Consider the following 144,179-nt stretch of genomic DNA (forward strand, 5'->3'; position numbering starts at 1 on the left):
AGTAAGAAAGTATTTCCTTCTCATGTCAAGACCTCATGCCTTACAGTTCAGGTCTAAAAGTCCCTAATCACACACACATTTGCTGGAATCCATTAAAAACAATTCTGGCACTCATCTGAGCTTTCCATGTTTCCCACTTCAAGCATGTGTGAAAGGTCTCTTCATCATAAAGATCAGAGTAGTCTCTTTGCTCAGACCCAGTCTCCGGGCACAGAACTCCTCTTGGAGTTCAATATGTCTAGGAGTCAAAATGCCAGGCAATAGAGAAGAGCTTAGAAGAGCTCTATTTCACTGCCTGATGTCATGCTAAAGCTGGGGTGGCAAAGGCCAGACAATCATCTCAGAGATGCTGACCAGGAATCCAGAGACAGCAAGAAATGCGTGTCCAATAAAACCGTATTGGAATAGATTTAAGCAATCTGACATCCTCCCCAGTCATAGAATCATTAAGGTTGGAAAAGACCTCTAAGATCATCGAGTCCAACCATCGACCCAACACCACCATGTCCACTAAACCATGTCCCTAAGCATCTCATCTACACGTCTTTTAAATACTTCCAGGGATGGTGACTCAACCGCTTCCCTGGGCAGCCTGTTCCAATGTTTAACCACTCTTTCAGTAAAGAAATTTTTCCTCATGTCCAAAATACCAGTCTTTACTCTTCAGCATGTATTACTTGTAATTAGTGCAGATTCTTCCTGTCAGCAATTTCTCAACCAAGCAATGCAACTAAAGATACCAGCTCCAACCATGTTGTGGGAGCACAGCACAGCCTTGGGCACTAAAAGCTTCCCAAGAACATCCCCTAGCAGATGGCATAAACTTAGTGAACCGTGGATGGGAAAGGGAATCCCCAAGAGATGCAGTAACAGCAGAGACACTGCAAAGCAGATATTATTTCTGTGTCCTCACAATCTGTTTCCATACAGCTCTAGACTTTTCTCCCCATAGTATTCGGGACTTGAGCATCTTTAATGAATCACTTCTCCAAGACATGGATGAGGAAGGGAGGAATAAACAGCACTTCCTAATTTTGCAGAGAGATCACTGAGACACCAAGGGCCTATCCCTAACATGTGGGATGTGAGATGAACCTGGCTAGCTCCAGATCAGCATGTAGATGCACCAGGACTATTACATTAGCAGCAGCAAATACCCTAGCAGACGTTTACTGCCTCCAGGCCTCAGTTGTTTCCTTGCCCAGCTCCAAGCTCTGCAACATAGATGTACCAGCTGTCTCTGAATTCCCCTGGGCTCTGCACACTGTGCTGCATCAAGGGCTGAGACACCTCAAGTGATGGTCATAAAGTACATCTCAAGCACAAGATCATAAAGCAGGATCACAACCTTGGAAGAAAAAAGTTTTCCGGTCCCAGGAAACAACAGGTGGACTACATTAATCAACCTAGCTACATTTAATACATGTTTGCTGCCCCTTTTCTCAAAGCCACCTTCTCATTCCTTCACGCACATGGGCACAAAAAGCCCCAGGACGTGAACAGCAAGTCACCTGCTGTACAGCAGAGTTGGGCTGGCTCCAGTGCTTTCAAGGGCTCCACAGCTCTGCCCATCTTGGCAATCGGCACAGCACAAACACACATCAGGTTATCGCATAACGTACCCAGTCAGATGTGACAAAGCAGGAGGCAATCTAATGGAAAACAATACAGCTCTCAGGATCAAGAGCAGCAGTCCTTTCTCATGTTAGAAATGCCTGTGGTTTGGTTACCAGACCAGCTCGGCGAGTCATGCCTTTAAGGAGGCTTTCACTGTAATCAAACGCTTAAGCGTCCCACAGCATCAATAACCCCATCCAAAGTGAGACCTGGATAAATGAGAAAAAAAGTGCTGATATTAAAAATGATACACTGCAGTGACTCACTCAGTTAGCAACCTTTGTGCAATGTTTAGTAGACAGAGAAGGGCTATCCTATCCGGTAAGTGACTCACAACATAAAAGAACATAATACAGTAGCGCTCAATCACAAAGGTGAATAAGCAGCAGCAGTTTTGTCCAGAGGCTGAGTAACATACGCAGCTACACATCAATATGATCCACGCTCCTGCTTCTTTCCACCTAGTTAAATGAGCGCTACTGAGCCTAAGCCAGTTGTATCACGCGGTGTCTTATCTAAAGGGTGGAGATCAAAGAGCATCAGAGGGAGAGGTTTTCAGACACTCCACAGAATTTTACTATTGCCAAACCCCTATTGCAACAGTTGTCTGCCTCCAGACAACTCTTCAGAAGATCACAGGAAAGGAGTTGTACAAATTCTACCCAAACAAAGACTTGGATCTACTGGGAAAGCCAACAAAATTTAATTTTAATCCAAGGTAGTAGTTTCTACCATCTTTTCTAGAGATAAAGCCTGTCCTTTCTCCTACCCCTGGATGCTCAATCCTATCCCTATCCCAAAGTTTATCATTCCCTCAATTGTGTTGAAATGTGATTGAAATGTTCACGGTGCAGAGACTTTTTCAGTTCAGGGATCGAGTTAGAGCCCAGCTTCCCTCCCCACCCCAGCTGTGCTAGCAGGGTAACTCTGCAATCAACAGCAGGGCTAAGTCAATTTTGCCACCATAGAAAAAAAATCTACGTACTCTGCTGGGAAAGGACTCTGCTTTTACCTGTTAAATGCTGTTGCAAATTGGATTTGAAAGATGCAGTCAACATAGAAATTACGATAAATAAAATCTAGTGATTGTGGCCATTAGCAAGCACAGCAGGTGAAGCATAGTCAGGAAGTCAACACTGATGGACAACCTGCAAAGGAACCCATTGTTTGGATCCCCACAAGCCATGCTCCTGGCTGCCCTGGTACATGCTCTGCAAACAGCCTCCCACCAGCCCTCCCAGTCCCCACGGGCAAGTGGCAGCAGGCAGAGGCAGGACACAAGAGCAGGAGGTCTGTTTCATCACAAGTCTCATGTTTGCCTCCCATGCACATGTCCTTCAGGAACCAGTCTGCTCTCCCACAGCAACCAGTCGACCTCCCAGAGACAAGTCCTGAACATCGCAAAAACTTCTTTCAGGTAAGGAACAAGCTGTGCAATTTTTAGCAGTAAAGTTGGTTCTAACATGTAATAGTCTGATGAACTTGCCCTGCAGTAGTGCAAGGGGCGTACATAGACATGACAAGTCAGCCCTCTTCTCCTAATACCTGCTCACAGAGTCTGAGCGAGGGTCAAGGGCCTTTCCCTAGCTTTCACTGCAAATTGTGGACAACGAATTTGCACAGAGGGCAAAGCAAATGGGTTGCTTGGAGCCAATATTGGGAGAGCGTGGGCCAGGAAATCTACTGAGAGGGCAAGCATGAGTGAAATAGGGCGGCTACATGTTACAGGGAGGATGTCAAAAGGAGACAAGCTTACAGGGGATGCACAGGAAGGCTTGGGGCTTCTTCTTCCTCCCCCTGGAGCATAGCCCTGAGTCCCCCTGTCTCTCCCATCCACAGGCATTAGAAAGTACAAGGGGGCAGCTGAGAAGGTATGGCTCATCTCCCTCCAGCCTTTGCCCACAGTGACCGACAACCTGCCCCTGCAACCACTTACTGTAACTCAAGAGCTGAGCAGCAACATGAACTTCAGAACAGCATAATCAGAGTGAGCAGGGAAGGTAGTAGAGATTTCTCACTTAAAAAGAGAAAGCTGTCACACACCCTCCCACACTGCAGTTTTCTCAGTGGTCCTGAAAGCTGAGGACAGCTGGTGGCTACTTGGGAAGAGTTGGGTTTGCTCAGCATCAGATAGGAATTCAGCGGGAAGACGGAAAGTCTGTGCCACCAAGGCACCCTCCAGCTGTGTTAAGTCATGAAATCATCCTCCTTCTCTCTTTGTGAAGAGCAGAAAGACTTTAAGGAACACACAGCATAACTGGAAAAGAGAGAGGTGGCTGGGCAGGTGGGCACTGCCTTGAGTAGATACAAGTTCTTTTCATGGTGCTTATATACTACAAGTGTTTGATGGCTCCATGCAACATAGGAAGACTCATCCACAGAAGAGATATGGAGTCAGTGTAACGTTACCCAATCTCTTTGCTCTCTTCTTAAAAGAAAACTCAGCATTTCAAGCCACAGGCAAATAACATCCAAACAAAACAAAACAACAAAAAAAAGAAATGCAGAACCCAGAGCCAAGATCTTTAGCACTGAAAGTTTGGTGCTACAACTTTAGTAGCTTTTTTCCCTCCTTTTAAGACATGCAAATACAGGTAAAAATACTCTAATGAGCTTATAAAACCTTTACAATGCTGTGTCTAGGGTGATCACATTATTCATAGGTTAGCAAGCCTTACATGAATAGCGCAGCTCATTCAGTTGATTTCTTATTCAACTTTTATACAGCAGTACCTAATGGCACAGCGTGTCATAAACCCTCTAGAATACTACTTTAATGTCTTCCCCAAATATTTCTAACTTAGCGTTACAACAGTTGCTTACAACTCCAGAGCCAAATTCTTTGGAATGCATGAACGCAAATGGACAGAACTCAGAAATAGCCTCAAGATAACTTAAGAAGCAAGAAAAAGCCTTTTTCACACTTAAAGACTTTGTAGTCACTCAGAATTTCAAAGGATAAGGATTTTTTTTTTTCCCCTTCAATAGAACACAATGGCCAGATCCAGCTGCAGAGATGGGATAAACCAAAACGGGTGACGTTGCAGTGGTGTGTTCTGAGGGAGACACTTTGAGGTGTCTTTTCCACTCCCCCCTCCCCATCCTGTAAATCCATTCTGGTGTGAAGACACAAGATAAGGGCTTATTAAGCTTTTTTACCAACACTAGAGGCAAGAGAGAGTCTGTAAATCCCATCGTTTCATTATTAATGCGGACGTATTTTCACATACAGCAGTATATTAGCTTGGAAGTTAGACCAAGCCCTTCCATTCCACATCAGTGCCTTCAATCTGTTAATTAGACAGGAAAAACCCTAACTGCTCTCCTTTACCCAGACAAGCTTTCACTTTGATAGATTCCTGAGCTAACTTTAAAGAGTTGCACAAAAGACTGTTCCAGGTGAGGCTTCCTATCTATCTCAAGAGCAGTCCCCAGTACGTGCTCCAGACAACATCTCAGACAAAGATGTGGGCAAAAGGCTGAATTCCAGAAGAGCTGCCATGACCCAGTTGCTTCAGCCTTCAAGAAACCCTGACGTGTGCATTATTTCTAAATTTTTAATTAATTCCGAGAAATCCAACACTTCCTTTCCAACCCATGCTTAGAGGCAAGGGCAGTTTTGGGTTACAGCCTCACCCTAGAGGGTACTACAATATAATCTCCCTATCAAGTGATGAGCTGAGTTCAAAAAACATCGGCTTTAGGGCAGTCTCTCCTTTGGCTGAGCGCAGAAGGAATCGCGTCTATAATACTACAAACTCTCCTGGGCCTGTTCTGCTCAAACCCAGATTACATTCAGCCTTTGGAAAAATCAAGTTATCTTCTAACTTTTCTCAACATAATGGAATCAAGCCCCAGAGATTTTCAGCAGACCATACCTGAAGAACACCTGTGTCAGATTAGAATCTCCAGAGTTAAACTATTCAAATCATGTTTTGTCAGTTCTTACGTAGTAGCAACATGTCAGCTCTTCTCCATCACGAAACACAAGAGCACCATTCAGTCAATTATTTCAAGATACTAAAGCAGGTTAACAGAAAGTATATGTAAGCAGATCATCCTCAGACAGGAACAGTTGCACTGTATTCAGTTTTTGTTGGCAAAAGCAACACTGTGTAGAGTTATGAAGCACCCCCTTCCATTTCTTTCAACTAGAAACAAGATCATTTGGATGCTGTATGCTATTAGTCTAAGCAGCAACAATCCCAAAAGAAGTCAAAGGGAGTATAATACTTGTGAAACAGAAGTCAGACCCATAATGTATCAACTACTCATTCAGCATGAGACTAAAGTATTTGGATCTTTAATGCTTCGGTTATATTATTCCTGCCTTCAAAAGATCATTAAGCTACAAGGAAGAACACAGGATACTCAGGCATAATGTTGTAGCTGGAATCTTTTAATCTCTTACTTAACACAGGCAACATAATCACCAAAATGCAGTGCCATGTCAAAAAAAACCCCAAACACCAACAACAAAACCCCAACAGTTCAGAGAAAAATCTTTCCAGAAACTGTTAGCGACCTCAGCACAAGCATATACAATTTATAGGAAAAGCTTTGATTATGGAGTTTTTTGCTTAGCCAGTTCCAAAAGATCCCAAGTTTATATCCACATCCACCAGCACTTAAACAATCACTAGGTCCTTATACTTCAGATCTAACAATAAATTTTCATAACTGCTTTTCCTTTTTTAAAGAATTGAATAGAGAAAATAAGCATCAGAGTCTGAAGAGTAGTGTGAATGTATTTTAGCAGTTAAGCACACGCTAAAGGAGGATAAAGTACAGAGAGGCCCATAAGTTTGTGCATCTCAAAAATAACCTGCCCATTTACAAGCCATCATTACCTTGGTCACCAACTTCAAAGGGACTTTTGGGGTTTCCACCATATTTTGAATTGTTGCTTTGCCCATGTTCATTAGTTAGGATGAGATCTCTGAGTCAGCTAAGAAAGCAAGAAAACGTGAGTTTCAGCTCTCTGCAAATCTGACTGTTGAACATTTTCAGCTGACTGCATTACCCCCTGGCCTAAGCCAACTAATTGCTTTGACTCAATCGAACAGTAATTGGATTGTTCCTTATAGCTGTGGATCAATGACACAGCATTGTGCTATTGATAATACAGTAAAAGCCTATTAAATCCATGGCCTTGTTGTGGAGAACAGTACCTTTAAAACAGATGTTTGCTTCCATCATGAATATTAATGCTAGTTTTCTTCTTACTTAAATCATTGTGAGGGCATTAAAAATGCCTTTAACAAGCTGCAGCAGAGTGAAAGAGCAGAAACTGGGCAATGGTTTCCTTCCAGGGAACAATTTTAGAAGACACTTTTTCTAAAGTTTATCTACTGAAGAATTTCAAAGACATATTTTAGATCCTTTGCCTGGAAAACTTGTATTTACAGAATTGCATCACAATTTTTTTCCAGTTTCTTAAGACAATAGTCAAAATTACAGAAGACAGAATACATCTCCACAGCTCTAACTGCAGCGCTCTCTTTGCTGTTTGCCAAGAAAACAGGGACTTCCCTGAGTGCTCTGCAGCGTGCAGCCACATCTAGAGGCTAAACTATATTCTAGGTGAACATTGCTATTGGAGAGCTTCCTATAACGAAGGAGGAGAAACTGACTTTCTCAAATGACATTAACTGTTGGCCTTGCTGTGGCCAGCAGTTGCAGAGCCTGGTTGCACTGCTAGGCATTATCCTCATCAGGGTGGGATGAGCAGGAGTGCTCTCTGTTCATGTGGGTGAGGGAGGAGCACCTGTTGAGAAGATGAGCTGGAGCTCAAGCCAAAGAGTCACAGCTCTGGGTGACGCTTCATAGCCCACATTCAGCAGACAACCCAAGGAGAAATCACTCATGGCCTTACCACCCTTACCCTGCAGGCTGCTTCTTAGCAAGATGCAAAAGTGCTCAAAAATGGGGCTGAAGTACACGTTCAGCTCACAGCTGTACTTGGTCCTGAGAAGGCAACATTAATTCTGGCAAAAGAGTTCTCAAATACAGATAATTTGAGTCAGAAAGAGTTATAGATATCTGTAAGACCATAGGTGGCCTGCCATAGCCTTTGTCATAAAGTTTTGTGTAAGTTAACTAGAAAAAGGCTCTAATGTTTTATCATTTTCAAGAATCATCTCAAGGCAAACGTGTCTGGATTCATTTCATGGTTGAGAAGAGTTTGCCGCTGTAATAAGTGAGACCTTCAAACCCTCTGCATCACCTGAGATGAAAACCACCTCCTCTCTGAACTTCTCTTGACTCCTGGTCGCTTGCTGCAGCAGCACTGTGCACAGACGACAGGAAACCGGGATTTATTCCTCCAAGCACTGCTACCCCCTTTGCACAGGACAGCAACACAAAGCATGGGGAAAATGCTTTGTTCCCAGCTCATGGTGACCAGTTTTGCATTTCCCAGTGCCAGTAAGACATATCTGGAGCTGGCAGTAAACTGTATAATGAAACTTTGGCATAGCCTGGTTAAACCTTACACCTGTTCCAAGAGCAGGGACTGAAGGTCTCTAAAACCCCTGCCTGAGGTGATTAATTAGATGATTATTCACACACAGAGCTTAATCCCAAATGCACGGAGACCTGTGGGAGTTTACTGACTAATGACCTGCAAGTTACTACCCAGAGACTCCCCAAAGATTAATTATGTGCCAGTCCTGCTCAGATTATAGGCCTGATTTACAACACTGTTTGGTGTTAAGCTTGCCCAACTCTTTCTATTATTCAGTTTAACATTAAGTGTTTGTGCTGAAGTGTTCATATAGCTGCTTCAGGGAGCATTTTTGGAGAGCATTTAAAGCCAAATAGGTTAGTGGCTTCCAAGGAAAAAAAAAAAAAGAAAAAAAAAAAATAACAGGAAGATATTGGCTTGGTCCTTGGTGTCAGATCTGGGAGAGAGGAAGGGATTTTTCAGCTTTTATTTGAAAACCTCTAGCACACCCATGCTGTGGGATGTCAGCAAGTAGAAAGGGGTTGGCATTCACCAACAGCATGTTCTTTCCTTCACCACATGAAGATTCACATTTGTGATTTTTGATATTTCAACATCTAAAATACCCAAGGACCCTGTTCTCAGCTCCCATGGAAGATGAGACTTTCCCTGCCATTTCAACTGGACATCACTGTGGGCAGTTCCAGGTCTGGATGGGAGCGATGGACCTCTCATTGGTAACGTCCTACTGGGCCTTGGCATGCTGGAGGAAGAGGAAGCACCTTGTCCTCTTTCAAATGCAGAATTGGCAAGAGGTGGGTGGGAAAAAGTGAGGGATTCACATGTAAAGGAAAAAGTTACAGACAGGGATATAAACTGGTTTGGAAATAGGAAGAGTGAAATCAGAGGCAGAGAAGATGAGGAATGAACTGGAGAGGTAGGAGATCAAGTGGGGGTATGAGGGAACTCACACTTGAAATCTTTAAAGCAAGAATCCAGAAATCCAAATATCTCCCACCATTTTGTTGTGCAAAAGAGTTAGCTTCAATATTTGCCTTATAGTCCCTTCTTCCGATCTCTCTGAAAAAGTCTTATTTTGTCAGCTGCTGTCCTCTTCCACCTGTGGAATAATAGTGAGGATCTTCAACAGAAGACACACAAGCAGATGGTTCATGCTTGTATCCATGCCCCACATAAGTACTTCTGCCTGCATGGTGTGACAGGAAAGGAGGCAAAGTTGCCTATGAAGGCCAAGGTAACCCATCAAGTCAATGCCACCTGGTGTCACACAGGCATGGAAGGAATGAACCTAGGGAGATTATCTGGAGCAGTAAGCCTCCTCTACACGAGTTAGTTTCTAGGTGCATAAACCACTGTAAGAGCCTTCATTGCAGATTCTTTGAGGGAGTTTAACTTCCTGACTAGCCTTAACTGGGTCAACACACCAGGAACAGGATTAAGGTATTTGCTGGTTTGTAAAAAATATTTGGGCATGGCAGAATGGGTCCACACTGCCCAGTGGTTTCTGGTTCAGGCTGTGCTTGGCTTAGGTCCACAAGTTGGCGCATAAAATACTTGCAGAGAGAGAACAGCCCAAGCTGTTACAGCAATCCATTAGGCTGAAACTTCTAAGCGAGTGTTGCCATGAGACTATTTGGAAAGGTAAGATAGCATCTCTAGAACAGAGCCTGTTGCACTGATAACGTGGATTATAGACTGTGTTGCAGTCATCTATCACTTAGAAGTTATGAGTCTGCAGTTGGGAGCAGTCTGAAAAGCCAGACATATACGTCAGGGATTTCCCCAATAATAGGGTTACTCATCAAAACAGCACAAAGGAACCGAGCTGAATATCTTCTCCCAGGCAGGAAAAAAGAAAAAGTGACAAAGAGGTAGTGAGCATGCATAGGTGCAAAACTGTGGCTTCATCAAAGCTGCTCTTTCCAGTTTCGGGGGGATCTGGATTTCATCAGGCCTCTGCTGCGCTCTTTAACCACAGCGGCTAAGGGAGGTGGGGGGAGGACATCCAGGAGACAGACCAGTGTCTTATTCCCAAACAAGCCATCAACCATCTGGTGCAAGGCAGAGATAAAGGTCTTGCTAGAGAAGACCATTTATTCTGTGAACAGGGTTCCTTCATGTGTACGGGATGGTTGTATTGAGTCAACATCCTGCCACCAGCCCCAAAAGGCACAAGCCAAAGTACTGAAATGAATGAATAGAAGATGTTAGAGCTCTAATTATTCCTGCAGTCCACATCAGATACAGCAGGCAAATATAAGGACCTTAAATTCCTTTGATCTTCAGCCTAAATTGATCACAAACTCCTTTGGTCAGGAAGGACTGTTTTCCAGGAACATGCTGCAGCATCGCTCACTCAAGTGTTTTACATTTTCTGATGTTGGTTTTTGACATCTGTCAAGGGCAGGTCACAGGACTGGGCAGACTCTCCTTCCCATCCAGCAACAGGATCCTGCACGGGCATCGAGTCAGCAAATTAGAAATTGGATCAGGGAAAAACTGGCTCTACTGGATTGTCTTGCTGATAATCTCCCTGACTTCAAAGCTCACATCTGTCTCGTGAGGTGGGGGACGGTTTCTAACTTTAGTTGACCCAAATTACTTCCAGCCTTCCTCTGCAGCACACAGCAACGCTGAATCTTTGTATCGTGCCTTTGATCATTCCATCTCTGAAATAAACTGGCCTGCATGTCTCTGCAAAGAAAGCTTTACAAGCAAAGGAATTTAGATGAAGCCCATTGGTGGTTCAGCTGTCCTTAACACGATTATTCTCTGATTTGGAGTGGCAGCGGGGGGGACCTGAGTACAAAACAAGCTTTAGCTGCAAGGTGCTGAGTTTTTGTGCACTCCTATCACACCTAAGAGCAGTTCCTCACCTAAGGGGACGAATCATGCTCTGGTTTTCCATAAGGTGGTCCTGTAGGTAGCAGAAACAAGCTTTCCTGAAGTCTTAGTTAAGAAAAAAATTATGCAAACACCCATAGCCTGCCTCAGCCCCTGACTAACCTTTAACTTCATCCGGGACAGGAGACTGGGCCATTCTTCCTCTGTATCCTAAAATCTTTCCCATCCCTCCTTGCCTCTTATCCCCTCAGCAAACATACACACTCGGTAAATGCCGAATTAACATAAAGTTGCATATGAAAAAGATGCTTAGAATTAGAGAATTTATGTTGGGAGTCAGGATTTTAATGGCTCATATTTTCCTCTCAAATGAATTTCTAGTGTATACTGCAGTTGTACTCCTGCTGGGCAGGGTGAACATAGTTCTTGTCCTTCAGTACTGGGATGATTTTTGGTCGTTGTCTATAGTTATAACTCTGCTGACTTAGCTGCAATGGTAGGAAAATAACTGTAAAATTCTCAGGGAGATTTGGGACTTTCGCTTCTGTTATTTCAGAGAGAAGTGAAACTCAAGCAAAAAAATACAGCATCCCAGGAAAGGGTAAGGCCATTTTTAAACACCACAAATTAGCAGAATACAGCAAAACTCAAGCTTTTGCCTATTCATAGATGTGACCCTTCTAAAAAGTGAGAAAAGGGAGAAGAGGTGGTTTTTTGTTTAAAAAAAATTTAAAAACCCTTAAACAGCAGGATATTATGTACCTGCTATTAAACTCCATCTGGCACTAACCCTGCAGGCAAGTAACAAGCCAAGACAACTTTTTTGGGGAAAAAAAAAGATGACTGATTTTAGCAGAAGCTGTAGAAGCAAAATTTGTTTGAACTGTTTCTGCACATCTTTTCATCATGCACTTGCAATTTTTAAAACTATTTTAAAACAGGGTGGTAAATGTGTTAAATAGGTCACTCTCTGTGTCCAGCGCAGAGATAAAAGGCTGTTTATAACTCCAACTGCAGAACTTTGGCTCTTGAGCTCAACTGGTAACTGCTTACATGGCAGGTCCCCAGTGCTTGCCCGGAAGGCAAATGTTACAGTCAGAGAAAATAAATAAATCTGACTGCTCTCATGTTTAGCCTTGCTCTAGCGCACCAATACTTCTATATATGGCAGCCCTGGAGCTCTGGTACACAGGCACCACAGAGGAACGCATGATGAGTTGGAGAAGCAGTCCAAAAAAGTTAAAACATGAGACAAGGAGGCAAACTGGATGGTTTTGCAAGATTAAGCTGGGAGAAAGTAGGTGACATTTCTGCCAAAGAGGACTTGCGTCCTGCAGCTGCTCGCAGCAGTGACACACAGTGACACTGTTTGTTTGACTCAAAAAGGAGAAGCTACAGGAGGGGTCTGCAGGAGAGAGACACCCAAGAGATACATGAAGCAACGTCAGCATTGATCCAGCACTGCCTAGGCCAGGACAAAATTGAAGACGAGAGCTATGTAACATGTAGCATGGGTGCATATTGGGGTAGTCACTGCCTTGGTATCCACCAAGGAAAATATTCTGGCCTATGCGCATGATGGAGGAGCTGGCAGGGTGTGAGCAAACCCCGCCTGAGTCTGCCTCCCTTTTTCCTTGAGGAGAGGACCTCCATGGCAGGTTTCACAGCCTGGGTTGTAGTATGGTGAAGACTTCAGGTGTCCCAAGGTTCAAGGATTTTTTGTTTTCTTTATGGTTTGTTAACATAGAGGAGGGAGAAAGATGAATCAAAATGTGTTCTGACACTTTTTTGCAGGACAGCTGCACCGTGACTCCTCGGGGAGCCATGGGAGCTCATGACGGGAGCTGCAGGGAGAAAGCTCAAGGAATTGGGTCTCTACCCTTAGGCGACAAGGAACTGCTCCAGGGTGGATCAGCCTCATCAGGTGTCAGAGAGCCAGGAGGTAAAACACTGGCCCCTAGACAAGTGGGCAATGTGCCCAGTCTAATCTGTCCAGGCACCTATATGCCTCTGCCAGTGTCCCTACAAGTGGCAGCGCCACCAGAGCGGAGATGGCTAGAGCTTTAGCACTCTGTCGGGATGCCAGAAAGTAGTTCTGGAGCTTCTCCAGTGCAAGTGGTAATTCAATCCAATTAAAAGTAGGTAAATGCCAGTTACCCTGCATTTTCCCCAGAGCCGGGGCTCTGTATGAGCCAGAGTAATGTATGTCTTTCCAAGAGGTGCAGCCATCCTGCTGAGAAACAGATTTTTACAGCTGCAGTTTCTGCAGTCTAGAGAGAATAAGAAGAGATGGGGAGGGAAGAGGCTGCCAGCATGCAAAACATAATACACAAATAAAGGTTGTAAAACTCTTCTATCTACTGGGGATGGACCAATAGGCTTAAAATGCAGTAAGGTCTAATTCAGATCTCCCTTAGGGACAGCTTTCAAATGCTATGTAGAATGAAACACCAGAATACACCACCTGGAGAAGGCGGTGGAGCCTCCATCTTCTACAGAACACCATAAGCAGGGAGTCAAATAGTGTCAAACCCAAGATAAGGGATTAAGTTAGATACGTGGAGTCCCATACAGCCCTTTCAAGAGCCATATTTCACAACAGCCCAGAGCCACATTTCAGCAGTGCCTACTATCCTGCATAAGTGCTTTTACATCCCACTGGGACTGCTCCTATCTTTGAGTTGTACTAAAGCCTCAAGAAGACTGTGACCGAGATCTGTAAAGAGAAGATTATAAAACAAGGTCTCTGCTTTCTCTTCCCTTGTGCCTCCCAGAGGCACTGTTTAAAACCAGAACCCTAAGTCCAGGTCTGGCCATGAAGAATCTATGACTCCCAAGGCTTTGCAAACTTCTAAGGCTTTATTGGAGTTGGTACCATTTTATAGCAGACCAGTAGGGCATCAGCCCATCTGTGGACTACACTGCACCTTGTCTGCCATTCAAGAGGTAATTCTTCATTAGGGTGTACTGCAGGAGGGGTTTAAACACCTCTCTGATTGCACAGGGATTAGCTAAACTTCTACTTACCTCCTTTGTTGGACATTTGTACCCAGGGGAAGGAAGGAGTCCAGGAAGCTGTGTTGCAACAAAGCTCTGAAAGCAGCGAGGTGTCTGGTCCAGAAATATCTCTTTTTATGGATAAATGCTGTTAGAGATGTGGGAGTTATCAGGGAGCACGGGCAGAAACACTTCAGATGCAGAAACTGAAAAGTTCCAGCTGATGGCTGAAATGAGCTTGTGAGACATGTTTTGGAGAAGCAGGAGACCAAAGGATGCAGTGACCAAGTAGGAACAAGGAATTAGATCAATAAATCCTCTCATCACATGCAGCCCTGCCCGGCATAAAAATATTATCAAAAAAACCCAAAAGTAAGCCCTGTGGGTGGCGCATGCTGTTCTTGGTCTTCACATCTCTGCTGTTCCTGTGCCCTTTTGTTCCTGCTTTTGGGCACAGCAAGAGAAGTGTGGAAACAAATCAAGAATCAGTCGTACGCAGGAGGAGCAAAATCTCAGACAGCAGCAAACGGGAAGCAGAACATATGTTTACTGTCATCTTTCTCCCCGCATTTGAAAAGCCACCTTACTTCCAAGGGGGAGAAAAATCCTTTTGCAAGTCTCTTGGAAGAGAGGAGAGCACCTCATCAGCCGGGTGCTGGCTCAGCTCTCAGCGGTGTTTCATTTTCCTTCATCTGTGCCACCCTCCCCAGCGCACTGATGGAGCCTGTGATTAAGTCAGCTCTTTACTCGAGTTTAATGCTGTTCCACAGTCATTTTGTGGAAGTCATTTCTCTCCCGTGGCAGAAACATCACATTTTGCATGTGCGTCTATGGGTTGTTGTTTCAGATTGATGGCTCGTACTGCTGCCGATCCCAGGCATGTCCCTTCCACCATCCACACCCTGCCACCGGGCAGGGGACAGGTCAGTCCCCATCGCACAGAAGGGCCAAGAGCCCATCAGAGGGACAGGACTGACCCAGGCTGGTGCGGGGATGCAGGGCAGCACAGCACCCTGAACCCAGACCACGTGAACCTGAGCATGGCTTGAAAATACAAACCAACCTGCACGTTGCTGCCTGGGGATGGAGAGGGGAGCGAAAGGAGGAATAAAGAGGAGAAGTAACGAGTTTTGCTTCTGACACCCTCATTTAAGCACAAAGACAGCTATATAATCTCTTTATTCCACAATCAAACCTTATCAATAACCTTCAAATTTAGCCCGCAGGGGTGATTTCTCCTACCCAAATGCAGTTTGTGCATTTAGTTCGTTTGCACAACCAGCTTACTGGGAGACTGTTGGGCTGTTCATATCTGGAACTGGACCCAACTGGAATTCATTACAGGCTGCAGGACAAGGAGGATTAAAACTGGACCATGCACAAACTATAAGCAAATGACAAATTGCAGTTCTAGGGCTCCTGTATACAGCACAGCAATAGACACACATCCCAAAGCAAGGAGCACTTTCATGCGCTTAATTCCTTCACCAAAAATACAATAAACAGACCCTGTAGGTTTCTACCACCTAATTCTCTGTTTTGTTTCATTTTTTCCCAAAAAGTTCACTTGGCTCCAAGCCGAAGTTATCTGTGGAATTTATTGCCACAGTGGTTCCTCGGGTCTGACGGCAGCACTGAGAAACAGAAGTGTAGAACCATAAAGTGCTTCAAAAATAGGCAAGTATTAAATCAATTAAAAAAAATTAAACTTGCAATATTGCATATTAAGATGAGGATCACCCTGTCCATTGTCACACACCAGTCACCTTGGAGAAGAATTTACTCCCATGAATGACAGGAGCCAATCTTTCCCAGATGTAGTCCATCTATGTTTTCTCCTGCCTTCTCCAAAGAGGATGAAGGTTTCATTTTTCAGATGAGTAGTTTTTACTTTGTGTCCTGGATACTGTTGGCTCTTGGACAGTCCCACTTCGCAGCTCCACATCACGGGCACTGCCACAGTCTTGTCTGTGTGAGATCAGAGCAGACAGTACCAGGAGCATTCAGCATCATCAGGATAAAACAAACTCTCACACCTGGAAATTTACCTCCAGTGATGATTTTACCTGGGATATGAGCAACCAGGTTATCCTTTCGCTGTTGCAGGAAGATTTCATGGCACAACTTTCTGACAAAGTTTTTTCTTCTACAGGCTGAGATTGGACAGGGAGTTAAAAGATTCTCAGAGAGAGCAAGAATATAAAATTAAAAGAAAAAAAAAAGCCTTGAGCTGACAAATTAATGAGAATGTATGAGACAGAAAGAAAAAAAAAAGTACTTAATGAGTTGTTAGGGGACATTTTGTTTTGCAAAACATTCATGGCCACATGCTAACCATGACATGTCACAGCTAACACATTTGCTTGTTATGAATGTTTGACTTCAGTTGCTCACCAGGAAGATGCAAGGTACTCTCATTAGAAGGGCTGTTGCTAGGAAATCAAAGCTTGCTAATTAACATAACTCACCAAACCAGACGATAGGTTAGTACTGTACAGGGATATTTACACATTTATTTCTGAAGTGCCCTCTTTCATCTCATAGTTTGTATTATTTCTATGGTCTCCAGAAAGAAAACTCTCTATTTTATTGCTCCTTTCAGAGAGGTGAAGCATGCCTGACTTTATACTACTAAATCTGCAACCGTACACGCTTCCTTTCCCCTCAAAAAGCAATCACAGTGGCCAGACCCACGGCTCTACCCTTGGCTTCATTTGTAGTCTTCACATTTCTAGGTTTTGTTATTCAGTCCTTGACCTCTTCTTAATTTGGACCTTGAAAAATAAGTTTGCAGCCATAGATTGGTTGATGGTTTTTCTCTCCCACACAAGGAAACTTTGAGAGTTTACCTTCTTTTTTCAGTGGAAGGCAGGGGAGCTACTAGGAAAAAAGAGGCTTTGCCTGTTATGTTCTTGATATAGTTATTAAAAATCTTGGAGCTTTATTCTTACTGCGTTTGATAAAAGATAAACAGGAATATAAACCAGTAACTAACTGGGACGGAAAAGAAACTACTGGTAATAAGAGGGTACGTGATATGCTTCCTTGCACTCTTAGATACTGTCAAGAGCATAACTAGACATACACCATATGTGTATGTATGTTATGTACCACCATAATTCTTACTGCACAGGGCAATATTTTGGTTTTGCTTCCTCCCTGCATTTCTCCTTCATCCCCAGGAATGAGTCAACCAGTAGCAAAGCCGTCTGCACAAACTCACCCCTGTGACAAGTCACCATTAAACCGGTTTCTGGTCTTCACTTGCTTCTGCATTCCCCACCGCCAGTCCCAATCCCCATCCCACCACACGCACTTTAAGTCTGCACTGCATCAGTGGAAGTTTGCTTCAAAAAAAGGAGCCAGCGTGCCTCAATGGCCACTTGAAGTCATCTGAGTTTTACACACAGGAGGTTTACAACAAGGGGATTTTCTAATGCGGGCATGTTCTGGACAGCATTAGTGTAACACAGGGCACTGCGGAGGGAGCAGATCCTGCTCCTGCAACGGGGATCAGGATAGATTTTAAGTATCAGTGTGAAGGCAGATTGTCTCCTCATCAGTCATAGTACTATAAATATTAATCTAATGTTGATTTAACAGCCATTTCTCCTGTTCTTGCTCTGCAGCAACAGCTTCTAGCATTGATGACAGAAACACTCAGAGTTTCTGAAGTTCATACTACAGGGACAGTGTAAAATTTCCCAGGCTTGGGATTTCCTGATCCCTAACACCTCGGCTGTCTCAGAGAGCCCTGCACTGGCTGCGAGAACCGAGGCATTTGGGACTTGCACGATCTGCTGAGTTCCAGCGCGCTCAAGACGTAGGGGGGTGGATTACAGAAAACAGCTTGAGCAACACTCAGGGGGACAACGCGGGCTATTTCTCCTGCCTGTTTTCTTTCCTGTCCACCTTTTTTTCTTTTTTTTCTTTTTCTTTTAATATGCAGTATTTATAATACCCTTGGAGTAGGGGGAAAAACAGATATCTAACCTGTGGAGCATTTCATGTCAGATTTCAGGATACTGTTTCCTAGCACAGGTAAGGCAATGAGAAACCATTACTATCACCAATAGGGAACCAATATAACCTTCTGTCTCATACCTTCTGCCCTATAGCTGTCACAGCGGCACTTGCAGCAGACAGGCTGAGCATTAGGCTTTCCTGAGTTCAAAGCCGAACTCGCAGTCTCCCTGGCCCCTGCCAGCAGGGGTGTCTGACTTCATCTCCTTTCTCCAGTGTGACCTGAAATTAATGAGAACGGTTAATATTCTGGTCTTGACGAAGGGATCTGCACCCCCAGCCAACACACCTATCTCCTGGCATCGTAGGGTGATATATCCAGAATCAATTTTACGTCTTAGTGTCCAAATCATTGAAACAAACATAAAAAGGCAAGAGTCAAGAAACTGGATAAAAAGGGCTTCACTCTCTATTGGCCAAGAAATCCTTAATGCTTCATGTCATGCTTTAGAAAATTACTTCAGCCTAAGACTCACTTAGTGATTATGGTCCCATTTCAGCCTGAGATACCCAGGCGAAGCTCTGATGGAAGGTTTAGAAAAGGCCTTTTAGCCACAGACAGGGAGATCAATCTGTTTAGTCTCAAAAGGGAGAGAGTGGGAGGCAACTTGATTACACTGTCTTCACATGGGGAAGATAACGGGCACTTAAAAGGGATTCTTAATCTAGCAGAGAGGCTTAACAAAACGCTCCTGGCTAGAAGCTGAGTCCAGACCAGTTCCAATTAGAAACGAGACACTTACTTACAAAAGGGAATTTAAAAAAAAAAAAAACACCTATTTAAGTGGTTGTGAGCACTGGGACAGTCTACTTGGAAAGGACAGAGTCTCCACACCAAGACTGGACGCTTTCTGGGAGGTGTCCTGCAGTCACCCTTTATGGAGCCCGAGAGGGAAACCCAGCTGGAATTTACCAAAATCTCACCCAGCAGCTCCTTCTGAGTTTAGCTAAGCCCCAAAATAGTTCCATAAAAAAGATGAAATATCCCTTCCTAGCAATGACAGTGCAGTGCTATTTTGGTCCAAATCTACCTGGGCTTTAGCAGAGTTTGTGCCTTGAACCAGCCTATCAAAACTGTCATTGAAATGAAGAGACCACCCAAAACAGCCAGTCCAATGCCTGTTTCACTGTGTTAATACCTTACCCCAGCTGGGTCTTGTCTGCTGTCATCCTTTCACCTGTATGTTTGAACTGGAACAGAAGCTGCCTTGCGTAGGAAAGCAATACATTTACAGACCTCTATAGTACAGCCTTCCATAATACTCTCCTGCACCCATCATCCCATAGGCAGGAAAAGCAAAAGTGAGCTGACTAGAAGTGCACACAATGGACAGACCTGTATTTCACTCCATTCCCACTGTGTTAAATAGCGAGCACCACTGGCCTTCCCCACACCAGCGTCCGTCATTACTCAGTATACAGAGAGATGCTACCACCAGTTACAGGGTTATAAAAGCTCTAGGTGGTCCAGAGGTGGTTCAACAGGAACCAACAGGGCTGCATGGCTGTTTCTCCTGACACATTCACACCCAGCTTCTGCATACCGAAAAGAAAATAATACCATGAGTTCCCAGAAAAATGAAATCTCTTGCTCCAAAAATATAAATGCCACGAGGACATGAGATATATAAGACAACTGGTTCCCTCTCTGCAAGGGTTTCAAAGGAAACAGTTTGCTCACTGACCAGCATCAGATCCCATTAGTGATTCTGAAGTACAATGCTGTTTGATTTATTTATCAAAGCTGATATTTTCAAAGGAGTTTAAAGGAAACATGGTCATCTGGGAGAGGAGGAGGAGAGAAACAGAGAGGTGCAGTGCAAAAAGCTCTCATCTAGAATGGCCTTTTCAACAAGTTGAAGTTCCATGAAAGATTTCTTTAAGAAGTCCCCAAAAACTTTTACTGAAACAGTTACACGCTTCCCTACCCAACACCTAGCCAGGAGCACCAAACACGCAGGTGCAACCCCCTGTGAGCAATGCAGAAGACTTTATCCGTGGAACACTTGCCTGTGGTTTTAACCTGGCAGCCCTTCCTTGCTTGCTTTTCAGGAGAGAGCACGTACCAATGTGGGGGAAAAAAAATACTTTAAATACCATACTGTAGGCTGGAAAAGACAAAGAAAAATTTTCCATCCCAGGTAGTTTCTAAGTGGCATGTGAGCTGGCAAACACATTTCCACAGGAGTTTGTGGAGAAGAGCAACATGCTACGCCAGCCACCAGCAGCGAGCAGGGCGGACCTGCCTGCTCTGCCCACACTGGCTGGCGCTTGGTCCTTGCACTGGAGCCCCATTCTTCTTCTCAGCTGCAGTGAACTTCTCCAACATAGCTGCAGCTGCTAAAATTAGCATGGGATAAAGTCTACTGTATTCTGAACAATTTGCTGCCCTCTGTAGTCCAAGCAGAGCTTTATTTCAATCCATGGCAGGAACATGGACAGGAACTGCTTTTAACTAAAGCCCTCCACTGACCCTTAGAAGTGTGGGCCCAAGATGGCACAAGAAAAAGGCAGTGATGACAGGTCCGACTGGGCAAGAAACAAAGTCACCCTGCCAAGTGCGTGTCATCACTGGGGGAGCCATCCATCCAGGGTTTCCCATCGGCGTGGAAGCACTCCCCAAGAGTCAATCATCAAACTTCACAGGAACTATCCTGCAGTTAAAAAGGGGACAAACGTGGCTTGGGGCAATACCCCTACGCCTGGCTTGCTGCTTATGTTTCTAGCAGCTCTGCTGTGTCTGTAAGCTATAGGAATTTAAAGCTGGAATAGAAATCTGCAAAGTCTGTGTGAAGCTGAAAAAAAAAAACCACAACAGCCTAAGCGGAGACCCCCAGAGAGGCACAACTCTTTAGCATACTTTAACGCATCTGCAGATGTGACATTTCCTTCATCAAGCTCGAGCTGCTCGCCTGCCACGTTTCTTTCCGCTGAGTTAACCAGAAAAAGGGAGTTCAGCCCATCGGCCGGGCTCTGCGGAAACCTGCCAAGCCCACGGGAGCCAAGGAGAGCTGAGGTTTGGAGACCAGAGGGGCTGAGCTGCAGGGTCCCACCGGCCAGTGCAGGCACGACACGTAAATAAATGCCTGGCACTATGTTCAGGGGATCAAGGACCTCTTCGCCTCCAATGGCACATGGCCCCAGTACTTAGATTATTCATGAAAGAGGGAACACAGCTCAAAACAAACTAAAGCTCCTATTTTCACAGCCCCACTATCCTGAAGCAATTTCCCCCCTTCCCTCCCAACCCACCGCCTTTATTAAAACTAACCACAAAGCTTCCAACAGGGAAAAATAGCTCTTTCACTGCAAACCGATGAAGTTTACAGCCAGATTTTTCCCCAAGGAAAACAGTTTCTGCTTTTCAGCCTTCCCCAATTACATTTGTACAATACATTTCTCAAGGTGACAGGTGCTCTGGGTTTAAGATAACCAAAATAAAGTCTGCAGGTAGATGTAGCCCTCCAGTGGTGAAAATAAAGACACACAGCTATGCATTTTTTTCTGTGTGTTCATAGAAGACAGAATTATTGTAACGGGCGATTGCTTCTTCTTCTCTCTCCTGACGGCATTTGGGGGTGCCAATGCACAGAAGACATTAAATCTATCCCCAGCTCCGAGTGGGCACAGGGGCTCCATCCCACGAGGACCATGGCTCAGGGGCTGAGGATAGACAGCAGTAAGCACAAAGCTGAGCCATGTGAAGCTTTCAGAGGGGCGAGGCTTCTCCGTGCACAACCTCATCTGACCCAGCAAGGTGTCCTTCTGCCAAGGAGCCCCTCAAACCCAATGCAGGGTGTGCCATACCCTGGCAATCAGGGCACCCTCCCATCCTAATTCAGGCCCAGTCCTGCCTATTCAGTCTCTTGGCATCCAGGTAACACCCAAACCACCAAGCTTGGGTTGGACACTGCCTTTGGGCTACTTCATGCTCAGTCCCGATCCCTAGAAGACATCACTGCCATTTCACTGTAACTGCAGTCTCCCATCACCTTTGCATTGAAACAGAGCCAATATTGATGCTCAGACAACAGACCTGTGAGACCTTGGTCATCCAGAGTCATTTCCCCCACTGTATGTACTAATTCTTACCTGCACAGCGTAGGGATTATTTGCTGCTACTTCAGGTCCTTCAAGAAGCGAAAGGAGGAGGGGCAGGACACAGGCCCAGGACAGACAACTTCCTTCGCTCCTTGTGGCTCTGGCCACCACTGTTTTACTTGATGTGAGCACCTCAGCAGAGCCTGAGTCACGTTCCCGTCTACCCTCTCGACACCAGATCATGAGGAGGGTCTCTCGTTAATAAGTCAGAGCAGCTCCTTGCATTTTGTTATGCTCACGTCAGACCTCTGCAGTGCTCAGCAACTAACACACACCATACTTCTTAAGAGAGTGGAGGAGAAAGAGTTTACACCGAACTAGCAAGATTCGGTTACAGTCTGGGTCCAATTGCTAAGGAAAAACTCAAAATGATGTTGTAAAACAGGTCTGGAAGGAGTCTTCGTCTGGGGCTGCCTGTCCGTGGAAAACGGGGTCCTTCAAGACCCAACCCAGGCAGCACCTATCACTGCACCCATACCTGAGCTCACGTCAACAGCTCTCCCAGCCTACTTCTACACACAGCTCTATTAAAGCAATTTTCCGGCAATCCTTCAATATAGCAGTGCCATCTTCAGGCAAAAAGCCTGCCCTGCACTCCTCTGCTGGGGGTAGGGACCTGCCAGGGAGCGAGCCCAAGGCATGCCGCAGGGCAGATTCGAGTCCCCAGAGGTATCAGAATTTAACTTACTGTTTCTGCATGTTAACTGCAGCTTGCCCTCACTTTCCAGCTGATCCCCAGCCTTGAGAACTGCAAATACCAGATCCATGTGAGCTTTTTTAGCCTTGTGAAAAGTCTCCTGCCCAATGTTCATGACATATTGATTTTTTTTTTAATCCAAATTTTTCTCCTGATTCAGATACTCCCACAAAAGCCTTTCCATTCTCAGCAGGTTTTATTCTGCAGCCCATGTGTCTGAACAGTAACAGGAGCTGGGCTCTGGCTCTCCTCCGGAGCAGACATATCTTCACCTCAGCTATCTGCATACGGACCTGTGCCCCCAAAGGCCACTGAGATACCCATTGGCCTTAGACACAACATTTTGCATAAAAAAAACTATTTACACTAATGCTGTAAGCAAGGGGCCCATCTCATTGGGATCATCAGTGATGGCACTCTGATTCCATGATGCAAAGGCTGCAGATGTGGGGGGGGGGGGGGGTATCACCCTCCAGACCTGGCCATGCAGGACTTGGATTAATACATGCTACTGCAGCGCAGGACACCTAAGTCCTTATGGCACTGTCACGGTGGACACGTTCATACAGTCCCACCCTGTGGCTCCATGCATCTACCAAATCCTAAGGTTTCCGTGGATGACACCACCTTGAGCTGCAAACCCTGCCTGGGCTGCACAGCTCAGGGAGACACCCTGCCTGGGGCACGGTGCAACCAGCCTTTGGGAATGTTCTCTGGGTAAGGTACTGATGATCCCGGCTGTGTATGGGGACATGCTGTGACACTCCCATGGCTCCCCCCGGAATCCCAGCAAGGGCCAGGGGCTCACAGGATGTCTAGACCATGCTGCAAGCACTGGACGTTGGCGTTGGAGGGCACCATAGGGGATGGTGTAATGGGATGGTCTCAGCACAGATGAAAAAATACGACCTTATTGGCATCACGGAGACGTGGTGGGATGGCTCCTATGATTGGAGTGCTGGGATGGAGGGATACAGGCTCTTTAGGAAGGACAGGCAGGGGAGACGAGGAGGGGGTGTCGCCCTCTATGTCAATGGCCAGCTGGAGTGCAGGGAGCTCTGCCTGGGGATGGATGAGGAGCTGACCGAGAGCTTGTGGGTCAGAATTAAAGGGAAAGCAGGGACAGGCGACATTACGGTGGGGGTCTGCTACAGGCCACTTGGCCAGGAAGCCCAAACGGATGAGGCCTTCTATAGACAGATAGGAGCAGCCTCACGCTCACAAGCCCTCGTCCTCATGGGGGACTTCAACCATCCCAACATCTGTTGGAGGGACAACACAGCAGGGCATAAGCAATCCGGGAGGTTCCTGGAATGTGTCGATGATAACTTCCTTCTCCAAGTGGTAGAGGAGCCAACGAGGAGAGGTGCTATGCTGGACCTTGTTCTCTCCAACAAGGAGGGGCTGGTGGGGAATGTGAAGCTCAAGGGCAGCCTGGGCTGCAGCGACCACGAAATGGTGGAGTTCAAGATCCTTAGGGCACCGAGGAGGGTGCACAGCAAGCTCACTACCCTGGACTTCAGGAGAGCAGACTTTGGCCTCTTCAGAGATCTGCTTGGTAGAGTGCCATGGGACAAAGCCCTGGAGGGAAGAGGGGCCCAAGAAAGCTGGGTAATATTCAAGGATCACCTCCTCCAAGCTCAGGAGCAATGCATCCCAACAAAGAGGAAGTCAGGCAAAAACGCCAGGAGGCCTGCATGGATGAACAAGGAGCTCCTGGACAAACTCAGACACAAAAAGGAAGCCTACAGAGGGTGGAAGCAAGGACAGGTAGCCTGGGAGGAACAAAGAGAAATTGTCCGAGCAGCCAGGGATCAGGTTAGGAAAGCTAAAGCCCTGATAGAATTAAATCTGGCCAGGGACATCAAGGGCAACAAGAAAAGATTCTATAAGTACGTCGGGGATAAAAGGAAGATGAGGGAAAATGTGGGCCCTCTCTGGAATGAAATGGGAGACCTGGTTACCCGGGACACAGAGAAGGCAGGGGTACTCAATGACTTTTTTGCCTCAGTCTTCACCAGCAAGTCCTCGAGCCTCACTGCCCAAGCCACAGAAGGCAAAGGCAGGGACTGGGAGAATGAAGAGCCGCCCACTGTGGGAAAACATAAGGTTCAAGACCATCTAAGGCACCTGAAGGTGCACAAGTCCATGGGACCCAATGAGATCCATCCACAGGTCCTGAAGGAACTGGCAGATGAAGTTGCTAAGCCACTATCCATCGTATTTGAGAAGTCGTGGCAGTCCGGGGAAGTTCCCACTGGCTGGAAAAGGGGAAACATAACCCCCGTTTTTAAAAAGGGAAAAAAGGAAGACCCAGGGAACTACAGGGAAGTCAGTCTCACCTCTGTGCCTGGGAAGATCATGGAACAGATCCTCCTGGAAGCTATGCCAAGGCACATGGAGGACAGGGAGGTGATTCAAGACAGCCAGCACAGCTTCACCAAGGGCAAGTCCTGCCTGACCAACCTAGTGGCCTTCTATGATGGAGTGACTACATCAGTGGACACGGGAAGGGCTACAGATGTCGCCTGTCTGGACCTCTGTAAGGCCTTTGACACGGTCCCCCGCAACATCCTTCTCTCTAAACTGGAGAGGTATGGATTTGATGGGTGGACTGTCTGGTGGGTGAGGAATTGGTTGGATGGTCGCATCCAGAGGGTAGTGGTCAACGGCTCAATGTCCAGATGGAGATTGGTGACGAGTGGCATCCCGCAGGGGTCCGCACTGGGACCGGGACTGTTTAATATCTTCATCAATGACACAGACAGTGGGACCGAGTGCACCCTCAGCCAGTTTGCAGATGACACCAAGCTGAGTGGTGCGGTTGACACACCAGAGGGACGGGATGCCATCCAGACGGACCTGGACAAGCTCGAGAAGTGGGCCCGTGTGAACCTCATGAGGTTTAACAATGCCAAGTGCAAGGTCCTGCACCTGGGTCGGGGCAACCCCCAGTATCAATAGAGGCTGGGGGATGAAGGGATTGAGAGCAGCCCTGCCGAGAAGGACTTGGGGGTACTGGTGGATGAAAAGCTGGACACGAGCCAGCAATGTGCGCTTGCAGCCCAGAAGGCCAATCGTATCCTGGGCTGCATCAACAGAAGCGTGGCCAGCAGGTCGAGGGAGGGGATTCTGCCCCTCTACTCTGCTCTGGTGAGACCCCACCTGCAGTACTGCGTCCAGCTCTGGAGCCCTCAGCATAAGAAAGACACGGACCTGTTGGAGCGGGTCCAGAAGAGGGCCACAAAAATGATCAGGGGGATGGAACACCTCTCCTGTGAAGAAAGGCTGAGAGAGTTGGGGTTGTTCAGCCTAGAGAAGAGAAGGCTTCGGGGAGACCCTATCGCAGCTTATCAGTACTTAAAGGGTCTTATAAGAAAGATGGGGACAGACTTTTTAGCAGGGCCTGTTGCGGCAGGACAAGGGGGAATGGCTTTAAACTAAAGGGGGGTAGATTTAGACTAGATAGAAGGAAGAAATTTTTTACACTGAGGGTAGCGAAGCACTGGCCCAGGTTGCCCAGAGAGGTGGTGGATGCCCCATCCCTGGGAACATTCCAGGTCAGGTTGGACGGGGCTCTGAGCAACCTGATCTAGTTGAAGATGTCCCTGCCCATGGCAGGGGGATTGGACTAGATGACCTTTAGAGGTCCCTTCCAACCCAAACTATTCTATGATTCTATGAAATGTTTGCATGGTCCTGAGCCTCAAAGGATAACATGGGAGAGCAATATTAGCTCCCTGCTATAAACAGGAGATTCTGGCACCTTACAGGGAGAAAGACCTTTACCTTCCCAGCCATCCTTCCTCTTCCCTGACAGCAGATGTTACACACAACCCTCCTTGCTGCAAATTGACAATAATTTCCACTAAGCAGTTTGTTTCAGGAAAAGCCGCCTTCCACTGGTAAGAGCTACAATTTGGCACCATTCAGCCCAGCTGGGGATAATTTACCATCAGTGGCACATCAGCCTGCAGGCAGCAAGGCAGTGTAGACTGTCCCGCTGTGCTAGAAAAGCCAGGAGGTTGCAATGCTCTTCAACACGCTTCAGCCAGGAGCTCAAAGCATCGCCTAGTTTGGCGAACAGCGCTGCTTATCTTAGGGCCTGAATTAATTAAGCCCTGAAATGCATAGAGTGTGGGATGTAATGGTGAATTACAGCTTTCAGCTGGATTCCCTGGGTCCCGTGCCAGCTGCTCCACGGGCCTGGGCTGGCAGTGCCGAGGTAGGGCAGCCCAGCAGCTGCTTTGATTCAAACCGGCTGCAAACGGCCATAAAGAGCAAAAAAGAAAATACAGCTGAGAGCAAAGCAAGCCCATGGTGGTCTGGCCACGATGCTTTCACCACCTCCTTTAGCAGCAGAGGAATTGGCATAGAGGACCCCGCCTTCAGTCTGCAGCAGAATTTGCCTTGTGGCAGGATGATTCCCACGGCTTTGAAAATATCCGTGGTGGGAAAGTATTTGCATGGGTTGAACAACATAGTGTGGCTGCGCTGGGAGGTGGGAAGCTGCTACACTGCTTTTTATTTCCATACTAAAGCAGTTTTCTCCAAGATTGGACCAAGCCCAAGGCTCAGCATCTCCTACCAGTGTGGTGTATCCTCAGAGGTAGCAGCTCCCACCCAGGATCTAGGAGGAATTTCGGCCATCTGAATACATCTCTCTGTGCCAGGGATATGCCACCCCAGAGGCCCTTGGCCGTTCACACATAATATGGGGAGCAAACAGGACGAACCTGCAGACATGCAGCCTACCTCTTTTAAGCAGCCCGTTCCTGTAAGCCATGCACGTACCCACGCCAAGCTCTAGATATTGCTTTTCGGTTAAAAAGAGGAGAGGTTCAGAGACGGGTAAAGGGCTGTGTCTGATGAAAAACATCTCAGGATTTGGGTCGTGGCTGCTTAACCGTGGTAACATCACATTCAAACAAGGTATGTAGGAGACTCGGGATCGGTGGTTTCAGAGCTGTCCTCAGGTTGACAACATGCAGCTGCTCTCTCCTAATGCAGCACCATCAGAGGAGGTGACTGATTTACTGCTGTGCCTACGGCAGCTGGTTGCAACGCTCAGGTCCTTGAAAAATCTGGGACTGCAGCCCCCAGATGGCACCTGAGCCCTGGCTGGAGGTGGGCACTGAAGTACCCAGTCCTGAAAGATGTTTCCTTGTGGCTGCTTTGAGACGCTCCTGTGCAGTGGGGAAAGTTCATCCTTTTGTAAATAGTTCTCCTTTTCAATATCCCTAAAATGTTTTCAGGGTTTTGTTTCAGTTTCTTCAGGAAAAAGAATCCCAAAGAAAAGCCCAGAGGATGAGGGAGGGGGAGATATTTCCATTAGTAATGGTTATTTATATAATATGAATATATTTTACATATTATATAAATAATAATAATATTATTATACCAAAATAACCAGTATTTATAACTTCCCATTTCCCTGAACCGCTCCAGTAACTACCTGTTTTATCTTTCACCCTTCTGCAGCATCTGGAAGGTACCCTGCAGAACGTCAGTAGGAAAATGGTACCTTGCACATTTTTAAATAAAGTAAATAAACAAAGAAAAGGAGAAGGGTCTTGCAAGCCCATAGGCAAGTTGGGATGCAAATGATGGGATCCAGGCAGGACAAGTGAATGCCAGGGTTTGCACGGCATCCGGAGGAGCTGCCCCAGCTCTGCACATCAGATGAGTCCAGGTTCATCCCGGGGATCCAGGTCCCTCAAAGAATCCCTGGGTTTAAAATTTTTCAGGGGATTGATGGTGTTAGAAACCTTTCTTTAGTAACTTTACATGTTAACTTGTTAACCAAACAGCATATATTCAGTGAGGGTCCATCTGGTTCAATAGAAATAGATCTTTATTAATAACATGCACATCATATGTATATTTAAAATACATATACATTTTTCTACTATTCACTTTAGAAAACAATTTCATAAAAACCTTTAATCAGGTCCCAAGTAATTTTAAACATTAAAAAGCCATTTTTTGTTATAGAACTAGTAGGTATTATTCCAATTAAGTGGTGTATAATCACCATGGATTTAACATAATGCAGGCTCATGCATTTCAACAGAAATAGGTGTTCCCTTTTCTGCTTTGTTAATCATGTCAAATATATGATGATATACTTGACAACACCTGCCACAGTTATTATATGCAATTGTGATTCCCTGCTGAGAGCGCGCTGTACAGATGGCATTTAAAAGCTGGAGACAACTTTTTTACAACTTTCTGCGTTCCTGTGAGGGGTGTCTGGCGTTGCAGGTAACCCAGAACCCAGTTATGACAGAAACCAGAAAAACAGGATTTCGTGAACGGCAAAGAGGAAAGCAATCTAAAAAAGAAGAGAAGAGTGAATTGCCGTATCCCCTCTGTTTTCATTGCAAACTAAAGTCAGGGTTGTGTTTCCCAAGGCCCTGCCGAGTACCGAACCGGATCTGTATAGAGGGCACAGCGTTATCAGCTATACATGGTTTGCAGATTTACAGAACATATACAAAGGCTCGTATGAGGATGGGACTTTAAGGCACGATAGTCCATATACTCAACACATTCATTGAAAACAAAAGTTCAATTTACAGTGCAATATAAACCTATTCAAGAACTCAAGCGGCAGCTCGATAATCACTTTCACCGATAATGAGGCAATTGAGGAGTACTTCTGCAGTGCACAGCAGCCCCAGCCCTGCACACACTCATACACATGCTGAGCGTCAAGTACACGAGAGGCCTCTCTGGCTTCGGCGAGAGGATCTGTGCAAAGAAACTTAGATGATAACTGAAGCGTTTACAGGAACAGGGCCCTAATATTTTGGGGTGTCTACACCAGGTCATACAGGCAGAGATGCTGCTCCACTGAGGCAGGCTGCCTGTGCCCCTCCTGTCTTCAGCCACAGCTCGTGCAGCTCCAGAAGGTGACCCCACGCACGCACCCATGCACCCACGCAGCCACGCCGTGCCTCCCAGGGAGCCACCACCGCCCCTTCTGCGTCCAGGATCAGGCCCGGCATTTACAGCCAGTTAGGGAAAAGCGGCACAAAGAAAACTTAACTCATTTAAACACTAATTACAGTCAAGTGTGCTGCTGTTTCGAGACGAAAATGAATTGTCCTAAGCCAGTCATTGTCAAAATGATCAGCTATCATTACCAAGTCTGTCCTTGTCACCCAGCTCGTCTATATTCTCTCTGATGAATATACAATCTCCAAGGCAACTGAGTCAAAGGGAAGGAAGGACTTTCTTTACATCCAGTGCAAACATAGCCCATATGTGGGAGTTCCTACTGCAGTCATAATAGAATATATATATATATCTATGACTGAAAGTTGACCACCTACAGATTCACACATCAGAAGCCAGAAGAGCTGAATTGTAGCTACAAACCCAAAAAAGAAGAAATCACTGTATGTAGCTGTATTAAAATGCTGGTACCCGGTAACTTGGTAACTAAATGTTAAAATCAGTATATAATTCAAAAAGTGTCAAATTAAATATTTCAGGAGTAACTTGCAAAGTTATTGAACCTTTTTACTTCTTTATCACCCCATAAACTATGTTTTTTAAGCACTAAAGTAGAATATTTCAGACCCACTTTTCAACAGCACAAATCACTGTGCAAAGCAGAAGGCAGTAAAAACTTGAGCAGACTTAAAATATTTAGAATTGTGGGCCTTTGATTCAATTTCATACCAAAAGTCAACCATAAAAAAAAACAATTTGTTTTCTAGAAAGAAAGAATCAATTTTAACAGCTCCTAGAGCAAGTAGAAATAAAAAAAACAGACAATGTTTTTTGTTCAAGAAAAAAACACATGAGAAAAACACGAGTAAAATATCGTCCTCTTTCACAGGTAGCTCACAGAGTTTTGTTATCTGATCCAGATTTTTGTCTGTTATATCTGTTCAGTTATTGTAACACCTTATCAGAGAAACTTTCAATGGGTAAGGAAGTATCTGCCCCTTCCAGCAGGCAAGGAAGTTATTCTTCAAAGATGAATCTGATGGGGGCAATGGGTTTTTTCAGGTGAGGTTAAAGGCTTTAATCCTACTGAGCTTTTTCATTCCACTGAAACACTATTAATTTTACATAAAAAGTTTTGTTTTTTCAGGCCAGAACCGTCCTCTGAATATAACAAAGTAGGTCAGTGAGAGAACAAAAAGCATTTTAACATTTCATGTAGCTGCTAGATCATTATGAATTCAGGCGAAAATGGACACGGAGAAAAAAACTGCATAAATCAGATCACTTCAGAGCGGAAAATTACACAGTTTGAAAAATCAGAAGACAGAAGTAATTTTCCTTTATCACCTAGCAGTCTTCTAATGTCCCTACCCCAGCCCCTAAGTTCGCACGAGGTGCGCAAGCTGCCAGCAGAGGCCAGAGAGCTCTTTGGGGGATAATGGCACCTCTCACAACAGCCATCATATCATCGGCCCACATCCCACGCAGCAGATGGGTTTCGCTGCCAGCTTTTACTGGCGGTAATAGGGCTGTTCCACACACCTGATAATTAGCCTGGCCTTTCTCAGCCCGCCCCTGTCGAGATGGGCACGGCCACTTTTAGCTGGAGATTTCTCGAACTACGCCAAATGCGAGCTTAAGTGTTCGCAGGATTTGGGGCTGGTGCAAGCCCAGGGGCAGCAGGAATATAACTACACATAGCCAAGCAGCTCTGACACCGAATCACACTGACCGAGGGTTTAAAGACATCCTTTTGTAAGAGACAAGTAAATGTGCCTTGTCTCAAAATAAAACCAAAAACCTGAACATTCATCAAGACTAATAGCACCTCTCAAACTGCACTGCCCTGTTTTTCCAGCCTTCCCAAAATATCTGGGCTGTTTATGTTCTCCAGTTTGCAGGTTATCCTTGTTTTGAATTAGACTGTTGCCTTTTTTTTTTTCATTTAAAAAGGTGTCTGGATTTCACTGTTTCCTTCTGTCTCCTGAACCTGTACTGGCTTCTAACTACTGATATCGCAGTTAACTTTGCTCTTCACACCTCCTGCTTTTGCCTTTCTGTCTTTTCTCCTGCACTAACACGTGCCTGAGAGCTGCGATGGTACGTGCAACACACACGACTGGGATGCTCTAAGCAGGGTTACAGGAGGAATCCTACATGAAGCACGTCCCTGGCAAGCAATGGTATTTGTTCGTACTGTATAATGCTTCGGAAATAGCATCAGCCACATCTGCATGAGCAAAGCCTTTCAGAATAAAAAAATTAGGTTCTTAGATACATATCTGCCTCCAGCTGAGTGTGCGCTATTCTTTGCTTTGCTTTAAAGCTTTTAAGTGGTGATAGCCAGCGCGGCAAAGCTGGTTTCTTCACTGTCAGCCAACAGACCTGTAGGACTTTGACAGGCTTTAGATCATCTCGTACATTTGTTCAGCAATTCTGGGACGCGAGTCACCCGCAGGTGAACTGCAGGTGTATCAGTAACAGATAGTTTACAGGCTCGTTAATCACATTTCCCCAGGTTATAGTGCAATCTTTGCTTTTGACCCCATTGCTGGAGCGTCATCTTTTCCCTTATATTACTCTTTGGTATTTTCATGACATAGCTTTGGCAGCTATAAATCTTTCCACTTGTAGTCATCAATTTGCTGAACATCTCTCATGTCATAGCTTGTGAAATATATATTTACATATTCTAAGGTTAATTCCCAGATTGAAATTAGACATTTCACTTAACCTGAAACACTATTACTAATGCTGAGTAGTTTCATCAGGAGAACCTCTGAGGTTTTACTAGCATCTGTCAGATACATTCATTCTCTATCTATGAGAGTTATCATTGTTTTTCTGCCTTTTATATTCCACATAAAAAGAAATTACCGTCTATTCCCTAGCACCAATGTGAACCTGGCCAAACAGCAAATTAGCATGCAAAAAAGTATCAGGGAAACAGCGAGGGAAAGAGTCAAATGAAGTTAAGGAAACACTGATGACGGGCTGAAGAAACAATCTTTCCTGTGAGTTATTCTGGTTTGTATTAAAATAGCAAAGTAGATACCAGCTAAGAGATAATATAAGTAAAAGATGAATGCAATTATTTAAAAAAAAAAAAGAAACAACTTGCAAATCTCAGTACAGAGTGTCTTGTAAGTAGCAAGCGAGTTAAGTCTCTGAAAACCCTAAGCAAAAGGCTTTTTCCTTTGGCACTGACTCCTTCATGGTCAAAGCATTTCTCAAAGAAACTTTGTATCTGTACCTTTACAGTAAATAGCTTGCATATTACTCCTCACTGTTAGACTACTCCACTGCTTTGGGGGCTCCCCTTCCACCGGGGATGGCATAATTTAACTGCAAAGTGATTTTGAACGTCTGTATCTACACACAGATAACTTAAATGCAGCTTTGCTTCTACAAAACACATTGCGCGCAGTCTCTGCGGATAAGGACCTCCGTATCGCACCAGCTCTGTGTGTATGTCAAGGTACTTCATAACCAGGGGGTTAACAGCGGGGACTGCAGAGCATTATTCAAAGTACCTTCCACTCAGCTCTGAACGCATCCGCCTTTGATCACAAGTATATCTGCAATTAGTGCCTCATCTTAACATCTCAATAAGCAGTTCACGCATTCAGAAACAGACATCAGTGGGTCTAACAGCTACTTTAATTCATTTTATAAATAAGCAATTGAGAATTTTGCTCCAAGTGGCTGCTCGTGTAGCCCATTCCGTAAACGGCGTTCTCTGCAGAGTAAGGCACGATGCGATACGAATGCAGCTCTTCATAATAGAGCGACTGGGAACAGCACTCCTGTACCATAAACTTCAGCCGTTTTCGTGCATCAGAGTAAGCAGTCCTATAACATGGAGCCTCCTTAAAGTATTCATAGCTCTCCCTCTCTGTCTCTAGGTGAATCTTCCTCAACAGATTGTTAATTAATACAGACCTACGGAGATAGGCTTCAGGGTCATCCAGGAATCGGAGTTTCTGGAGAGAAAGTTTTAAAATACAAGTCCGGTCCTCGGGTAGTATCAGGTGCTGGGGAGTAAAGAGCAAGCAAATTGGTCTTTAGGATCGAGGAATGAAACCAGGGGAGGATGGGGTCTGGAATGAGAGAGCTACTCACTTTTGGACAATACTCATGGTAATCTTGATGTAAATGTTCTTCTTCTGCATATTTTCTCTTAAAGTAGGCTACTTTCGACGTCGTTAATGTCTTTGGTAGGCCCCGATCAGATCAGCTCTGCACAAAACAAGAAGAAAAAGAAGCTCGGTAACGCTTGCTGCCATGGTGGCTGTAACGTCACGGTCCGGGGTGTGTAGGGGAAGGTCCAGAGGTGGGATGCAGCCAGGACGACACTCAGCCTCGACCTGCAGCCCTCAACCCACTGGAAAAATAATTGAGAGGCTGGCAAATGTGAAGGCATTTCTGAGCTGCCACCCTGAGGCTTGCCAGCACGGAAAGCCCTGCTCTGGAGTGACAACCACAGCACTAGGCACGTGCTGCCACTGCCGGGCAGGGTCCCCAGGTCCTACAACCGAGCGGGGTACCCCTGGCCACCCACAGCCTCACAGAGCACGGCAAGAGAGGTGCCCGAGCCGGGAAGGTCTCCATGCAATGCAGGAGGGACCAGGACAACACCACCCGTCTGCAGAACAGGGGTCCCTGTGCCAGGCTGGGGTGTGTGCGGGACAAGGGATGGGGTTTAATTTCCACACACCACACACAGAGCTCCGTGACTTCCCTGGAAAACCAATGCAGAGCGTATTCACTAGATGGTAGTGTCGTCCCAGAGAAGCAGGAGAGACCCAGCTCGGTGGGAGCGTGATGGAGCTGGTTTGGTCTCTGGGTTGCTTCAGTTTTTCAGGGCACAGAGGACGGAGGCTCAGCCTTTGGGCTAAGAGAAGGGACTATTGGGCTTTTGTCCTGTAAGAAGAGGCCAGTGGAGGTCTGCCTCCCCAGAGCAGAGCCCTGCAGAGGACCAAGGCTCTCGGCACACCCGCAGCCAGGCCTGGCTGGCTGCTCAGAGCTCAATCATCTCTATGGAAAGGTGACACGGCGATAATTCAGCATCTGATGAGATCCGTAACTTCGGTGGTATTCAGTCTGCTGAATACTGGGTCCCTGTGAAAGCCAGGATTGAGTTTGGCTTTTCTCTTCACTAGATAATACGAGGAGGCATGTGCATTTGTGGGTGGCATCATCATCTCCCAAAACCTCTCTTTTGTAAGAAATTTCTGTTGTTTGCTTTTAAACGCACTATTTTTTAAAAACTTCTTATGCTGACATTTAAAGGCAGTCCAGGGAAAGAAAGTATCCGGAGCCACTTTTTAGAATAACTCAAAGTCAGGTCCTATGGGATATGTTTTCTTCCCCAGACTGAGATCTCCTTATGGGGGCATTTGAAACTTAGGTTTTCTGAGGAAATAAAGGACTTGGTTCTGGACTGCTTCTCTGCCACGGTAGGAAAGCCAAAAGGTATTGCACAGCCAAAACACAGACCTCATGTCACTGTTAGGATCCTGCCATGTGACATGGGGGGCTCCTTGAGTCTTAGCTGCAGGTGGGAGTGAAAAGGTACCCACACAACTATTTCGGGGACTGGTGGCATCTCTCCTTCACTGGCAGGAAGGAGTAATGTGCTCTCCCTTCCTTGCTCTACATCAAAAACACAGAAGAAGGGGTTGAAGAGGAAATCCCCTCATAAGAATCTTCTTGTGTTTTCTCCCTGAATTTCAAGTCTGTGAGGATGGAGGTTTCCCATAAAGGATGTTACAAATCTGGGCAGAAAACTCTTGACCAGTGGATTAACACCTCATTGGGAGCCAAGACCCCCAGCCCTGCTCTGGGACCCAGCCCGATACGGATTGCACAAAACAGCAGCATTTCCCCGGGGAGAGGGACCATCGTTCTTGCAGTGGGACAATGTTACGTTTTCATCAACCTGGACCACCGCACACAGCAGAGACGCGCCCTGCACCGACCTCGGCTCTCAAGGGCAAGGGTACGGCTGCGGTCTTCACAGCTCTGTTAGCATTGAGTAGCTGCAAACACTGGTTTAAATTCATACACAGCAACCTTCACCGCTTGCAGGTTTTATTCTAGTATTTGAATTACACCAGAGCCTGGACATCCTGGACATTTAATTACTCTGATATTAGCTTCTCCTAGGCGAAAACCCCACTGCTCTGTTATCTGAGCGCAATCACAAATGCGTTTATCCTCCCAGCACCGTGGGATGGGAGAACGTTACAGTTTTCCTCACACTACTCTGAGGAAGACAAAGGTACAGAAAGATGAAGAGACATTCCTGCGGCCACCCAGGCTGTCAGGGCTGGGAAAGGAGCCAAACCCAGCGTACAGGTTGATGAGCCAGCCATGGGCCCACCCTTCCCCTTCAAACCAAGCCTCTAAATGCTAAAACTTGCTCCCTAGTGGTTTTCACTGAAAAGGCTGGAAGCACAGCCCTAGCACTGCCTGTGTGCAGCGCAAGCAGAAAATCAGCCCGAGTGCAGGGGCAAGACAAACAACCACAGCGTGCAGAGCATCACAGCTCGGTCCTTCAGCTCTGCCGGCTCCGTGCAAACCTCTCCTTTGCTGCTCCTGGCCACAGGAATTCCTCTCCCTGCCCCAGAGATGGAGGGTGACAGTGCGACATTCAGCGTCCCCTGAGCACGGGTGGCCCTGGAGACACGACACCAGCAAACAGCAGGGAGCCGGGACAAGGCAAGAAGCCGCTGGAGCGCTGGCACCCTGGCCCTGGGCGGGAGGGAGGGCTGTGTTTTAGCACAGGCCACGGGCTGGGGGCTGATGCTGGCTGGCAGAAGCAGACAGAAGGAATTGTATTTCGCAGAGGGACACGTGTGACCATCCTGGCAGTGGGTTCATCGAGTATCCAACTGGCACCCCCTTGCCAGGGTTACGTTCAGCACCAGCCTGGGACATACCCCTTGGGTGCAAAGTGGTTGGCTGTATTTAAATTCCTAAAGACCTTACATCAGACAAAGTGGCAAAGTTATAACAACCCCCCACAACTTGGTTTAGTAGCAAGGAAGGGAAACAACCAGCAAATGAACACCAAGAGCACCTCTGGGCTGTAAGGTCGGTTTTAAATACGTTCCCACTTGTAAGTGAAAGGCTACACTCTGAGAGCAAAGTAGCCACAAGCTGCTCGACATCACGCTAGCTGTTAGCAAATTCCAACAATTCCAAATCTGTAGGGCTTGGGGCACCCACTTCCCCAGCCCAGCAGCTCCCACGGGTTGTCATGGGTGGCTCAACTTCTACGTCCCCTCTCCGGGAGGGAAGGAGTGCTGCCTGCACGCCTGCAGCAACAGGATGAGAAAGTGAACCGAACGCAAGCGAGTCCCATCACAGGGCTGCTCCACAGAAGCTCAAGGTCTGCTCTTGTGTTCAGTGTAGCTGCCATCCCACCACCACCCGTCGCGTTGTCACCGTCACCTTTTGTGGCTGCTGGTGATGTCCACACATCTGTCTGTAGATGCAGGGGAACAAGGGCATGAACTGTGCCCTTGCACCGTGCCCTCGACACCAGCACCGATGCTAAAGCCTACGAGGGGCACCTCTCCCTGCAGGAGGCTTGCAAGGACCAAGCCTTTCTCTAATACTTAGCTTGAAAGTCAGAGCAGACTGGCTCTGTGCGTGCCTAAGGGCTGCTTGGCCAGGGTTACAGGCATACAAAGCTGTAGTAATGCAGCAGTGAATCAGACCCTTAGTGTTTTGTTTAAATATAAACATATTGAATCAGTGCTTTTTGTGTAGAAGGCTATTCTTGCGAGCCAAGTGTTTTGACAGTTACAGCAAGGTGGTATGAGTCACTGCCTCTGCCTCAGTCAAGCTCAGAGACAGATACATCTTAATCACATTACATTTTTTTTCAGTGCTACGCCACAAGTCAAGGCACAGGGCCAAATTTCCCCACGGGGACTAACCGGCGTAGCGCTGAGTCCTGAGTGTGAGGTTTGTCCTTCCAGCCTGGATGAACCTTGGAAAAGCGCATTCAGCATCCTGCCAGCGTTCAGCTGCAAGCCCTCTGCTAGCCACCAAGGACTCAGTAAAATTTGCAGCAGCGGGCAGTGCTGCCAGGGCTCGGGAGCCACAGGGCAGGGGCTGCCTGCTCACGCTGGCCAGTGTTTACACCCTGCCGGTGCGTGCCTGCTCTGAATGCACAGCACATCGGAACACAGCGGCAGTAGCTGCCATTAACGCTAATGGAAGTTTGAAGCATAAATCCCACACGCGGCAGTAAGGGAATAGACGCCTCTGTCTCAAGCCTGGGTCTCTCAAACGCAGCTTCGTGAGGGCTTTAATTGTACTTTCAAAAGAGCAAAATGTGCCTGTTCCTATTTATTTCTCCAGGAATAATTACAGTGCTCTATGGCATGGTACCCACGGAGTTATTAGGCATGTTTGGACAGAGGGTTATCTTATCTAAATTGGATTGGAAATAGATTTATAGCATGGCAACTTCACAGCTGAACTGCAAATGGCAAGAAATTCTCTTCATCTGGCCCCTGCGCTCCCGCATCACCCCAGCGACAGGAGCCCCTCTTCGGCACGAATTAGTGCCGGGTGATTTCCACAGCGCTGCAAGCTAGCCCAGACAGGAGGCAAGACGGAGTTTAACAAATGATTGAACAGCCAGGGGAAAAAAAAAAAAGCAAAGCTTGTGCTTTTCCATCTCAAGCAACGGAGAGGGATCTGCAAGCCCCAGGTCTGCACAGCAGCTCTGCCCCAGAGCTCGTACATGAGACCTTGGGAGCATTCCCACACCTGCCCGTGCCTCCACCTCTCCTACCTTTCCTTGGGAAGAAAATTCATCCCTGCCTGCTCGGTGCTGCAGTGAAAGGGGTTGTACGAGCAGGTACTATTGGCTTGTTGATGCAGACATCTGCAGGGGGTAAGCACAGAGACTCGCTGGCCAAGCCAGACCTGCCGATGCTGCGCGCGGAAAGGGGTGAGTCAAATGTGCCAGTGCCCTGCAGGGTTTCCTCTCGCAGTGTAAGGGAGGATAATCAATATGCAAGCTAAAGCTGGCTGAGATGGAAACCATTTCTGAGCATCTCTTGCATGCACAAATAGAAAACCTGATGCTTCTGAGCACACAGAAATCAGCATTTATTATCAGCAGGAGACGTGACTTCGACATGGCAGGAAATATCATCATGTCCTTGCGACCACTGTCAAACTGCAGTGATAAATTCCCCTGTCTCTAACCTTAGCAGCACTCACAATCAGGGAGTGCTCAGCTGAAACCCTCCTCTGATTTCACATGCTATGCTGCTGCATTTCCCCTCTTCCAGGGGCAGGAAAAGCGGCTGGTCCCACTGTGGGATTCCCAGTTGATAATGCAAAGCTACCAGACCACAGCAGATGAACATGTGGATTGAAACCACATGCCAGCCCCAGGATTTCACACAGACTGCCAATCGATTGCAGTCCTTCCAGAGTATCGGGTCTTATTCCTCACTCAGGCAGAGAGACCCCCCCTTTAATTGACCCATGGAAAGGTGGGGACCCACAGCCATGCTGTTGTCTGCTGGCTGGAGCCGCTGGCTTTGCACTTTAAAACTGCCTTTCTTTTCGTTTGCTAATTGCTTTGCAGATCTCCCTAATTGCAGATTCTCCCTGGGCAGACGGGTGTGCAAGGCACAACCGCCTGAATAGCTCTCACGAGTGCATAAAGACACGAAACGTAATGACCGAGTGACTATTCCTGTCTCTCTCCTTGTAGTCCCCACTGCTTTTATCAGTAGAATAAAATCGTATTTCCAGCTTCACCCCCTTTCAACACTAACCCCAGTGATTTCCCTCACTCTGAGGCAAGCCCGACCACCTGAAGTCTGCAAACTTGTTAGTTACCTGAGGATGCGGAGTCAATCTGCAAAGGGTCTTTCTGGGATAATCTCAGCAGTTCTGGTAAGATTTCCTCCTCGCACGGGCTCAGCGAGCATTTCTGGCAGCACAGCACTGCTGAACGGTTACCTGCCGTGGTGGATCAAGGAGAAACACACATGGTTCAGGTGGCAAAGTCAGGACATACACGGCAAGTAGCTGGACCGCAAGAGAGGAAAGTGCTATTCCAGCAGCCCCACAGGTCTTAATAACAGGAAAAATAAGAGTTCCGATGTCACATCCAATTCTCTAACTTTGACCTTGCTTCCTGGACTCCCTCTCAAACATCAGAAAAGTAAAGTAAAACATTAAGAAAAACCATTTCAGTCTCCCGGTGGTATAGCTGTAATCCTCTCGGAGCAAATGCTGCAAAAATACAGCTTGCGCCTCTAAATATCCGGAAGTTTCCTGAGCTAGAACACGATTACTGCCCTGAACACCACCTTTAAAAATGGCACATTATTTTCTCCATTAATTCTTGTCAGCCTCGGAGGAAAGCTAAAGGGGTACTATTAAAACCACACCATTATTTTGAGTAGTAGCATTAATTTCCTATCACACACGCACATACACACCCACACTGCCTGCAGAGTAATACAGGTCTGGGGAAAGTCAGATTACCATTTTTATTTAACAGAATTATTGCAGCGTGCACGTTTCAGTGTTTGCCTTACATAAGGTACAGCTTCTAGGCTGCAAGTAGATGCAGCGGTACCCGGCTGACGCCTTGCCTTCTGCGGGGAGTATTCAGCATGCTGTAGTAAGAATATTTCCCACTCCAGGAGAAAAATGATCACAGATATGCATGTGCATACCCAAACTCTGTACTTTTACATGTGTGTGCAGAGACACTCACACTTTTTATGTACATGAATAAAAATAAACAGGTCTAAATCCTGCAAGAGAGAAAGAAACAGAGAGCGTGTATGTGTGCGTAGTCATGTCTCGCAGCTACAAGACATCTATATTTAGGTAGTTGTCTCATCCAAGAGGATGATACTTCACTAGCAGGCAATGAAAGAGTAGCTATGGTTACTTTTCAGAGTCCAGCTTTGACCGTAAAAAGATGATTCTGATTAAAATGACCTTTCATAAAGCATGCTAGAGTCCAGCAGAGCAGCAGGCACCTCTGCCCACAGCCCGTAGCACTGCAGGACGAGCGGCAAGCCTCCCCCTCAGCTCTTTGCCCTCTTCCGCGACGCAGCAAAGCCGAGAGCTCACCAACAAATACAAAACTTACTCCACGCCAACAGCCACCTGCTAAAGCCATTTGGGCAGACGCCGCCGGCAGAGCCCCACGCCGGCTTGCTGCCACGGACAACCCCACGGCTTGCTGTCCCCAGCCACCGCCAGCTCAACGGGACTCACCCAGCGAGCCCCGGCTCCGGAGGGAGGGCTGCTCCCCGTCCTTCCCTGGCCACTCGCAGCCGCCTGCTGCTTCTGGAGGCAGTGGAGGCGGTGGAGGTGGTGGTGGAGGCGGTGGAGGTGGTGGTGGAAGTGGTGGTGGAGGTGGTGGTGGTGGTGGCAGCTCCTGCGGGTCCCTGCAGCCACTGAGGAGCGCATCACCTCCCGGCCGCAGCCCGCGGAGGTGGGTGCCCAGATGTTCCCGGCGCGGATTGGTCCAGCGGGAGCAGATGTTGCCCGGTTGCTAGGAGCGTTGCTAGGAGCGTTGCTAGGAGACGGTGACGCTCTCCCCATCACTGGCGCGACTCGAGGCCGCGGGGAGGGAGGGAGGGAGGGGAGAGAGGGAGGGGGAGGTCCCGCCACCGGGATGCTCCGCGGCGGGACGGGACGGGACGGGACGGGACGGGGCGGGCGGGCCGCCGGGCCGCAGGCTGAGCCAGGAATGGAGCAGACGCCGCGGCTCGGGGCCGAAAGGCGGTGAGGAGCTGCTTGGGGCGTCGCGGCAGGGGATGGGGATGTGAAACGCCCGAGCTAGAGGGGGCAGCCCCGCTCCGAGCCTCGGGGCGGAGGGGAGCATAAAAACCTCCCGTCAGGGCAGGCTGAAGGACGTACGGAGGGAATCGGCAGCCACAGGGGTGCCGGGTGCCCGCTGCAGCACGGGGAGAGGGCAAGACTGGGAGAAAGATAACCCGGTGCCTGGAAAGGCTGGAGAGAGCGGTGAGTCCAATTTGGGACTGCTGGCTGTAAGAGCTGAGAGCCGAGCTCTTCTGCTCTCTCTCTCTCTGGGTCACGCTCCTCTTCCCTCCCAACTTACATCGTTCCCTCCTTCCTCCATGCCCACCACCAGATCTTGGCACAGTTTTTTCCCTGAGCCTTTGGGATGCCCCACCACGGTGCCCTGGGTCTCTCCGGCTGTGGCACATACACCCATGACCCCAAAGAGGCACCACAGCACTCTGAAATCCCATGGCTGGAAATAGGGATTGCTGCAGGAATAGAAGCCACGCAGCAAAACAACCCAAACCTCCTCTTCTCCCAGGCAAAACAGCAGGTCACTGTGGAGTGGGACAACTCCTGCATCTCAGCCAGACGGGGGGATTTTATTACTGAGCACCCTCCTTATGGCAATCGGTGGGATACCAGACTCAGCCTACCCTCACTACCAAACATCCAGCCAGCAAGGCTCAAAAAAAAGTTTGAAAGGAGTAGGTAAAATCTTACCTGTGTAAGGAAGTGTGCACAAAGAGGGGAAACCCCTTTCCCAGAGATCCTAACTCTATAGGTAGATACTGGCAGATAAGAGAGTATAAAAAATAAAACAATTTAAAAAAACCCCACCGTTTCTCCAGCCAGCTATGAGTAGGGGTCTTCCCTGGAAGAAGTGTGCCGCTCCCAGACTTGGGAAAAGGGGCCGTACAAGATGAGCTTTTCTGGAAAGCCAGATCAGTGCCAATGGCTGCACTGAAGTTACCAGCACAACACTGGCTTAGATCAGCCCCAGCACCCAGCCTGGGCTTTGCTCAGCACCTTTCTCCAAGAGAAAACCTCCTCAGACAATAAATTTTCTTCTGTGCCCCCCAGCTGTGTCTATGTCCACTCAACACAAATACCATGGATGTCACCACTGCTCCTGAGAGCCTCATGCCCATGCCGCAGCCAGCCCTGTCTGAGCGGTCGTTCACTCCAGCCCATGCCCCATCCTACTACTGAAGGTGACTCAAATGCTCAGCCAGTGCCAAAACCAAGGCAAGGTGCTATGGGAGCACATTGATTTTGACAGCATCTGAAGCTCCTGGGCAATCCCATTCTCTTGTGATCTGGAAGACGGGTGTCCCACACATGTCATATCTGGGCATGTCACTGCTGGTAGGACACACAGAGCTCCCCACCCTCTGGTTGCTCCAGGGTCTCCGTGAAGGTCCTGCAGAGCAGCATGCGCCATGCTTAGTTCCTCCTTCCTCTTACACGGTGGGAACGGAGGCACACTTCGTTTGGCATTCACCTGGTCAAGATCTCATCCAAATTTTAACAAACCAAGACATGGCAGGCCCGAGTCCCAGCTAACGTACGTCAACACAGCAGCCTCAAACCAGGCACTCCACTGACTTTGAGTATCTGGTTGTATCTGGTACTCAGTATGCACTGACATGCACGTGCACGCACACAGCTCCTCTGGTCTTTGCAGTTTGAGAAAAGATCAGTCACGGCCATATACTTATTTCAAATTATCTCTGAAGCTCTGCTTCTTTTATTGAGAAGTCAAATGAACTCAAACTAATTTCAAATTTTAATTTTCTAGGACAATAGGAAGGCACTGGAATTTAATTGATTTTGATTACCTGCCTTATTATTATGCTGCCAGTAGCGATAGTTCAGGTTGGTGTAATTTTAAATTTACTGTGAGATGAATCTGACATTTCTCTGCTGCTGAATAGAGGACTTGAGCGATTCTTCAGCTCTTCACAAAGATGTCATAATTAATTCAGTAATATCACTTCTGTAAGCGGAGATAGAAAAGGAAGACACAGAAGCACCTACTCTGCGTCTAAGAGCTGAATGAACGACAGGCTTAGTTACTCCAGTTTTCCTGAAATTGATTGTATTTTTTTTTAACATTCCACACAATTTCTGCTGCAATTTCTGCCTGTCAGCACACGAGCAGGACTTATTAGCTGGCAATAATTTACATCGAAAAAGGTCAGCTAATCTTTCCCCAGCTGGCTCCAAGAAGCATTTCCATCCCCTGATTAGCCCGGAGCAAATTCTTCTGCAATCCAAGTAGACTTGGATTTGCTTTGCTTTGTCCCCTTTCTGAGGGGGCAGAGAGTGCAGGGAATCAGATCCCCTGCCAGTATAAACCATCTTTGCTCTGTTGGCTGAACGGGACCTCCATCAAGACGAACAGCAGATGCCCCACCCCACCCCATCCCATCCCAACCCACTCCTCTTGCCATGGGAGCACGAGAGATCACCTCCCTTCCCCGTCTGAAGAGGAGCTTTCCCCTCTGCCAGGGATGCCTGGTCGGGAATCGCTGCCCAGCTGAAGTACGCGATGTTTTAATGCAATGGAAATTAAACAGAACCGTGAACTGGGACCAAAGTCTCTATTGACAGTGATATTATTTGAAAAGATAAGACTTTAAATGTGTACTGCACGAGATAAAACCTGGACAGGCAGACAATAGAAGAGTAGCTTTTTTTCTTTTTTTTTTTAGTCTTTTGAAAGCAAGATTGCCTAGCACAGTCAGTGCTGTAGTAAATACATGTTTTTAAATGGTTTAGAGCAATTTGGAATATAAAAACCCAGAACATTAGGACTTACTTTACTTTAACTGCCTCACAGAATTAGAAAAAATCAGTTCCTTCATTTCAAAGCTGTTACATCTCCTCAAGCCAACTGTTAAAGAAAAATGAATTAAATTAATGTGCCCTTTTGAATTTAAGCACCAAACATTCCGAAGATGTGTGTGTAAAAGCACCAGCCCTCCCAGGCAGCATACCCCTACACACGTGCTGTATTTCTAAACACAGCACGCAGAAGGTATTTTCAAAAGATTAAACTTACCTGTAATGTCTAGCATTTGTACCTGAAATGCTGAGCAGTTTCAGATGCGAGGAGTTACGTCCTGGACCAATTTTTATCCCTGGCCTGGCCCACTCAGCTGCCTCCGACAGACAAAGACCCTCAAAGGCTTTCCCAGCCGCTGGCTTGTCACAGCAAATGGAGATGAGTAGCTCCAGTTTACAGACCCTGTTCATGGCTCCCAACGGCTGGCCAACCTCGGAGGGACCGGATGACCTGGGAGGCTAATCCTGCCTGCGTCTAAAATGCGGCCTTTGCATTTCATCCTGAAAGACCGGCTCTTTATCTTTCTGTTTTTCCTGTACTAGAACTCTATTTTTTCTGCTCTGTCTTCCAATTCATTGTACAATACAATTTGTCAGTATTTTAAAATTTGTTAATTTTTTTGGACCTTTTTACATTTAAAAAAATTTCAAAAAATGTCAGAAACGAGCTGGGGAAGAGCAGAACTAATGAAGCCCGTTTTTCCTACACATTTGTGCTCTTTATCCCCTACATCCTCCCCACCACAACCAACCAAATTCCACCACGTCCCCTTGGACACCTCCAGCTCAACCAGAGACAGCACAAGAGGCAGCACACCCTGTAGCTGGTCCGGAGCTGCACGCCATCGTGATGGACCAGCTGACCGACCCTTGGCCATCAAACCAACTTCTTTCTGCTTCTCTGTAAATGATCCTCTGCCAGGTGACAAAATTTGTAGAAGCATAATTATCTTTGAGACAGTTACCCTTCTTTCAAATGTGATTGAAATTGGCCAACCTGTTCAAAAATGATGATGGTGGGGGAGAGACTGGCGAGGAGACAGATGGCAGACAGCTCAGCTTCTTTAGCCTAAACTGAGCTGATTGAGAAGTGGGAACACTTTCACCCTCTCATGAAAAACGATATCACTCTTTCGCTGAAATTCAAAACTTAGTTTCCTGACATTAAAAATGTGACTTTTCCAACGGGTCAAAATTAGGGTGACATCAGGGATGCCTTGGCAAAACAATACTTGGTGCTTCACCAAGGAATGAAGCCGCTCTGAGCAAGGAATTAAAATGCAGCTAGAGGAAGAACAGGATAATCAGAACAATAAAACAAAACACAGCCGAGAGGCCCTGGGGACCCCGGCAAGACCCACACGTGCTCGTGCTGAACAGCGGGCGTCCCAGCAAGAGCAGCAACAAGTGGATTGCTAAGCCCACCGTTGTATTTGCACGGTGGTGGTGTACACCAAGCACATAGAAAGCCCGAGTATTTTACTACCGATTTTACGGGTGGCCTCAGACCAGTCATTTAGGCCAAGCTGCCCAAATCTTGGCACCAATACATATGGCCCATTCCCCGAGTTCAACGCCAGCAGCTTGACCGCAGCGTGTGCCAAGCTTGCACGGGGACACAGGCAAGTCTGCCCAGAGGAATAAAACAAACCCCACTTCACTTCACCCCGTCCTGGTGATCAGTCTGAGAAAACCTACCCATTGTGACAATACCACCAGCTCCTCTGTCACCACACGGTGGCTGAGGACATCCCCACAAGGACATCATGAGGCTGCGGGAACAGCGAAGCAAGTGTGGTGTCCCCAGCGGTGCCCAAGTCCTTTCGAGTAATTGCCGGTACCCCTCAGGATTTGATTTACACGGGAGAAATAGCGTGGCGTGGGTGGGGGCATTGAGGCCAGGAGATGGGCAGGGTGAATTTCAAGTGGTTTTCAGAAAAATGCATGGGGTGAAACGGTGTTATGAATAATCAGGCCAGGAAAGCGCTCTCCTGGTACCGACTCAGGCCATGCCACTGTCTCGGCAGCAGCACCCACCTGAGCTCCCAAACCCCAGAGCAACTTGCAGATGGCCTCCGGTCCTGCAGATCCCCCTCTGTGCCCAGAGGAGCTGCTGGGGGGCTGGCTGCAACCCAGAGCAAACCCCCAGCCCCTCCTCTGCAGCCTTCCCTGCTGCCGAGGTCTCCAAAAATGCAAAATTTCACCAGCACTTTCCCACCCCCTCCCCTCTCAGCCGAGCCTGGTCATCCCACTGTTAGTCCTTCGGAAAACACATTTTTCGTCACCAGTTTGCACCAAGTAGGGTAAGCTTTTCTGAACTCCCTCGTGTCTCTCCGAGTCTCCCAGCACACCCCATTTCCCCACCATCTTTCAGATGAAGGGCTCTGGGCTGGGTTTTCCATGTACCCAGGCACGGCTCGTACCGGCCGCCGTTGCTGAGGCTTCCAGGGACTGAAGCTACTAACCGTCACCAGAAAAAGAAACTCTATTCCTGGGCTGGTCCTGGAAAGCCAGCCCTGCAGATGCCAGCAGGGATTCAGGAATCATGTTTTCTCATGTCTCCCTCAAAGACAGCACTGCTATTCTGAGAGGAACAAACTACCCCCAGTTTAAAATCATCAATTTGGAAATTTTTTTAGCTTCTTTCTCTGTCTTAACACAGGCATGGATTACAACTGCGACCTGGCAGAAGTATACCATACACACGAATAGAATAGAACAGAATAGAATAGAATAGAATAGAATAGACTATTTCAGTTGGAAGGGACCTACAACAATTATCTAGTCCAACTGCCTGACCAATTCAGGGCTGACCAAGTTAAAGCATGTTGTTAAGGGCATTGTCCAAATGCCTCTTAAACACTGACAGGTTTGGGGCACCGACCACCTCTCGAGGAAGTCTGTTCCAGTACATCACTACCAAAGGTATGTGCAAGCCTAAGTAGCCACCAGATAAAGGCATACCCCTCACCGCTGCGGTGATGTGCCTGGTGTCCTATCAGCCCGATTTCAGCTCTCCAGCCTAATGCTTGAGCTCTTACCTCTGTTTCCAAAGCAAGACACATCCACCCTGTGGCCACCCCAGCCACTACGAGGGCATCCCTCAGTGTCCCATACACATGGCCAGGATGTCACCAAGCCAGCATCTACACACAGGAGACACAGTGGTGACATTGACCCCCATGTGCCCTGGTGCAGGTACCAACACATCCATGGGCGTATAGGCGAAATGATGGCTGGGGGACCACCACAGAGTTAGGTGCGAGGGGCTGTTGCCCCAACTGCTGCCGCCGGGGGCTGGATGAGAGATGGGGGAACACCAGACATCAAACGCATAGCCAGCACTTTTCCTTCCCCACACAGAGCTGGCTGAAAGGCGGTACACTGAGGGAGAAGGCAGAGACACGGCGGGACATGGGAACCTCTTCAGTCCCCCAAAGCCCCCCAGCAGCCTCCGCCTGCTGCCACAGGGCCCCTCTGTCAGTGTGGATGGACAGGGGGACCAAGGCGGGGGTTATTTCCCATTCCTCCCAGTTATGCATTATGCACCGGACACCTGCATCCTTGTTCTGAACAAAACACGTCCACCTCTCCTAGATGCATATTCACTCAGTTCTGCCACAATACAAACAAAAAGGAAGATACGCCGGTTTTGCATGTCTACATGAGCCATCTGCTTCTATTTTATTGATAAAAACCTGTAACAACAGCGTTCACCATAACAAATTAAGACCGTTTCTAAGGTGTGGATGGTTGTATGTGTGTGTGTATAATTTCAGCCCAGAATTCTGCAGAAGCTGGGTTTAATGCCTTTTTTTCCAGTCAGATATCATCTAGACATTAGTATTCCTAACGCAGCATATAATTAGCAAGAGGCAATATATTGTATGATCATGCACGTTAGCACTTAAGTAGAATAAAAATGTTTCATTGTCAAGTACATGAAAAGCTAAGAATAAACCCGTACCACTCTTCCTGTTGAATATCCAAACATCTATTCATCGTATTTTTTGTCTTTTTTTTCACAGTTTTGCACTTCAGATCTCTCTTTCAGTCACACGCACAGCAAGTGAAATGATGCCCATACCATTGTGGTGGTCTCACTAGTCAATACCAGCCATTTATTAAGTAGATTGAAGGTACAATTTTCAGTACAAATCTTTGAACTTCACAAAAGTGAAAAGGGTATATGAATTTGTTTCTTATAACCTTCACAGTATGAACAATTCTCCTTTTATAGATTTATTTATCATAAAAATAATTCAGCAATAAATTCAAGCTCTAGAAGACTTGCTTTTGCACCAGTGGAAGTTAGGGACCTGGCATTTATATTAATTTGTCTGTATTGTTATTATTTAGTGATCGATTTCTGGATAAATTTTGTGCTTGTCCATCTCAGGTTGGGAAAGGAGAGCTGAAATCTCTATTACTCTTGATGCACCCTCAGCCACAGGGCTGAATTACTCTGAATACCAATCGGCTCGCTACCTGCTCGTGGTCTGTGCTGAGTATACGACAGAAGTGACAGAAAAAAACCTTAAAGGCAGATTATTCTACTATGCACAGGGAGGGAGATGCAGTAAGTGGGCTTACAGTGCTGTCCTGTGGCAATGCACTCCAGCAGCAATGGATGTCCACCTGCAAAGCCGGTGGCGGGGAAGGACTACCGCGTCACAGGGCGTGCGGAGGAAAGAGGAGATGGACACACACCCCTCCGCCACTGCATCGCCAGCGTCCAGCTGTGAGTGCAGCAGTGAGACAACAAAAGCCTGTACCTGCCAGAAATTATATGTATCGTTCCGACAGAGAAAGAAGCCAATACACACTAAAAATATCTTATTATATACAGTATATTTAAATCAACAGTCAAATATACATTGAGACGTGCTTCATGCAAATGCCTGGGGGCACTCTACCACAAAAAGCATTTTTATACATACACGTATAAATGACACACAGTATTTAAATGCTAAGTCTACCAAATGATTACTTCACTTACTCTTCTTGACAAACAAAACTCTCTGCTGGGAAAAAGTCAATGTAGTTACAGCTGAGAATACAGCCCAGCAAGACAAAACCCACAGCAGTGCCAGCAGAGGACTAGGGGAGAGATGTGGTACTGGTTTAATTGGAAAACTTGTGCTTGAGGTGCCACATAGTGACAGGAAGAGATTGGAGGACAGGTTTTATCCTGAGCACCATGAACATAAAATATTGCTACCAGGCACGGACCTGACTTGGAGCAGATCTCTACAGATATTAATGAGAGGATGGGAGATGTGATGATGGAGACAGCGTGAAGGAAAAGCACCTGGAAAGCGTTAACAAGACACAACAGGGATGAGGAAAGCTGGCAAAATTATATGATTTTTCCCAGCTGCTAATGAAGAGAGAAGTTTGCAATGTTCTCCTAAGTCTGAGAAATTAAGGGAGGGGGAAGTATTTGGCACAATAAAATGCCTTCCCTGGAGGTCAAGGTTAATTAATGGTCGTGGGACTCAGGAAAGAATACAGCTTTTGTCTGAATTCTGAATCCTTCTCGTTCTTCGCCCATGGCCAAGATCAGCTTTTTGTCTCGTTACTCAACGAGATCAGCCCACGCTGGGTATGACGTTACAGGGGACAGACACCTCCAGAGTATTTGGTATCTATTTGATGGTCACCCATTACAGCCAGGAGGAAACTCAAGAGCCAGGAGGTGATGTCCTTACTTCCTCGCACCTGCAGCTGCCCCGGGAGCGGCGATTTCTGTTAAACAACTTTTGTTAAGTAAAACCCAACAATCTGCTTTCCAGTTTTCTAAAGAGATGAGCAACTAACAGGGCTGAACGGAGCTTCATCGCTCCCATCTGGCTTTTGCATTTCTTTAACTTTTTCCAGCCTCGGCCGCCTAATGCTCACAGGATGCAACATGGTGCCTGTGCAGTTTTTTGTTGTGCAAGATCATACGGACTACCACAGCCCACCTGCATCGCTGTCAAGCAGCACAGACTTCCTTCATCTTGGGTTCCGGCTTTTATGTCCATTTGGATACCCAAATCCCACACAGGTTCCCAAATTAGGATTGAAAATGTCTCAACGCTGGACTTATATCTGGCTTAAACAAGCATTAGGTTTTCCCTGCTCTGTGTGCAAAGACCTCTCTAGTGACAGAGCTTTGCTCAGGCTGTTCAGCTCTGCAGCGAGATCTCAAAATGTATCCTCCCATGAGAAACTCAGGAGCAGAGCGGGGGGGGAATTCTCACCTTCAGCCTTCTATTTTGGGGAAGCAGCACAGGGATAGCCCAGCCCGCAGCTCTCCTCTTACACCCTCGTTTGTACAGATGGCTTGTGTGGAGAAGAGAGATTGTAACCCTGGAAGAGATGAATGGTATCTACCAAGTTCTTTATCCAGGCTACAGTATTGACCTATATCTGCTTCATAAAGGTGAAAAAACATGGATAGCTGTGTGGGTTGAGCGGGAACATCTTCCTGCTGCCAGCTGGCAAACAGCTTGGGGATTACAGCATGAGGATTAATAGCCTTTGTCATTTGTAAGTGCAGATGCTAACCTTACTCACATGACAGACTGATCTTCTCTGGATTCTGTGCCTGTTTGCTGTTCCAGAAAGATGACCTTGGGCTGCTGTGAGAGACAAAATATTTACACGTTCATTTCTTAAGGCCTACAGCGTAGGCTGCAGGAAGACAGGCGCTCACTCTGCACTGAAAAAAAAAGGGGAGGGGGGGAAAGTTGTATGCCTTCAGCAGATCTGGAGCTAAGGAATCATGCAGAGAAACTGGGTTTCAGCTCAGGCTTGATGCCACTGCAGCCCGGCTGTGCTGCTTTCTGGAGTACAGAGCGAGCAAACTCCCAGCTCCACAGCGGCACAAGCACACCGAGAGCCTTCCCTCCCCACCACCTTCCCAGCCGCTGCTTGCGGTTTTCATTTCTTGCACGACAGCTTGTTAAATCTGCACCAGATTCCGAATAAACACCCAAACCAGCTATGTTGAATTACCCTGTATGTCTTTCCAAGCTTTAGGATCTGTCAGCTTCTGGCTGCTTTTGTCACAGAAGCAGATCAGCTGGGAGCCAGCAGCACTGCCTGGGGTATGAGAATGTATTTGCTGGGGTAGCGCACGCTGAAGGGAAAAACCTTCTTCATTCAAAGCGTGAGCAATTCTACAAACCCTGGCTGCTTTTTTTTTTTTTTTTACCTCAAACCATAGTTACAAACATCACACTTAGTACATTTTAAATGGAAAGCGGATGCTCCTGCATACTAATTCCTTCAGGCTCTGCTGTCCTTTTACAGAACACGATGCTTATGAAAAAAAAAGAAGCAAGCAAATACAGAACACGCTGTTTCCTCTGTCATTAACACGGTCCACACTGAGGTGAACGGGTGTCACTACTTGGTAATTACTAAAGCATCACAGCCCAAACAACAAGCTTCAAACTCCACAAGCAGACGCGAGATCAGGGAGGCAAGGTCTTGATAATGAGCATCATAACTTTAAGATGACCCCTCCAGGAGCCAGCTCCCCTTGGGCCCGGGGATAATGCGATAGGGAAGGCCATATTCTTTGCTCAGCCTTTCTGACCACCTTTTGTGCTGAAGGGCAGAAGGCAGCTGAGAGGCAGAGAGATGAAGTGCAGTGATCATACAGATTAAAGATAATGATAAATATAGGAGTGGAAAGAAAGCTCTGCAGGCACACTAGCTCCAAGGTCATCGCCAGCTTCAACTGAAGGAGAAAATGAACTGCCACCAGAGGAAATGCCTGCTCCTCTGCCAAGCTGCCACCTTAGGCTTTATGCTGGAGAAATGATCAATAGCAGCTGGCAGCCTTTGGTTCTGTGCGTCCAAGAACATCTAAAGACATTCATGACTGAAGATCCGTTGACTATGTAAAGCACCAAATAACTTCTCAGGATCTGCAGCCGCTAAAAATATATCCACGTATTGTCCGTGTGCCCCGGGAGCTACGCACCCCACGTGACCCTGCAAGGGAAACGCAGACAAGCCAGAGCAACAGGAGCGAGCAGGCCACAGCAGGGTCCAGGTAATTAAAGACACTGGTAAAAAGGAAACCCAGACAAATCAAATGATGTAGCAGATCGTCCAGATAAAGCCTTTACAAATGGGCCCTTCAGTACGCTATAGCTGTAGCTCAGTGGGCTAAAAGAGGTACTCATTTCTGTGGGCATCAGTTGAAAGTCAGCATTATTACAGGGAATATAAACGTGGTGAGATCATTCTGTTCTGTTGTCGATACACATTAAAAACAAAAAATAAAATATCAGCACAGAGCCTAGCAGGACAGGGGCGTGCTGGCTGGAGAGAGACCAAGGAAGGGACAGACTGCAGCTAGCTGAACGACGCTGTTCGAGATAGAGAGATGTATCCAGAACACTTGCCCACAATATTCTGGGCTTATGCCAGTGCAGTTAGCTCCTTCCCACACAATGATTTTGTGGGTTTTCAGGCCTTTTTTTTTTTCCTCCAAGAGAAGAAAATTCAAATAAGCTACAAGGGGATTGCAGACAGCGGTGTCAAAAGGGGATGAATTATCTTAGAAAACATGAGTGCACTAGGAAACCTCCAAGCATTAGGACTTGCAAGCACCCAAGCATTCCCAGAACCAGGTCAGGTGTTGCTTTCCTGCTCGCTGAACGTCCCACGACTCTTCTCACCTCCCGGAGCCCCAGAGAAGCAGAGACTGGGCATCAGCATCCACGTGGATGGAGGCCGGCAGAGCACAGGGCCCCGGGTCTACTGACCACCACCGACTGAGAGCCGAGTGCGAGTCAAGATTCCCAAGGAATGGAAATCTTTCTGGAAATTTAGTCTTGTCACCCACTTCCAAGGGAAACAAGGGGTTAAAGCAGTGACCGAAAGGGCAGTGGTATTTACATAAGAAAGACCATGAGCACAAGTCCAGCCTGTATCAATATTAGCAATGACTAATTCAATCTGTCAATGGGGCAAATTACAGGAGCTCTGGAATACGGAGGAGCTTCTGCAAAGCCTTCATTTCACAGACGGTCAATACTGGAAAGAAAAATAAACCACAAAAGCAAAAAAAACCCAAAATCCCAAAGTACAGCTAGCAAACATGAGCACCCCCAGCACTGTGTTCATCCCAAGATTCCTAAATTCCTCCATCGCTTCAGTAGGAACTTAATGAACCCCACAAATGCACTGCTCAAGGCACGGGTGTGCCAAAAGGTTAAACCCAATGCTCCCCTTGCCTCATCCCTTTTCCCTTCCCTCCACATTTTTCTGGTCAGGCCAAAATGTTGTTGCAAGGATGCAGCAACCTGCTTCCATCTGAGAGCAAAGTTTTAACATGTGCTCAGATATCAACTTAGAGACTCTAAGTAAGCTATTTTCACTTGCTTTCCTCTGACTCCCAATACTCTACACTGAAATTACATATTAAAATACAATTCCCTTAATGCTGTATCTTCAGAAATGATCTTGATGTGAAAAGCGGCATGGAAGTCCAAAACCAGTTTACTTCATTGCTTTTTAAAATGATCTTTTCCCCAATTTTTTTTTTTCAATCACAGTATTATAAATCTGCGTTATCTCCAGTTCACTGCTGAAACATATTATCAACTAATCATTAAGCATAAGCAACACTTTGCAGGTTCAAGAAATTATGAAGAGAATCCCAGTGAGTTTATTATACACACACATCCCAGACAATAAAATTACTTATGAACACTTGTATATACATTTTACACAGTTCAGGAAAAAAGATGCAGAGACTGGAAAACAACTGAAATCAGCAAATGCACCTTTTGAATTGGGCTGTTTCCTCTACTTTTTTTTCCAGAAGAAAAGTACACGATAAAAAAACATTTCTATTCTGCTGGTTACCGCTCAAATGCTCATTTTCTCTCACATTGGTGATACAGCAGCATTAACAGTGCAGTCAAAAATGTATTTGTTTGCTGAGCTGTATTTGGGTTAGATCCTGCTTTGTGATACAAAGCCCCAGCAGTGCAAAGCAGACATTATGCCAGCTTATCTAGGCAGTGGAGGACAACCCTCCTGCATAGGGTACCCACCAGTCTCACTGGAAAAATGATGCTCAGACAGGTAAGTGATAAGAATATATAAAACCACGGCCTGTAGAATAATTTGTATCACCTATACCAGAAGTCCTTCTACATGCAGATTATTCTGTCTGCCTCGTGAGGACAGACAAAGCCTGTGCGTATCACACCAAGTGATAACCTGTGTGTATCACACCGCTGCCCCGCAGGGCCTGGCTAGCCTGCATGTGATGCAAACCAGCACTGAGGCTCAATTTTGGTCAAACAGCCAGTGCCAAAATTTGCACTAGTTAGATTTGCACAGCACCGTTGAAGGGAAGGAGACGACTGTGGTGCAGTAGGAGGCAGAATTTGGTGCCAGGACTCAGTAAATGACAAAAACAAAACATGAAGTGATTCAGTACAGACAAACCTTTTCAGCAAAATATTTCCTGTGTCTTGCTATCATCAACAGGAATGGGGAAATGCCAGTCCTCTCCCGGAGAGCGTGGGGAACAGGAGACTGGGCAGCTGATAGTATTTGAAGAGCTCAGCACCCTACTGCCTACGTACCATCACTACACTAGATGATTAACATCCTCTGCTGTGTCACACACAGCATCGCAACAGCTAACAACTGCTAAACTTTCAACAGCCAAGTAGCAGACTAAGACATGTCCCCTATCCATCATCTCCACGACTTCAACTCGCAGAGACGGGAAAAAAGATTAAAATGGAAAATGACAATATAGTCTGAAAAGTAACTACATAAAAGTGTCATCACCTCATCCAGCAAGCCTGCTCCTTGCGTTGTTTTCAGTTAGAGGCAGGAAGCGTAGTACTTTTCTCTGGTGTTAGTTCAGCAGAGCCAGCAGCCCCTCTACGGGGGTCCCCTGGATCCTATACCTTGCCTGCAGGAGAGCTCGCCCCGAAGATGAGGTGACATGGTTTGGCATCCTCTACTGCTCAGCATGCCAAAAACGGTCCCTTTTCAGATCCCAAGAAGATATTACAGGATAGCATATTTGAAGAAAAGCCCTCAGCAAACTGATTTGTGCTTAATTGAATCGCAGAGAAATCACGGATCTAAAGCCTTCCTGTGTAATGCTCACAGAAACGCTTTTCTGAATGAACCTCACTTTTGAAAAACAAAGTAACACATGGGCAAAACAATGATGCAGAAAAGAGTGATTCAGGCACAAAGGTGGATGTGCAGCTTGTTTCGGTTTTTTTTGGTATTCGTGATGACAGAAGCCATGAACTTCAAGTAAGCATCTAAACATGCATTGTATAATTGCAATATAAAACTGATGCCAGTTATCTTTCATATAAACCTATGGCAATGCAGGCTAACAAGTGCACAGGATGCCTAATTAAAAATACTGGTAGTGTTCAGTCCTAATAGCAATTTTTAGTACAGGAGAATAGTAGTAATGTCTAGGCACTTAAAAGTTGACAGAGAATTCAAGAGTGCTTTCCCATGTTGCCTCAAAAATATATCATCGAGTCTACAGTGGTATCAAATGCTTATTTCTAGGACTTAGAAACATGATAATAAAAGGGAGAGAACGTGATCTGCATGCAGGTTAGCCTTTCTGTGAGCTATCTGCGTGTCAAGAATATTTGCAGACTTCATTAATATAAATAAAGGGAGGGAGGGAGGGAAGAGAGAGTTTCCCCAGAAGAAAACAGCATCAAAGTCAGTCTGTGATGATTAAGCCTATGACAAAATGAGTGAGACAATGACCAAGGAGAGGATTTTGTAGGTTTTCCCATTGCTTTTCCTAAGGTTAATTATTTGGATGTAGAAAATGCAGGACAACCTGGAAAGGCAAGAACTAAACTTGCTTCCCAGGCCTTGCCACCTTTAATACTTATGACTGCTGACACTGAAAAGTCAGGTTAAAGTGTACGTGACCTGTCAGAGCATGGTGCTTGCCATGGGATAGCTGTTTTCTGCTGACTGAGAGCAAGGGAAGACAGCCCATAATCCCAGGAGCCGCAGGCTGCCCTGGTAACCACTAGGACTCCAGTAGCGTGTGCCACCTGCAGACCTGCGTCCCCTTCGATTCCTTCATTTCCTGCCAATGACTTTGCTCTTCCTCTCCACTGTTGTTCTGACCCATAGAAATCCAGCCGATCATCTCTTTGCGCTTCATGCTGCGTCTGTTGTATATGGAGATCATTAGCGTGACATCAGAGAGCTGAAAGAGGGCAACCTGGAAGATGAAAGTTTCCTTGTAGACGGGGTTGGGCTGTCCTCGACGGATGGAGGTCTTGCAGCGAGACATCTCCTGGCCCACAGAGTTGAGCAGGCAGAGCTTTCCATAGGTGTCTAGGACAAAGAAGAGGAAATAATGTTTGGCACGGGTGACAGATTAAATGAAAGCCCCAAGCAGTCAAACACCACCCAAAAAACTCCAAGTAGAGCAGCTTTGTCTGCAGTGAATAACAGATGAGGGCTGGAGAAGCAGGTGAAAGCACCTCTTGGATTTCCTCATATTCAGCTGGGGAGAAAAAGGAAGGAAATGAATGCGTGTTTCAGCCCTACTCTCTTGGAAAGGGCAGGAAATCTGGTTCCCAAGCCTAGCAAACCTGCCTAAAATTAACCAAAACTATGAGCATCTCTATGGATTCTCCACAACAAATGGTGTGTCTCCACCTTCCCTTCTTCTCCCTCACAATCAAGCTTTGTTGGGGCTGTCTTACCAGGGCTTCCCTTGGCTGCACTTGCCTCTCCACCACTCTCCTTTGGAAGAATGCCTCTATGACCTATTATTTGAGATAGCAGACAAAAAGGGTCCTGAAAAAGAGGGAGAGGAAACCTGCATACACAGTGAAATGATTTGATCTCGCATGATGAGACCAAGGCCTGTTCCAAATTCTCATCTTACTTTTTTGGTGGACTCAAGGTCAATTTTATTCACTATTTAAGTCAATACAAGGAGTAAAAAAGCTTAGCAGATACAGGGAAGGAATGGTCCAATTCCGTGTTCCCATAAATCCACCCTTGAAATTCTTGCTGCCTCCTGTATTAATTAGTTCACCTCTGTTAGGTGGTCGCTAATACTGTGGTCTCAGGCAGAGGTCTGTGGTCCCAATGCTCCACAGACCCAGCTCAGTGTAAGTTTTCACCTCGCTCTGCACGTGACGGTGACAGATCACTTGGCTAGAAAAGTCCCGTCCTAACCCCTTTGTAATCTGTGCCTGGGTTTCTGCAAGTGAGTATTATTTCAGAGTGTGCTGAAGATAGGAAATAAATAACAAGCCTCCGTCTCTTGTCTACAGCATGTCTATCCTCTTCTGTTCCCGTTTGATGTGCTATTTTACGCACTTATCTACTGAGCAACACAAGGTGTGAAATTACACTTCAGGTGTGAAAACACTTCTGTGTCTCCAAAGCAGGGCTCTCCACTCCTCTCAAACTGTTCCACTGAAAAAGCTGTCAGGAGACTGACAATCGAGGAGCAAATTGTGAGCCTGCACAGCTGTACAGCTATCAAGTTACTGCGGGGAAAGTTCAGCCCAGTCATTAGCTGGGGGTGCCAGCTTGGCTCCCAGCGTAACACTAGAGATGAAGTAGATCTTGCCAACAAAGACCTACTCGTTAGAAAAGCAGAGCTCTGACATGAAATAGTTTCCTGATTGTATCTGGGAAGGAAAGGACTGCTTTATCAAGAGATGGACTAATTCCCATAGTAATATTCAATGTGCGTGGTGCTGAGGGATTGAAATCTGTAACAACCTCAGACCCATCAGAAACACAAAGCCCAAGAGAGGACTCTCTCTTCTAGCTCAACTCGTGAAACCACACAAGATAACTACCAGGCACAATCTCTTGCAGTACTTGTAGAGATGTCGCTTTGCTTTGCACTGACAAACCATAACGTGCACAGAAGCATTCCTCATGTGGAAGTCCTGGTTGCTGGTCTGAGGCTGCAGGGAACTCCCTGGAAATAAAAATAAGTGGGGACTAGGGGTTTTATGGATTTTTTTAATGTATTCACCCTTTTTTTTGTGAGGAGGGGATTTCAAAATAGTGAAAAATCTCCACCAGGCTGATTTTTAAATACAAACAAGCAGCTAATTAGTACAAGTCCCTGTTCAAATTTTAAAATTTTTCTTTCTTTCAGATTGAAAGCTTACATTTTCTACATAATTTCAGTGTATTTTCCAAACCAATGCCACTTAAAGGCAGAAAGCTGAAGGGGCTTGTTTCTGCTGACACGCAAGAGAGGTGAGTGCTGAGACCCAGGAATTCATGGCGATGACACCCTCTCTATTTGGTCCTGGCCCAATACCTCAATTTTTCTCTAGATATGTCCCTGGTGTCATATCGCTTTCTCCACTACCCTCCGAGAACTGCTTTGCTGAGGGTGAGGCCATTTGATTGGGACCACAGTAGGGGCTGGGAACGGTCAGCAAGGGCAGAGCTGGGGCATGGAGCAGCACTGGAAAGGTCCTGCCCCTGGACCCCTCGGCAGCTCCTGGGAGGGTTTCCCCAGCTGTGCTGGGGCAGGGGATGGGTTGAGCAGAGAAGCAGTATGCTACAAACACCCTCACTGCTATCCCACCTAAGCATGGCAAAGCGCAACATAACTAACAGCAAGTGAAGTACTTTTTTAGCTTATCTTCTCATGCTACTTCAGGGAAAGGTCACCCACACATGCCTGAACCTGGTTTTCTGAGAAGATGGGGAGAGGACTGAGGTCTAGATTTTCCTCTCAGTAAACCTTGCTATCATCCTTCCTTCTGACTGCTGCCAGTACTGGCAGCTCATGTGGGATTCATCACACCTAACCACAGGTACACATGTTTAAGCAGTCCCCTACAGAGACAACCAAGTTATAGTCAATACCATCAAAGCAGCATATGACATAATTCAGCAAAGATCTAGTAGACAATGCTACCATTACAGATGATTTAGGTTTTAACACTAAAGCAAGTGCCACAGCTAAAACACCTCATAGGATGCTATTTCAGGATGTCCCAGTTAATTTTCCAGGCAATGAATGGATGAGTTTCTTGCAGTCATAAACTCTAGGATGTCACATTCCTGACTGAGGCCTCAGCTTTTGCAAGTGAGGAGTAATACAGCTGGCTTTAAAGAAAACCAAGCATTGTACGACCAATGACTTAAACCCAACAGAGATCAACGTCAGAAAATTAGGCTTTTTCTTTAACACACTTCAGATCTGCTACATAATTCTGCACCAAGGCCCTGCCTATACAGTACCAAGGTCGGTGGGGATTCTGCAGGTATCATCTGGATCAGGTAAGAACATGCAGGCTGGAAGGAGACTACGCTCAGGGCAGAGCTAGTACCAGGAGCCCTATTCATCCCCATGTAAACACAGGCACAAAACCAGTGCAAGTTACAACTAAATCAGGCTGCTAATTCTTCTCAAATTTATTCCACTGGGTGTATTTTAGCAGCCAAAAGAATCAAGCTTGCCTGAACAGAAATAAAAGAGTAGGTGTGGATAATACATTTAGCATCCGAAATTTGCGTTGCAGAGCTGGTACGTATGAGGTTGAGCTGTTATTCTGCTTCACTAACTACATTTTAAGATTGTGGTTTGCCCTTACTGCATTGTGCTCCTTGCAGCATCTTTTTAGGTGTTCCATCAGGAAACACTTCCTAGTTCTCCTTGTGGTCCAGTCTGGTCCTCTGAGATGGAAAGCTCTCCCCTTCGGCTGGCTTTGCCAAAGAAAATCCATCCCCAGATACACGGTGAAATGAGTGGAACTACAGCAAGGATGAACTTGAAAATTTACTGAGGAATGTATGCGTGAGAGCATCTATTCATTATGAAGGCAAACATTTTCCATCTAATTACATGCTCAGATTCAGTAATGGCCTCATTACTGTGGTATCTCAGCACTTTATGCTCTTCAGTGTATTTACTTTCATGCCACCTCTGTCAAGCACGAAAGGAGAAGAGAGATTAAGGCTTACATTCTTTAAAATGTCTAAGTGCTCACCTTCAATTTAGGCACCTATCTCACCGACATGAAGAAGAGCGAGACCTCTTAATATCTGGGAGTGTCTGAGACTGCAGCTTGCCCACGGTTACACAAAAGTCTGTGAAGAAGCAGGAACAAAGCCTAATTTTGCAGAGACCAATTTTAGCACCACATCCACCAGGCTCTCCCTTCCATATAGGCTTTGGAACAGAAGTTCTTGCTACAGATCATTTTTACTCTAAACTCATCTTTTATCTCTGGTATGAGTGGACTGAACAATGTTCATGTATACATAAAATATCAACACCTCTGCATTTAATACCAGAGTGAAAAGCACTAAATCAAGGAATGCTGCAAGAAGCCAGACACATTTTGGGCTGGCGCTGCATAATCTTACTCCAGGGGTTTGGCCAAACCTCTCCTCCCGCAGACTGCTCTGTCACCATCAACACTGCCCCAACCCATAAAACACCTCTTGAGAGCTCATCTGCAAAGGCAATCAGTTTATCTGTGATTCTTCTAATGACCCATTTCTGTCATCATCCTTCTAAGGGAACTAACTGATAATGACAACTCAGGGGAATAATCAACTATAATTTATACGTTCCCGTTTTTGGAGCAGGGACCATAGTGTGCATTCTGCTTTCATTTACCCTAAGCTCTACCATTATTAATAAAGCTGATCCATGAACAAAAACACTGCCATACAAAAGCATCCAACCCCCTGCTTGAATTTATATTTAGAAAGGAAATAAACAACCAAAGAGTCCTGACCCCTTGGGTCTGTGGACTGCAGGGTACAACACACTGCTGTATGGACTTTCCCACCTGTGCTCCAGGCAAGCTAGCTCATTTCCAAAAGCAGTATAACCATGTCAGCATGCTGCAATCCAGACTAATAACACCCGCAGTAAAATAAAGCCTTGGGCCTAGAGCTTAATTTCACCCAGCTGGCATGCCCACACTCCTAGCCTACATAATAAACGGCAGCATTACATGGCAAAGCAGCCCCAGAGCTCAACTCCATGCTATTCTGTACAGCGCAGCTCAACGCGAGGTCTCGGTGCGAGACCCAGACGACCATTGCTCCATTAGTGCATGGCTTTACCTCCCCATTAAACCGGCAGCGGAGCAGATACACTGTGACCCTGGCTCACTGCAGCTGGATCGGGAAAAGAGCAGGGAGGAGAATTAGACCCAAGCTTTTGTTCCCAAATCCACATCGCGAAAGTCTGGATTAGGCCAGAGGCAGCTTGTGGTCTACTCTATATACCATACGAGAGCTGAGAGCTGCCTACTACGTCGCTGAGGAGCCAATTTCCCTTCTGCTATTCCATCAAGTCTCTGCTGCTCAGTTCCCCTCTCCTTTGGCTGGCAGCTCTCATGCAAGGGAGAGGCTGGGATCTGGCAAACTTCATGATGTGTGAGTCATCCGAGAACAGATCAGCAGCGCTTTAAATTTAAAATGCAGCAGAAAGGAGTACACTGCTCCCTGGAAGCACTATTTGGCCTGAGGGGAGGGAGTTGTCAGCATCAATGACTTGTTTTGGGCAAGGAGATGGGCTGCAGAGGGGCAGGAGATAAGGACTCCCTGGAAGCAATGCCCTGGTCTCTCAGGAGCGAAGGCTGCTTCCAGAGAGCCTCTCGAGCTCAGTTCCTTGGTGATCCTCCTCTGCTGCCACAAAACCCCATGTCCACTCCATTTCACAGTGCCAGCACTCACCAGGGACACATGTCGGGCTGCGGAGCCAGCTTACCACTTCCCTGCACTCTCCAGCCCTGAGGAGGTGCAGCTTTAATCCAGGCTTACGCAGGAAAGCAGAACACAGACACCTCTCCAGATGCACAAGGTGACTCTCCTCTAATAAGGGCATTTCAACACTTCCCACAACATACAGTGGGCTTTACGCATCGCTGCTGCCTCAGAAAGGGGGTGGGAACTTTAACCGAGAGCATATCAGAAAGCATGAATGCACAGCTTCTCAGCAACGGCAACTGTAGCGGCACGATGTAAGGATGCTTAAGCCTGGCTTTTCTCACCTCCAGCAGTGGTGCCCACAGGTATGGCTTTATTATACAGCCTGTCATCAGATCTGCTGCAAACACTGCTCTGTAGAGTCACTGCAGATTTGGAATTAGGAAAGTTCTACCCTGGAAGCAATGGCTTTGTCTTCTGCTTGTTTTGGGGTGGGGGGTGGGGAACAACAATTTTTTTTTCTTCTTCACAGCTATGGAAGTGGGAGAGGCATCACCATACATTCCACTTCAAATGCATTCCTTTGATTCAAAAATATCTTCATTTTATATGCAGCAAGTGTAACATGGATTATACTTTTCATAGACCTTTTAGAAATACAAAACTATTGCAAAAATTACTGGATAACTGCACACTATCACTGGATGTCTAATTATCGGGGAACATCCCCCACAAAATCTCACAATCGCTCCTTAAAAGTCCATTATTTTGTGACTCACTTTTCTGAGCCTAATCAGTCCCAGGTCTCACATGTGGTGGGAAGAGCTGTACCAAGCCAGCCCATCCACCCAACACCACATGCCTTAGTAAGTCTATAAAAATACGGCAAATATGGCATATGCTGATTTTCTCCCAAATACCCTCCCAGTCTCCAGCGATTTGTGACTCAAGAACTTCCTCAGTCAGAGGCAGTGTCTTCGTATTTAATGGTCCTCAGTGGATCTTTCTTCGTGAACTTGTCCTGTGCTGTACCAAACTCAAGTAGACTTCTAGCACCCACAACATTCTGCAGTGAGCAACTCAATAGCGTAAGTGAAGAGCTGTCTCCTCTTCAGGATCCGCTACCTCCTTGCTTCATTTTATGATCCTTTGGTTTTGTATCAGGAGAGACAACAAATAACCGTTGCCAATTCACTTTCTCAACGACACTTATGATTTCATAGACCTCCGTGAAATCTTACCCTGTCTCCCTTTGTCATAGCATCGTAGGAGGCGCAGCCTATTCAGCTGCAGCTCGCTGGAAGCTGTTCCCATACCCCTGATTGTCTCCGTCACTCCTCACTGCATCTTTCCAGTTCCGCCATATTCTGTTTGAATGGAAGGAGCCAGAACTGTACATGGTATTCATTAGACTGCTGACTGTGTATTTACAGTCAAATACGGATTTTTCATTTTGTCCCCTGTATACTCCTAACCTTTGACATGCTTTTTCACTACTGCTGCTGATCCTTGAGTGGATATTTTCCTGGAGCTATTTACTATAAGCCTAATATTTCACTCCCAAGTGGCTCTGAATCCATCCAGTTTAAGTTTGAATTCCACCCGTGCCGCCATGTCAACCTTACATTCATCCACACTTCATCTTCCACCTCACTGCCCAGCTGCTCATTACTAGACATCCTTCTGGGGCTCCTCGCAGCTGGCCTCATCTTCACTACCCTGAACAAAACTTTCTCAGCTGATCTTATTGTAAGTTTTTTCAAGCTATATTCAAGGATGGGCAATGAAAAGACACAGAAGGTGGTCTTGTATAAGCTTACTGTGACCGACTAGCAAGTACTCAGCAGCGAGTAGCTGCCCAGCACCTCTACTGCTCTGTTAACCAAGCTCTCCAGACTGAATCTGCCCCAGCTTGCCCTGGTACAGATCCCCCATTTATTACTGATGAGATGGGAGCATGAATTGCAAAGCTTTAGGAGCTCAGGCAGGCTCTCTGTTCAGTGCCAGATATGCAGGTTAAAAGTTAATTTTTTTATTCAGCTTCCTGGTCTGAGTGGGAGCAATTAAAGAAATTAACCTGTGCCTTAGGTCTCCAGGAATGAAACAGGGATAATAACTTTCCTTCCCTCACAAACAAGTTGATAAAATAAAATCCACTAATGGCTTTCGAGCACTCTGATACCAGAGCAACAAATACTGTTTAAGGATCCTAATTTTTCTATGGGAGCATCTTCTGTACTTCTTGGCGTTGTTATCTGTGGCTTAGGTAGATGTTTGTTTTCAGACAAGTCTTTACTTCAAGAATTTCTCCCGTTCCCCATAGAAATCCTGATAGCTTGTTCTCTCCCTCCTGTCTTTTCCAGCGTTAATGCTATTGTATTTGTTTAATGGGGTTAATATGCTGCTGGTATAATAATGATCATGTACGGATGTAATTATTATGCGTGATTAATTCTGCAGCTGCTGAAAAGCTTGGAGGACTTTTCTTAGGTGAGGGAATATCTTTACAATAGTCCTTCTCAAACTGCATTACACACAGACATAAACCCCAAAAGAAACGCAGAAGGGGAAAGAACGAAGGCAGGATTAGAGGGGAGAGAGCTGCACCCAGCAAAGCAGCTGATGAAGGTTAAACATCATGCGGGCAGAGACCCGCAGAGACAACATCTCTCTGTTGCGTATTTATACACTGACTAGTGCAAATGATCCCTGGTCCATCACTACAATCCCAAGGTACTACTACCATGCACGTAGTATGTAACTGGCTATAAATTTTTAAAGACGTGTCTGCCAGTGGTGTAGGCTTCTCTTGTTACTTTTTTTTGTAGTAAACATCTTTTAAAAGAACACACTGGGTTTTGTTCTATGAAGATACAATACCACAGACCAAAATACGAACCCCTACAAAATGCTAGCACAGGTTAATGATTTTTGCAAGAACCAAAGAGAATGAGGTGCAGAGCACAAAAACCATTAGCACTAAAATACCTATGGTGTCCACATCTGACAAAACCGTAGATGTTTTTCTGCATGAGGCTTTTTGGCACACACTGATAATTTACAGTCCGATGCTGCAGCCATACTCTTGAGTGCTCTTAAGTGCTCTGAGTGATAATGGATCTATTTGTGTGATCAGGGACTGTAGACTCAGGCCTATAATTCAGCGTGTTCCCCAGAACAATACCTGGACACTTATCCTTGACCAAACTATCCTTAAATCCCACATATGTGACCTGAAAAGAAGACACTGCCTGCAAGATTTAAGTCTCTGTAAGCTGTCCAGCTGTTTCCTAACCCAGTTATTACCCATGTAAGCACCCATGACATTGATATTTACCTGACTCAGTTTAACTCTCTGCATCTCATTTAAAGGTTTATGTGAAGGAGAAGATGCGCCCAGGAAAAACTGAGACGTGCACAATCTTCCTTTCCTTCTCCAGAAGACCATCTGGTTTAGCCTCTGCAGTCTTTAAAATCACCAGTGCCCCAGTCCAGTTCCTTCTTCTGTACACAGTGAAATCTCTGTGCAAGGATGCCGAGGAGGGAGCACGCACGCTGCAGGAGATGCTAAGCTCACCTGTGCAGGACCCCAGGTGGCAGAGAAGAGGGTCAAGGTGGGCGAAAAGCACAGCTGGAGAATTTGCTGTCATGCAAGACTCTCCTGTCATTCCCCAATAGCTGCAGCTATCAGCAGCAGCCAATACTAAAGCCACTGGGCTGCGACAGGACCGCATATGAGTACTGTATAGGCTCTGTGCATGCAGAGCTGGGAATGGAGATGGGTTCTGTCCATAGACTTCTCTCAGTCTTACCATAAATGGCTGCCCTGAAGTTAAACACCAAGCAGTTTGGGCTTGGTATTTAAGTGTCCCAAAGCGCTATTATGTCTGAAATCCCCACGATACTTTAAAGAAATAAATCACTCCCTCTGAGTCTCAAACAACAGAACCACAGATATGACGTATTTGAGAAAACGCAAGGGCTATTTGCTCACCCTCCAGAAAGGGAGATAGCAGTTTTAGTTTTCACCTAGTGAAGGACTTATCGAGCATCTCATTCAGCCACCAGCATGTTTCAGACGGTAACAATTGAACCTCACAGCACTCCTCTGCAGTGCCTGCAGGAGTTATCAGTGAATTGCTACTCCAGCATCTGAAACAAGTGATGGTTTTCTTCCTTCTTTTTAACTTCTTTCAACTTCTGCTTCACTGGGTTTTCCTTTTCTCACCATGCTACTGGGAACTTTATAGGCACAGAAGAACAATGCAGAATGTAGATGAAACAATGTGACTTGGAATAAAAGAAGCAGATTGTGATAGGTTCGGAATTTGCCTGTAATCATTTATGAATTTCCGTGTTTCACCTAATAACTGATCTAACACTGAGACATACTGGTCTGACAATGCTAAAATTGATCTGGATACAGAAAGGATGCGAAGAAACAATTCAAGATAGCCTTAACAGCAAAGATGGAAGAACTGTGACGAAACAATGTCAGGACTATTAGTTTAGGTGGCTGACAGAAGACTTTGGCTAGCTTATCAAACAGATTTAACTAGGTTTATCTGAAGCCCTACAAGCACTGAAATGGAAAATTCAGGCAGAATTTGAAATGAAAGCTCCCTCAAGGAATGCCTTTTTTTCCCATATCCTGCTCCTGTTCTCATCTCATCAACAAACACAAAATGCTTCTCAGGTTTAAAGATGCTGCCAACCAAGCTGCTGCACTCCTGTGTGCCCACCAGCTACAAAGCTGAACGGGACGTCTAATCAAGGCAGCTAAACTTTCCCATGCTGAAAGCTAACCTGTACACCCACGGATAATCTGCCAAACCCCATCCCACTATTGAAGATTATCTTAAGTTTTACTGAATCTTTCTATGTTCGGTTGTAAAATAATCAACTATAAGAACATCTTGATTTCAAGAAGTTAGCCTCTATGTTAGCGTTATGTATGGGTTGCTGTGTTACTTGTTATCTGAGGCTGTGTTGCTTGAAGTCCCTATTCTCTGGACTCTCTAGACCACAACCAGAGCCCTTAGGTTCTATTGTGTATGGGATGAGTTATTTGACAACCTGGCAAGGTAGATATCTAGCTGGCCAACTTGGCAACAAAACTTACTTTTAAGGTGTCCTGAAGTGAACTGCCTTCATTATAATACTAAAAAAACACACCCACAGGTCAAGACGACCCTTGCCCAGGTGAAGACCCTTCCCCCGTGCAAGCATAGTAACAGAAGAGAATGACACAACCAATATTATAATTATATGTAAATCACTAACCAATCATTGTAACTGGGAGTGTACTACCTTATAATTTCTGTGTATAAATGTAACGGTGATCTGGCCATAGGTGTGCTTGATTTGTGGAAATTCCACCTTGCACCCGGCGCCGCAATAAAGAATGCCTACTTTCTAAAACTCCAAATTAAGTCTTAGAAAGTTGATCATCTGCTGATTTACGGTAACACCACCAGAGGCCCAGGACAGACAGAACTCCCCAGCACTCACAGACAATGAGTTACAGGGTTGCTCAGCTTACTGCAACACACGGAGCTATACAACACGCACCCAGAAAGACATTCGTTAGAAGAACACCAAAAAAGGTCAGTAATTTGTTCATGATATTGCCCGCAGTAAGCTGGAAGGCAATTATTTGAGTTCTCTGCAGTAAAGACATTTCATTTATGGGAAAAGAGTGGGGCATTACAGATGCCTGACCCAGCCAGATACAAGACAACCTGTGCAGGGCCTGATTTAAGAACAGAAGTGCTGCATAATCCTCATCTTCAGACAGCTAAGAGACAAAACTCCAATACCACAGGTAGATAGATGAAAATATGCCAGAAAAAACTGCAGTAAATTAACTTGGACCTATACTGGGACTACTTTAATTTCATTTCTGAGAATAAAACTTTAGGATGTATCTACACTGCAGCATATATAAACACAGGCAAGCTTGCTTGCTAGAGCATGTAGTAAGACTCTTGTCTTAGTCCACCTTTGCTTTAAATTACTAAAAAGGTCCCAACTTGAAACCTTTTAATAAAACATGTACATGCAAACAAGAACATTTCTTTAAGTAACTCACATGGAGACCTATGTTGCCACAGCTAATACAAGACTAGGGCTACACAGACCAGGGTCATGTTTTACTGTTGCATAGACTTGCCCTTAATTCTTGAGGGACTGACCGACAACACAGATTATTTCTGTAATATACTGAAGTATAGTTTAGTGGAAACTTAAGTTTTCATGTCCATAAACTGAAATATTACATAAATATTTTGCTAGCTCTGGGCCAAAGAGCACAGCATCTTGCAAAAGCAATCTTATCATTTTGCAAGCTGGAGATACTATGTCAAATCCAGTGAATGCAAGGAACTGTCAAAGGTTATTACCTTTGACAGGCAGGCAGCCACATCACAAAAAGCAAACACACCAACAAACAAAAAAATGTTATTTCACATTGCCACTAGCTGCTGGTTTCAGACAGGAGGCAAAAGGACAATACAAGATGAATACAGCACTGCCATTCAATCCCTGAATGAGGCACGCCAGCAGCAAAGCAGGTTACACCATGCACTATGGCTGCATGACCCCATCTGTATTGTGGACATTAGCACTGTCCATCCACTATCCATCTCAAGGACTAACTACAGCTCAGGGACTAACTAAACCTACTGTAAGGAAATTTCCATTTTTTCCTTTAGGTATCGGAGGAAGGGAACTCAACTGTTGTGACCCAGAAGAACAACTTTCAAATCCTTCTGCGGAAGATTTTTTTGTGCGGCAGCGGAGAATTCACAGCAGCAGCAGGATCCCCAAAGGGCCCAAAGCACCAGGTCACCTAGCGCTCAGCAGCACAGCAAGGGGATTAAACAAAGTATAGCCCTGGGAAACACTTAATGGCACTAGGCAGGGCCTCTGTAGGTCACATGGTAACATATAATCACTTGAAAAGTACTTCTTTCTTTTTATGGAACTGCTGAGAATTACTCTGTGCTTTGGGTATAATAGCATTTTTGCCATAATCAGATGTTGTAAAGGTATATGCAATAAGAGAGACATTCAGGTATTACTGTCCCATCAGCTGTGCCTTCATATGATTGCCTCCAATTACACTGTAAAATTTATCAGCACAGGTATTTGAAATAATGCTTCTAATTTTCAATCAGATACTCTGCAAGGAAACCCAGCTCATAAATGACGTAGTTGAATATCTTGAGGAAGAAAATAAAAAGCAAATTTTAACTCAATGGTGTTATTTAATAGCAGTGAAAGTACTTACCAGGTGGCCTATTAATTGCGAGGTTTCGGAAATGACTGCCTTTGATCATCTCCACTGACAGCCGCCCCGTAGTGGCATTGTACGACAATCCCACGAGCAGCTCTGGCACCCCTCCATGTGACAGGGACTGTGTTGAAGAAGCGCTATCACTGTGAGAGATTGCTGACAGACTAAGCTGAGAGTCTGCACTCTGCAGGGAAAGAGCACTGAAAGTCTCATCAGGACATTCATCACCACCCTCCCTTAATTTATACCTTGTAGCCTCATTTAGTAAGATCTCTCTTAAGAAATGACAATGACTAAGAATGAATTGTTACGGGGCACCAGAAGAATCAGAGCATCACTTTTACAAAAACACGTCTCTCAACTTTCTCTTTAAAGATGAGGAACTCTGCGTAATGCGTTATCACTAGTGTAAATCAAAGCCCCTGAAATAAGCATACATCCCACTATATCAAATGCACAGTAAATCTCCTTGACAATGACTTTTGGATGGAATGCATTTTGCAGTTTGGGTTCTTTTTGTCACATACTGTGTATTTTCTTACTTTCTTTCCTTGCTACCACGATGCTTTCTCTACCCCCTCTTCACCCGGAGTACGATGTTTTATTCATTTCATGTGCACAACCTCTCACTGAGCTTTTTGTAGACAATGAATCATGACAGAGCTCATCTACACAAATTGACTGGCATAGCCAGAGCTGGATACAACTGTGATGTGTATGGAAGACTATGAAGCAGCACAGCCAGTTCCTCCTCACATGAGCCACCTCTCCACTTCCATCTGTCATGAAAAGGAACATTTACTAAGCATTTCTGGTAACATGGAAACTGCACAACGCAGAGATCCACAAGCTAGTAGTTAGTGCCAAATGAGGTAGCTCTTGCCCTGGCAGTAGTACAGGTCCACCAACATAACGGTGCACAAGAACTACTGTCCTTGTTGAAATTAAGATGTCATTAGCCTTGGTGGTTCCAGGACCAACCTACTATTTCTGCGTGGCGCAGCATTTGATGACTTGTGCAGATGTAGTACATCTGCATGATTTTGTGTAAGCTTGCTAGCTGAGCCGTTGTTAATAAGGCACAGCTTTGCGTAGGGAAGACATGCCCTGTGCTTCCCCTTACTGATAACTTTTTAAGTGACAGTAGGACAGATCCACCAGTTGCATCCTAACAGCCCTGAATGAAAGATATCAGGTACAGCTGGTCCCCATTCACCAGATGAACAATTTTACGGACTCCATACTTCTTTCATCAAACTTACGCTCAAATTACTCCTTGGCTCCAAGACCAATGTCACCTTCGCTTCCCCATCCTGGCTGACGTTGCTCAGGTAGAACAACTGCTCTCCCATCATCTTCTCTCCAATCATCTTGTGCACCGCATAGAGGCGGAAACGAATGGCATGGCTGCTTAACTCCTCTGGCTCCAGCTTACTGAAGGTAATTTTATCCTTGAACATGGGGATGGGTCCTCTCTGAACACTGGTCTTACCCCTCTGCTTCTTGCTAGGCATCAGGACTGTGTGCACTTGCCAGGTATTCACACCACTGTGGTCTTTGTCTGGGATATCCCTGGCCTCCAAGATAGTAACTACTAGCTTTTGACTTGAGACTTTATAGTTGAAGATGACATCTAGATCACCACATTTACAGATGGGCTCATGAGCACCATGATGAGCTGGTACGCTGTTCACTTCATCACGTTCCTGCAAAGAGAAGGAAGAAGTAAAACCTCCATCGGAGTTCAACTGCCTCTGTGACCCCAACTCTATTTAAAAGAAATTATTCTCCTCACTTGTGCTTGCAAGTGTAGGCAGTTGCTCTGCAAAATAAGGATCCCACTGTTTCTTGAAAAGCCAGTGCTAGTTAACTGCCTGATTTTGTGTAATATTCCTCATACAATCTAGTAAGCACCAGCACTTGTTCAAACATTTCCAACAAAAAGTTTCATCAATATTTAAGTGTTTTGCAGGAGACTGTTAATTTGCAAAAAATCTACATAGGGAAAAACTAAACAAAGTTGTTTTTTTTTTTAAATTTCATTCATGTCAATTTTGAGGCATTAATAAAACTTTTTGGGTTAATTTGATTAAAAAAAACAACTTAACCTATTACTTTGAACATACACTGGAATTCTTTTCAAAATTTATTTTTTTACATTACCAAAATCAAACAACTCAGTCAAACCTGCTGAGTTTCTAGATATTTTCTGTTGGAAATTAAAAAAAAATTAAGCACTGTATTCAATTTGATGGGAGGGGAAATCACCATGTTGGAATTTCTTGCAGAATGGAAATTCCATTTCTAGATGCTACCCTATAATTCAATATTTTTCCTACAGCTAAAGCAATAATAATCGAGAAAAACAGTCTGATTAAATACATATTGATTCTTTATTCCCTTTTTAAATCTCCCAAGAGAAGCATCTGTTCCTTCTGTTCAGTTTGGATACTAATACATTCAGAATAAAAATTCAAAATAAACAATCAAAGCATGTGCAGACCAATTCACACACAATCTTTTACCTACTTTTAAAAACAAAAATCATCTTGATAAAACAAGATAAAAAACATGGATGCTCACCTTACCTTTTGATGAGTAGGTGTGTGCATTTCTGTTCCAAAGAGCTTTTTTATCTTAGAGCTAGAATGTGCTTCACATGTGATAAAGGGGTTGCTATAGTGATCAATGATTTGTATTTAAACATGAGTATACACTGTATTAGGGAAAGATTTTCAGTTAATAGCCAGAAGGTGAATTAAGGCCTGTCACTAGCAGTCTGAGTCACCCTCCTCCTCAAACATTTATCTTCTTTCGCATTTCAAGTAACACTTCTTTTCAACATAGGAATCCTATTGTTTAGAGTACAGATAATGGGCCATAGGACTTCTGATGTAATCCCCTTCAGAAGTGTCTAGGGTGGTATGTGTCTCAAACAAGACCTCGGACAAACCTCAAAATTTATATCTACTTCCTGTCAATCTACTTTTCAAGTGCTCAGATTCATCCGCCATGACGTGCAAAGCTTCGGCTTTTCATATTTTTGTGTTTAAGGGGTTCGTGCACGTGAATACAAAAGGCCACGTGTGCACATTAGTGGTGGAGACCTGCTGTCGTACGCCTTGCAGAAGTAACGTCAAAGAGAGAAAACCACTTGGACAGCACACAAAATGACTTGGTTGCCCATAAAAATGCTTTTCTGTAGGAACAGCAGGCTGCAAAGACAAAAACACAAGGCAGGCCAGGTTGCCTGGAGAGAACGTGATGTTATGCAAATGTTAAGTGCTGCTGTGTAGCTGTCAAGTTATTTCTGTCTGGTTGATGAAATAACATTTAAGAAGGAAACGTAATGGGATTGCGCTCGATTCATGTTTCCCTCCACATGTTCATCCCTCCCCACTTTCATCTGTGTATTTGCTATTGAGGAGATGGAATCAAGGCACGTTTGAGAACTGCTGCTAAAGCCTGGAGACAACTGTGCTTGCAGCATAACGTTGCTTTCATCTACATGCCTGAGCTGGAGAATGTGAACTCCCGTGCGTCATCATAAACCCACAGGTACGAAGATCCAAGAGGCACTTTCCTGCCCCAACAGGGCTGAGTATCTCATCTTCTGGCAGTGTGTAGGGCAGACTGAAGGTCAGCTATCTGTTTTTTGACAGAACAGCTAGAAAGGATCTGGATTTCAGGAAATCTCAAATTGTGCTACTATAGCTGCGGCCACATCCACTGCAAAGAAAACTGCATGAACTGGAGGCAGAAAGGAAAGAGAAATGTCAAACTCTGTGGCAGTGGCCTTTCTGTGGGCAACCAAGCTTTAGAGACCTCATGGGCTGGCCCTTTCAGAGAGAACTGTGCTATATGGGACTCACCCCCATACAGGTTTTCAGCACACAAAGCTTACAGACGCCCAATCTTCTTTCTGTGGAAGTCATTGACAGAATTCCTCTTGGCTTTCAGAGCTCAGATGGGGCTATGAGCCCTTTGTGAATCTATTGGTTATACAGACACTTAAACCGGAATCCAAGAAAAGTGTGGAGTTTAGATATTTCATCTGAATTTCCTTCTTTCCCTCTTCCCAACACAGTTGTTGAGATGTCAAGCCAAGTATACCGATTGATACTGTATGTCTAACCTGGTCATTCAGGACAGCCAATATCAACTTCACTAGGTAAAATAAGTCCATTTCTGCCAGAGAAACCTGAAAGAGCAGCTAATTTTAGACAAGGCCTGAAATGGTACTTGTGTTTCCACTGCAGGGGCATAAAATCATAATTTTTGTCTCTAAAGAGAGGTCCTCTGAGTGGAGTATAATAGTGCTTGGACATTTCTGGCATGTCAGAACATTTAGTTCCTGCAATAAAAAGTCTTTCATTAATCCACACAATACCTTTGGATGAGAAGCTGCTTGTAGTATCCCATACTGGGACTTGGGCATATCTGCCCCCTGATGCTATAACCATTCTTTGAATTTTTAAAATGTAGATACCAGGACCAAAACGAGATATGTATTCCAAAGAAATATAAGAGGACACCGGAGACATTGCGGCACACGTGAACCATGGCAATGTACATCAAATGTGGAAAAGGAGAAATGAGCCTCAGATGGGCAGACAAACAGTGCGTGTCAGAGGCACACAGCAGAGAGAGGGCAGGGCTGCTGCCACGCAGAGTTCCCATGTGCTGCATAGTATTTTGTGGGACTGGTTTGTGCAGCAAACCAAAATGCTGTTCAAAACACCCCTTAGGGCTGGAGCATATGCATCGAGGAGCTGCTTTGCATCTCTTTAACTGGCTGCAGGCAGCAGGCTCTGAGGAAAGGAACCTTTCCCTCAAAGCCTTATTGCTCAGAGTGTGATGGAGGTATTAATTTCCACAGCTGAAAAACAGTCTCTTTTAACTCAGGCAGAAGATGTGACCTTTGTGCTGCTCTTTTAACATGTCTGATGCAGGCTGGTATTTTTTCAGAAATTTAATCTTGTGGTAAAATAATAATGAAAACCAACACATCATGCAGAAAGATTATAAGAGAAAAGGGGGATGCTAAGTCATCAGGTGTTTACAATGCCTTAAAATCTGTAATGTTTTCTTGAGGCTTCAAAATAAAGGTACAGAACTAAGGGAAAGCAGAGGAGCTCTCAGGCGCTCTCCTCCCCTGGAAGGATGCCTGGTATCAATGGGGACCAGAGTGATGGTCACTTGGCCAAGTCACTGGCCACCCCCACCAGTTGCCTCCAGCTTTCCAGATGCTTCCTATTGTCTAAGCCATAGAAACCATCCAGAAAAAGAGGCATAGATCTGACCCAGTGACTACACACCATGTCCCTAGACACACACCCTGCACATACAGCTAGTAACAAAGCCCTGGGCCATTGCTAAATGATAGTAAATGCTGTCAGGCAGCTAATGGCTCTAATTTCAGTTCAAAGATTGCAGTCAAAAATCAAGCAATAAAACAGCTTCTCTGAATGAGCATTAGTAGCAAGAGGTAAAATGCAAGAAAAAGGGGAAATACATAGAGAGAGGTGTATGTTCACGCACACAGGAATACCATTATCTTGTGCTGTGCTGATCAATTTTCACTTCATTTCTCCCCTAACATGTTTTGGCCCCCAATATCCTTCAAAAGCTTACACTGTGTGTAATAAATGACAATTCACCATACCTCAGGGCTCCAAGCCGATGAGCTGTCAGTAGCATCATTTACTTCAAATCCCTGGTTGGTAAATGCTGTCTCCATTTCCAAACGTCCTTCTGTGGTTTGCCGGCTAATGCCATCGGCAATGCTGGACTCCATCCTAGTCCCTTTACGCTGCCCAGTGCCACTACTCTCAATTGTTGTTCTTGAATCAACAGGTACATGGTCATCTTCACAATAGGATAGGTTGTCTTGGTAACTCAGTTGGCTTAGTCCATCCAGATCTAACAATTTTCAGCAAGAAAATAATTTGAGAGGGATTAGAATAAATTCCTCCCCCTCTACCTCCCAAAATGTGCCTTTCTCTCCTTTCTTTTTTTTTTTGCCCTCATCTCTAGTATATGCAAGAGACAGTTTCTACTTCTGAGTACTGCAGCACTGAACTTATAAAATAACAAATCCTGTATAAATCAGCATTTGATGGAGTGGACATGGCTGTTTCTCACCCCATCCTGAACTGAGAAACCGGTTGCCTTTACTTGAAGAAGTGAACCACCAAATGCAATTATCAGTGGAGTGTTTGGGATATTCAAGTGCCTTGGGGCTACTTTGTGGCCCCAAAGCAATTGCTTCCATGAAAACATAGGTCAGACAAATTACAGAAAAGCACAGCATAGGCCTGATGAACAGGTACCAGCAATTTCCTTTTATGCAGGAGGAGAAGGAGGAGGAAAGGACAGGAGTTAGCATTGCCCTCAAGGGGATGGTGCTGGTGAGGAAAGGAGTTTCACGGAGATAACAGAGTGCCACCACGACCCTATCACCCATCCCTGAGAGCTTGGGTGCGCATGAACAGCCCCACAAGCCAACTAGAAATCTCCAAATCCCATGTTTGGGCTAAATTGTCCCAAGGGCAACTGAGGGGATACGTGTTCCCTAATTTCCTGCCTGCTTTTATTAGTTTTAATTCATCTGATCCTACATACTTACTCCATGGGCTAAAGTAAGGTTCATTAATGAGAATAAAATAATCTTCTCTGGTTCAGACCATAGATTCGTTCTCTGCACCACCGAAGACTCTATTTTGAACACAGGGCACTTTTCTCTACTTGAAGGCATCAGTGAGAGCTCTCCGGGTGGAGCGACACAGATAACTACATGTGCAGGGACACAGATGAAAATAACATCATGATTTGGCCTTGAACGAGTTCTGCAAGCACTTTCAGAAGAAAACCAGGGACCTCCCTCCTAATGCATCTGATGCCAGGCCTTGCTTTAGGAACACAAAGAGCTAGATTCTGCCTCCATCTCCTTCAAATAAGCAAGGAGCAGTTACAGTGAAAGAAAACAAGTTGTGCTTCCAGACAGCTGATGACAGTAATGAAAACAGAGTGACTTCCTTTGCAAACACAGATATTTGCGGTTTAAAGGTTTCACAGAATGGTTGAGAATGGAAGGGACCTCTGGAGGTCATCTTGTTCACCACCCCCCCCCCCCGCCCCGCCGCCCAAGCAGGGCCATCTGCTTGTTTGTTCTCAAACCTGCAGGTTTGTTCTCAAGAAGGTTGTTACTATAGAACAATCTTTTTTTTTTTCAAATTTGGTCTCCAACTCAAATCTTTAAAAAATAGTATTAATTACTGTGTTTAATAGAAAATGATTAGTTTGCTTTGGTTTAGATGAATCAATGTTTTCATTCCCTGCCTGATAAATGAGACAGGTGACCTGGTGACAACTGATATGGAGAAAGCTGAGGTACCCAACAACTTTTTTGCCTCAGTTTTCACTGACAATCCCTCGTCTCACATCTCTCAAGTCCCTGAATCTCAAGGCAGGGACTGGAGGAATGAAGTCCCAGCCATCGTAGGAGAAGATCAGGTTTGAGACCCTCTGAGGGACCTGAATATACACAAGTCCATGGGACCTGATGAGATGCATCCCAGGGTCCTGAGGGAACTGGCTGATGTAGTTGCTAAGCTGCTCTCCATCATACTTGAAAAGTCATGGCAGTCAGGCGAAGCCCCCAGCGACTGGAAAAAGGGGAACTTCACACCCATTCTTTAAAAGGGTAAAAAGGAGGACCCTGGGAACTACCAATCAGTCAGTCTCACCTCTGTGCCCAATAAGATCATGGAACAGATCTTCCTGGAAGATATGTCAAGGCATACAGATGACAGGAAGGTGATTAGACACAGTCAATACGGCTTCACAAAGGGCAAACCCTGCCTGACTAATCTGATGGCCTCCTATGATGGAGTAACTGCATTGGTGGATAAGGGAAGAGCAACAGATGTCATCTAACTTGACTTCTGTAAGGCCTTTGACATGGCCCCACACAACATCCTTGTCTCTAAATTAAATAGATATGGATTTGATGGATGGACTATCCGATGGATAAGGAGTTGGCTGCAAAGCCTCATACAAAAAGTTGCAGTCAATGGCTCAATGTCCAAATGGAGATCAGTAATAAGTGGTGGCCCCCAGGGATCCGTATTGGGACCAGTACTGTTCAGTATCTTTATTATTGACATAGACAGTGGGATTGAGTGCACCCTCAGCAAGTTTGCAGATGACATCAATCTGAGTGGCACAGTTGATACACTTGAGGGAAGGGATGCCATCCAGAGGGACTTTGACAGGCTTGAAAAGTGGGCCAATGTGAACCTCATGAGGTTTAACAAGGCCAAGTGCAAGGTCCTGCATGTGGGTCAGGGCAATCCCCAATATCAGTACAGACTGGGGGAAGGATTGTTTGAAAGCAGCCCTGCCAAGAAGGACTTGGGGGTACTGGTAGATGAAAAATCGGATATGAGCCAGCAATGTGTGCTTACAGCCCAGAAAGCCAACCGTATCCTGGGCTGCATCAACAGAAGCATGGCCAGCAGGTCGAGGGAGGCAATTCTCCCCCTCTACTCCGCTCTTGTGAGACCCCACCTGCAGTACTGCATGCAGGTCAGGGGTCTCCAGCTCAAGAAAGACATGGACCTGTTAGAGCAGGTCCAAAGGAGGGTCATGAAAATGGTCAGAGGGCTGGAACACCTTTTCTGTGAAGAAAGGCTGAGAGAGTTGGGATTGTTCAGCCTGGAGAAAAGGCGTCAGGAAGACCTTATTGCTGCTTTTCAATACTTAAAGGAAGCTTATAAGAAAGACGAAGAAAGACTTTTTACCAGGGCCTGTAGTGATAGGGCAAGCGGTAATGGTTTTAAACTGAAAGAGGGTAGATTTAGATTGCATATAAGGAAGAAATTCTTTACTATGAGGTGGTGAGACACTGGAACGGGTTGCCCATAGAAGTTGTAGATGCCCCATCAGTGGAAGTGTTCAAAGTCAGGTTGGATGGGGCTTTGAGCAACCTGATCATGGCAGGGGGCTGGACTAGATGATCTTTAAAGGTCCCTTCCAACCCAAGCCATTCTATGATTCTCTACACATCCCTCCGTCTAGAATAAAAAGCTCAAATCTTTCTGAGTAGAAGAAATTCTATGGTTGGCCTTAGCAGCAAATATGCTGTTTCTGATTCATACCTACTCCACAAAAAAAAAAAAACCCAACAAAAAAACAACCAACAAGGGGAATGGGGATTATACTCAGGAAACATTTCCTGGAGGTGTGCAGAAGTCCTTGCCCCTCTCCTTGGCTGCTCTTTCAATTTAACAGCTCAGAGATTAGGAGAATAACTTTATTTCTTCAACTTTATTTCTTCAACTATGAATGGTCTCACATTCTCCCTCCCAGTAAAATGCTTCAAGCACGGGCACTTCAACAGAGAAGTCTGAGAGCACCTCACAGCTTTGTAATTATGGTCCTCTTCTGAGACATGGGAGACGGTCCTTCAGGAGGAAAGAGGGATCCAAATTCAGATCTCTCAAATTCCAGGTGAGTGCTCTTCTCACTCCCTTCTGAAAAGCAAAACCCACCTCTTCTCCTCCTCATCCTCCCATCTGGCAGACCTAGTCCTGAAACGAAGAGCCCTCATTGTCTTGCCTCTGCCCTGAGCTGAAACTCTTGAGTGAGGGTAGAAAGTAATTTGATTTTTTGCCATTACTCCCATTCTTCTCTACAAAATCAGAAAACAGAAAGAAGTAAACATAAGAACGTAAGCAAGAAATAAAATAACAGAAATTCCACAAATTTACTGAGACTGAATGGGTACAGGCGCTCCTTAAGGCATTTAATTAGCAAGTCGATGTCTAATACACATTTTAAACAGTGGGTCATCCATCAAAGCACACACCACACAGCAGGCTTTCAGAATAAAATGCTACTGTAGTAAGAAATTATCCTCACACAATTGTCTTGTGGTTTTGACTCCTGCTGGGATAATATCTAGATCAATAATAGAGGAATTTTCAAAAACTACATTAAAGCCATAAAAGGCTATTCATAACAGGAGAACTCCAGAAATATATTAATAGAGCAAGCCATCTCTCTAAGACTCAGGCACAAAATTAATGTGTTAGGAAAGCAAATGTAGTATTCAGGGAAAGGAAGGGAAAAGGTGATTCACCAAAACCATTTAGTGAAACAGTCTGGCTTTTCCTTTAAATTTAAAGTAGTTTGGTAAGAGATAATCACTTGTAAATACCAGTATTAGAGGATCATTACAGGTAATAGCCCAGCTATACAGACTAGAACAACTACACCTCCCCAGTTACATCAGTTCTAACATTATTAACGGTCTAACTTTATTAACGGTTGGATTTGACAATCTTAAAGGTCTTTTCCAACCTAAACGATTCTATGATTCTATGATTATATTCACAAAAAAAGTGGTCAAAACAGAAATTCTTTATGTACAGGAAAAGGTCAGAGCAGTAAAATGCCTGTAATTTACCCGAGAGATCTTTAAGGAAGAAAATGTCAACTGTCTTATGAACACCTGACATGAATAAACAGCACAGCATCAGGGATATACGTTGAGACAGCATTATCTAACTATCTGAACTTTAATTAGCCAAGAGTCTCTGCAGAGCAATAGCAGCCAATTCTAAAATTATGGGCAGATAGCACTGTACACTAAAAGAGTGCTGTTTTTTTCAGTCCTGTCCCCAACCTTTCCCTGTTGTGTCATGTGTGCCCACAAGCCAAGAAGGAGGGAAGGGGAATACTGGGGAACAGAAATCACCAATAAATCAGGAAAGTCTGTATTCAAGGTTGGAGAACTGGCTATGAAGAAACTGTGACTTTTATCAGATGAAAGGATGAGCATCACCTCCAAATAGAACTCTAACAGGTACTGGGATATGGAAGCATTGCTCCAAAGATACAGGGAAAGCTCATCACATCAAACACTGAAAATCAGGCTGGAAAATACTGTGAAGTCTCCCCTCACATTGGCAGGTAAACGGCCTGGTTAACCTCCAGGATATTTCTTCTTTTTCAGTGATACACAATCTTTCAGTCCTATGAAGCATTACAATGTGCTAAAGAAATATCCTGAGAGGCCTCATCAGTTCCTAAAACACACTGCCAGAGTTAAAAGATGAAGCCTAGTAGATCTTAACACTACATAGTTCATTGACCAGCAAGGAACACTGAGATGAAGAGTTTAATGCGTGCCTGTTACCTGTGCCGACCAAGGCGATGTTTGCTCTGTGGACTGCAGTGAATCACTGCTTTTACAAGAAAAAGCATGTCTTCTCTTTGCAATTTTCCAAAACGAAAGAAATTTGATCCTTTCTTCTAGACTATATATAAACACATGCTGAAAGTTAAGAACCTGTTTAAATATGGTCCAGAGGAGGAAAGGATTTCAGTATGGATCTAGGTACTTCTGGACTTGAAATCCTCCTAGCTACTAGGAGTGATTTTCAAACCCCTCTTCCTGAAAGACAGTAACAGCAGCAGAGATACAAGTTAGTGGGACTGAGGCATATTTGTCCTCATACAGCAGTAATCCTCTTGCCTGGCCCTTGCTACAGCCCCAGTTCCAAATCACTCTGCAGCACCCCAGCACCACGTGCTTCTTCGCACTGAACCAAACCAGACACAGGGAGTCCGAGCAGTGCTTCTGCCTCTGGTTATTTTGAGATTAGCCACCAAAAAGTGCTAAAAAACTTCCTAGAAGAGCCTCAAAGGAGCAGAATCATTATCTAATTACAATAAATCTAAACAAAAATGGCTTGTAAATTTTAGGGGTTAAAGAGAAAAAGGATCTTAAATTTCAAGTGACATCATGCAATCAGGCCAAGATTGTTTAATTTACCACATGCTGGGTAATAGCCTGAGAAGACTCCATGTTACCAGAACTAAAATAGGCTCTTTATTAACAGGGTGATTTGCAGAGAGTCTGTGGGCAGAGCTGGCATTCAAGCCATTCATCTCCCCAGAGCATCCTCCAAACACTTCCTTCCTGCAGGGTGCACTCCTCTTTCCAAGCTCTATTCAGGTTACTACAAAGATTTTTAACAGGTGAAAAGTGAAAGCTAGATGAGTCCAAAGTGCAGACTGTCACAACACTGATAACAGAAACAGAAGGTCAAGGAAAATCTCATGTAGGGACACGATGTGAGAAGACTTTGACATATGTCAAAAGGCTGAGTGGGAGAGAAGCTATTCAGGGCTCCCCGAGATGCTCAACTTCGCTGTATGCCTAAGTTTGTTACAGATTTCTGATTCTGTAAGAAAAGAAAACTACCAGCTATATGAGTAAAAGGTCTGTTGAGAGAACACAAAGAGAAGAGAAGTCTCGGGCAGAGCCTGAAGAAGGTCTGAAAGTGCCACGATCCCAATCCAGGCTCAGCATTTTCGAAAGATCCTTCATCCCTCCCACCCAGAAAGGTCCAGAGGATCTGCTCAGCTGAAACAGTGTTTGATACACTGTCGGGGCACAATGATGGCTTTACACGCACAAACCTTTCTGTGTTTTGCGATCACGGCACCAGCTAGGAGCCAAAATGGACTCTCACACACATGGAGTTCTCGGACCAGCAACTGGGGGGTGGCAGGGTGTGGGGTTATCTAGGATTTACCGCAACCACTCAGCTTTTCTCCCAAATAAACGTCTCATACTGGGAGCTGTGGGTGTGTGTAACTATTGCTGCACACCCAGTAACAGCAGCTCTCCATGCCTCAGAAGCCTCTCTGGGTTTGAAGGAGACCTGACATACCCAAGGATTAATTTATAGGCATTTGTTTGTAACAAAGGGTCTAATCTTGAGCTTAGTGAGGTATGGGGCAGAGAACCGAGTATCTTAGTGAAAGCAGGCTTCAACATCTGGTTTCATCTAGTTTCTGAACAGCTATTTAAACAATATTAATATTACCTCTGAAAAGAAAAGTAAGAGCAACTCTGCACCATGTTGTGCCAGAAGAAGAGTTTGATGGAGAGCCATATCTTGAAATGACCGCTCTAATCAGAGGGTGCATCAAAATCAAGCAATTGTATTTCAAAATTAAAACATTCTACGGAACGAAAAACAAAGAGCACTTTCACGGCTCTTGCCTCTAATGAACTTCTCCAGATTTTAGAATGTGTTCAGGCCAATTTTCTAAGTAGCTACATTTTTAAATGCATTTCATCTCTGTTTGTATAGAAGAGTCATTATATTAGTCCATAGAAGATCATAAAATTCTTCCCTTCTGTGCCATAAATTTTTAGTTTCTGTCACTGCCTGACATTTGGCGTATGCACTGGCAAATGGTACAGCATAATTCATTCACCGCTCACCTTGTGTTTGCAAAGCTGTTACAAAAGCTTCAACTTAGCATTCAATTTCTGCTAAAAGGCTTGCTAAAGAAATGACTTAAGTGGCACAGACCAAAAATAATTAGAACGAAGTCCTGCAGTCTTTACTCCGGCAAAATTGGCAATAAAATCCATGAAAATCCCTGTGGATTAGGAGCCAGAATTCAAAAGCCATATACAGTTAATGGAAAGATCTTCATGGACTTCAGCAGGGCTTGGATCCAGACTCTTCCCTCTAACTATTTTAGACCGAGCTGCAGGCAACCAACAAGGAAACCAAGTTTAGTAAGAGAGAAAGCAAGATTCAGGACTTGTTCTCCGCAGCAAAAGAACCTCTCCATGATGAGGCTACGGATCTTAAAGACTCCAACTTCTTTAATCTTATTTCATGCAAACAGCACCTTTGCATTCAGATACCTCTGTACTGTACTCCTCATGGCTAGAGCAAACGGCTGAATTTGGATCTACGCTCCACGCCTGCTGGTGTTGCTTTTTCAGGTACTTTTGATCGAAAACTTTGTGAGCATGACACAGAGATCTCAAACTGCTTAATCACCTCATCATCGCTGCCTGAAGATGCTGTCTGTTCTTCATCCTCCCCCTAACTGTTTACTGGGAGAAAAACACAACTCGGGCTTTAGATAGTCTGCTGTCCTTGACCAAAAGCCAGATGTCACGGCACACTTCTAGCTCTCAGATGGACCTTCTGGGGAGAAAAAAGGGACCAAGGGTTTAGGGAGGACTCGAGAATGAACTTGAGGATCACCTGCTTCTTCAAACCTCTGGAAAGCCTGGGCATGTCATATTGTATCAGCAACATTTACGTGTTATTAGACCTTGCCCAACTCTACACATTACCCTATTTTTTTTTTTAAATGAAGATATTTAACAGAGCAGAACACAAAGTAAGACACAACACACATAGAGAACCACTTGTAAAATCATTAGCATGTGCAAAGAAAAAGTAGTAAGCAAAGGACTTGAAAACTTTTTCATGCTTCCATTTCCCTGCAGCTCCTGCTAAGTTGGAAAGGGAACTTCTTTTGTGCAGAAAAAGCAACTCAGACGTAAACCTGCTCTGGGTAATACCATGAACACATAAATACGGCACGTGGCTAACAGGCACTGCTGACTCCATCTGCCAGCAGCAGAGGAACTCGGGAGACCAATGTAAATTGCAACCTTTAAAAGTGAAGATACGCATTTGAGCACGTCCCTGTGAGTGCCCTTCCCTTCCTGCTACCAACACGTGCTTCGAATATGAGATGACTGCACCCTCGTTAGTGCGTGAATGTCTGCCAGATGGGGGAAGGAGGGTTCAATACATACTATATATACTTGGCCTTGCTTTGTCAGGACGAAAATGCAGAGGCATTTTGCTGATCTCCCCGCCATCCCCACCAAGGAAGCACAACAGCAGGATGTTTCAACCCACCGACGTGCACAGAGAAGGGAGCAGTGGGGACAACGGGCAGTCGGTGTGTATGTGCACGTTGGCGTACACGCGTGTGAACAAGCCAGCTGTCAAGTGTGGTCGGTCCACTGCTTGCTCGTGAGCATGAAGTATATGATAAGGTTGCCAAGACTCGCTTTGATAATCGCCATGGCAAACCCGAGCAGCTAAACAAATGAGCATTGCAGACAAACGGGTGGAGAGCAGCTCTCAGTGACACTGCCTGGTTTGGGAGGGAAAACACCTTTTTTCACCTCAGATCTCACTCACAGCAATCACACGGCTACAGGTGGGGGAAATGGATCCTGCTTTTACACACTGTGTTAGGTCTATTAAAAGTCTGCAGTATAAACTTAATAACTACTGTCACTGCTCCATAAATTTCCTGCTGCTGCACAGAAGACGGCACTCAGCTCCCGGGGCGGAGAGGACAGAGCAAGGAAGCGGGCAGTACCGAAGCAAACTGCTCCCACCGCCAGCCCAGCAGAAGCTGGCTTCTTCCATGCCGCCACGCTGGCAGATTTGACCCTCTGGTCTGATTTGCCACAGTTTGACAATAAACCTGCTGTTCCTTCTAGAAAATTGCTCTCAATTAGAGGAAAAAGCTAAGTGTTCCTATTCTGATAAAAATGAAAAATTTTTTAGACATTAGTTTGTAAATGGTCAGTGAGCAGCTATCATAAAAATTGATTATTTTTATGTAAGCTGTTAAAAATAAGTTTCTTCGAATTTTGTTTAAATAAAAATTATTGCAAGCTGTAACAACCCTATGGCCTAAATGTGCTACAATCTATTCAATTCATCAAAACACATAAAACTAAACATTCCTTTTCAGCCAACTGCGTTGTCAATTCACTACCTGCAGCTCATGCAACCTCTACAGAATTAATTTAAATGCTCGGCAAATGCTGGTAAGTTCTATTTATATGTGTATATCTTTTGGGTATTTAAGATAAAAAATAAAAATTATTCCAGTTTAAAGAAAAGCCTACTTTTCACTCAAACAGCTTGCCAAAAATCCTGAGTAAAATATCATCTTTAGTAATTAAGCCACATCTTTCACCATTTTCTAAAACAACTGTAACATTAAAATCCTGGGTCCGTGGGCACGAGGCTGTATACTTAAATAAATGCGCATTAACGTAGTGTGCAATTCTGGTTATTACAAGAAATTTCACAAAGGCCACGTGGATCCAGCACTCCTGGACCGCTCCTGTAAGGGCACTCCCTGGGTGAACCTGCATGCAACTCCCTGCAAAACAGAGCAGAGCCCTCTTTCCAGGACAGAAGGGGAAGGGTGAAGGGATGGAGGGGAGGAGTTTGGCCCGCTTTGATGCATCACTGGGCACTTGACTTTGACTTCAACTTTACAAATCCCCAAAGCATGACCGCATCACTTGTTACGACACAGGATGCTATTTCTTACTAGCATTTGGAAGCACACAGGCTAATTAAACGGTGGCACTGGGGAACCTGTAGCAAATGCTCGATATGTCTGCTGCTGAATCTCTGCCTAAGCAGCAGACAGCTCCGTGTCAACTAAATATCTCTGTATTAATAAAACTAACTTTACCCAGGGGAGAGAAAAATGTTCACCATTCAAATATACAAGTGTCCTGATTAGGAAAGGGCAAGGGGGAAACATTTTCTGTATCACCATGGAAACTTAAATAAAGGACCCATAATTACAATCTAAATTCTGGAAAGATAATGAATACATCTTGAGATCTGCAGATGTTGTGTAGCATATACATATTTCTAGCAACTTCAACTCAATTACTTCTATGCAGCATCTGTTTTACAAATCAACTTCCCACCACTCATAAGGAGGCACGTGGGATTTATTTTTTTTTTTCCCCCGAGGAGACAGTGGGGGAGGAAGGTGGGTGACCTCTTTTTCTGGCAAGGTATTTCAAACTACCACTATTTATTCAGAAATTTCAAACACCCAATCAGTTACAAAGTTAGCTTACAGGCATCCAAATACACTAAGCTAAAATGCATGAAATAAATAATTCAAGAATTCTCTGCAGTGTTACCAAGTATAAAGAATAACTTATCATTTGCTCAAAGCTTATCCAAGAAAAAAAAGTACCAAATAAAATACACAGCGTAGGTGTAAAATATAGATGTACTGCATGCATCTTGTCTGCCTGCATGTTAAAAAAGAAAACAACAAAAACAACAGTCATTTTGGCTGAATAATGAAAAGTTCACAAATGCCAAATTTCTGCTTTCCTATACATTTAATGCTGCCCTTGTGCCACCATTTTCTTCTTAAAGATTTTGATTCTGCTTTACGGAAGTCAATGAGAGTTTCAATGGGAGCACCACCAAGCCCTGAAGGAAGCAGAAGTACTATACAAAAAAAAAAAAATGTATTTGATCATATAACCCAAGACAATATCAGTACATCTACGCATAATGCATATACTCGGAGGATCCCAGGAGCGCTCTGTGCTGTGTTCTTTGCTATTATAGAAGCAGTCACATAGGCCTGGCCTTAAAGTTTTCATGATGAGGATGACATAGAGAAACAGTGATCTGCAACAGCTCCTAACTTGGCAAAACCCAGGACTGCACACAGAAAGAAAAGGGCTTTTCTTCTGGAAAACTGGAAAGGCCTGCTGCAAACAATGGATATGTTAAAGCTTCTCAGAAAAAAGGAGGAGCATTTTGTAAAGGGAACATTTAGCAACACATGTGGAATTGCCACCACCGATTCCCATACAACTACAGCTCTGATTTGCAGGGTCTTCAATCTGGAGTCATCTTCTCGCTCTTGCTGTCAACCATTTGACTTGGAGTTCGAACGAAAGTACAAAGTAACGCAACTACCTGTTTTATGGGTTTGACTAGGGAGGAGACTACCCCATGCCTTCATTTGTGCTCAAAACTATTTGGAGATATAAGCCAATCATCAAAAATCCTTCTTTTTATAAAACAGAAGCAAAATCCAAAACGTCCACCTAGACCTCAAATGTACTTAAAATTGACAGAGAATGCGCTGTGATACAGTAAACCCACGTTTCTACGCATGCCGTTATGGACATAGAGACTGCGCACAGTGACCGTGCACCATTGACTAACACCAACTGGTCGTTTACTAACGAACAGAAGGCAGCCTTCACCTGGGCTTTCTCCTTGCACCCAGGCCCATGTGGTTTTGTCCCTTTTTCGTGCGTATACCAACCAGGGAGCCTTTTAGTGCCCAGTGGTAAACATAAGGTCCACCCCTCTTTGCTGAGTGACAAGTGACAGCGTCCTGCTTTTGCAACACATCAATCTCTACCTCTTCATCTGTCCTCACCCCATGACCAAACCAACTGGGAGCTCTCCAAGGCGAACACACTTGGGTGTTTGCATGTGATGCAGGCAGAGAGAATCACAGCTTGGCAGCTTTCATACCAGGGGACATTTCCATCAAAAAGAAAAAAAAAGCAAACAAAAAAAAATCAGAGAGTAATCAGAAACAAGTCATTATTTGGCTCTGACCATCAAGCACCTCCATAGCCAAACAAAACAGCAATAAACTCCAATTCTGCACACTGCTGTGCAAAGAAATAGAGAAGTGCCCACAGAAAACAGCATGAAAATCAACATCTTTTCCTGTTGCTTTTTTCCTACTCCCAAATTTGGATTTTAAAAATAGGAACATGGGATTCAGCTTCAAACCAACTCTCACTTTGCTGCCTAAGGTTCTTCCATAGCTAAAGGAAATGGCAGCCAAGAAGCAGAAGCAAAATCATCCCTGATTTTCCCAATCGCCTATTTTACATTTTACATGTGGAGTAAGCATGAGTCAGGCTTCATTTATGCTACTGGGTTTTATTAGCACAGGCCCGGGATTTGTGGATAAGTGGAAGAAAAAAGAGATTACACACTGTAGGAGACACTGCTAAGCCAGGAAAACCACTGGTGTGGATGCAGTTACATCCATGAGTCAGCCTACACCTCTTTGCCAGTCCAGGTTAGGTTGCTTGAAGAAAACATGCAGCTGCAGAGGCAGAAAAGCACCTTCTGTCAGCGATGCTGTGTCTACGCTGGGGACTCCGCAGGGCACAGGTGTAGCTGTGTATGCTCTGGGGTGTGGGGCTGTAAATGCTCATGGTCTCGGAAACTAAACAAACTGCTGGATCCCAATGGCCAACGAGTTAGAAAACACGGTCCTTTCCTTCCAACGAAAAATAACTTTCACTTTATAAGCATTATTTTTATGACGGTTTTCCTGGTAGCTTTCATACCACAATGGGTTGAATTCCTTCAGATTCCCCATCAATCGCCTCTTCTACTTGTTTGCTTGGCTTGGATACGCACTTCTTCTAATGCAAGGGAGTCACTTTGTAAGCTCTCTCCACTACATTTAAGGAAGCTTCTCTGAACGGGCACTAGCTTCTTCCAGAAAATGGCCTTTCACCTAGCAGAAATCAAACTGGTCAAGAAAATGCCCAGGAAACCCAGGACATCAATTCCTGCTCCTCCTTAAAGCACGGTTTCACTACGCCACACTCACAACCTGCTAGACCCAGCGTATGCACACCGATTACATACCATTCATAGCACCCAACACTGTAATCATTAGCTTCACACCCACAAGTCTTTGTTTGCTGATTAACAGGGTGAAAACCAACTCCCTCGCAAAGATATTTTGTTTGGGGTTGCTACGGATAACAACTGCATTGCAACAAGGCAGATATTTATTTTCCCACTGATTTTTCTAATTGAAACTTTCTGTTTGCTACCAGAGCGTTGATTCACCGCAGCCCCCCTTTACCACCGCTGTAACACCACCGTTTCCATGGCACTCCTGGGAAAATCACAGACTTCAGCAGCAGCAGTGGGTGAGGATGTGGTGCAACAAGACTCCCATGTGTTCAGGACCAAAGCTGTCACCCAAAAGGCACAATCCTGTCCTCCTTCCCTTCCCCTCTTCCCCTTGTTTCAGTTTTAGCAATCATGTGGCCAACTCACCTGATTCAAAAGTAATAGGGAAGGGGCTGGTAACTCTGAGCTGAAGCAACGAGCTGGTCCAGTTCACCACACAGTGGCATGCTTGTGAGGCCAGACATGGAAAGTAGCTCAACTGTGTGATCGGGGAAGGACAATATATCTCAGCTGCAGTTTTACATCAGCTACTGACAATTGCAAAACTGCACCCTCAGGGCCAATGGTTTTATAGCTACATTATTTATGGCATTAAGTCCAGACCCTAAAATTGACCCTGCGACATGGAGCTTCAGCAAACCTCAGTGCTCTCATTAATCCAAATTCAGGGCTTTCTCTCCAGCACCACCACTCTCATACTGTTTGCTGGAAAATACTCCTACACAGATTATGCTGCTATGTATGGACCGTATGGGCTTGAATCTCTCTCAGCCTCAGGAGAGAAATGCCTCCAAGCGCCCAGGTTGCGTGGGCAAGCACTCACGCCCAGTGCAGTGAGTCCCTCCAGAGATGCTTCATCTCACATGGATACTGAGCTCTCTAGACAGGGGAGCATCTACCTGAATATCAGGGAACTTTTAGGTAGGGTGATGAAGCCATGAGAGCATCAGCTATTTTCATGGTCATTAGAAGGGATTTTCTACAGATTTTGCTACAGACTGGTTTAAGATTCAACCTAAATCATTCATATTGGTCTACAAATAGGTACTGATGAAGCCTTCCTTCAGGAGGAGAAGACTGCATGAGAATCACGCAAACAGCATCTGCAGAGGTACAGCCCAACCACACCTTCCTCGTTACCTGGAGGACCCACACAGCCCAACAATGCCATTCACTATCTACAAAACTGCACATTTTTTCTTCCTCCATGACTGTAACCTCCCTCTTTTCTTTCATTGCGGTCTTTCACCTTGGTTACTAAAACTGTTTCAGGAGTCTGTGAGGCCACTCAAAATGATGGCTGCTGTCAACAGGTCATTACAACAGCCAAAAATGAACTGGGCACAAGGAAGTTATATCCACAGTCCTGTCTGGCAAGAGGTGAGGACCAACACCAGCTCACCTTTTGGCAGAGCGATCCCATCTCATATAAGCTTACATTAGTGTTTTTTGTGCTGTTAAGCAATGTAAAGAGGCTCGGAGGAAACAGAGATGGATTATCCATGCTTCCAAAAGTCCTAATGGTCATTCCCTTCTGCAAGCATTTGCCTGCCATCATGGGTTTGCATAAGTAGCCTTCTACAAAGCGGGCCAAGCTAGCAACAACTTGAGGGGGGGGGGGGGGGAAAAGAGACAAAAAGTACTACTGTTTGTATCAGCACACAGAAATACTATGTTCCAGCTCTGCACAGAGTGCTGCTAGTATGCCTGCACGTAACCTCCACCACAACACACTGAGATCATTCACACCTGCCTCGCCTGTAGTAGGAGATGGAAGGTGAGGAGGCAGGGTTTCTAGGAGAGAGGCAGCACTTCCCAGATGCTGCCAAGATGCTGTTTATTGGTAAATGAAGCCTCTTGAGTCCTAAACAACCTTCCCAGAGGAAGATAGAGTTGCAACTGCCATATGGGGAGTGGGAAGAGGATGCCACTTAGCAAAAGTGGATCAGAAAATACATGCACAAACACACATGCTCACACACACAATTTGTTCTGTAACTGCACTGAATGGCAAAATCCATTTCTTCCTCTCAAATACATCCTTCTCCATACAGCTTATGCAACCTTCTAGATGGCAAGAGCAGATGACAAGTACTCCTGAACAGACCAACCTTCCTCATGCCCCCGAGGGAGCTAGGAGCAAGGAAGCTCTCCCACCAGACAAGGAACTTGGTGAAAACCCAAACTACTGATCTACTGTGGGCTTACAAAGATACTGTGTCTAAAATCACCGACTGAAGATGAACAGCAATGTTGACGGCCCAAGACAGAGCCCGCAATGGTGGCACCTTTGAAAATTTGTGTTTTGAACCACTCTTTGGCTTCATTCCCCCAGCTGTAAAGCTGACATGCTGCAATCCACCTTCCTTTCAGGGCTATTGCGTACTCTCATCACCACTTACTTTTGGCATCATGGATGAAGATCCCTTATAATTTGAAACTTTGAAAAGACAGAACTGCAAAGGAGTACTTTAAAATATAAAAAGGAACATGGTACCACCTTCACAAGGACAAAAGTCTGTGCGCAAACAGAGAGAAAAGCATTCCATGCAAACTCACGTCTGCACTTTATTTCAGAAAGCTGCGAACTCGTACCCCTTTCTTCAGAGACCAGATGCATATCCCCAGTCACGTTAGCGCTTTCTCCCACTCGAGCAGCCAGGAGTATTTTCTGTGAAGTGCTTTTGTCCACTGTCTGTCTTTGCTTTCCTTCACTCAGTCCTAGTGGTGCTATTGATTCAGCGTAGCCTCTTTGAATGTCCTGCTTTGAGTACAGGCACTGATTTTCATAGGGCTACATTCTGGCTAGAGCACTGGCTGGCTCCATAACCAGAGAGGAGATAAAATTCATCAACACTTCGGATCTTTACATGGAAACTGGCCATCTAGCTAGTCTCAGGTCTCAGGTTCAAGCAGAAGTTTTATTTATCACACAAGCAATGTCTTTTTGTTACCGGTATATTTTGCTATATGGGTTTATAGGACCTAATGAAACTCACTTCTTGCCTAGGAATTCCTGGCCGTATGAAGGGTCATTTACTGAGGTCAGGAGTGCTCATATACAGCAGAAAGAATAATTTCCTCTACTACAGCAATTACTGGCAAAAATCAATGACCCCTGTTAAGCTGGAGGCCAAGGTAAGTAAATGCAATAGTGCTTTCTAGTTTTAACAACTCCCAGAGCCTCAGAGGCATGCCTCCCCTTACACATGTATTGAGGATAACTATCTAGCCATCTAGACAAGATTCCTATTAGAACGTCAAACTTCCTAGTATTCCAAGGTCAAAAAATTTATTTTAGCGCAACTGAAATGCAATCTTTAGCTAGCACTGAGACTGTCTAATTGATGGGAAAAAAATCTCCACAGACTTCATGCAGTTTAAGTGTAGTGCTCACCTATAAATTACACTAGTGTTATGAACAGTGTCAGACAGCTTGGGAGACTTCAATCACAGAACTCGCAGTGCAAAAATAGTTCAGCTCTGATTCAGAAGCCTCAGTTCTGCTGGCGTGTCTGTCCCCATGCCTTTTCAGAGCAGTGTCTGCTGAAACTGCTAACTTAATGGTCACTTTGACTTTTTGTTTGCAAAGGACATGGGCCCTGAGAAAGAAGTGGGCTAAAGCCATTGCATTCATGGCACAATTATTGCTGCTCTTCACCTTTTTCGTTACTACTTTTTTTTTCTCTATAGATTTAGACTGGGAAGCAGACGGACAGGCCAGCTCTACCCCTCTGCTTGCAGTGCACTGCTTTTAGAAGGGGCTTATTGCTCTGCTGCTTTTTTTTCAATTCTTAAGCCAAACGTGCAATGATGGATTTGGCAGCCACACTCTCGCCAGCCACCCCCAGTCAGCTGAGCAGCGGTATCTTAGCCGCGGCGGGATGCAAAGGCTGCTCTCTCCCTGTTCTGAGATGGGAGACAGTTTCTCTATCAGAAACACTGAGGTTAGACAATGAAGGAGGGTCTCAAGGAAGCTGCAAGAGCAAGTTCATCTGTATTTGCAAAATTTACAACTACGTGATTTGCAAATGGTGGCAGGGATCTGCGTGCATGGAAGGGTCTGCCTTCCCATCATTAACCTCTTCAGCCAAACACCTGGGTCGCAGTATTTCCTGCTGAACTACCTCCTCGTTTTTAAACTGTGGATCAAAAGCATCCAAAGTGAAAAAACTTTTCCCTACATTTGTTTGAAAACTTGGCACAACATTACTAGCACTGTTTAAGTACAGACCAGGACTCAGCGGCAGCCAAACCTGCACCCTGCTGATTAGCATGCCTCACAGTGTCTAACAGACGTTTGACTTAAGAACCCAAGAATTTCATTGCTCAAACACTTTATTAGATCCCTAAGCCTAAAAATGGTTTTCAATAACGTGTGTGCTGCTTTGGGGACTCAGAAAAGCTACTTTGGGAGCTAGGAAACATTTCCTAGGAGGCAAAAATGTGATCAAAACCATATTTGATAAAAAGGAGAAGGGGTAATGATGGTTTTTAACTGCAGTTTTATTTCATCTCAGAAGCGTGCTCTAAGTTTAAGAGTGGGGAACAACTATTGGATTTTGTTTTGCATCTTTTTTAAAACAAGCTGATTCTCATCTAGGGTTGGTGGGGTTTTTTTCCCCCTAAACCCAATAAACTATATATTGGAATGACCTTGTAACGGGTTTCTGTGGCTCTTTAATCACCAGCGGCTGCTAAATGAAGCATATCTATTTTCTGTTACATTACTATTGGCAACCAGGTCTTCAGTAAGTGCCCAGAAATATTTCCATGGCAACAAAAAGCATTCAGCATTGCTACTGTTTTGTGCCAATTTAGCTTTAAAATATTCTATTGTGGAGAGAAATATGGTACATTAAGTGAAATAAAGTCAAGATGCAATGTTCTGAAAAGAATATAAGGATAAACAGGAAACGTATTTTGCAGAAATGGGGAAAAAAATGCCAAATGGAAGGAAAATATTCAAAGCTAATATTGATGCTACTGAATGCCTTTGCTGAATGTCAGCAAGTTCATATGCTCGCTTACATTGTCACTTAGGGTTAGGTAACAAATCTAACACAAATAAGGATACCTCAAACATCTTCTCTTGATCATTTTAATCCATGACTGAAATTTTAAGTTGCCAGGGTATTACAGCCTCTCTGCATGTCTAGGTTACCATTAGAAGAGTTCGTACTCTTGATGTTAGAGAATGAATCTAAAGGAAAAAGAGGAAGTAAAGAGTTGAAAAATGAAATACAAAGAGCACGTGTGTGTTTTGGAAGTGAAGGGTCACTTAGAAGAGCAAAACGAGTTCTTCCACATCAAAGATCTTGTGGAAGACATTTTCACATCACAGTTCAGCACTTTCTCTCCTATTATACAACTTAGTTCTGAGAAAAAAGGCATCAGCTCCCAGCCCTCCAACTCTCAAACAGCCAACTTCATGACTATAATCTTGAGACCATTGGATGGCCCTTTGTGCAGTGCATTGCAGAGACAAAAAGACAAAAAGACTATTTGAGAGTATTTGCAGTGACATTCCCTCTGGTGTAAAAAGCTATGCAATGCCCTCTAAAGTGCTTCGTGCGGAAGCAGAGAGCTCTAGGCAGCAGCAATGTAGGTGCTGGGGAGCTCTGTAAGACCAGCCTTCCAGTCCACAATGGCTCCAGACAGCTTACTGAGAAGGAAAGCCAATAAATATTAAGAGAGTCCAACAGCAACTTGATCAGTACCTGCTCTCAGCTGGGAGAGAGGTTCAGAGTGACCCTCCCCTCTAGCTGCAGTGATGGGTTACTCTGGCATCTGACTGTCACTCTATGTGTCTCTCACCAGGAAAATTCATCTGGTCCATCACACGCTCCTAAGGACCCTCTTTCTCAGATGTCCCTGCAGACAAGACTGCAGGCGAGAAAATGCTCGGACAGTGACAGCAGCCCATTCCTGGTCCCCATTTCCCTGAGAGCTCACCACCTTTTCTACCATCCACTATGAGCAAGGGTGTAGTCCAGAGCCAGGACAAAGATCTGGAGGCCACCATCAGAATAATCCATTTGGCACATGGCTGCTCCCCAGCCTACTCCGAGGAACCCCAGGATTTGCCATGAATCGCTCTAACAGCTCCTCTTGGGTGCACAGGCTCTGCAGGAGACAAGGTTGCGTCCTAGATAGCACTTGTGCAGGAGGATCCATGGCCCCAGCACTCCCTGGAAGGACACTACACGCCCTGCTCCATGGCGTCTGTGCACACACTGGACACATGATGCAAGCATACGCAGTAAATCCAGCCCTGCAGCATTGGCTTGGTGCTTATGAACAAACCCTGCGGGCAGGATATCGCACAGGCAGTGTGTAGGGGTACCAGAAGGTAGGGGATCTGTACAGGTTAGAGGCTGGACTCCAAGAGATACAGCTCTGGGGTGCTTAACCTGAGAATTGGCATTCGTTCATTTGGAATATGAAACAAGCAGTCCCGGTTTGGGAGACAGAACAGCTAGACCAAAAGCTCTTTTTAATTATTTACTCCCTGGCCATAACAGTGTGAGGAATAGTAATAAAGAAAAGAGCTAATTTTAACATTCATTAAAGAACACCATCAAGGTTTATACCCTCTCAGTCTGATATTCCTATTAAATACAAAAACAAACAGGCTGATCTTCCACAGTCTGCACAGAAATGGCTAAATATGTAAGACTTCCCTAGAAGTCAAGAGTGATGAAAAGCTCTTGGTCATTATAAAACAAACATTTTCAAGAGCATCTACTGTCTGATTCAAAAAAAAGGATTTTAGATATTTGAAGCCAAATTCTGAAAACCCTCAGTGAGTCTCAAGTTCTTTATCAGCTCCACATTGTAGACGCCCCCCCCACCCGCCCTTATCCCTCTTCCTAGGGTGTTTGTAAAGAGCGGCTTTAACCCAGCAAGACCCAAGGATGGTGTGAGCAGGACTGAAGCCTTCCTGCTTGTGGTTGGGACACACGTCTCCATCAGTCCTCTGTGACCCAGGTTACTTCCAGCCACATTTACTCACATATTTAGTGAGTACAAGTCACATGGCTGAAATTCAGTCCTGAACGCAATCGCCTGAAAAGCTGTTCATGTCATTTAATGATCAGAAGTCATAGTTAGGCCTATTTAAAACTGAAAATATCAAATTCAGTTCTCCTTCCCATAATCTCCTGCCTGCTGTCCTCTTCAGTCTTATTTGAAAAGCCTGTGGGGGTGGTGGGAGGAGAGGAAAGCGATTTGGGAGCCTTTCATCCATAAAATCATGAGATATGGCTGGCTTTTTAGTACAGCATTTCACAGCACATGGCACAGTAACATCTTGAGATTCCTGGCACAAAGAAACAAGGTTTGAGATTATATATATATATCTTTAATAGCAATGACGCAAAGGCAGATGGTTCTCAAAGCAAAGGCTTAAGGCTAAACACTCCCTTTGAAGGGTCCTGCTACCAGAAACAAAACATGGGGGGAGCAAAATACTCCTTGCTACCGCAATATGGCTTGATTGCCTTCTAATACACAGCATTTCACCCTGGAGATTTCCACTTATTTCAATGAGATTACTTTCACAAATTAGAGAAGAATCGGAAACAGAAGAGGAAAGGTTAGATTTTTCTTTGGGATTTGGGGAGCTTTATTTTAGCTGTGGGAAACAAAGACAACACAGAACATAATGAGCAGATTAGCAACTAAATCAAATCAATACCAGAAGAGAGGTCTGGATAATACTGTCAGGGTGCGTGCTAGCTGCTTACCTGCAAAACTTGCCTTGCCATTATTACTTTTTAAGGAGCCACTCATGCTGAGGTTGTGCTCATGGCCTCCCATCCTCATAGAGGGCTCACCTTCTTCCTCAGCGATGGTCGGAAGCCGATCAAGCGGCTGGAGATCTTCATTCATCCAGTAGGATCCATTGGCTGTCAAAGACCTGGTGCTTTCAACACACTGCTCCGGTAAGCTGCTGATATTTTTAACCCGTTTTTGCCTCTGCAGACCCATGTCAGAGCCACGAGGAAGGGCTTGTGAAGCAAGATCAGGACCCCCAATGTGACCATCTTCTCTAGGATACAAGTATTCCTCATCCCAGAGGTCCAGGTGTCGTTCATCATCTGATTCCTCAGAATAATCCTCATAAACTCCTCCATTATTCTCCAAGTCCCGGTTCCTCTCTTCTTCTGACTTACGACCCACTCCACTCAAATTCAGCAGTGAAGCAGATATAGAGTCTCCTGCTTGCTGGATAGCTTCGTATATTTGAGACATCCAAGATGACAGTGGCTGAAGGAAATTCTGAGCAGCCTCAGAAGCCATGTTTAACACTATGCCAGTATCTGGTGATCAGTTGTTCAGCTTTGCCAGCATGTCACTTACAATTCAGGGAGCTACAGAATAAGCACCATAAGAGATTACTGTAAATTGCTTGTCCATCAACACCTGTCGACACACTATCTACGTAAGATGTCTAAAACTGAGAGGAGAAATGGAAAAAGGACTTCTACCCATTGAGAATACCACTAGAAATCCAGAAATGATGGACAAATTACACATATTCCTGCAGAGATCTGGAAAGCTTTCATTCAATTGCTAAACCTTATATAAAAATAAAAACAGAGAACATTGGAGCAGAAGCGCCTTTTCTGAAGCGCACACGTTCTGGTTGCAGCTGTCAACAGACCTGATTAAAAAAGTACAAAACAACCTGCAGTCAAAAATCTCAAATAATCTCCTGGCCCTGACTTCCACCACACCCTTACCATTAGCATGTCCAGATGGGGAAATTGAAGGGTGTAGAACTTTGGGAGAATTATGTTTTGATTGATTAAAGCGACAGGCCTAAAGCGTGCAGAACCAGCCCACGGCAGACTACAATCTCAAACGCTTTGCTCCAGAAAGGCTCTGAAGAAGCCCTCTGCCCAACAGAGTAACACAACCCCTTCACAGAAACGAGCAAAACACAGGAGGTGGAATATTATAGGTATGAAATTACTGGGAACAGGAGCGAGCTAACAAAAGCATTGGTATCATGTCGATATGCAGATTATAACCCACAGTGGCTGGAATAAGCTACTGGTTATACCTGCTTCAGCCATATCTTTACTATGAAAGTAGACACAGCCCAGGTCTTTACAGCACTTCTTCAGTACTGAGCAATCATGATAAAAGAATTATAAAAGTTGGCATATTTTAACTGTTATTTAAGTACTGCCACACCTGGAATAACCACGTATTTGTAGAATTGTAAATATTAACCTTTTGGATCAAGATAAACTCAGAGATGTGACTTTTCTGAAGTTGGGGATGGAGACAGGCTGTTCCTATCTTGTTTTCTCAAAACTCATCTAAATCCTAAATAAAAACATAGGCCTTTTTTGCTTTCATAACTTGTAGAAAGTTAAGGTGTCTTTTTGCCCAATATACATCTTCCCACATGATCACAAGACAGATATTCTTTTAGGAACTCTGAGAAGAAGGGAAAACCTACAAATAGCGTGATGGGTTTAGGAAGAAAGAATTAAATAGTTGCAGATTTTAGGCTAAAAGACAACTAAAAAGAAGCAAAAAGAAGTTTCAAAAATTAATACCAGTGTCTTGCTAAATTTAGAGGTCTAGGAGCAATCAAACTATAAAAGGGTAAATACAGTATAAGCAGCAAGAAAATAAGCTCAGCAGCAATGTGTATTACCTTGTGAAATCGTCTCCAGATAAATGTAGTGGGAATCCAGATGTTTTGGACTTTTAAACGGAGCACGGACAAGGAGATCCCACCTTGCATAGGGAGCAGCTTCTTTACGTATGAGAACAGTGTCTTAAGAAGTCTTCACCTTTTGAAACACCTGTGCCGAATAATTTTGTTCAGTGATGTTGCCTTGCAGTGCAGACGCTTCTAACAAGTTCATTATCACCTTCAGTGTATACTAAGAATTACAGTCCTAACAAGGGCAGTAAATGAATGTAGGTTACTAAAGCCATTTTAAAAGCTGATGGCTGTCACAAACTCTCCGGGCTTGGGGCACACGCTGTTCCAGTATCCGCCTCTCAACCGCTGGCCTCTGGCTCAGCTGCAGGGACCCAGGTAATGCTCCCTGTCACCCGTTAAATCTTTGGCAAAGAACAGAAAACGTCATGGCGTAACCTCCCAGGTGAGCTGTTCCCTTCATCGACCCTCCTCTTTCCAACCCTGCCCTTATTGAAGCCTCTCTGCTTTGTGCAACTTATTTTCTCATAGACCTAAACTGATGACATGCTCCAAACAAGACATTTTCAGCATAAAGCAGATTTGCTACTGGTAGGTCACAGCACCACGGAAGTCACTAGGAGGAGATGGCACTTCTAACAGTGAGATTCTCCCAGGCGTGGAAGGAGGTAAATTTGGGTGGGTAAGTACTGGATACTGGATAAATTTTTAACCTGTTATTTATTTACAGGCAACAGCAAATGAATCTCTGATTTCTGATGAAAGGACGACTTCATAACACTCTGCCTCCGTCTCAGCAGCAAGATACATGACAGCAGTAGCCCTTGGAGGGCTGCAGGCATCCAGGAGTGATAGCTAACCAATGCAGATAAAACATATGGGTGCTAAAATGAAGCACTGATCTGTTCTAAAAATCAACAGAACATAGACTTGTGATATTTGCATAGGGAATAATTAGCTCCTCTTGTTATTAGATTTCAGAGCTAACACTCAATTGGTCCAAAAGAGCCATCCCACTTCTCCCGGATGCTGTTGCTGACTGCACCACGGCTCGGGCAAACATCGCCGTGCTGCACAAGAGACTCCGCATTAGGGAGGCTGGTATCACAGCTAGAAAGACGGAGGGAGTTTTTCAAAGTGAGACTTTACTTTAGTCATGGAATTAAAGCAGTGATCTACAGTCACCAGCAGGGCTTGGATGTGGTCACCCAGTCATCCAAAGAGGCAGATAAGACTTGAATCTGCATCTTTCATACTTGAATCTGCATCTTTCATACACCAAGTAGTTGCCCTCATCATGTTGCTATAAGTAGGTTGGGGGGAAACATGACGAATACACAGACGTATACACACATCCACAATTCTACCCAAGACCTGGAAATTTATCTGGATTAAAGCTGGAGAACCCCAACAAATCGTTTGATTTCTGTTTATAGACAATGGATAGACACTGAAATATATTTCACCCAAAAAATCTGAACTGCTTTAGCGACACCTGCAACACACCTGTACAACTTGCAATCCAGTGCCTACATAATCCCTACAGGCAAAAGCAACACAATTTCCAGGGTGCCTGACTCTGTTTAGCCTTTGTCTGGCTTTTCCTCCTGTCATCTCTCTCTTACTGAAGACTCCACAGTTAGTGATATGCTGAACAACTGGAGTTCAACTGAATTATAAATTGCTTATTTTTGGTCTTGCAGCAGATGGATAAAATGTGTAACAAGCTGCAGACAAGTTTAGGCAGGCAACGTTTTTACAAACTCAACAGAGGATCAAAGGGGCTGAGCTCCGTTATAGGCTTGCTGTTTCCCAGGAGCTCTCTCCCTTAATTAGCAGGCACTGCTCTAACAGGGTCTTTATGATATATTTCACAACATGGCCTTTTCAACATAACGGATTTTTACTTTTGAATTCTTTAGAAATTTTGACTTGCATTAGGAAGAAAAAAACCTGAGAAGAGCATTTAAAATGTGTGGGAAAGAAAAATCCATTTCTTTTTAAAAGCATTCATCAAAAAAAGAGAGAGGAAAAAAAAAAAACAGTTTAGCAAATTCACTTCAAGTTCCATCTTCTAAAACTAACCACAAGAATTTTCACACTGAATCACCTGCTTAACTCAAAGTTGGGTTTTTTTTTTTCCTCTTGGAAAATCAGACAGCTAAAAGGATCAATGTTAAGCTTTCACAGAAACCATCATAACCTTTACTACAATCTATATTCCCTTGTCTTGATAGGATCATTATTCCTGAGTAGCGTTCCCATTGAGAGGTGCAATTGCTGTATAGCTAAAAAAAGAAGACTATTAGCAGAATTTCAAACACTACCACAACGCAGAGGTTTGTAATATTAGCAAAGTGTCTTTCAATCTTCTTGATATGCAGGCGCCTAAAAAATTGCCATCAGATGCGCATTTCTTACAACAATTTCCCTTATTCAAGCTGTTGTAGAGTGTAGGCACAAACTTCCTTTTCTTCAGTCACTTTTTGTGTGGCCCTTGCAAAAGTTTTCTACCAAACTCCTCCCTTGTAGGGAGGCTTGTAGACCACAGGTTGAAAACGCTGTCCCAGCATATAATAGCTGAACAATTTTCAAGTGAGTGTTTATTTCTGAAACACTAGATGAGGAAGAAATCCACAGCCTCACCTCTCTGCCTGGGAATGTACTGTCCTGTGTAGGCACACGAGAAGAGGAAATCCCCTCCCAGCTTCCAAAGATCAGAAGACATCTTTGTCACATCACTGTTTTAGAAAGATGCACTTCTTTCACCACTGCCAAGAAAATTGTACCAAAAGCTTTTTTAGCAGTTTGGGCAAGTTGTTGAATCCATCTGTCCACAGCTGAAACTCTGGGTCACTGGTTCAGAAAGCCACACTACATGTACCCAGAGGAATGATTCCTGCCTTCCCGACTGCTCAGAAATTTTAATTAAGCCATTGATAATAATTTACCTTATTTCCTGATCTCATACAGAGAGCATCAGCCCTTCATGCCCACCTGGCATGCCACGGATCACATCCGTAGACAGGAGCTTTATTTGTGTGGACACCTAGGAAAAGCAGTGTTACAGACCCACCATTAAGCCTTGCTCCAAGCTTAGGAGGAAAGACCTAAAACAAGGTGTGAATCTAAGCTGATGCCCAGAACATCAAGGGTCTGCGCAACAGGCAAGGCCATCTTGCTGCTCATGAAAGGAGGAAGTAAGGAAGGCTTGGAGGGGTAAGATCATTTAATAACTCTTTTTAAGCTATTGAAAACTATAATGAGCCTGATCCCCCTTTCGGACTGGAGCCCAATTAGCACACATGTAAAATAGCAGACGGGAGATTAGAAATGTACTCTGCTGAAGGCAGGCAGCAGCAGCAATGGGCCAAGAAATCCTCTATCCTAGTTCTGGGAACAATCTGGACTCTTCGCTCCTCCTGTAGTTGCCAGAATCACGTTTAGCAAGATGCTAGCAAAGCCCTTCCATCCTCACAGTGAGGGATAACCAAACATTGCTATGATGAAACTGTATTTCCAGTTAAAATTGTCACAGTGCCAAAACCAGCTTGTGCACTTGAAGCTGATCAGTTGATTGGAGCCTCTTGCAGAAGCGTTATGAGTAAAGTTCACAGACAGTGCCTAAGGTTCACATCAACTGTGAGTGTCACTGCTGACCAAGTTTCCCTAAGGTAAAACAAAACAGAAAGACAGAACATCTTGGTACCTTTTTGGCCTACGTGCTATAAAAATGTATTTATGTAGCTGAATTTAAAGCAAAAAAGAGAAGACAGAGGCACTTTACAAGTGATTATGTGCTTTGTAATAATACTTTTCAGCTGGTGATTCAGAAACTCCAGGGCATTCAGGGAAGATCTAATGGTTTATGCCAATAAATTACACACATCTCATTGGAAACATTCATGGGTTACAAACCAACAGGCAATAAACCTACTGCTGCAACGCATTGGTCCTGTAAGCCCCAAAAGGGTGAAGTGAAAACAAAGATGAGATCAGACAGCAATGCACCCTGCTGCACGGGGTTTAGCCTACGCAGAGGAAGCCTGCAGACTTATTCCTCACTCCCAAATCATCTCCTGTCTTTGCAGGCAGCTCACTGATGCTGTGCCAAATTAGTTGTAAAAATTTATACCCAAATGACAGAAGTGGTTTTGATCAGGATATTTAGCCCCATGGTGTTTCCTCCTTTCTTCTAATTCCTTTGTTGCATGCTCTCCTTTTGTCAAAAATAATGGCAACAATTACTGATCCTCACAGTTTCAGTGGGATGGGGAGAAAAGGAAGGAGATAGAAGAAAAAAGGAATTATGCAAATATGACATTAATTGTTCAAAACTGTGGAGCCTTTTTCAAAAAAAACCAAGGTCTCTCCACCATATAGAGTATATGGTGATAAATTCAGGCAAAAAAAATGCTCCTAGAACACCAGCATCCAAACATTATGCTCAGAAGCTCCACCAGCAACAGGGCTGAGGAGCTGATGGCGATTTCCTATGCTGACCACTGCACACCTTTGGTTTTGCTTAGACTGTAAGACCTCCTGAACTCAGAAGCGTGTTCATTTCATGTAAGTCCAGTGCGCTCACCAAACAGGGAATCTGTAACTGCACACACGGATACTATTGCCACCAAAATATTAACACAAACCTTGAGGAAATTTTCAGGAGAGAGAAAATGCAAACACCTTCCTTGACCATAATATTTGGCCTGGATATACCAGAGAGCCAGATTCTGCCTCGGCACTGGTGGTAAGTCCAGAGTCACTCCACTGAAGCCAGTCACATCCTCCAAATCAAAATAAGGTCCTTTGTGTTGAAAGAGCCACTTGTCACCATAGGCACAAAAACCTAACAGTTCTGTGCCAAGTGGTAGTATAAAAAGCAACAATGAATAACTTTGTATTTCTCAAACTGAGGGTTACAAAAAGGGCATAAAGAAAGTCACAGACAGTTGGAGTATTAGAAAAGTGGTGTAAGTAGTGGCAACTGTGCTCTTTCAAGGCAAAGGAGTGAGGAACATCTGTAATTACTGGGTTAGGGGAATGAAAGAAGAAACCTGCAGTCAGAAATTACAGCACATTCTGTAACTGAGCTGCTATCGTTCGTCCATCAGCTTGCATGAAGACAGAATAGCCAAAAGGAAATCACAAGTTCAAAAGGCTGGAGAAACACCAATTTACACCACCACTCGAACCCACCCACCTGTGCTGTCAAGCTGCTGTCGTAGAGCAAACCCAATAGACCGAGTCCCCACCCTGCCTGCAATCACGCTACCCAGTCTGCAGCAACTGAACAAGCCACGGTCAATCAGAGCAATTACTTGCATGGAAATTAGCTGTGGGAGAGCATGTCTAGCAGTTTAACACAATGAAGATATCTTAGAAACATTTTGAGGAATCACCCAGTTACTGTTACTCCTTCTTCCCCCCCCCCCCCCCACTCCATCGTTACAGAGCCTATGGAAATTGCTCTGTATGGACCACCATCGAGCAGTGCAGACAGTGCTGTTTGGGAACCACAGCCCTGAGTGGCAAATGCAGTAGATGATTATCCATTCCTGCTTATCCATCTTTGTGTGCGCACACGGCTAAGACCGTAGCTCCCAACTCCTTTCACTACTGCGAAGTCAACCACCAGTCCAGCCGGACACGCTGGGAGGCTGAGGAATCACTGGGAAAACCAGACCTAGTTTCAAATGATTTGAAAGAACTGAGAGCCATGGATCTGAGCAGGCAGTTGTCCCTACCAACTTAGGGAGTGCTCCCTCAGCTACTCTTATCCTCCATTTAATTCACTCTTGTTACAAACCAGGCTCTCTGATGTCTAGGGCAGGCATCAGCGGCAACATTCATGCTGACCCCTGTTCAACCACTCTTCCTATGAGCCTCTATAAAGGCAACTGAGAGAGAAAGCAATTTAGAAGAGCGGCTTCATTTGGGCACAGAGAAACTTCCCTTTCAAGAGTTCCTCTCCCTCCTGCCACCAGCTGGTCAAGGAACCTAACACCCTGGCTGAGCTACGTGCCTCAACTAGGTGACATGAATAACCCTGGATTCATTTTCAATCTGCGCCTTGCTGAGGGCAACGGAGCCTCAGAACTACTGGGTACTCAGCATTGGGGTTACAAAGACCAACCACAACTGTACTGCTTTAGAGAAGGACATTCCCATGCTTTCCACAACTTACCACGCTGTTGGAGGAAGCCAGTCTACTGCACACGCCAGACTGGTACTGTCACGCTCACCCACATTACTTGTTTCTAAACACGAAGCTAAGCCTCTGCTAGCATATGATGGTCCCACGCGCTGCACATGACGGGTCCCCAGTGCCTGGCTGGGCCCAGGGCTGCACTGACAAAGCAAGGTCAATATCCAGGCCGCGTTGCTAACATTCCTGCCTTTGTTGAGTGTTACAGGTGTTGATGCTTTCCTTAAAGCCTCAGCTACAAGAGATGAGTGGTTTACATAAGAACTGCATCTCCGTTTATTTATTTTAAGTGTGCTGCTAGCCCCAGAGGCTAGAGCAGTGGCTGTGCAGAACAGCTTGAGAACATGAACTGAAAGCGCTCTCGAGGCTGATAAGACAGAAGGGAAAAATGGAAAAAAATGTTTCTTCAAACCTCATGATGTTTAAGCTGATTTCACATATCAGGAGTACATGCTTAACATCATGACAAGTGTTCAAGGCAAGGCACAACTGGAATATTTTTGTATAAAGCACAGTCAGAAAACTACAATTTCCTTCCCAGTCTCAGGTCACATCATTATAAAAAGATTACGGTATAGAACAAAGAGGGCCCTTTTATTTTTCGAGTCACAGCACTGAAGCACACGGTTAGATACAGCTCTTTACACAAGGGTTTTTCCCAGCACTGCCATATGGTTCTGTGAAGTTCATTTCACCCATGAACTTTTGAAGCAAAGGGCTCAGTAACGCTATAAACACCATACGTAAGAACACCACCACGACCTCTTGGTCCTGAAATTCACACTACAGGAAGGGACACCGAACCATCACAGCATCAAAAGGTCTCACACGAGACCCCACTGACATCTGTCAGGCCTCTGTTCAAGGGAAGGTCCTCCTTCCTTGCATGGGGGGATGCTCCAAGGGGAAATTTCACCCACACACACACTCCCCCACCACCTGAAAGATCACCAATGCTGTGAAGAACCACTCCAGCTGACTCCATTAAGGCCAAAGGTGTGGTGTTTGATCTTTCCATTGCTAAGGAATTCTGCACATGACCTACATCAAGGCTCTACATTGCTCCAGTCAGCTCAGGACGGCTTCATGCCCCCACCACTTCCTTCTGCACATGCTTGGGCATAGCCAAGAAAGCTTGATATGCGTGAAGTTAACTCTGTGCTACCCTCCTACCGGTTACCTGTTTACCAGCTTCTCTATCAAGCTTTGCAGCCTGCTCTGAGCTCTCCCTTGCAGTGCCAAATCCATCCTAAATATGGGCTGGCTGTGTCCAGATGAGCTCCAGCCTCCGCAGCTGAGTGAGAGGCAATCAGGGCAGCACATCCTTGCTCAAGAGATGGGCTCATCACTAAGGTCAATGAAGCAGTCAAGAATAGGATCCACAAAAGCCTCAAGTATCAAAAACGTTATCCATTGTGTCCCAGTAATTAAGAGGCTTTGTCCTGGAGTCTCCTGAAAGGTTTTCAATTAATTCTTCATTTTCACAAAGATCTTTCCCTTATCTTGTTCCTTTCATAAGGACACAAACTGTGCAATTAAAATTAAATTAGGAACAAACCAGCCAGATGTATCCTAGAGCCATGACGATGGAAACACCTATTTCATTCTGTCACTTGCCTTGTTCTGAGGTCAGGCTCTATACAGAAAAGCAAAAACAACAACAACAACGACTTTGGCACTTTACAGTACATTTTCTGAATGTCAGCCTGTGCACCTGCAAAGTGCCAAGTAGACAGATTTGCTTATGTTTCTATACCAACTCTCTTTTTTTATTGGTAGATAACTCAAAACTTAACTAGATCCAAGGACAAGAGAAACATCTCATGCACTGAACCCATACACACCTTCTCAGGCTACAGCCTTCATTTACCTATGCTGTTGCAAATAGGGGTTTATCCTATTGCAGATGTTATAGTCATGCCAGGGGGACCAAAATGCAAAATGCCTTCTCTCCTATTTAGACAGTTATAAAGCTGATAGTCATAGCAGACAGATATGTTCTAACCACTCTTAATTCCAGATGTGGAGAAGCAAAAAGGATTTCCCCAATTTGAGAGCTTAGAACTGGGAAGAACAATCGTTCATGGGTTACATGTTAAAGAACAGCAGTGTCTTTAGAATCAGGATCTCCTTGTAACACACACAGCTCACCAGAAGTAGTTGAGAAGAGGAAAAGTGAACGCTAACCAACAAGTTACGCATTACAAACACTCCCATCCTGCTCCTTTCTACCCAGCAAAGTCAGATTCCGAATTTGAAACAAACTCTTGCTTGTCAAAACTCCTCTTGGGAGAGCTCCCTCACCGGGCAACTGCCATGCTAGAAACAGCCTCTCCTGGCTTCCCAGCAAGCTCAGGCTCCAGGTTTCTACATTTACCATATGACATGCTGTGTTAGCCCAGGGTTTAATCTATTCTCTCATGCTGCTGTCCTTTAAAAGCATTAGCATTTCCTACACGGATATTCCATATTGGCCTTACGAGTATCAAAACGCTATGGTGAAATTTAAACTAAATATAGAGATGATATTTTTAAATAGCTTTTAGCTCCAACTCACCAAGCTGATTTTGTTTGAACGGAAAAAGCAGGCTCCAACTTTAAGCTTCCATTGTAATTAATGATTACAACACATTCCTCTGCCGTATCCGATTTAGCACCTCATTAATGTGTGTGCTATTTTGCTTGTACAGCACAGCTGTAGTTAAAGTTGAATTAGTGTTTCCATTATTAACCCATGTTTTCGAAGGTTTATTACTCAGACACATAAGATTTAGTCTGAAATGAAAATTGCCATCGAGTGTGTCAGCTGGGAAGCAATTTTTTTTGTCCTTCAAAATTTGGAAGGAACAAAACACAAAAAAAGCAAGCCACCCTGTTTATTAATAATTCACATTTTAAAAAGCATTGCAAATACATGTTTACATGATAGCCTGTGAGAGCTCCATAGAATGCCAATGCCCACACACTCCTAGGAGATGTGTCATCTTAAAAACCAAAATAAAAGCCACATTTTTACACCACTTGATGGGAGGCAAAGAGAAGGGAAGAAAGACTTAAAAATAATATCAACGAAGGAAACTTATTAAAAAAAACCACCCCATAGTCTTTGTTTAGAAACATTAAAGTTAAGACTTTCAATGGAGAGGGGGGTGGGTGGGAATAATTTCAAGTACTTTTAACTTTTTGGTGCCTGTCCCTGGCTCACTAATGCATTTAGCAAGAAGCAGTCAGTCCCACTGACTTCCTATCACATGTGGCATCCAAGCCTTCGACTGTCCATAAATCCTGGACTCTTAAGGTATGACCAGATCATGCCCTTTGCAACAGCCATGCTGAACTCAGTGTACAAGGCAAAATGTACAACAAAAAAACCTCCAGGGGCTCCATGCTTTGCAATTGTGTCCTTCTACAATTAGCTTTAAGACTGAACCACTGAGAAGCAGACCTTTTAATTGGGAGGCTTCTGAGGCCTCTTCTTGGCTGATTATTTCAACGATTAGACACGTATGACATGCAAATTTACAAACAGATGTATGATGAAATTACCAAATTCTCAGTTACCACCATTACCAGAATGGATGCATTTTTCATGGCTGAGAAACATTAAAATGTTTTTTTTGTAACACAGTAAAATTCCCAGTTATTTTGACTCCAGGACTCATGGGTTTACCCAAGACATAATGTTTCCAGACAAGAACAAACACATGATAGAGCATGTAATAGCTACTACAAGAAAACCAGGACAGGCATATCCTTCGTGAGCAGAAAGGCAGTGTCGTTACTCGGAATTGCTCACCTTTTGTTCTTCACTGGATTAACAAAACACACACACAACAGACAGAGAGCAGGGAGTGTGCTTTTTCCCCAGTGTTGCCCTCCATTTTTCAAGAGATTACTCCAGACAACAAAGATAACGGGAGCATGGTAGCAATTGCACATCCATTTGATCAAGTTTTGGAGGTTACTATAGTCTATCCAAAACCCTGCTGTTTTCCACGCAGATAACCCAAGACACAGCAAATGGGTCTATCTCTGTCCTCCCAGGAATCAAAGCCTCAAGAAGATTCTGTACATCAAAGGCAGTATAATGCTGTGATACCTACCAAGGCCCTCATGAACTCCGGACTTTTCTTCGTAGTGTTTTCTTCTCCCTTGTTGTTCCAGGCATGGGAGCCCACCTCTCTTTTCAAAGCAGAGCTTCTTGTTGATGAAGTAGAATAGGACTGCAGGGAGGATAATGAAGACTCCAACTGCAGACAAAAACCCAACAGCCTCAGGAACAACTAGGAACAGAAAGTCAGAAAGAAAACATCAGCGCAAGTGGGAAAAACTGCCCAGAGAAAGATGTGGTTTAACCACATCTGTATCCATGGCTCTGCTTCCCCATCCTCTCCCCAGAAGAAATAGCAATGAAATTCAGCAGAACTTGGTTTTGCGTTAAACGGATACAACATCCGCGTTGGGCCAGTCTGCTGAGGACATCGACAACAGGGTACATTACACACCAAACTTGGTTCCAATTAAGGTCTTCATTTCTGTCACATGACAAACCCCAACACAGGAAAGACTCTAACTGATTTTAATAAACTTTCATATCAATGCAAATTCCACCAGCTTCAAGAGAGACACTCTCAATCTATACTGCGACAAGGAAAGAACAAGAAAGGGCAGTTGGTCGTAAACCATTTCTGCACAGCTTGCGGTAAATTCTCAGGGGAGGCTGCGGGGAGGATTAGCTCGGGGGGCGAAAGGCCCCAACACCTCCTTTGCAATTTGTGTATTTTCTCTAAATACACCATAATGGTACTCACTAACTTCATTACATTTACTAAGAACCAGGTTAATGTACAGCCTATGATCCTCATTCAACTGTTACTTTACCCTTAAATAAGAAGTATATTACTATACTAATCATTACCATTCTTTGCTGGAAATGACCAGCCTCCAGCTCAGGTAATTCAGTTTAGCTCCCCTGGTGTCAGGTTTGGCCACATGTAACGAGCACAGTGGTTTTGCGCCAGCTGACGACCTAGTCCTATACGTCAACATCCCTATGTCAAACTGTAGAGGAACAGTCTTACTTCAATTTATCACTTTCTGCCTGTACCACTGGGTCTGCAACAAACCGCAGGCGCCAGCATAAAGCTTTTAAAGCCATTTCACCTCTCTCACACATATCAAAATGCCAAAACAAGGGACAAACACTACATACATCATCCGATGTGGATGGCAAGGGCACACACGTCAAAAACTGTAAGTGCCATCTGCAAAAGAAAAAAAAAAAAAAAATTGGCTTGTTATTCTGGTAATTACTTCACCAGGAAGGGGTGAAGTTCAGTTGTTCAATTCAAGTCAAAGACCCCATAAAAATGAAACATCAGCAGCATCAGCGGCACACCAGGGACATGCCTGTGATTGCAAAGCTGCAGCTCACAGATGAGATGAGCAGGAGGAAAGGCTGTAAACAGAGCCATCCCTGCCTGTGAAACATCCCACTGGGAGTTTACAAGACTTGACTCAGCGAAAGACTTAGGCTAGAAGAGCTACACTGTCTCCAGTTACTGCCTTGATAGTGCACGCTAGGACTATGATCTAGGGGATTAAAAAAACCTAAATTAATACAAGCCAATGTGCCTCAGTTGGAAACAAAAATCACCAATGCATAGCAGCAGCCCACATGCAAAACAGACAAGTGTTTGGGACTGAACCCAGAGGAATACGGGTTACACAAACTCTGGAGGTGGCTCTGACCTTAATCACTCCAGCCTAAGGAAGGAACAGAAATATGCACTGAATTACAGCAGCTTAAATGACAACAAGATCAAGCCTACATTTCCATTGCTCTCTTCTGCATGGGCACAGTCACTTCTCTGGCGATTACTTCTGTGTCCCCCTTGTGCCACACCAGCACTAAGCAGGGTCCATGAGGACAGTGGGTCTCCCTGCCAGCACTGAAATTTGGCGCCACAGCTTCCCCGGATAATTTGGCAGGCACATACCGGCCCTATCTTCCCCTCACACCTCAACCCAGGCAGCAGGGCTGGGGATGTGAGAGTGGCTGAGTGATACATCTACTCTGGCTATTTTCAGCTGCTGAAGTCACCATGAAGTGGCTGCCGGAGCCAAGTATAAATCAAAGGAGCCGAGTATAAATTAAGGTAGCTGTAACCCCAGAATATACATGACAGCCTGGCTGGGTCCCATCACTGACTCCTCCTTTTCTTGAACATAGCATAGGCAGGAAGGATTATGCTCTACCTTACATATAAAACACTTGGGATCACCACATCTCAGCTCACATGCATGCGTGTGTGTGCACAAGCTCATATGCATGCGTGTGTGTGCGTGTGTGAAGTTGGCGCAGGTATGTAGCAAACTGACAATCATGTTTTGAAGGCTCTATGTGAGTGATTTCATTGCAGAGGGTGTGATGTAGAAGGGTGGCAAGGACCCCACTGTTACTATTTATTAAGTCCTTTTATAAAACCTCAGCTCTGACCCCAAGGAGATGCCAGGGTTTCCCCTTCTCAGACAGGGCACAAGCAAGCCACCAGTATTTTAAACACAAATTGTCCAACACATGCTCCGATATGCTACACAACCCCCAGCTAGAGAAATCCTCAGAGTGCCCCTTTCTCCAACAGACCTGCACGGTACCTTACAAACTCCCAGAGGAAAAATCAGACCCTTGACTAGACCAGGCATCCTGAAAGAAAGTTTGGAGACAAATTATCAGCTGCTATCCACTTGCTCTAAAGGATCTCAGACTGGCACAACAGCATTATTGCCTGTCTACTCTTGTTTCCTGGTCAGCTACAGAGGAACAAGAAAGTAGCAGCACAGTGGCGTAGGACTTGGGACAACCCTTCATGCTTCCCCTGCTCCTTGGGGCAGAGATGTAAAAGGCATCTCCTGTCAGAGCTCACAAAAGGTCCAGCAGCAACTTTTAGGAGGAAGCTTTCAAGGCCAAACACTAACAACTGCGTCCACACAGAGGCAGAGGTTTTGGGAGCACGGGTGTGAAGGGACTGCACAGACCCCTCCCCATACAATCTGACCAGCAAAGACTATCAGCCAGCTACCAACAAGGACTGACATCCCTGTACCACCCCTCCCTTCACTGTAGGCACCAAGCAAAGAGGAAAGGTGCCCCAGAAGGACCACCACAGCTCTGGCAGAAACTGACACCTCCTGCACAGATGGCTTCTGCAGCAAACCAGAGTCCCTCTCCCGAAGAGGGTCTGCCCGATTGCAAGGAGGTGGCTGGGACTTCTGCAGCACAAGGCAAAGGAACTCATGCATCCTGTCCCATTGCTTTAAGCAGAAGTTTCCTCTTCTCTCCCCCATGTTACCCATGCCAGATACTAGAGGTTTGTGCCACAGTGTCTCTGAGGAGAACTATGATTTTGCACCTGAGCACTGTCTCACATACGTGGGTAGAAATGTTACAGTCTGTGCACCTGGCTCCAGCTGGAAGCTCATATCCCTCTGTGATGAGAGGCATGCTGGCTCTCTGCTCCTCCATCATCAAGAGGAAAACATGCTGCACCTGCATACAGGCTGGGGGATGAAGGGATTGAGAGCAGCCCTGCTGAGAAGGACTTGGGGGTACTGGTGGATGAAAAGCTGGACAGGAGCCAGCAATGTGCGCTCGCAGCCCAGAAGGCCAATGGCATCCTGGGCTGCATCAACAGAAGCGTGGCCAGCAGGTCGAGGGAGGGGATTCTGCCCCTCTACTCTGCTCTGGGGAGACCCCACCTGCAGTACTGTGTCCAGCTCTGGAGCCCTCAGCATAAGAAAGACACGGACCTGTTGGAGCGGGTCCAGAAGAGGGCCACAAAAATGATCAGCGGGATGGAACACCTCTCCTCTGAAGAAAGGCTGAGAGAGTTGGGGTTGTTCAGCCTAGAGAAGAGAAGGCTTCGGGGAGACCTTATTGCAGCCTATCAGTACTTAAAGGGGGCTTCTAAAAAAGATGGCGGCAAACTTTTTAGCAGGGCCTGTTGCGACAGGACAAGGGGGAATGGCTTTAAACTAAAGGGGGGTAGACTTAGACTAGATAGAAGGAAGAAATTTTTTACGCTGAGGGTGGTGAAGCACTGGAACAGGTTGCCCAGAGAGGTGGTGGATGCCCCATCCCTGGAAACATTCCAGGTCAGGTTGGACGGGGCTCTGAGCAACCTGATCTAGTTGAAGATGTCCCTGCCCACAGCAGGGGGGTTGGACTAGGTGACCTTTAAAGGTCCCTTCCAACCCAAACTGTTCTATGATTCTATGATACAGTCCTGCCCACACGGCCCAGCTCTCCTCTCAACCCTCAGCTGAAGAGTTTTCTCTGCAGACTTTGAAACTCTAGGCTAAGAGTACACCTGGGAAATTATTGTAAAACTGATTTGGAGTAGAGCTCTGTTCTGGCTTGTGGTGGGATGTCTGGGCCTGGGAGGGTGTTGAGGAGGAAGAGCAGCAGAAATGGACACGCATCACTTGTGTTACAGCATTGCTGGAGTGTGTCAGAGTTTCTCACACAAGTAAAATGTCCAGCCTTACAGCCACAGATGACAGACTGTACCTGAGGGCAAGAAAAGGAGACATAGTGAGGCATTCAACTGTTGGTTCAAACCCTGGGCACCCAAGTCCAGGCTGGCCACCAAGTGCTTTGGGACATGAACAGTCCATTCAGCCAGGACTCTCTCCCAGTCACTTACCCATTTTTAAGATAAGAAACTAATGCCATAGATGCCTTTGTGTAATGGCACAGTGGGCCAACACATTCTGTTGCCCCAGGTGAGAGCACAAGCCAAGAAACGGTGTTTGCGCTCCTGGCAAGTTGAGGGCATGCATAACTGCACACGCTCCTTTGTGTACACTGCTTAAGAACAAACAAGAGGTGCAGTGTGAAGGGCCCCAAGCGAGGAAAGAGGAGATCAGAGATGGAAGTGAGATCAACAGAAGACATCTGACAGAGGACACAGGGAGCACAAGACATTACAATGCTGTTCCTGCTCCAACCTCTCCCTCAAAGTTACCTCCACACTACAAGATGATTTCAGGGGACAGTCTGTCTGGAAGAGCAGGAGGGAAGTATTGGCCACACCGTTACATGCATTGAATCCAGCTGAATATTTGGCTTGTAGCAAGTTTCACAGCAATTCTGCTAGCAGACTTGGCCCCTCCAGACAGACCAGGACCAGAAGAATGAATGGAGGAAGTCTCACAATAGATTCACTTGGAGAGTCTGCAATTAACAAAGCCTTAATCCATCCAGCTTTGCAAGGGTTAAATTTTGCATAAAATCCTATTCCAGACAATAGCTCTTTAATTCCATTTGATACCAAGCTTCCTGCAAAAGGAATGTTTACTGGTACTTTTTAATTACAAAAAACCCCATAAATTGTCTGTTTTACTGTCTGTGCTAATTACATTTCATTATATATTTGGAGTAAGCTATGATTTTCCTGCTGGTTCCCATGACATTTTTCATTATCAACCACTAATTGTCTAGCATGCACACTGCACTGTGAACCAAGTAGGCTGATGCGTGGGCAGAAGTTCTAGTGAAAGCTGCAAGGCAGTAGAAGTGCACATTATTATTATTACTATTATGATGTATTAGAAAGTTTCCACCTACTTACATACCTACATATCCTCATCCCTATCAGCAGTGTCGCAGCGCAGCGAAGCACAGGAGTCCGTCTGTAACAAGCCTTGCACTTGGCAATAATCAGCAACTACTGAAGGAAAGTTATGTGGGGTGAAGAGTCGACAGCAGCCCCCCCCATGCAAGGACAAGTTCCCTGCTGGGTGCAATGGAAACACCAAGAAGGTTTCTCAGTCGCTTCCTCTACTCGGTGCCCAAAGCACAGGGGTATCAGGATCTTGTCACTTCGCTCACTCACAAGCTGAGGCCAAGGTTATAAAGGAAAATAGTGCCATATGTGGATTCCTAAAGAAATAGGATAACTAACGGGATCTTTCTGAGAGAGCAAGACAGAAAAAAGGTAAAGGGTTTTCATGAGCCACAGTTAACACTGTTTCCATTATAGCAAAACCTCTAACGAATCCGTATCTATGCAAGCTCAGAAAGTGCCACAAAAGGTAAAGCAACTCATTGCATGCAGCATTTCATAAATTCAGACCAAGGGAAGCTGTAGGCGCTGATTCTTCATACAGCAAACTGCTAGAATAAGGAGCGCATGACCACTGCTCCCGAGATCATCGTTATCGGCCTCAGACAGGTGGCAATTCTATTCATGTGCACCACACACACAATACACAAACACTTCAGAAATAAATGTGTGTTTTCACAGGATTGCAGCTCTCTCCTGATATCTATTTCAAAGGAGACAAAGCCCGACCCTTCCTAACAGCACTGTGAGGGAACAGTTGTATAACTCCTCCTCTTCTCCTCAAGGTGATCCACAAATACATTATCAGAAACGCAATCAGACCACATTCAGCACTGTAGCAGAAGGGTGAAATTCCCACCCAAGGCAGGAGGACTTGCCCTGCATCGAGGCTCAGTTTCACATGCTTTATTTTTATGTGCTGATTTACAGATAGCAAGAATGAGGAAGCCCTCCAGTCCTTTTATATAAGGAATATGAAGGACTGAAAGACACTTTTGACCTGACTATACTTCTATTAACTTTGACTGCAAAATTTTACTGATCGAAGGGTGGAAGAATGGGTTCGTTCGTAGCAGTTGCTGATGTGTTTGCAGGTCACCTTTAAAGATTTACAGTGCCCTTATGGCATATGACATAGGCATGCAATTTCAAAGGTCTTGGAGACAGTACAGCAACTTCATCTCCCCTTCTTCTATGACCCACATAGCCCCAGTACCCAAACACCTTGCAGGCTTCAATGTGGTTATCCTCCCAGCAACTCTGTGAAGCAGGGAAACGCTAACACAACCGCTCCACGGGAGGGGAGCCACAGCACAGACACAACCCAAAACAGTGGAAGTTAGGCCCAAAAGAACAATCAAGAAAAATCCCATCCATCTACACAGGCACTTCAGTGTCTAGAAATAGCTCACTTCTCACCCCAAGGCTGAGGCTCCCAAATAGAACATCTACAGCACCTTCCTACAGATGACACCATGACAACAGCCGCGGGTCTCCAGGAATCTCCTCAGTCACCTGAAAGCCATAGGACTGGCATTTCTTCCCCCAAAGCTTGATTCTTCTCAGGGACACAATCCAGTAGAGGTGCCCAACACCTCCTGGCAACACTGAGTTCAAGGGAAGGCACATCAGGCACAAAAGGGGACACAGAGGCGGTGGCCGTAAGTGAGGGCACTCACCTAGGAATGGAAGGCCTGAGATAAATTCTCCCTTAAACCCACATTTTCCTTTTCCCAGTACCATGTCCTAGGTGCACGACCAGAGGGCACCCTCTACCCCTTAGGCTGAGCTTGGCTCACTGTGCAGCCCATTTTGGGGCCAGAAGTAGGGCCAGCACTGGTACACCTGATTTTTTCAACCTGCTCACTGACATTCAAAAAGGGCAGACCCCGACTTGAGTTCTCAGGATGCTGTCTGGACTTCACTGAGTATGTGCTGTAGATAAATGACCAGGATGTAAACACTGGGAGGGCAAACCTCAGAGCATCCAGCAGCTCACCTGTGAGAGCCATGAGCCAGCAACGAGGAGGCCCAAGTTCAAGGCTTTCCCCGAGACCGGATCTTCCACCTTACAGAGGCTGCTATATATCTTGCTATATACGACCCTGTGGCAGCACTGTTTTCCCAGCAGCAGAAATCCCACTCTGGCCTTGAGGAACGCTCCTGACAATGCTTGCAACCAAGCAGCTACGGTTCTGTGAAATATTCTGGCTTCAACAGAAGGCATTTTCCAGTTAAAAAAGATGAAGTATTAGTTTTGCTGGATGTGTTTCAAACAACTGTGGAGCACTGGTTCAAGTCAACAGCAAGTACACAGTGTTTGCAAATGGTGATGCCTGATGTTCTGCATCCAGAAGAGTCCTGGCTCTCACCCCGTTCCTCTGTCTGTAAGCACACACACCACAAATACGGATGAAACAAGGGAACAGAAGTGTGTCCTCACGGGCAGGGGAGCATTCACACTGTCTAACGGAGGTGACTCAAGTAACAACCTAGGGCTCTAAAGGGTGATTCAGAGACTAATTGTCAATCTTAGTAATAATCTTAGAAAAGGCTCCAATTCAGCATGGTATTTAAAATTCATTGACGTTAACAGGGCCAGGGAGACTGAGAATTTGAGCAGCACAGCACTTGCATTGCCATTCATGAACTGAAAGTTGGTCCCCTCCACGTCAGGGCTGAAGAGGTTTAACGGGGACAGCACAAGGAACCTCGTGGTACCCATCCAGGCCTTGGCCCTCCTGTACCACCACCAGTCCTTGCCAGGATTGTTCTCAGAGTTTGGCCAACAGCTGAGATAATCAAAGTGAAAACCACAGCCTTCACAACTGTTTGTCTCAGTCCTTCTCCAGACCAGTGAAGAAAAATTAGAACCGGGCAGAAAACTACTTTCCTAGTCCACAATCTATGAGAAACCCTTACACTCAAGTCTTTGCTCTGTCATCTCTTCTCTGTCTCAACACTCACCCTAACCTCTGAGCTATGCTCAAATTCTCAGTTTTGCATGCTGGAACTATTTTCTGTTGTAAAAACAGCCATCACACAAAGCAACGAGGGGACTAACTTGGTGGTCAAAGCTTTCACCTAAGATGTAGGAAAGCAAGAAAAAGGCTGTAGTGATAACTATCTATACAATCTGGATTAGATCAAATGAGAGAAAGAAGCCAGTCCCTAAAAGCCAATCTCTTGCTGTTTAGGGCTCTTGTGTTAGAGACAAGACCTGTACTCAAATGCAAGTCTGCATCAAGCAGGACAGAGACTTGAACTTGCCCCTTCCACATGTCTTTTGACTGTCTGACCTCCAGAAAACCTACCGCAGTGGCAAGGGACAGCTGGTTTCTCTCACCATCACCACGCTCTGCTCAGAGAGGAATTCCATCCTGAGTAAGGACACAACTTGGGTCTAGGAAAGTTTTTTCAAGATGATGTATTTCTTAGAAAAAGTTATAATTTAAACAGAATTTAATTGTCTGACAAGAGGATGTTTTCTCAGAAGATTCCTAGCCCACTCTTACTGTAGGTTTGTCTTTGATCATGTCCCGAGCTTGTTTTCAGTCACAGTACAACACAGAGTTCATAATCGGATACATTTTGTCATAGCTGGTAGAAAGGGAAGACTAGGGCTGTCAGTCTGCCACCTTTCTTGAACGTTGAAGTCACGCTTTTTTTTTTTCCCCCTTTTCCTTAAAGACAACTTCTTTGTTGCCATGGTATCACTAATGCAGTATTTTGAGACAAGGAAAGAAGATAACCGTGCATCATCACAGTGACACATCTATCAACTGCCATCCTCCCAAAAAGGGTAAATAAGTAAGGATGCCAATGTAGACTTCTAAAGGCTCCTCCACCCTTCTTAATTTCTCCCTCACATACAAATTGCTGTCTACAAAGGCCATGCCTTGGTTTTATGACAGAGAAGGTTAGAATTTGTCTCTCAGCAAGCAGTGTCTAGGTTTATTTTTTAATTCCTTCTCTTCTCCCCATGCTACATGACACCAGCTGAGGTACACACTCACAAGAGAACAGGAGCACCTGCATGTTCAGAAAATGCCAGCCTGGCTCCCCATGTTAAACCATGCAGTGACTGCTTCGTAATTCTTGCTTGTGGATGATTTCTTCCTGAGCTAACAAGGTATCTACTGCTGAGCACAACCCACATTCATCTCAACAGTAAGAGAAACCAAAGACTCTGATGGCGTCTCCCTTCAGCTCACCAGGTATGATCTTGTTAGCCTTGTAGCATGTCTTTCCTATCACCGCTAGAATTACTTTAGAGAGACCTTTACTAACTTAGCAAATCAAGGCCTTGCACTCAGCACAATGGCATTTCCCTCCTCGACCGTGCAAATGAGAGCACTGCATCAGGTGCCTTCCAAAATTTCAGAGAAAGCTCTGCACACCGCTGGCGCAACCCTGCTGTATCAGTAAAACCAGGGAACAGTCACAGTGAGAGATGCTCATGTCCCAACACACTCCCCGGCTTTGAGTCCAGATCAATGAACAGGCAATAACAGACACGATGACTTTCAGCCACCACAGTGGCGTTCACAGTGGTGACACGATGAGCTTTTCATCTCTCAGGTAGTGCAAAAGGAGGAATAATGTAATGAAATGAAAACTTATATAAGCTGTATTTATCAAGGCTTCTGCAACAGAGGAGGGAGCAGAGAGCAACAAGCAAAGCAGTGACAGAAGGCCAAACTGGAAGGACGTCTGGTATGGGTCAAAAATTCAACAGCGAGCACAGAGTCCTCTACCAAACAAAAATAAGTATTTTACATTTGAGAGAGAGAGGAAAGGGGAGGAGTGGGAGGAGAAAGGAGGATCTGAGTTGCTGCTTCTCTCTTATTTGGGGGGATAACAAAGAATAAGTTGTCTCCACTCAGAACTGAAGTGCTCTCACCTCTTCAAAGAGGAATCTAATTGGGATCTTTATGCTCTCATGTACTTATTTTTCTCACCCACAAAACCTTGTTCTTATTTCCACCGATTTGACCCAAGGCAGAATGACTCACCACAGCAAAAGGCCGGACAGCAGCTTTTTTTTCAAAGACCTAAATAAACCCTATTCCATCAATTGACCAAGGCCGATGCAGCAGTAAACCTCTCACTGAAGGCTGTGCGTTGCCTTAGCAACCTGTCTGATCTCCATTGCTCCAGGGACTGGAAATGTGCTGCCAACAGGAGATTTCAGCTAATCAAACCAAATCTCTTAATACTTAGACGATTTCCCATCTGCGGACAGCAGGCCATGTGCCCGCAGAAAGCGGGGCACCCTCCAAACACAGTCCTGGCTCCTCTTTGACCCATTATTTGTTGGCTCCTTGTAGGCCACAAACATCTCCTGACAGCTACCAAAAGAGATGAGAGGGCGGCAAGAGGCTACAACGTGCTTGCCATCTGCACAGCAGCTCAACGCCCGCACTCAGCACATGCCTGGCAGGCTGCAGAGAGGACAGGCAGCGAGGAGACCGGCTGCCCGCTGAGAGCTGCCTGCGGGCAGCAGGACCCTCGCAGGGTCCGTGCCTCAACCCCTGACCTTCGAAAGAAAAATATATTTGCCAATATTGGTAACATACACTCCCTACAGGCCTGGTGCTACATGTTTTGAGCCTTCTCAATCCACTCTGTCCCTTTTTCAGCTCCCATTAAACACATCCACGTAACAGCAGTGGCAAACTGCTGACCAAAAAGAAAAAGCGGGACAACCATGTGTCTCTCGACCTTCCTAGACTGGGGACTGCTGTCAAACTGCAGCACAGAACACCTGCTTTATTCTAAAACTTCTAATTGGCAATGCTAAAAGGGCAGCTTTGGTGGCTAATTTTGCCTTGAAAGCACAACCAGCAATTGATTTTTTTTTTTTTTTTAAAGTAGAAATAAGACCAACCTTTCTACAGCTCCACTAAAGGCTCCCCTGCATTTAAGCCCAGCCACAAAGATAGACGATCAGTCTGGCATTTAGCACAACCAAGGGGCCACAAAAAGAGGCATGAACAGCAGATGGGAGAGGAATTTCCTACAGTTGCGCTGCTGCCGAGACAAGAAATTCTGTTTGGTGGTGATGAGATTCATGTCCATGAAAAGCCACCAATTACCATCTAACAAACCCTCAGCGCTACTTCACCTAAGATGGCCCTGACTATGACCTTTCCACGCAATTGCCAAAGAGAATTGGGGTGTTTGAACAGCAGAGTCAACCCTAGCATTCAGGCTCTCCTTCCCCTCCTGGGTCATTCTTTACTGCATCTCAGAGGACGCTAACTCACCACTCTCTGAACCTAAAAGCCACAGGCCCTACACTGAGTTTCATTCCACACACGTTGTTTGCTGCCAGATTAACTCATGGTATTGCCACAATTGGTGCGGGGGACCCTTAGATGTTTTTTGTCCTGGTATGGAGGACATCTGCACAGGAGATGCTGCCCCACCACGCAGCTCCCCGGGACCTGGGCTAGCTACCAAGCTCAGGCTCCAGCTCTTGAGGAACAGGATGGAGAATTGTTGGTATTTAAAAGGGAGCCCTGAAGCGGAAGAAGGTTCCTCATAAAGCAGGGTGTGGTTTCAAAGAAAGAGCATATTGTGGAAGATTTCTAGGCCTCTGGTATCGACCAAGTGACCTACGCCCTGGGAAAATATGTTCTAACAATAACAAAAGCCATTAAAACAAATGCTTGGGGAAAAAAATGCCAGTGGTTTCTAGAGTCATATATTTAATACAGCGAAGAGCTTAGCAAGTACTGCCACCTTCTACCATGTCACTGTGAACATTTCTCTATCCACATTAGTATAACAAACCAGTTGACTTGTTACTAGGGCTGCATGGAGAAGGGTGTGAACTGAAGTCATCACTCAGCTAACCAAGGGCTCTGTGATAAGGGAAAGGCAATGAAGTCCCGCAGGCATAAGGAAGAGGGAACCACAGCTGGTTTTAATGGCCAGGAGAACAGCTGGCTCCCTACGTGTGTTTTCCTGCCTTATTCTTTCCTATATCATGTCTTTTTTCTAGTCCAGGCACTCCTCAGCCTTGCTTAATCTCAGTTCAGTCAAACTGAATCAAAGATGGACCCTGGGACTTATGCCCAAAATATCTGTCTCTACAGGGCATGGAAAATCAAAAGCATGGAAATCAAAAGCAGAGTTGTCACCGATCTAATGGGGAGCAGGAATGACCTCAGAGAAAACAAATGTCGATGATGCAAGACACCCTCCATAATTCCTTTGAAAAAGCAACGTGCAGGGCAGGATCCCTGCACTACAAAACCTGTGAGAAGTGCCCCCTCCAGATGAAAGCGACCACAACGCTGCCTCGGAGGATTCATTTGTGTTAACAAGTTTCAAAGCATCCGCCCGGAGTTTCTTTCAAGCAAAAGCTGTGACATTGGACTGTTCTCAGGGATAAATGGAGAGCCATGCCACTTCAGAGCCAGAAGAAGAGTGAGAAGGGGGGAGGCAGATAGAGGCGACTGTTAGCCAAAACAGATGCAATGGAGACAGACTAAAATAGATTCCACGTATTTCAAGGGCTTCTGCAGTTCTGATGCTCTAGTCCAGCCCACGTGAGCAAACATACACACACACATTCTGCAAAACACTTGACATAAAGGACCACAAGAATAAAGTGCAGCATGTTTTCAGATACACTGAGCCAAGCTATGGAGTCTACTTACTGCTTTATTCGGATATTTTCAGCCATTTTCTCTCACAGCCATCATGCTACAATTTAGGTCCTTTTCCTAACCTACCTCAGTCGCAAACATATCCATGGCTTCCCTTGCACAGTGATCAGATGTGCCCTCTGCTTAACAGGAATGCAAATACTCTGCACTTGTGTTACTCATTATGGATCTAGAATTGTGGTCGTACTACTGCTTTACAGTAAAATCTGAAATGACAGCAGGAAACAGCGCAATGTCAAAGCAGAAAACAAGAAAAGGCTAACTCCTATTTCATTACTTGCAATTTCCAAGACCTTTGTATTTCAAGAAAACCAAAGCAGCATGCAAATCCAAAGTAACAAGCGTTGGTAACACAGGATTCATTTTTCAAACTGTAATTGTCACCAAAGTAACAAACTAGGAAAGCTATCTTCTCACCAAGAAATAGCCACAAATCATTCAAAATATTAGACTTACCTAATCACACTTACATAAAGCAGCAAAACATGTCAAACCAGCAATGAAATTTCCCAAGAACACTTTTCTCACAAATAACACATTTCAAAGCTTTCTTCCTAGGACAGGCTGCTAAATCCTCGAGACCTGTGGTGTTCACACAAGCTGGGCAAAGCTGAAGAGAAGCACAGTCCTGAGTTTCAAAAACAGGAGTGGTGCTCGTGCTCTTGCTCTTTTCTCTGCATGTGCTTGTTGACTTAATGTCCCAAGAAAGAAGGAAGGCTGCTGGTTGGTAAACATGTGACAGCCACTAAAGGAATGCTAGCCAGAAAAACAAGAGATAAAGCAGCCTATGCCACTTCCAACAGGGTTTGTTTAAAAACTACTGCCTCACCTGTAGCTTTCCTACTGCTCTCACCTTACGAGTGCTAGGTCTTTATTCAAACAATTATCTTGTTGACAAATTTGCAAAAAAAAATTTGCCATTCATTTATCATTAAATCATAAGTGATTTTTCTCTCCTGTACAGAGATATAATTTATTACTCGACTTAAATTCACACTCTGGTCATAAATATTTTGGATCCAGTTTAGAAATGTACCTTTTCCACACTGGAATCCCACAGATTTGCAGTGAAAAAGTAAAGTAAGGATCACAGCGGGCATTCAGTCAAAACCAAAGTGTTTCATCTCCAGGGATTAGCCTACCCCTTGCATTTACCAGGCCTCAGCCAGTCCTTACTCCCCGAACGGCTCTGTCCACTCTCCGGCCAGGCCCTGCTCCATCGCCGCGGGCTCCCAGGCTGGAAGAGCAAAGCTGCACCAGCAGTTCTGTGCTTGCTGATGGGGTTTGTATACACAGAGGTAAAAACTGTTCTCAGAGCAAAAGGTGTAAGCACAGCACTTACCGTAATGCACACCAAGTCATATACCCACTACACACCCATGAAGAGTTGGAGATTTCATCTTGGAGACTGTCTCTTATAAAGTCACACTTCATTTAAAAAAAAAAAAAAAAAAAAAGAAAAAAAAAGGTAGAGAAAGGACTTCAATTCCCGTTTTTTTTTCTTTTTTTTTTTTTTTTTTAACCTTAATGTATATTTTAAGGAAGGCTCTGTGATACTTACTGTGAGATCACATCCTGTTTTCACTGTCCACACAACTGCTGCTTCAAATCCGCATTTTGGATGTAGATTTGATCCCAGTAGAAGAAGGGTCATTTTTCCCCAGCATTTAGGGCAAATCCATCCTTACTGTCTCTGCCTGCAAAAGGTCTCTCTGCAGTGAAACTGGAGCTCTTCCCAGCAATTTATTAATTAGTGCAAAATTTTGTTTCCGGCTTCTAGAATATCTGGTGCTCCTCAAAAACAGCATAGAAAGGCTGTCAAATAAAATCACACATCTGAACCCAGCTACCCACAATGCTCAAAACATGAGAGAGCATGGGGAAGGTGGACAGAAAATGGGGAGAAGGAGGGGAGTACACTCCCCACTTAGCAAGGGCTTGCACACGTGGCTGCTCACCACCAAAGGGCGTCTGGCCCCATTGCCTGCAGCAATTTGTAAGTTGGCTCTAATCAGCTATCAGCATTATCTTGCCTCTCTAAGGTAAACTGCTCCCTGAGGCAATTTTCTGCAGGTGTTCCTAACGTAACTCTTCCCCCCCCCCCCAAAAAAAAAAGGCATTCTGATGATCTTGTTTATAAAAGCTGCTGCCTGGCAGATCCCTGAAGAGTAGTCCAGACTGGCGGCTTCAAAATAAAAGCTACTTAGAAAGAGCTCAAGAGGGGGGGAAGTCCTTATTGAGCAGACAAGTCAAGCCCCTTGACTTACACGAGTCTTGCCGCACCAGATTCCCCATGGATCGGGCAACTGAACAGGGTGTCTGGTTCCCTGGGCTGTGTGATGGCTGCAGGCAAAAGGCACAGGATGGGCAGAGCCCTGGTGAAAGGCCGCTGCTGGGGACACGTGCCTTTCAGCAGGGCTCCTTCCAGGCTCACAGCCTGTCCCCTCTCTCCGTGATGCCAACATCAGGCACGGCTGAGTGATCATGCTGATCAGCCGTGCGAGGTCCCAGAGCAGGAGGCGGTGGCCATGTCACTGTGCTAAAAATATGCAAGGGCTCAGCAAAGCAACAAGGGAAACACAAAGTCTAGTTATGTCAGACTAGTCACTGAAGCCAACCGATTGAGCAAGTTTCATTCATTGCCCAGGAGACTTGCCTCGTCTGCTCAGCCAGTGGGAAATTTCCCTGCTAATTTAGAAGTGAGCACCAATCCCTTGAAGACTTGCAGAGACGGGCTACCAGGAAGGGGCTGGGGCAGTTCAGTACGCAGGTCTGTGGGTGCCTCATTCCCTGTACGTACATTTAATCCCAATGCTGTATGATTGAAAATAAATGTCCAAGTAGCAGCTCCTGAAGGGAGGCACTGAAATGAGTTGCCAAAGAGAGAGGAAGGTCTCAGGTTCAACACAGCTTACCCTGCACCCAGGAAAACCATCCTCCATCCATGCCACTGAGTTAGCACTGCACCAGAGAAGTCGCTTACTCCAAACTTCTTCCCATTGATTATTCTGCTATTCCCTTACTTTTGAACTCTTCCCTTCGTAACTTTCACTGTAGCCCCTAACATCTTTTCTGTGGTAATATGATGTTTATTCACTTTCATTCAAATTTCTCCAGAATTCATCAGGACTGTCATATTTATGAAGGAAAACAGGAGACCATTTAAGTCTTCCACTCTGACTCCCATGCACTCGGCTGCTTTCCTTGCTCTCCCACATTAAGTTCTTACTCTAAACTTTACTCTTGAATCCATCATTTATAAAGTTGCAATGGAAAAAGTAATCCAGAAATAACGCCACAGTAATGTCAGGAGAATAAACTCTTGTCCTTGTCATCTCAACGCTGCCCTTTTTCTGGTTGGGTTTTTTTTTCAGAACCGTTGTGCTAAAAGAGTTAGAGCACAATTGGCAGAAATTCAAATACATTTTCAGATGTAGACAGTTTTTATTATTATTTGTCAACCACCAGCTAAACTGTAGAAATATTCCCTTTATGTCCCGCTAAATGTCAAGCTGATATTTTTAAAACCCGGACAATGTATTTCCCATAAACCTTTACACCGTTATTTTAAAGATCAAACATCCTTTCACCTGGGAGTCACAGCATGGCCAGTTCCCCCAGCAACGCAATGTGCTTCCAGCTCGGCCAAGCAGCAAGATCCCTTTCAGGCGTCTGCTGCTGAACCAGCGCCCGGCCGGCCATGCTCTCCTTCAAAGCTCCACCGAGAGCCCTTTGCCAAGGCGCCTCTGAGAGAACCCCTCATAAATTGATCTCTAATTCTTCTTTTTCAAGGTGCACCAGGCTTACATCTCTCAGAGAGGGTATTTCAGCCAAGCTTTTTCATTGATCTGAATTTGCCTTTTTAATTTAAAACCACACAAAGTCCTTGGTGCCTTCGCACGCCACGCTCTTCCTCTCCAGAGAAGCAGCGGCTCGCCGCGCTGAGCCAAACCAAGACGAGTGTCATTCAGACCTCCCCTGCCCTGATGTGGATAATAAGGCATGTCACCCCGTAATGAACCTGGAGTAAAAACTAGGCCAGCACGTGCCCGGTAGTCACCTCCCAGCCAGGGAATGTCATCTCTCCCTTTAATTAATTAATTCGGCCCACTATGGGCAAAGCCACCCCACAGGGCAACACCTGCACTGACCCAGACCCGTTATCAAGTGGTGAGGGAAGGGGAGAGAGGAGGCTTTGAAAATCCTGGGAGGAGGAGGGAGCCAGGGGGTACCCCAGGACTCCAGAGGGCTCCCAAGAGCCCCGCTCCTGCTGCCGGCTGCCCCTGCTGCCTTCACAGCCCCTCACCCATCCCTAGACCCCATGTCCCCGCATGCCTTGCTGGAGAGCAAAGGACTCACGGGGACCCCAAAGGCGTGAGCGCCCCAGGCCCGGGTGAGAGATCAACCCCGGCACAGCCCAGTTATGCCAAGAAAAAGAGACTTTACACTGGCATGGCTGATTTCATTCCTTCACAGAGCAGCAGCCACAGGATACCTGCCACGACACTCCACCAGTATTTAACATGCACCACTGTCATTTTAGTTCCTTTGCAAAACAATTATCACCGCACACAGCTTTTGCTAAACTTGCCTGAATAAAGCCATTGATGTGTGGGAAAAGCAGGACAGCAATAAAATTGCACACAAGCAGCAACAACTCACGCTTTCATTTTGTTCACTACATTAAACCTTCCTCAACATTCTCTAGACCTGCAAAACCAAATACATCTCCCACTTCTTGGGCTCAAAGTAAAATTACTCTACCCCATCTGCCCCAAGCCTTATTCAAAAGAAATATAAGACAAAAGAGAGAACTGCGTACAACAGAGTCAGGCCTCTGAGTCAAGAGCCCCAAAACTGGAAAACCTTATGAAACAGACTTCAGGTCATTCCTCTTACCAAGGTATGAATATATGAGTGAAACATTTCTAGCACGTCTCACTGAACTCGCCCAGCGTCTGCCCGGTATTCCACTCCTCTGGGCTAACAGAGTACAGCAGCAGACTATACTGGAAGGAAGATGCCTGTGCTAGATAAGCGTGAAGTCAGAAATATTTACACAACACATTTCTGCCTAAGTCATATTCACCTGCTGTTTGCTAGCAGGTATAGATGACAAGGTCCCGAATGCAAGAGGAAGAAACTCTCTTAGCAGAAGCAGTGTTTCAATTAAAAACGTGTCTGGACTCCACAGCATTTCCTCACAAAAATTTCTCTGAAGTCACACAGACCAAATGCACAGCCTTGTCTACCTGAAACCACACTTGAAAACTAACTGAAATGAGACTGTAAGCCATTACATGCAAAAAAAAAAGGTTAGCTTCACCTATAGTCCAAAATATTAACAAAATCCACATGCCCATTAAGTGTGTAGTAGAGAAATCTGACCTGGTTTGCCGAAGTATGCAAAGAGAGAAATTGTGTCTGTTTAGATTATTAAGTCAGCAGTAATTTGATCAAAGAGTTTCCCTGTGGCTATTCCAGTATGTGCTGCTTGATGGCTGGGCTCACTACAATCCTGTGTACCTGCACACTTCACAGATGGGTTTCCAGATCCAATCCTGACTTCTACCCCAAGCTTGGACTCTGGGGCTCACTTATTCCCGTGAAAAAGTTTCCCACTAATTTAATAGTATCTGAAGTGTATCTGAGCGGTCCAGTTCACAGAAATTTGCAGAAGTTTCAGGGGAACCCCAGGGTCTCTGGTGTATGTTGCAACCCACATTTCTTCTACTGGGACACTGAAGGTGGGAGGAAGGAAAGCTTTGAGCAGCACTCAGTCTAGTGGGGTGCCCAGCAAAGACAAGCTGGCAGACAAACCAACCCCTAGAAACAAAGCAAGCAGACAGGCCAACTCAAACTCCACAAGAGGTGGATTTCCAAAGAAAAAGTCTATGTAAACAAGGGTGGTTCAAGTCTAATTAGAGACCTAAAAATCAATGGCAGGATTTTCTTTTTCTAATTAAAGGTGGGTGGGGCTTCTTTTGAAAAATAATATTCCAGCATTGAAAGACAGTGTTGCCAGAAATACAACCAAAACCATTACAATTGCAGATGAGATTAAGGGAGGCTGGAATTCTCCAGAAAAACGGCAGGTTTTGATCAGAAATCAAGAAAGAGATGATTAGTGTTCTTCACCTTGCAACTGAGTTCACATACTACTTTGGAAACACCAAACTAAATAGAGAGCTTGTGGGTTACATGAGTCCAGCTTGCAAGCAAGAGTACGGAGAAGAGCAGATGTAAATCTCCAAAAATGCAAGCAGAGAGCCATAGGCAATGGCTCTGTCCAGGGGAGGAACCAAAACAAGAGCATAAGTACCAAGTCAGCACATAGGCTAAAGCAATGTAGCTGGACGGACGGGACAAACAGACATGGAATATAGGCAATAGCAACCACTCTCCCATGGAAAGTGGTATGAGAGGCAGAGAGGAATATACCCACCCTAACAGCTATCTTGACAGAGATAAGGGAGACAGAACCAAATACCCCAGGAAGAAAAAAAAAAACACAACAGCAAACAGCAACACGTGCACTGATTGAGAACACTGCCAAATAAGAGGAAGATGCCTCCAGAGCGGCTTTAGCTAATTCAAACACTTGCCATGTACAAACACTACAATCTAATCCCAGCGATGCTGATAAGCAGCAGTATCAGGCTGAAAGAAAGGGACCAGCTGCTCGTGATACACAGTAAAACCATTTGGAGATGCATGAGCAAATGCAGGTGGCCAATAAGGAGCCCAAAACACCAGGAACATTATCACAAAACCTTCACAGTACTGGACACGCACAAGCACTGTCATCTGTCCATGCCCAGCGCACATGAATGACAGCCAGGGATCTGCCTGGAGCGCACCACCACAAGCAGGGGAAAGGAGGACGCCAGGGCTGTGCTGCCAACCCAGCCCAGCTCCAGCTGTGCTCCGAAACAAAGATTTGTCTGAATGTAGATAGGAAGGGGGGAAAAAACAAATACTTTTAACAACAGATATCAAAACAATGGTCCTCAAAAACTTTCAGTAACTCTGAAGAGAAACTCAAATGCATTGAGGAATGCCCATGCCCCAGAACACGCAGGGAATCCACACTTTAAACAGATCAACTATGCTTCCAGAATCTGTGCAACTCCACTTGAATGCAATATAGTTATCTACCAGCAACGAAAAGAAAATCAAACAGTGAAAAGATAGCCATGAGACTAACAGTGCAGGCAAAACGTACAGGGGGGATCCACCATTAGTAAAGACACAGTTGAAAGGGTAGTCCAGCCTGGGATTTGACTGCAGGGCAAAAAAAGATTATGCTTCCAGTGATAGCGACATGCTTTAGGTCATAGAAGTGACAAAAAGGACACAAAAGTCACTAAGAGAAAGCCAAGCGAAGCAGGCAGCTTCTACAATACAGGCACCAAGAACCATAAACAACATATCAGAGATGAGTGTGTCTGGGCTCCACTTGTCAATCAGTTGTGGGAAGCAATGGAAAAAGTCAGTGGAGAACCTCCAGGGTTCAGGGCGGTGAGAAGATGAACCAAAAGAAAGTTGTGGCACATTAAGAGACAGCCTACATAATGAAACAAACTAAATTGCCATGGGCAATTAAGTGTATTAATGCTGGTAAATCAGAGATTTAAACATTTGTTACCATAAAGGGAATAGATATGATTCTCTGGAGCATCATAGCAAAACTCAGCGTCAACAAAACAAGCAAAGTACAGACCACTTACCCCCTTCCTGCAGAAAAATGAAGTTAGAAGGGGGCACAGAGGACCACCCGGGAGCCCGTACATAGGTCTGGCTAAATTAAAATAAATAAATAAATAAATAAATAAAATCACTCCTCATGTCATTCTAGACGAGGATGTCAGCAGTGGCTTGCTCCCCTCGGGACAGTGCCACAGGCTCCAACAGGATCCCTCTGCTGCCCTTTGCTTCAGCCCTGGCACAGACTGCACTAACATAAATGAGTTTGGCTGTGCGGGAAGACTAAGTGTACACACTTATTCTACTTTGTTTAATTTTATCTTATTTCACAGTGCTTCAATTTAAAACTCCTAATAGATGGCAGCTAACATCACTGAGTGATTATTAACTACTGCAGCTTGGTAAATGAGAACCTTAGCTCAAAAGTCAAGTTCTAGATTTCAGCAGTGTCAAACGTTAACTTATGAAGTGATTTAGATGAAAATTAAGACCTTTGAATGAAACTACTTTAAACCCTAAAGAATAAGTTTAGAATCTATTGCTCAGCCAGCCAGTTTTCAAGGTATTTAATTGCAGGGAAAGATGACAGACTTCAGCTAAATTTTAGTAGTGTGATAAAACTACTGAGTGTAATTAGTTAAAGCATCTACAGAACTTAGTTTTTAAATTCCCACTTATGGTAGCTAAGTAAAGTAACTTTTATTACGTTTCAGAGCTCATAATAATTAAAGTTTACAGTAAATCCACAGCATTCAATAGAATTAACTGGTTATAAATCTCAGAGCATAAAATTGGTTTGTGGAGGTAGCACGTAAGTGATTCCCAGCCTTTCTGCAAGGTGCCAGCCATTGAGAGAACTGATTAGTCAGTCTTTGATTAATTGCCTGCTGTGTAAGAGCCAGGGTCAATCTACTCAATTAGGTGAAGGTCTGATGGAGATCAGAGATGTAAATCAAAACCTATGGCAAAAGCTTCAGCACAAGATGAGAACGGACCAGCAGCCTTTCTTCCCTGCAAGGACCCCTCTCCCCAGGCAGCCTGCTTTCCTACCACAGCCGTAAGTGGATGCCGAGGAAAGAGCAAGAGCGGGACACCCACATGTGCCTTCTCCTGAGTAGTCTTCCCACCTCCAATCATGTTCATTTCTAAGGATTTTTTGAGCCTGACATGGTTTGTTTTCTTCCAGGTACTTAACCAGCCTCACAGTGAACCCAGGTAAACTTTTTGCAACCAACACACCCTTCAGAAGAGATCTCTGCAGATCTACCACCCACTGCATGAAGGTCTGAAGCCGGCTCCCTTTGATACCCCTCAGGCCTTTGGAGGCAGTGAACAAGCACTCCCTGCCCACCTCTCCATTACTACTCACATAAGTCTGCATATCTGATGATCCCCCAAAGTTAATCTCTTTTCCTGGTTTATGAGTCTTTGTCAATCAGTCATGCCCAATACCAGAAATGTCCACACTGTTCACCTAGCCACCTACGTGGGACCGCTTCCAGTTCTGCTATATCCTTTTGGAAATGAGGGGGCCGAAACTGCACACAGTACTCAAGGTAAACTCTAGGTTTACACAACAGCGCAGTGGTATTTCCTACAATAAAGGAAAGCTTGCTTACAAGATCAGGCAATTCCTCATCTTCAGAGACAAAAAGCGCTGTGCCAAGGAGTGCAGAGACAGGGGCTGCATCCACTGCGGTCCCACCTCTCAATGGGCAAGCCCCGTGCTGCTGCAGGAGAGGAGGGACTCACATAAGGGGGACACAGCAAGATAAGGCTCAAGGGAAGACAGAACTCAGTGGGAAGCTGTAACTCCCTGAATGCAAGAAGCAGGAGAACATCAGAGCAAGCGAGGCCAGTAGGGAAATGGTGCGACGTGTTAAAAAAGCACGGATTAAGCTTAGTTTAAAACCAACCAGATTGTGACACTGTCCACAGGGCTACAGGAGACCAGGTATATAGACAGAAAACAGAAATGATTTGAAACTACGGTTACCCCACACAGGCTGGGAAACTATCTTGACAGGGTGATGAAAACACTGTATTTTTAGACATTATAAATAACTAGTTAAAAACCTGTAATAGTAAAGCAGCTAGTCCCCAGCGACACATGAGAATGGCTATTCTTCAACACCCTGTAGAAGAAAAAAAGCCCACAGAAATCTAAGCAATAAACTTGGATTTAAAAAAGGAGAACTACATAAAAATCAGTGTAGCAGTAAAAAGAAATAGCTGGAAAGGTGGAAATATTTCCAGGAGACCATGTATAAGTACTATAGGAAAGCATCGGGATACTTATATTGTCAATTCAAAATACTTTAAAAGGACCAAAAAAAAATCAATTTGTTGTTTGGGACTGAACAGCAGATTAAGGCATTTACCGGCAGTAAAGACAAAAAGGGGAAAAAGAATATCCTTCAGAATGTGAATATCATGTTCAGAGGAGGAAAAGAAAACAAGATTGTGAACTTCTGGCGAGTTAAATGCGGAATCATAGGAGGGCAGACCAAAAAACAACTGTGGTAAGCAACTTCCTAACGGCATAAAAATTTAATTACAACTCTTTTTCAAGTGTTGCAGAAATAGGACGCCTTCCTGAGAGCTGGTGGGGTCAGAGATGATGAAGGTGTACAAGGAACTCTCATGATGATAGGCCTAGAGTAGGAAAGCCAAATTTTGTACCAGTGTTACCTGCAGAGAAGCTGAAGGACATAATGCAGCTATTTTCACTCAGAAAAGGGATCTCGGTGATTGTCCAAATAGTTCTTTGAAAGTAGCTCAGTGTTCAGTAACAGGGCAAATAAAGAAATATTATGAAAACTAGTAAGACCACAAAACCAGTATTGCCACTACAAATCCATACTGCACCCCCTTTCTTCACGACAGTGCAGAAGTCTTGAAAAGGTTGTAATAGAGGCACACTGAGACAGGCAACTTGGATAATGAGGGGTCTGAGATGGCTTCTACTCAAAGAAAAAACTTGAGTTTTTCAGATAGAGAAAGAGGTAATTATGGGATCAGGGCAGAGATGGAGGGGTAGTAAAATGGTAAGTGGTATGGAGGTGGCAAATAAGGAATGAATTGTAACTACTCCTTTCTAGAAAACAACTAGAGGGCACACAACAAAATGAGTAGGTATCGGGTACAAAACACAATGCACAGAAATAACGTTTAATGCAACACAAGACTATGGAACTCACTGCTGCAGGACGCTGCAGGGGCTGGAAGCACAAATGGGTTCAAAAAGCAAACAGATAAATGGAGTACGGGTTCATCCCCGGCTATCAAACATAAAAGCCATACTGAAACCTCTGGGTTAGAAAGTCCCCAAACTGCTGGTTGTCAGAAGCTGGGAACACATAGCCAAACTCAGTTTTTAAACATTCTCCCCAGGTACTGGCTACCAGCCACCATCAGGGATCTTTACTTTGACCCAGCACAGCCATTCTTCTGGCAGTGCACCACAGATTGCTTTTTTTGTTTAACTTTTTAAATTATTTTTAAATTTAAAAATAATCTGAACCCACAAGATTGCAAGCTGTTAACAAAAGATGAAAAATTAACCACTTGGTTTGCAGCTTTCACTCAGTAGATCAAACAAATAACCTGCTCCAGTAGCTTTACCTGTCAAATAAACCTTTCTGATCATTTGCTTTAAGCTCACGGGCAGCAGTCCCAGCAGAAATAGTATCTGAAAGCTAGTCACACTGCTAATCACCCAGCAACTAACAGTGCACCACAACAGCCCAACTGGCGTGCTATGTACACACCAGTCAATACCAGTCCCCTGGTCCTGCAACTCAACTGTGCAAAAGTGTCGTGGATATTGCATAATCCAAGCTCTCCCCTAAACTAGGGCCAGGCATCAATCTGGAACCTTATCTTTATTCATGCTCGTTTTACTAAGGTGCTCTCAATTCATGCCAAGCAGCACAGGGAAAGGTCACCGCTCTGGTAATGAATCCTCTACCAGGCCATGATCTCCTCCAGCCTGGAGTCTCCTCTGCCACAAGGATAAACACTTACAAGCAGTAGTTCTCTTGGCCAGGTAACATCATCCCAGTGATGGCAAAACAGCATCCTTCTTTCAGCCTCAGCCACGTGCACGTAATCAGTGGGATACTCAAGAGACACAGGTAGTTTCACAGACGGGCTTTGCTGCCTGACGGAGAGGTCTGGGAACCGTTGCACAGAGCACCAGCCCAGCTCTGCCCCGATGGGCAAGGAAACCAGAGAAGCCTTAGCCCATATGAAGCAGAAACCAGTCCAAGAATAACCATTACTTTTTGGGGGGAAGGGAGGTTGAAAAACATCCAATTATTTTTTGAATGAAAAACACTCAACTCAGAGAGGAAATCTTCACATCAGCCTAGACTCCCTTGACTTTTCTGGCAGTTTTTACACAGCCAAGTAGGGAAAAAAGAGATGGGGAGGGGGAATGGAGACGGAAGGAAGAAGGGAGAGAAGGTAAAGTAGAAAAGGAAAAAGCAATAGGAAAGGTCGTCCCCCCCCAACTGAGTGACAAAACAGTTCAGCTTCCAACTTTGAAAATGAGAATTTCTCCCAGAAAAATGACACTATCTTTTTATTTACCTTTTTCTTTGATGCTGCCAATCTCAGCTGCCAGGAAAATAAGTTGGGTTGATGGTTGGACTCGATGATCTTAGAGGTCTCTTCCAACCTTAATGATTCTATGATTCTAAGTTTTGAATAAAAATGTTTTTGACCAGCTTTGCCTGAAACACTCAATTAGTGGTGAAGGGCAGAGCAGGAATGGGGGGGGGGAGGGGAAAGAGGCCAGCAGCTGGGCAGCAAACAAAGCCAGCTTGATGGGGAGAAGCTGGCAGCACCCAGGCCACCAAGCACCTGACAAATCCACGTTCAAGTTAACACATCCAGCCCTTTATCTCAAGCAAAGCTCATCCTTTGCAGAATGCCTTGTACTATCTTCTCCAGAGAACCCCACCAGGCTGCCTAGGTCACTCGGACCCTGCCAGTTTCCCCAACGAGGTCTGCAGGGCCTCTCAGGTGCCTGGATCTAGCAACAGGAATGGCTGGCACTGAAAATAAATCAGGAGGCTCATTAGGAACCAATCACCACAATGACAGTCACCAAGCTGGGTTAATATGACTCCAACCACGCTTCATGCACTCCAGTAACCGCTCAAATACCACTGGCAGGCCAGTCTCCTTTCAGTGCTCAGATTCACGCTCTTCCTTTCCTTTCCTATTCTCTCTTTTATTAATATAGTACATCTCTCTGGCGTCTCTAACTTAACGCTCCACTTGTTGGCTGGCTGACAGGTCTCAAAAAAGCACATCTTTCCACTGCCAGCACAGTTCTGTTTAATCTTGTATGGAGAAGGTATATCACTTAAGTAACTTTTTCTCCCCCTCCTTTTCTGCAGGAAAAAGGAAAGAAGTTTGAAAAAAGAATGACAGCAATGTTTTAACCTAAACGGGAGCAATTTACATGCAAATCACATTTTTCAGGTGCCACAGAAGATGTGGGGGCCCTGTCAATCTGGAGGGAAGAAATAAAAAGAAGGGTGAATTTGACACAAACACTGTTGAGTGATGAACCCACAACTTTTAGTTTCTTCCCTAGGGCAAAGTGTCCTAGAGTGAGAGCGTCTTCCGTACTACCTACACATTTATTTTCATTCTCATTGACACTACCATTGTAAGACAAAGAACCTGTTTCTTCTTTTATTTATATGCCTTCTCAAAGCCCCTTGCATGCAAGTCCTAAAATGTAGTCAATACATGAGTAGGTGCAGCTGGATGTAAACCCAAGTGGGAAGTGGGTTCCTTACCGAACTTGATGAGAAAATGAATTATACAATCAATAAAGTAGCACCAGACTGTAGATGAAGAGAATCATACGATGTAATAAACAGCACCCAGTCATTATCACCAATAAATCACAGTACTATGGGAGTTAGCAGAGGCACAACAGGGGTGCTAAAGCTGCTGAGAACAGAGATGCTGTGAGCACCCCAGGGAAGGCAGCAGTCTGCCACCAGCACTTCAGCTCAACAAGTTCCTCCCAGCAGTATTTCTCCCAACAGTTAGCATTTGTTACACATGGGGAAAAATCTTTACGACAAGGAGTGCCAGCTCTGGAGTGTAAGTAGGGTTATTTGCACCTCTCAGAGAAAGACCTTTCAGACAATGATTCCCGTGGACATTTATGTTCTTCTGGCAGCACTGAAGTAATCTTTTTGGGAACCTGAACGCACCAAGCCCTGTGGCAGGGGATGCCACAGCACTCCATGCTTTTAGGACCACTGCGCCACACCACAAAGCAGCAATGTAGCCATTCAAACCAGATCCATAGCACTGCCATATACAAGCAGACAACATTTTCACAAGAGCCTCAACATCAAATTGACCGGTTTTACCTTATACTTGAAAATGCAGAGAGAGCAACCAGAGGAAAACACCCTGCCTTTGCCTTCCCATGGATTCTGCACAACAGACTGCCCTACCAGAAGAGAGTCTCCAGCAACAAGGTTAGCAAACAAGCTACAGCTGCTGTTTACTAACACAAACATGTGCCTGGTCTTGGAAAACCTGTACTGAGCACAAGTTTTGCAAGTGTTTGCTTTTCCACTTTCTACTTTGACGTTCCCGGTATGCTAGTATAATTTACCACCACTGTTCTTACAAAAGTGTTACACCCTTTCTAAAATAAAACAGGACTATGTGACAGATCTGAAACAGCGAAATGCATCAGAGCAATTAGCGGTTCTGCTGCTTTTATGGCTCTGATTGGAATTCTGATCTCAAGCGAAAAGCCAGTCCTCCAGTGAGAAAATACGGTGGCTCTGCATACGGGCTCCATCTGCCGGCACACCGCTCTCCTGGCTCTGCTCAGTATATAGTAAACTGAAACAAAACCTACACAGCCATCAATTACATTTTTCTTCTCGCAGCCTATGAATTTCAATAAATACACCATCTGTTCATCTTCTGTGTGGGAGTTCAGTCATCTTCTTGGCAGCAATATTATTCTAGAGCAATTACCTGTGTCTTTATCACCTATCATTGTGCTTCATCATCTTTTCATCATGTGTAAAAACCAACCACTTTATTACTACAATTTCTGTAGGCAGCCTGGTCCTGTTAGTTACCATGGAGATGATCTGTCAAAAGAAGTCTACATTTAAAGAAGTAAAAGCTGAGAAAAGGAGGAAGAGAGAAACACAAAGAGCCTGAAATGAACTTGTTTCTCCAAGTCAGAGTTTAAACACAAAAGGCGTATCTCGGGCAGCAACACTGAGATGCCACTTACAACCTAGTTAGGAATCCATCAACCTGCCAATACAGGGGATGAGTCAATGACTCACAAGCATTACAATATGCTCAGAGGTCAGAGACTCGGCTTTAATCCCTCAGCCGAGTCCCATGACCTGCTCTTAGGAAGGCCAATTTCTTATTACTATAAATCAAAAGATAAAATAGGGGGAGGGAGGACAGGCTGGAACGGCAGGCAAGTGGCAACAGCAATTTTCCCCTCCCTGGCGGTCACCAGCAAGACAGTGAATTTTATATCAGCTGCACTATAGTTTATACCCATTCCTGGGAATCCCTTTGAGTTAATCTCTTTCTTCCCCAACTTCACTCTGGTTTTGCTCCACTTTCCCTCACCCCTTCCACAGATTCCTGCCTAGCTCTGCTCTTTTGCTCCTTCCCTCACAAGCTGCACATTGCCCTCCTCCTCTTTCCATAAAACATACACACACTTGCAGCTGTTCTACCTCTCTCTTTCCAAATTCCTATATATTTCAAAAGCAGCTGTCAGTGCCAACTGTTTACAGATGCTTGCTCCCTCACCCACCCACATACACCCCCTGCCTTCACTTCATGAAATCCTGTTTTCCTGTTCGAATTTCTTCATCTCCTCCAGCCTTCCAGCTCCCATCTTTCCAAGCTGTAATTGCTCTCATATTACTGCAGGAAAAATATTAGCAAAGTACAAAGGACTTGCTGATGCTCTGTGTTTCTAGGATGCGTCATTAGCAGCCTTGAGCTGAAACACGCCGGGCTGCAAACTGCTTTGGTTCAATTCATCCTTGTATCTCTGGAAGAAATAAGCAATCTCAGAACGATCCAATTTGTTTAATATCAAGTATACATGCACTGAGTTTTAATGATGTGGATTGTCATTCTGAATTGCAAGAGTACAAAAAATGACCACCTATTCACTATGTTCACAGCTACCTTCCATAGTAGAATTACCCCGATCTTGCAAATCATGAAAAGATAGCTAGGGAGGGAGGAAACATTTTCCAAAAGTTCTCCAGACTTAAAAGCACTTTAATTTCTGTCTGTCCACCTTGAGACACAAGGTACTCAATTTTCACAAGTGCTAAGTGTCCATACTTTCCATGGGTTTCTGCCTGCAGAAAACTTTCTGTGTTAGGAAGCTGAGTCTGAAGACCATCAAATTTAGGTACTGCAAATGAGACAGATGTCTAGAAATCTGGGACTAAGCAACTACTGGGGTATTAAAAAAAGGCACTGTAGCAGAAATAATACTTGGGTTCAGCAGTGAAAAATTCTAGTGCTTAACTTCTGAGAAAAGAAGGAGGGGACATAAAATAGGAGGGGGGTTTACAATAAAACAATAGGCAGGAAAGAAGAGAGAGTGATGAAAATTAAAAAATAAAAAATCCAAGGATATATGCACTGCCATCAGAGTTCAAAGCAGAAATCTCACAGACAAAACCAAAAATATCAAATCTGAAAAAAATCAGCATTTGCTGAGAAAATATGAACTAAACAACAAAAATCACACTCTGATCTCAAATCTGATCTCCCCTGAAAATTTATTATGGAACAAAAGTTCTTCCCAACTGTCCCCTTAGCAGAAGTGCTACTGAAGAGAGACTGAAACAACAGATAGATCAGACACTGCAACAGCTTCAGTTGCTGAGGAAATGGCACCCATGCACCCTTCTTTATCTTTACAGGTGTGGGCCCTGTGTTTCCTCTCTCTTTAGATACCTTTCGCAGTCAGGTTGAGCCATCAGCTTCCATATGGTGCTTTACCTTCTACAAGACAGGCCCAGGGAGAGTCACATCCCTGTTCTTTAGCATAGCTGGTTGCTGCACAGATTGGATGTAGATGGAGACATGCCCAGGCTAAAAAGTGGTTTCCAGCATCCTGGGCCAACTTGAGCCGCCACTTGGTAGGCATGCTGTAGAAACTTCGGCTTCTGCTAACCTCATTTCCTCCAGCCAAGCCTTCCAGACAGGCTCAGTGGATGCTGACTCCCTGCACAGGATCTCTGTGCCCTTCCAAGACAGATGCCCTCGACCAGCATCATCTGTGCTGCCTCTACCCTTGGCAGGTGCTGGCAGGCAACCGGGGCAGACACTGGTTCTGCTTGCCTCCTCCTCTTTCCCACCGACAGGTCTGCAAAGACAGCCAGGAGAGCTGTCCCAACAGGGAACGCTGCCTGCCCTGCCTGCTGCTGCTGGGGCTGCTCTGCCTGGGGCAGCAACACCCGTCCGCAGGACACCCCAATGCATGCCACCACACACAGCCCACCACTAGGACTTGGACAGTAAGGTCCTCATCTGTCACTCCCATTCTCCCAAACCCTCAGCAGCTTTGCAAAAATTACTACTTCTGCTTATTTTTTGGCTTGAACAGATGTTCCCAGTCACTGCTGTGTGCTCGCACAGTGATTCTCCCTCTCTAGGGCTCTTACAAGGGCATGCAGGAGACGGAGAAGGGAAAGCACTACGGGGCTTGTGGTTTGTCCCAGCCTGGCCACCCACAGCTTGCAAAAGACGGGAGGAGCGAGCAGCAGGTGATGACAGCCAGGCGAGAATAAAAATGGAGTACAGGATAAAGAAGGATTTCTTCTTCACTTCAGAGTAAATCAAATACACACAAGCCAACCCAGTGCACATACTGCTCCATAAAACGGCCAAAGCATCTACCAGGAATGGGCCTTCCAGCTTCCTTGGGGGGCAGAGAAGGGGGAACCGGTATGTCCCCTCTCGCTCCCCTCCAGAGAGCCAAAAGCACATCTCCCCACTGGCACCCAGGAGCTGCTGCAGCAGCGACACGTCAGATTACTGGTCAGATCAGGCATGAATTGCCCTCCGGGCCAACACGGTGGCACACCACGGCAGGCTTGCCAAGGGGAAACGGTGGCACGTACAGCAACTCCCGCTAACGTCAGCAGGCCCTGCACAAGGGTCAGCAGGCCTGCACCTTCCCAGAGCAGCCTGCCACAGCCGGGAGCACTGCAGAGCCCACACCACTCCTCCTGCTGAGGATCTGCGCCTGGACAGTGGGCAGAAGGTATCTGCTCATCCCTTGGCAGCATCACACATCTACAGCTTTTCTAACAGTCAATATGACCTTACAGCTGTGTGCACAGCCGTCACCTTCCCAGTCTTGAACTGGCTGGGACAGGAGTAGAGAGAACATGGGGTCTGGCTGCTTTCATATGATACCTGCAACCCATCTCCTCCACAGTCTTGTATGATCATCCCTTGGCATGATAATTAACATGTGGACTCAGCACAGATATTCATGAGCTGGGCTGGCATTTGGCAATCCAAGCGTAAAACAAGCAATGGCTAGACAGAGCAGGCTGGGATAACACGTGGCATGCCAGCTGCTCATCCAGCACAAGGTCACTATTGCCTGATTTTACTTCACCAGTGGCAACCACATGGTCAGACCACTTAAACTGTGCTTCGAACTGTCATAAATTTATTCCACCCAGTGATCCAGCATCACTCTTCATCAAACCACAAGGTAGGGAGAGCAATGGCAAAGGCACAGGAAGAGGAGCAGCACTGAGGGAGAAGAATAGATTTAATCACTTAACAAAAGGCACCATCAACTCTTTGTTCAGAATTGCTTTTTGCCAAAGAACTAAATAGAAGGCAACATTGCATCTTTCATGGTTTTGCAGGTATAAATAAGTCAACACAGCTAATCCAGTCATCCTATCTGCAGGAGTAACCCAGAAACCAGAGCTCCCATAACAGTACAGGCAGCCCTCGGTGAGAAACAAGTAGCCAAAAAGCCAGGGTCCCTTGCAGGCACAGAGGAGGCAGCCTGCCTTCTCACGGACAGACTCGCTTCATTTATCTGGAGTTCTGTGACAAATGAATGCGAATACTTTAATAAACCCAATTTTGATAAAATGGTAACTTGCATTGCATTAGCGCTTTCAAGATGTCAACCAAGACTGAGACACCACAGTTCAGGGCACTATATGGAGTGCCCGTATAGCACCTTCTTCTGCCTGTGCGCAGGAGAGCCTGCAGGCACAACGGGGAAGGGGTAAAACACAGACTACACACCAACATTGGTGGCAGGGACAGAAGCCAGGACCTAATACCCAAAACGCCAATCTGAAGGATTAGGTTAATGAAGAGGTATCATTAACACCTTTCACTCTTTCCTGTAACTCTGTAATACTTATATAGCCATACACAAAGCAATCCATATTTCTGTCATCAAAGCAGTGTTAATTATTTCAGCTCACAGCATGTTTCTATCCTCAGTTCAGCAGTAGCCTTGACTTGTTCCTTAAAAACTTAACAATAAAAGTATTCCTGGCCTCACCCTAGGGCAGCAGTTTACTGGCAGTGCTAGATAAAGTGTACAGTCAGCACCACCCACACCAGTCTGCCTGGCAGAGGAGCTGGGCTGGACTGGATTCAAAGGCAGCTCACGGCTGGGGAGATGGTGAGACACAAATCATCAATTCTGACAACAGCCAGGTGGAAAAACAGGAGGTCCCTCAGAGCTTTTGCGGAAAAAAGGTCAGAAGATCTCAGGTCACATCCCCTGTTGTTCTCATATCACTTTGGGAACGCACACGCTTTTTTTATTTTTCCGTATATATTACTGATTTATTGGTTGTTCCACAGGCTTTTCACAGCTTTTTCATTAAACAGCAATTAAAGCAGGCAGCCAAAGTCAAACTAGACCTGTGCGGTGAAGAGGCAGAAAGTCCTGAGCAAACAGTTTTTCCTTCCCCAGTATAGGTTTGAGGAAGACAGAAAGAGACAGAGACACTAGATCTAGGTAACGTTTTACCTTGGGTCTGCAGGTAGCCACATGCAATCATAGTGCAAATTCTTGAAAATACCATTGACAATTCCCTTCAGATGATTTCCTGCCCTTGTTACTTACAGATATTTCAAGAACAGAGTAAAGCTTTACGCTGTCTTTTGCTAATATTGATGCATAATGCCAGCAGAGTACTTCAGGGACATCCTGCTTTGTTCCCCTCACATAAATGCAAGCACGCAACATCTGACTTTCAGCTAAATGGACCAGCCATCCACTTGCACACTTCATCACATGGGCTCCTGCACCAGTCAAATCTGCGATCCTTCATCCCTAAGTTGTCAATTTTTCTTCTACTTTAAAGCCCAAACTCAAGTTGAGATTCTCAGACAAGGGGTTGCAAGTCCTTAGGAAGCTAAGAGCATTTATCCTTTCCAGGGAACAGCTCATCACACAAGTTGCTGCCAGCAATGAAAGGCAGTTAGGATTTTCCTGATTAATATAAAAATAGCATATAAATACTTCCAGCAAAAACCATTACAATTGTGTGTCATTCTCCAGCCCTAGAGGAATCAAACTCTCTCATATGAAAAGAAGGTGGAAGTGACGGGATCACCAAGAAAACCCAGATGAGCCCCAAGATGCTCATACTTGCAAAAAGTTTGGGGAAACTCTTGTGTAAAGTGAACGCATTAGTCTTGGGGCAGTACTGGGAATCAAACGCTCTTCTCAGCAAAAGCATTCAGCTGCGGCAGAGCTCTAGCAAGGCACCCCTGGCCTGACATGGAACAATCTCTGCAAAAGAGGATCAAGAGACTGGCTTGCTGTCTGTCTGTTTCGTACATGGCACTGCATTAGATGATGCAGCAGAGATTTCAGCTGGCTTCAAGCTAGTTTGCACAAGTAGTGGAAACAGCCTAGCCCTGGCAGAAAAGCACAACTAACTAATCTTGCCAAGGATTAGTTTGCATGATAGACACAGAAAAGCCTGTAAGCTTCTCTGGGATCTAGCCCTTTCATCTGTAAAGAATCCCCTACAACTACGGTGCACTCACAGCCAAGAGACACCAGTGCCACGTCCAGCTGACAGCACTGGGCTGCACATTCTTGCTCTTCCACTGAGGTGAAATTTTACATGGGGGCATCCCATACGTTGCCTTTGGCTTTGGCAGTATGGAGCTGTGACCATCCCTGCGTGAGGCACGAGAAGCAGTTCTTCCTCTTTTCTCAGTATTGCTGTATTCTTTACTGGGGGTAAAGAAAAGGACAATTTAAATGCCCGTTAAAAAAATACAAAAAAGAAAGGTTGTGGAAAACATGACACACAAGGAGATACAAAGAAAGGGGGACCGTTTAGGCTGAAAAGCAGGGGGGGAGAAATAAAAAAATCACTATGGATAGAAGGGGGATTATCTGATCTCTGTATCTATTCGATACAATGCTTAAACTGCAACAAGAAAACCTGTCAGGAGTGAGTTAGATACAGTTCATCTGGATGTGGGGCAAGGGAATGGACCTGTGGTCCTTTCCAGCTTTTCACAGGTCAAGACACCCTCCTGCTGATTAGTATACAAAGCTAGCCAATATAGGATTTGGTTCCCATTTTGTTCAAGCTAGAGAGTTTCCTCACAAAACAATAACATCTCCATTTAGCCTCAGGTCCTAAACATCCAAACAAAAAAAGAGTAAAAAATAACCACAACTAAACAACAAAAAAGAGAAAAGAGAGCAATTCTACAAAAGGAAAGTCAGTATTAAAATCCATTAGGCAGAGAAACACAGACTCTATTAAATTTATTGCTTGGTTTCAGGACTTGGGAAGAGTCTCTTCATTTCCTGTACCTCTTGAGTATTTACTATGTCCCCTATGAGCTAAGTCTTCCAGAGTCATTTTAATGTCATGTTCTAAGCACTTCTGCATTGTAAATCATCGATTTTTTATCTCCTTGTCCCAATCAATGCAAAGATATTTATGCTGAACACATAAAAGCTCTTGACACTATAGAAAAAACAATTACACCCTGCAAGACATTTGCTTTTGGTCGTTGACATCATGGAATTATCCATTACACTTTGCACATGCCTGCCATTTACAGGAAAGCAGTGTGACCTTGCCTGCCTGAAGTTTGCATCTCTGCAACCTGGTGAAGTGACGCCGCAGGAGCCTGCAGCAGAGATAGCCATCCCTGGCTCAGGGAGTACCTGAACTGCAAATTGTGAAAGCTGGGAGAAAAGCAGAAGCAGCTCTCATGTCAGTCCCGCTCCTGTGCTCCTACCAGACACTGCTTGCTGTCAGACGAGATGCTGGCTAGACAGATCTTTCTTCTAACCACTGCAGTCATGCTTCCCTCCACAGCCCCAGGGGCAGACTGGAAAACTTCATTATCTCTCTGTGTTTGCCAGTGCTTTAAGGATGGGCCCTGAATCCACCCTCCGCCAGTGTGCCAGGCTGGTCCTTCTGTCTCTTCCCACTC

General features: G+C 45.1%; 1 protein-coding gene and 1 long non-coding RNA gene across 3 annotated transcripts; both read right to left on the reverse strand.

The window, feature by feature from the left end:
- Positions 1–28,576: 28,576 nt before the first annotated feature.
- Positions 28,577–41,186, reverse strand: LOC143163772 (uncharacterized). The gene is made up of 4 exons (XR_012995962.1): positions 40,986–41,186; positions 39,585–39,707; positions 33,828–33,944; positions 28,577–33,739 (listed from the first exon to the last, which is right to left on the reverse strand). It is a non-coding gene; the product is annotated as an uncharacterized LOC143163772 (long non-coding RNA).
- A 10,075-nt stretch (positions 41,187–51,261) lies between these two features.
- SYT16 (synaptotagmin 16) lies at positions 51,262–108,798 on the reverse strand. 2 transcript variants are annotated; one of them, XM_076345635.1, is made up of 7 exons: positions 108,742–108,798; positions 98,419–98,569; positions 96,581–97,117; positions 75,026–75,282; positions 70,623–71,066; positions 69,355–69,544; positions 51,262–56,735 (listed from the first exon to the last, which is right to left on the reverse strand). In XM_076345635.1, the coding sequence occupies exons 3-7, from the start codon at positions 97,044–97,046 to the stop codon at positions 56,422–56,424; spliced, it is 1,671 nt and encodes a 556-aa protein (XP_076201750.1). In that variant the 5' UTR covers positions 97,047–97,117; positions 98,419–98,569; positions 108,742–108,798; the 3' UTR covers positions 51,262–56,421. The 2 variants fall into 2 exon arrangements, with proteins under 2 accessions (XP_076201750.1, XP_076201749.1); XM_076345634.1 differs by having other exon boundaries at positions 96,491–97,117.
- Positions 108,799–144,179: the final 35,381 nt, after the last annotated feature.

Source organism: Aptenodytes patagonicus, chromosome 7, assembly GCF_965638725.1.
Source record: "Aptenodytes patagonicus chromosome 7, bAptPat1.pri.cur, whole genome shotgun sequence".
Lineage (NCBI taxonomy): Eukaryota > Metazoa > Chordata > Aves > Sphenisciformes > Spheniscidae > Aptenodytes > Aptenodytes patagonicus.

Coding starts and splice junctions, on each gene's coding strand:
- SYT16 (XM_076345634.1), bottom strand. CDS start 97,046: ATGGCTTCTGAGGCTGCTCAGAATTTCCTTCAGCCACTGTCATCTTGG. Junction 75,283..96,490: donor TGGCAAGGCAAGTTTTGCAG/GTAAGCAGCTAG, acceptor GAAAATTGTTAG/ATCTGGATGGACTAAGCCAA. Junction 56,736..69,354: donor CGCAATTAATAGGCCACCTG/GTAAGTACTTTC, acceptor TCTTTGTCCTAG/ACACCTATGGAAAGCTCTGC.